The sequence below is a fragment of the Glandiceps talaboti genome, chromosome 2 (assembly GCF_964340395.1).
Source record: "Glandiceps talaboti chromosome 2, keGlaTala1.1, whole genome shotgun sequence".
In the NCBI taxonomy this organism is placed as follows: domain Eukaryota; kingdom Metazoa; phylum Hemichordata; class Enteropneusta; family Spengelidae; genus Glandiceps; species Glandiceps talaboti.
The window spans coordinates 13,842,867-13,987,045 of NC_135550.1; the positions used below are offsets into that span (position 1 = coordinate 13,842,867).

General features: G+C 35.6%; 6 protein-coding genes and 1 pseudogene across 11 annotated transcripts in view; 1 reads left to right on the forward strand and 6 right to left on the reverse strand.

Moving 5' to 3' along the window:
• Positions 1-1,841: 1,841 nt before the first annotated feature.
• Positions 1,842-3,503, reverse strand: LOC144453845 (transmembrane emp24 domain-containing protein 3 pseudogene; annotated as a pseudogene). Its single transcript, XR_013482434.1, has 2 exons — positions 3,384-3,503; positions 1,842-2,588 (listed from the first exon to the last, which is right to left on the reverse strand). The product of XR_013482434.1 is annotated as a transmembrane emp24 domain-containing protein 3 pseudogene (transcript).
• A 13,942-nt stretch (positions 3,504-17,445) lies between these two features.
• On the reverse strand, positions 17,446-26,968 carry LOC144444506 (kanadaptin-like). Its single transcript, XM_078133945.1, has 11 exons — positions 26,168-26,968; positions 24,986-25,169; positions 24,300-24,416; positions 23,742-23,811; positions 22,265-22,568; positions 21,848-21,917; positions 21,299-21,491; positions 20,685-20,799; positions 19,786-19,924; positions 18,733-19,107; positions 17,446-17,970 (listed from the first exon to the last, which is right to left on the reverse strand). Exons 1-11 carry the CDS (start codon positions 26,966-26,968, stop codon positions 17,921-17,923), a joined length of 2,418 nt encoding a protein of 805 aa, XP_077990071.1. The 3' UTR covers positions 17,446-17,920.
• Positions 26,969-27,869: 901 nt separating this feature from the next.
• On the reverse strand, positions 27,870-31,988 carry LOC144444513 (putative methyltransferase-like protein 24). Its single transcript, XM_078133958.1, has 7 exons — positions 31,931-31,988; positions 30,803-30,928; positions 30,385-30,477; positions 30,030-30,238; positions 29,374-29,445; positions 28,798-28,966; positions 27,870-28,220 (listed from the first exon to the last, which is right to left on the reverse strand). Exons 2-7 carry the CDS (start codon positions 30,926-30,928, stop codon positions 27,870-27,872), a joined length of 1,020 nt encoding a protein of 339 aa, XP_077990084.1. The 5' UTR covers positions 31,931-31,988.
• A 6,480-nt stretch (positions 31,989-38,468) lies between these two features.
• On the forward strand, positions 38,469-41,698 carry LOC144453619 (uncharacterized). The gene is made up of 2 exons (XM_078144941.1): positions 38,469-38,954; positions 41,243-41,698. Exons 1-2 carry the CDS (start codon positions 38,521-38,523, stop codon positions 41,289-41,291), a joined length of 483 nt encoding a protein of 160 aa, XP_078001067.1. The 5' UTR covers positions 38,469-38,520; the 3' UTR covers positions 41,292-41,698.
• A 643-nt stretch (positions 41,699-42,341) lies between these two features.
• LOC144449936 (fasciculation and elongation protein zeta-2-like) lies at positions 42,342-88,732 on the reverse strand. Of its 5 annotated transcripts, none has more exons than XM_078140506.1 (9): positions 88,356-88,732; positions 54,462-54,570; positions 53,024-53,170; positions 51,982-52,090; positions 50,936-50,950; positions 48,116-48,363; positions 47,063-47,135; positions 46,844-46,909; positions 42,342-46,513 (listed from the first exon to the last, which is right to left on the reverse strand). In XM_078140506.1, exons 1-9 carry the CDS (start codon positions 88,685-88,687, stop codon positions 46,497-46,499), a joined length of 1,116 nt encoding a protein of 371 aa, XP_077996632.1. In that variant the 5' UTR covers positions 88,688-88,732; the 3' UTR covers positions 42,342-46,496. The 5 variants fall into 5 exon arrangements, with proteins under 5 accessions (XP_077996632.1, XP_077996616.1, XP_077996642.1 ...); XM_078140490.1 differs by having other exon boundaries at positions 51,967-52,090; XM_078140516.1 differs by lacking the exon at positions 50,936-50,950.
• A 6,403-nt stretch (positions 88,733-95,135) lies between these two features.
• LOC144444522 (putative nuclear hormone receptor HR3) lies at positions 95,136-105,137 on the reverse strand. The gene is made up of 7 exons (XM_078133967.1): positions 104,973-105,137; positions 99,545-99,692; positions 98,452-99,254; positions 97,642-97,762; positions 96,449-96,724; positions 95,713-95,793; positions 95,136-95,351 (listed from the first exon to the last, which is right to left on the reverse strand). The coding sequence occupies exons 1-7, from the start codon at positions 105,135-105,137 to the stop codon at positions 95,149-95,151; spliced, it is 1,797 nt and encodes a 598-aa protein (XP_077990093.1). The 3' UTR covers positions 95,136-95,148.
• A 5,992-nt stretch (positions 105,138-111,129) lies between these two features.
• The window catches only part of LOC144447196 (protein jagged-1-like), a 61,666-nt gene continuing 28,616 nt past the window's right edge, over positions 111,130-144,179 (reverse strand). Inside the window, exons 4-23 of the mRNA XM_078137103.1 lie at positions 141,860-142,114; positions 141,143-141,203; positions 128,206-128,336; positions 127,354-127,473; positions 125,955-126,296; positions 125,283-125,329; positions 124,882-125,055; positions 124,587-124,734; positions 124,062-124,232; positions 123,087-123,200; positions 121,683-121,796; positions 121,406-121,519; positions 120,654-120,776; positions 120,277-120,390; positions 119,170-119,283; positions 117,721-117,848; positions 116,622-116,897; positions 114,953-115,075; positions 113,807-113,954; positions 111,130-113,350 (exon numbers count right to left, since the gene is read on the reverse strand). Coding sequence (XP_077993229.1) covers positions 112,890-113,350; positions 113,807-113,954; positions 114,953-115,075; positions 116,622-116,897; positions 117,721-117,848; positions 119,170-119,283; positions 120,277-120,390; positions 120,654-120,776; positions 121,406-121,519; positions 121,683-121,796; positions 123,087-123,200; positions 124,062-124,232; positions 124,587-124,734; positions 124,882-125,055; positions 125,283-125,329; positions 125,955-126,296; positions 127,354-127,473; positions 128,206-128,336; positions 141,143-141,203; positions 141,860-142,114 — 3,278 coding nt within the window. The 3' untranslated portion in view covers positions 111,130-112,889. The remainder of the gene's footprint in view (positions 113,351-113,806; positions 113,955-114,952; positions 115,076-116,621; positions 116,898-117,720; positions 117,849-119,169; positions 119,284-120,276; positions 120,391-120,653; positions 120,777-121,405; positions 121,520-121,682; positions 121,797-123,086; positions 123,201-124,061; positions 124,233-124,586; positions 124,735-124,881; positions 125,056-125,282; positions 125,330-125,954; positions 126,297-127,353; positions 127,474-128,205; positions 128,337-141,142; positions 141,204-141,859; positions 142,115-144,179) is intronic.

A 144,179-nucleotide genomic window follows, 5' to 3' on the forward strand; every position in this document is an offset into this window, starting at 1 on the left:
CATGTTTTTATCACGTGTATAATTTTTATTTCTCGAGGAATAAATTTTGACATTTTGAAGTGTAGCTTACTTTGTGCGGTTGGTTTTATTCTATGCCGAGCGTAATGTGTATAACTTGCATAATTTCAACAAGGGGTCTTCAGTAATTATATGGGGAGGGCCAGGGAATGGTACTATCTAATATTTGCCTTATTTTGTGGTTTTTGACATCCCACCGTAGCCAAACCCCACCATTGTCACATCCAACCGCTGCCACCATTGTATCATAATATCATAACATAATATCACTCAAATCGCTGATGACAATCATGCAGTGAATCAATTGTTAGTTGTGGTGTTAGGAGAGGAGTGCAGTGGGTGTCACATGTGAGTGAAGAGAGACCAGTATGGTGAGATATAATGTGGATAACGTGGTGGAATGAAGATGTTAACCTCGGTCCCGACAATATAATGTCGGTGGATACTATTAAACCACGGGTATACAGCACCTGCACATAAATTCACTGTGGTAGTATACGTAGTAGTTGGAAACAACCAATACCTTTTAAAAAATAGCAAAGTTGTTACTGGCAGCGATGGGATCGAGTTCTTACCATTGATGTTTGGACTTGTGTCCCTTTTCACGTCTAACAGTATTTTAACCTATACTTTTGAAATATTTTAACTGGGAAAGGGGGAGGGTCGTGTTTTAGAGAAGGAAAATCGGGGAAGGTGCCTTTTTTAGAACACGGAATCTGGGGATGGTTACATTTTACGCAATATACAGGGATTGATTGTAATTACCAGACCCCTATAGTGCCCACATTCAACGTTTCTGTACATCCTTTTGTATGTAATCACAGATTATAATATTATGATAAAAATGACATAATCATGCAGATGTTAAGTATTCATTGGAATCTGCAAGTTTTCATCGAATCATCAGTTATAATATATAGAACTAAAAACAAATCGCGGATGATATTTATGCTCACAATTTTTATGCACCAGAAACTTTATACCAACAGCGCATTATAGTTTGCATGTGGACGCTAGGGGGCGCTATATTGAGCGTTAGACAGTCGGGACAGAAAGGAATGTTTTCATTTTCTTTTTCAACATCAGAATGCCATAACACAGTTACATAAGTTGTGTTTTGTGAAATAAGTGTTAACATTTAATTATAATTATCGATAAATGAAGACTAATTTCCTGAATAACAGGACAATTATAACTGTATATTGACAAAGATTACATGTTTCATTGGGATTCAACTCTTTATTAAGGATCAATGTTACATTTAGTTTACGTGTTATTGTGACACTGTTCATTGTCGTTGTGAATGTTTGTAGTAAAATATCAGCGTAACGATCGGATGGTGTAAACAAATCATAGCATAATTTTATAGCTACAATATCAAAGTTGTCGCTGTTTTGTCTGATTGTTCCTAATGATTCTGATTTGAAAATCTAAAGTTAGAAACCTACTTACATCATAGCTTGAAGTCAATAATAGGATTGTGGTTCTAAACATATAAACCTTCACTTTTGATATAATTCTCCAGGACAGCAAGGCCAGAGACCCACTGAGACCTACATGATTAATGAAATTATACTTGCACACAACAGAAATACTAATAGTCTAGCAGAACCACAAGAAAACTAAGATATCTCAATTAAAATTAATCATACAGAAATGTTCAAATCAAAACAGAAAAAAATGGCTATTACATGGAGTTCAGTAAGATGAAGAATAAACAACAAATTTTATAGAAAGGTCTCCAACTAAAGTTACTTTCATCGTTCATCATACAATGCAGTGGCTTCTAAGAATGAATTAAAAAAAGCAGTACAATTCGTCAGTCACGTTCTGTGTTTAGATCTAATACTCTCAGTGAAAAAAGTCTTAAGAATAAAAGTTTGCCCAATTCCAGCGATGATGATAACGGTGGAATACAGACAAGACCACCATGTAACACCTGCCGACACGTCTTCGGCAAATGCTCTACCCGACGCTTCACGTAGACGATATGCTGTTTGAAACTGTATGGTATCTTGCAGGTCTTCGTTCACTTGCTCCATACTAGCTTCCAGTGACGTCATTACAGTAGGTCGACGACCATTCCCTGCTCGTGCTGCCAGTGAAGCATAGTTTTCTGGACGTAAACTAAAATATACCGTCTTATGACTGAATGTCGAGAAGCGATTACTGAAACAAAAACTGAAAGCACCGTTACCAGTGTCAAAAATAATCTTGTCAGATTTGCTTTTGGTCTTTTTGTACAAACTTTTACCTCTCGGCGATGATATCTCCATGTCAATATCACTGTTGCCGCCTTTCAATACTTGATATTCAAAAATATATTTTTCACCCGTTTTGAATGTCTCGTGAAAACACATTTCCTCGTCATCAGCCAGTTCAAAGGTCAAGTAAGACACTTTCTCCGCTTCCTCCACAGCGTTTTGTTCAACAACACCATTGACTTGGTTGCCTTCTAGTTGCTGAGCTTCTACCATCGATGTACGATACAACATTATACAGAGTACGAGCAAACTTGGCCCCATTGTGTGCGTGGAGAGTGTACCTCACAAACGCCGCAAAAATCCGATCTATGTTACGATATACAGAGTTTGTCGAGAAAAATAAAATTATTACATGTACCATATATTTGATTAATCAATTTCTCTGGCAAGAACGGTGTGATGTAAGAGATAGCGTTGTTTTCTAAAAACTGAGTTTATATTATGTTGTTTTTGTGTGTGTGCCTGTATAGTAAATGTGCCAGCAGTATTCTATTTAACTGAAACATACACTAATTTACTACTAGATTTGGTATTCAGACGTAACATATGATAAATGATTTAATGACATCATTTAGTATAAAATGTAATATACTAAAATGACAAGGAAACCCCTACTGACAATCATCTGTGCTAACAGCGCCAACACTAATAGTGATTCCTCTCTAAAAAACCAACCCTTTCTTCCTTGTCCGTGTATAAACTCTAAACTCTCTAAGACTAATCCTTTCGTTGAGAACACTAGGTGGCCGGTCATCCGGAATTGAAAGTGACGAAACATTAAAACAAAGAGTTCGTTAAAATTTTAAAGATGAACGCACACTGCAATGATCAACGAGAACTGTAAATACGAACCGATGTACCGTGAAATATATCTAATACGTAACTTTACATGTTGCTTTCCATCGGGAGAAAGCAATGGAAATTTCACATTTAATTTACTACGTTTGATGATATTAATGAAAATGCCGGTAAAGTACATATTTGCCCGTTGGGCAAATGGGTCCGGCAAATAGAGTGTACATGATATTCTATGAATGTCACAACATCTAAAATACGCCAAAAATCAACTGTGGAAATTGACAAGGAATAAATCGAACTCACCTGTTGTACTTTCACAGTGTCACCGTGTACAGAATTGTACAATGGCAGTTCTTACATTCTGTATATTATATTATACGAGTCATTCAGACACACACACACACACTGTGTGTAAACCGTGCTGGTAACAGCTGGTTCAAAAGTCATCACCAATTAGAGAGTTAAACAACGTAATTAAGTTTGAATCAACAATTTTCTTTCTTTTTTCAAACGTGTCACTCGCCAATTGGCTATTTCGACACACAATTTACCTTTCCAGAGGGCAAATGCGGGGTATGAAAAATCGTTTCAAAGACCACCGCCAAGCTTACACGTACACACTGTTGACGACAACGAACTTGGCAGAGGAATTCATATGATGGATAGCTAAATTGTTAGAAATAACACTGGTATCAGCCATATACACCCTGGGATATACACATTGGCACCCAGAATAATATTTGATATGTTTCATACAAACGACATTGGCATGGCATGACAGTAATTGAGTACCCCCGGTACTGCTAGTCCTTGTGGGAAACCATCAGATTGACAATTTTGTTGAGAACAAGACGAACCCAAAATGTCTTTTATTGTTTCTAAAAGACCAGGGACACACTTTATATGGCAAAGCTTGGAGAGAATGGAATAACTTTGATATTGTGGGAAATGTCACCAATGAGCATTTTACCTTAACAGCTGTACATCTTGTACATGTTATACCAATATTCTATCAATTGCACTGGTTCTCAAGTCGACCATTCTACTTGTTTTCGTTGTTGTTATATTTTGTTATTATCTATCTTGACAGATATTGATAAATGATTCTAGAAACATTGTCGATATTTTTGTTTTTAAGCAGTCTACAATATATTGCTCTGTCCTACCCTACAGTGCTATATGTATCAGGCCCAGTATTTACTCCAAGGAAAAACTGTTGAACTGTTCTATTTCTACTTGAATTAATCCAATTTGCCTATCACCTGACCCCTCAAGACAGATAACTATCACCTGACCCCTCAAGACAGATAACTATCACCCGACCCCTCAAGACAGATAACTGATGGCTGTCGTGTGTCGCCTTGTAGTTTGATTTACATGTAACAGAACACTTCGGGGCAAACATCTCGTGCAACTCAGAGGAATCACAGGTAGCTTTGCTGTCAGAAAATGACTATAAACAGCGAAAGCAAAAATGGTAATTTGACTATTCAGACATAGCCCATGATAGGGAAAGATAGGTTCCAGCATAGGTAAGATATATCATCTCAGTCCGTTGGGGTTGTGGGTTATAATCTCCTATGCTTAGTCTAAGTTACCCAGACTCTCACTGCTGGGGCTCTAAAACGAAACCACCCAGAGACTATACATCTTGGCTGGGTGGTCTCCTAGTAGAGCTCCAAAACGATGAGAGTCTGGGTAACCAAGACTACCCTATGCAATGTTATACATACTACTAGCTCCTCACGGTAGCAATCACTACGTTGTCACATAAAACCCCTTCCACTCACACAATTCAGTATAACAAATGATAATACAAATACAACTGATGTACTTTTACTCTTTAATTCATATCATTACTTCAATGCATATAGTAATCACATTTCAGATTTTTGCCAAACTACACCACGTGTGTGTATATTTCAGATCTCTGCCTAACTATAAAATCTCCACCAAGTGTTACATGTAGCTGACAGAGTCCTGCCTAACTACACCGTACCCGGGGTGTACCCTGTACTCACAATTATTTCAGATTTCTGCCTAACTACACTAGTAGCACACCAGTATTTTCCTAACTATACAGGGTTCTTTCCAGACGAGAAGGAATGCTGGTTGCTCATTAATATTCATTATGTCAATAAATAGTGAAATGTATCAATGGCGGGCCACAAGCAAATATATAATCCATGTTTACCATGAATGTGAAGTTTAGATGAGGCTGAATATATCCAGAGTGAGATGAAAGCATTCAATAGTAACCCTTATATTATGGATTCAATCATTTCACTGTTTCAAAGGGAATGATTTCAAAGACGGAACATCACTTTAAGGGATTTTTAATCATACTTTCTGAAAATGATATTAATCCATTACTTAACACTCTCTTCACAACACTGTTGCGACTACCATAAATGAGCAGGTTTCAAATGAACTTAAAAGGGGAATGCCACTTCAGGAAATACAAGTATTTTCATAACTTATGGGTTCTGGAGAGTCATTTCATAATTTTACATCACCTACAATTACTTGCGATTTCAGAGAAACATCAAGTTAATCTTGTGCCTTTATACGGCATCTTTGCTGTGGGCTATTGAATCATGGGAGTCAGCAGAAATAATATATTTATGTTTGCACACTGAATATTCATAAGAGATGTTTTACACTGAACAGAATAAGCACTCAGGAGTCCTGAATATTCTTTAGTGCAGTCATGAATGAAAATGACTCTATTTCCTGGTGTGATATTCCCCTTTATGGTCTTTAACAATTTATTTCAAAACCACTGCAGTTTTTTGCTAGATATATAGAATAGATGAAATACTGATATTCAAAGTTTGACTACTCAATTCTTCACTCACAGAAGAATCTTGTATCTTTATTCAGACCACATTGCTACAGTGTGTAACAGAAAGCGAATCAGATCTGACATCTTGATTGGTAATGAAAACATAAACAGGCCAATCATACCAAAGGATACAAAGTGATACAAAAAGTCAACTGTGTTCACATCTGTACACTTGGAGATAGAGATTCCTGTTTTTAACTAGACATGGTTGTCCTTTGTAACTTAATGTCATTATACTATAGTACATAGTCTGAGATTGCAACAAATGTGTTATTTATTGCTTGATTCCACTCTATAAAGATTGCAACAATGTCCTTGTTGTTTGACGTCACATTCTGTTCAGTCAAATCAGCACAAAGTGTGAATAACTTGGGTTATTATTACAAATGTACCAGCGATTACTTTACACCAGTGCACATGCATACTAGTGGTATTTGCACAGCAGTGCACAATACAGAAAACATTGCATACCTGAATGCAAATGATATGTAAATGTGGATGCAATCATTCATCATAAACGAAAGCGTGTGATCGCAGAGTATCATTTTTATGGAAATTTGCTGTTTAAGATGGCGTATGTAATAATAACAGAACCCCATGCCATGCAAGCGCCAGTGTGGGGTACTCAGGGGTATTTGTACTCAAGCTAGCAGTGTTTTGCGCACTCGTGAAAGTACAGAAGAACACAGCAAGCACTTGTGCAAATACCCCGAGACATGGCAAGTATGCCACACTTGTACTCACGCATCAGTGGGTTCTGTCATAGTATTAAACACACCAACAGGTTTTGCATAACTTATAGATACAATACATGAAACTTGCAATACACAATTGAAACCATTAATAGCTTACAATATCCACTCCAAAGTTATAGCAACTTGAGTTAGCATGTAGGCAGGCAGGCTATGAACACATTTCACTTTTCACTGATTCCACCCCTGCATAAAGTGTCAAATGATAACACATTTCTTGCAATCTCTGTATGTGGACTAAAATAACGTGCCAAAGATCCTTTGACTAGTTGATGACAACTGTAACCCCAACCCTCACTCAGTCCTTCAGTCCCTCCCTCCCTCTCTCATTCCCTCTCAAATAATTCAAATATATTTTTTCAATCTTGGTCTACCCACCACACACAAAACTGTCTACTCAATCATAAAAAAAATCTACATTAAATGTGTTGCTCCCCCCCTCACTCCCTCAAATAATTAAATTTTTTTTCAAACGTGGACTACCCACTATACCCTCAATTATCCAACAAAATACGTTGCTCTGACCTTTTACAAATGTTCTTGCAACAATACTTCAGGCTTGCAAAGCTGAAAAATTTACCATATTTACATATTTTGCAAATATCAAACAATATTGAGTAAATAGAAATATTTTGCTCTTGTCTATCAACAAACTTATAATATGTACAAAAATATGAACGATATTATTTTCATGAAAGTGTTTGGACTTTAAAATACGGCTGCCGGTGATGGCGTTGGTGGCAGTGTGATCATTTGCTCTACATAGAGTTTAGATTACTGGAGTAGTATAGAGTGCCAACAAACAACTAAAATGTACACGCTATAAAACATGGCTACTATGGTAGCTTTAAAGTTATAGTGCATTAAAATGTACAGCTCTTTTGCTCTTTCCAAAATAATGTCCCTTTTTTTTTCATCCGAAATAGTATACTTTTCAAGTTATTTGTATGGGAAAGGTGGAAAATTACATGCCCAGTGGCCAAGTCTGAAAATATCATTTCAAAAAAATAAGATTGACATCTGTCGGCAGTGACTGCACTCTTTGCATTTGTACATCGATATAGGGAGTCTTGTGTGTTTAGTCTCATGTTTCCACAGGACTGGGATTATCTGTTGTAGGCATAAGATGTTGGAGGACTCCCTAGCTAACTGGCACAACAGAAAGTGATATATAATCGCTGAACATCAGGCCATATGCACGATTGTTCAGGTATTTTGGAAATGTCACTTTCATTGTGTTTCAGTGAGCATATCAAACTGTTGAACACAATGTACATCATTTTTAGACTTCATATGAATAGAAAATCCATTGAATACATTTTTTTTTTTTGAGAATGATGATGAGGCACTATAACTTTATGCTTTCAGCCTACAAACAAGGGTAGATAAGGAAGGGTTTGTATGTTTTCAGGAGGATATCATAAGAAGATCTGTACTAGACATAAACAGGAGAACGTTGGCGGAAAATAAGCATTGAATTGTATTTATCATCACATTTCCCATGATGCAACATTCAACATGGTGGATTTGCAAGTTCCCTATTGGCATTGTATAGTTCAAAGAAATACTACCTATTACATTTGGAATAACAAACATTTTCCAAAGCATACAGTTAGCAAAATCTATAGTCACTTTCTTTTCAGGTGGATTTGAATCTACCTTTATCATTCCTATGTACATTGTGTATTTTGATACAAAAATAAAATTTTCACAAATGACCTAAAGAAGAGACTTTAGGTCGCTATCACCATGTATGGCAAAACGAGGTTTGAAACCCCCAAATGTATCTACCCCTGCTGTTATCTATCCTTACAAATTAAATTATTTTTTCATTTTAATAAATAACACGAATCAAATTCCTTATATAATATTTGACCAACCATACAAAAGACAAACATTCTGATTGTACTGCCACAGCTGAGTGTGTGCATATCAAATACATTTTGTAACACAAAGATAGCAAATACATTTCAGCCATTCACATGACCTTGTAAATTACATTACATGCTGGGCACTACAAGACTTCCTGTTCATTTCCACCCCCACCCCCACCCCCAACCCTGCCCCCTACCCCATGTAGAGATTCAGTTATACCTGTGCCTCTGAGAATGAAAATTTTCATATATTAAATCAAATTATTATTCCATTATAACACAATTTACAGAGTTGATTTAACGTATAATTTAGTCAATAAATGTGAAGCTTACTTGAAGGGTGTAGACAGCACATTTAGATTCAAGACATCTGTGTACTCTTTTACTGCTGCTACTATTCTTACGACTAAAATTGTCAAAAATGTCTTATATATCCATCATTTCACAAGTCATACATATATTTCTAACTATAGTCAAAGTGTCCCTACATATTTCATTTCATTTAGTAGTACCCTGTAACAAAAGCCTGTCTCTACCTGTCATGGGATATATCTATAATGTTATAGCACACAACATAGTGAGTTCTTTAACCTGGGCAGTACCTAGACCTGACTGTGTGGATTTTCAACAAACAGGCAAGGTTGTGGTTTTTTTTTTTCACCCGGAAACCAATCATTGTTTCCATGGAGGCAACTTTTTTTTTTCAAATTTCAACAATGGTAGACATGATTGCAAGTATGAAATCTTTCTTTGACTTCATACTGACTTTATATTCTAATAACTTAGTTTTCCTCCAGCCATAATAAATCCTTTTCTTCATTCAAGATTTGACCAATGATGTACAAAAAATGTGTGACTTTTGTACACCGTCAAAATTTAATTTCAAGTCCAAGTATGTTGTTTGTTGTTGTTTCACTTAAAAAGTGGACTGAAGTGGTTACTGTGTATAAAGTTTACACTGTGTCCGAAATAGAGGAATACAGTATATCCAAATATTAGTAAATAAATATCTCATTTGCAATAGTAGCATATGTATATCTTTGGACATACCATTCATTTGTAATTTATATAACCCTGTAAATGAGTGTGTAACACTCACTGTCAAGTTCACCTTCAATATGCCATGGAACCAACAACTCCACAGCATGACCTTCTTCAGATGTGTTGTTGTCAAGACAACAGCACTGCTCAGTAATATCTTCTGTTGTCTTGTTTATAGATGTACCTTGGTCCGGTGATCAGAATCCTGTTTTCTGACTCCTCTCGTGCTTTCTGAATTGACTCTTCTGTGATTTGAGGACACCCAACCAATCTCAATATGCGTAGTTTCGTCAACTTGAGAAAGACCTTGAAGTGGGCCGTGGTCACAGCTCTACAGCAACTGAAACAACAAACGGGGAGAGAACACAGTACTGAATTTCAATACTTTGGACAATTATCAGCTTGGCTTCAATTTTTTATACAACTGCAAAACTTTAAAGCTGCACGTTTTTAAAACAAAAATGTTTTGTAAAATGCCTGTAACATTGTACATTGTAAACAGTATCACATCACCTGTGGATAAACATATTTTTGAAGTTGGATAAATCAAATCAAATTGATTTTGGGGTCCACACCAAAAATTAAGCACCCTCAACGGCTACCATGATTTCAACCTATTTCTGTACAGTTTATGGATAATATTAACCACTGATTAACATGTATAATGTTTAATTATTGTTATTTTTAACAATTTTCAGTGAATATATTGTGGTTGCTGTCTGGTCGAAAATTTATACTCCAGTTACAACTAGTACATTTTTAAATGTCGACAGATTCAAAACCAAGCATTTGCTCGAGATGTAAACTTGCCGCTACACTACCTACAGATAATATTCACCACTAACTAACAGATACAATGTCTTTCCATAATTAATTGACCAATTTTTGGTAAATATATCTTTGATTATTTGATGAAAAAGCTACAGTTGCAACTAGTACAGGTTTCATATTATGAGGACATTCACTTGTTCTTTATTTCATTAGAAAATTCGAAATTTGTAAAACTGGTTGTTGAATACACGAATTTCTTTCCTACCACACTGAATTTGGCATATTGTGAGGACATTGACTACTTTCAATTTTCATTCAGTTTGGTTCTGTTTAATATACAAGTTCTCATCTTTTATTTAAAATTTGTTTTGGTCAACAAATGAATGTTCCATGGAATAAACAAATCCAAGGTTAGCTTTGATTTTGAATTCCACTCCTTAAAGTGCAATATTTAGTGCAGGGCTCAAAATTAACAGTAGCCCCTGTTTCCATAGACTACGAATTCTTGTCATGGGGCTACCATAATTTGCAGCTGGCAGGCCACTCAGGCTACCACTGATTATGAGATGATTTAAAAGATGGAAGATTTACAGACAACGTCGTATTTTAATATGTCACATATTTCCAATACTTATTGAGGAACTCAGTTCAGGAATATAGGACTATTGGTCACCATCCTTGGGCTACCACTTTCTGAAATTGGTAGTCCTAGTAAGAAAAGGGTTTACTTCAAGCCCTGAGCCTAGTGGGATACCACAGACCAGTAACTAATCATTACTACTGAAGTAATATTTACCTTAGATCCAGTTCTTCTAGATTAGGAAAGAGACGTTCAAATGATGACAATAGCTGTGCAGATAACCGATTACATAGTGCCAATCCTAAATACTTAATATTAGGACCCACAGACTCAGCCAGGGCATGGATTCCAAGAACAGATACACTGTAACAATCTCTTAGGTCCAACCATTCAACAGTACGGGGTAGGTTAGCTAGCACATCATTCTGGCAATTTGAAGCTGTAAAAGAGAAGTGTATATCTTTGTATGTAGTTCTCATATCGATTTTTCTTTGAAAAGTTCGAACTCATTTCAATTAAATGTAGGCATGACTGACAATAACATTATAAAAGTTCTCATTGTTTATAAACACTCTTTGCCACATAAATGTGTAAGGGCAATTTCTATTTTTCTTATTAAAGCATTGGATGATAGCCTCATACAAACGGTTGGTTAGATAGAATAGGTAGGTACATAAAATGGTGGGAAGGTTGGTAGGTTGAGTAGTAGGTAGGTTGGTAAGTCAGTAGCCTATGGCTGGACCATCATCAATACTAGTCATGAGCACCATCCCATTGGCAGGCAATAAATTGTGATATTGCCTTTGCTACTATAGCACAACATCCTGGCAAGTTCTGATATAACCCTGTCTTTTCCTTTCCATTGAATTTTGTGAATCCTGAAAGACCATGAACTTTATACACCAAAAATAACCATGGTCGATGCTGACATAGCAGATGGTGAAACTATATCACTGTAAATGTCACCTCACAGCTGAGAAATAAAACTGTCTACATGCTAATGTTGGAGAATGACATTATTTAAATAAACAAACATCACAACCATTAAAGTTATAGATGGTTAATCAGAGAGACTTGAAAATACACGTTGTTATGACAACACATGGTTGTTATGACAACATGCTGCATCGCATACTTACAAGACAGGTCTAGTTTCTTCACGTTGCCAAGTCTTTGGAAGATCCGTATAACTTCCTGTTTGAGGAGGTCTCTTCTACGTAGTAGGTAAGATTCATGTAAAGACAGAGTTTGTACGGTCTCCAGTTGTTTGAGGGCAGTATCACTCAGTGGAAAATTGAGAGAGAATGGAAGCCTCAACGTCTGTAGTTGTAGATTCCTGAATGGTGGGTCATCATCGTCCTCTATGTCTACAGAAATAGCAGATACCAATTAATTTATAATAACCCTTCTACTGACATCCCATACGGCTCTGTGCCCCCCTCTCTCCCCTCACCCTCCCCCAGCTCAGTAGACAAGGGAGTTTATATTCTATAAAACAATCCAAACCAGTCTGATGAATTTTTGCATGTAAACTCATGTTACCCATGTTTCTGTTCTTAAAAAATCAAAGTTGGCCAAATCCATCATTAACTTTGAAAAATGTCATTTTTCTTTTACTGGCAACCATCAGTCAGAAAATTCCTAGATAATCAGTGCAAGAAGGGAAGACATCCCTACAGTATACGTAATGTCTCTTTGGGAAGCACCAGACGGATAAAGGTGAACTTACCTGTAGGATCCGTTTCAGCAGGTGAGGTCAGTGCAGTGGAGAGGCTGAAGTCCATGCCGTTGATTGCAAATAAAGTAAGCGATTTCAACTTTGGTAGTCGGAATAGGACGTACTGCAGTCCAGACCCACTTATTTGAAATCCGTACTGGTACGGAGCATTTGCCTTACACAATGAAAGGCTAGTCAGATTCTTCAACTGTGCAAACTGTTTGAGAGTATCGTCTTTCAAGTTGCTGATGTTACAGATTTCTAATGATGTCAACTTAGAAAAAGACACCACAGTGGCAATTAGATCCTTATCTGGTAACAAATTAGCATCTCTAATTGACACAACTTGTAAGGAAGTTTTCTGATACTGTAAGCATTGAAGGTTAGAAACCTTCAGTGGGGCAGAGATCCGAATACTCCTGAAACTATTCAGTTCCTTACATACTTTCTTGAAACTCTTCTTGCTTAGTTTGCCGAGTTCAAGACACTGCATGTTACGTTTTTTGATGAACTTCCATGCATACTCATCGTATTTATGAACATTCAATAATCTGACCGTTCTAGTGACCCAGTTACTGGGATGATCAATCAAACTTAGAAATGTACTATTGACAATTCTAAGATTACACCTATCAGTGGGAGCAACAAATGAAAATATTCTGATAAATAGATCATGAGGTAGTCGCATCCAGTTAGGCTTAGGTCTTGTCACTTTCTTGTTGCGTCGTAGTGAAATCTGTATACTTGTGGCCAGTCTTTTATGAGTAGAGTTGGCTTTACTTTGCCTGGTATTTGAGCTAACATGTTTGTCGGCCATGATGGTGGAGTTTTTCTGAGACGGCTACACTTGGTAAACACCTTTAGTAAGAACTTATAAGTTCTAAGTCAAGCTGACTTCCTTCCTCTATCCACAACATTGCCGATACTGATGTGTCCACTTCCTACAAAAGGCAAACCATAAAATTGATTCAGAAATGGTGCAGACAGCTGAGATACATATAACATGATAATTATTACATATGTATATTTTGCTGTTTGTATTTAGATGTTGTGTAACATCTAAGCTGTTTTTTGGATGTGTTTTTTGTTATTCTCTGGACTATGCATCTGTAATAAAGGTTTTTTTAATAATAATAATAATACTATGTGCCAATTATTACTAAAATCAGTGTGTGCACATACTGATGATATTTCTACTGTAGTACAATGCCAAAAACATGATTGCACACCTATATGCAAATGAGTATGCAAATGTGTGCAAGACTATTCCTTGTAGTGCACAAAATCACAGTACAATATCATTTTTGCAGAATCCTGCTGTTTGGGCTAGTCGTGCCAAAAAGTCATGCCAAAAATCAACTTGCTATAAAATGTGGGTAGGGTGGAAATTTGATGTAAATAAAAGACAACTAGGGGAGACCTTCTATTGGTGCAGTACAAAGTTTAAATTTATTTGTACAATATGTATCTATTCACCTGCATAGATGTGTATTCATTATAGGTGAGACCTGACCTTGATAAAGTTCATATCTCTCCCTAGCTGATTACAACTACTAATTGAGGCATACAATGTAGTATTGGCAAGAATGTAGAAAAGTAGTCTGATTTTAAAGTACAGTACACATTTGTATTCAAGCTAGGGAGTTACGGTAAGACTTAAGGATACACTCATACAGTAGTAGGGATAAAAATAACTTTAGACTCCCTAGCACAATCCTGCTTTGGGTGTTTCCAGTAGCTTCACTTTCAGTTCCCTTTCCGCTATTTGAACTTCTAAAATTGTTGGTGTAAGGGGGTGATAGTGTGGAGCAAGGAAGACCTAGTACAATTTGTCAGTGAATATACATATCAAATGGATAGAGTGATTAATGATGAAACAGTTAAGGCGTTGTGGTTGGGTGAAAATTCAGTGTAGCTCTGTAAAAGCAAGCGAAGACGAGTACCAAGGATGATATACTTGCATCATGGAGGTACATGTGGGGGGGGGGGGGGGTCTCTCCCCTTACACCTCCATGCTTGTGTTCCAACACAAAGAAAATAATAGAACAGTCACTGTTTAGAATCTGTACATTTGTTGGGATGCCAGTTGTAAATGTTATAGTCATTTCTATGACGTGTTTCAGGCATTGTTGAGAAGAATTTAATACACTTAAATGGCGTAAAAAATAGCACTGTGTACAGTCATCCAAAACTAGTCTTGCGCATCAAATCTGATTAAAGCACACGTGTAGAGTAATATTGTAATAATGATTTCGACCAGGCCAATGAACATTTTGGCGTATAAACTTAGTATAAGTTAACTAGTATTGGCGAATTTCCCATACTGGTCGTCGTGTACGGAGTGAATACTCGTATAATATGAGAGAAAAGAAATTCGATATTCTTGTAATGGCTTTGTGACAAGAACACATTAAAACTGGAAGGAAAGTATACTTGAGGGCAGCAGCCATTTCTTCAGACCATCTGGTGCTTTCAAACGACATTTCACAACCGAGATTGGTGGGTGGGGAAAAAATCGCACGTTCTGGAAAAAAAGTTAGAAACTACAGTCGAATGTAACGGCGCGGCCCGGACGGCCACGTCTAGATGCAGGTAGTGTGATCGATAATAACTTCGTGCTAAAGATTTTCTGATTCGTACCTTGTTCAACTGGTATCTATCACTTTCCGCAGCCATTCTGCTTGGTAAGGCACCGAGAACACACAACTAAACCGTGGGTACGTCTTACGAGTTCCTGTGGTCGACTTAGCAGCTCGGCTAGTCCGGGGTGTTGTCAAATGAACGAACTGATGTAACCGCAGCTCGGTAGTGCAGTTCTTTTCAGTTGGAGTCGGATTGTCTCAACAAGTGACCTCTGACCCGAGCCCGCCTAGGTTTACAAATATAGAGAAGATGGTTTCCAAATTACCCCAAACTTCACGAAAATACTAGTAAGCCTTAAGCTCAAATCATATCTAAGGAAAACGTGAATCAAGAATATGATACCAATTGCATATGATGGTTTGTTGTTGTGCTAATTTTTGTGAATTGCATAGTTTTCATTTATTTTCTGATTAAAATGGTAGTGTAGTTATCTACAAGCATATCATGCTATGGAAAGCATATTGATGGAAAGCGTTTATTTTTGATGGGCACATATTTACCTATTTGCATAGTACACATCATGTACAAAGCTGCATAAATATATGGCTATCATATTTCATAATCATTAGTATAAATAACATTTTTCTTTATTTTTTTCTTTATTTCAATCTATTCATTTTGTATGGTTAATACAGTAATGAATTGTACGATATTTACAATGTACACAGCTTAAATGTGTGAATGAAGAATAATGAAAAATGAAGAACAAAACAAAACAAAATACACACACATGCACACAGACATTTGACCCTAATATGCTAACATATCACACACAGACCAGAACACTAACTTATCAGTACACACAGTATGTGCCCTAAAAACTGTTGACTATATATCTATATACTACAGGTACATTGTGTGAAACCAACAAACTGTTACTAAATACAGGAGAAACATTTTTAGATGCAAGATCACCCATAGTACAGTTCCTGATGGACCGTATTCTGCACTACGTTATCTTCATACTATACCGTCTAGTCAATCCTGTTACTCTCGCACAGAATTCTGTGCTCCCTCCTACAGCGTTCATACATACATGATGACATCGCCATGTCCGCATGTGATTTTAGTTTAAACAGACTGGAGGTGGAGTCCTGGTTGGACAAAAATGTCAAAAATCTAAATGCCAGTTAGGATAGCAGAATAGCATAGTAGCAATAGTCCTTGAAGTCTACAGGTCGGCTCTGTTATTCATAGCATTGCCACCTGTCTCTGTTATTTGCACCATAAACAAGCTACTTTACTTATCCCTCAATCATGTGATGTGAGCACAAAAAGTACTGTTTGCGTATGTTTCTTTCCTGTTATATTACCACTATATATGAGTATGAGTTGGCAATGAATAAATACCACAAAGTGTCTGTGATATGCAAGAAACTGCTGGATTTTGATAATTGACCCTGAAGGTCAAAGATGTACTTGATAGGTTAGGTGTAGACACTCAAATGGAGTCTGTAGTTTTGAGTTACACAGTAACAATTTGACTACAAATATGGCCATCATTCTGTCAAATTTGCATGTCAGGAAACAAAGTGATGTGCATATGTAACATATGACATGTCACATTTGTACCAGGTTTGATTGAATTGGATATTGCATGTTGTCAGAGAAATGATGTATTAAGGGTGGATGCATGGACGGATGGAGCTTACTGTAATAGTCCAGAGGTTGTTTGATTATTAAAGGCATTTCACTGATCATGCATTGCAGGTTCAAAATTTAAAATTCAGTCATTTAACTCCCCAAAATTCTCATCAGAATCTAAATGGTTACTGTTTAAAATGAATGAGAACATTATATACATTTCTTTGAATTCTGAATACAGTTGAAATGTGGTATTACAATTGGACTAATAGGGTACTTCTTCCTTCTTTAATAGCTTCTTTAATAATCTGATGATATACTGGTATGTGGTTTTTCCATGTTCTTTAAGTTTGACCAATCTGTTTAGATCACTGGCATGTAAATTACCAATGATATCTTCTCAGATTTTAAATGTTTCACCTGTAACATGGGTGGTAATAAATTTGTCAACACACACAACACATTCACACGCACACAAAAAAACCAAACAAACAAGTGGTCTGGTTATCCCTAGACACACTTTTACTCAAAAATAGACATGTCAACCAAGGCTCCATGATTTATTGGTTATAGTCCACTAGTAATTTGTTATCTTCAAACTTGATACAAAAAAACAAGAGATTGGTGACAGGTGACATATAAACATGTGTATATGTTTGTTTTTTTGTATCAAGTACACATGTACATATATCTGGGTGATTGAATTCTAGTAAGGTAATACCAGGTCATCATGTGCTTCAGTCAACCCAGGGGACCTGGTAGGATAAAAGTTACAATGTGAATGCTTTAATCCTATGCACTTATGGAGGTTGCAATGGATTGTGTGCTCACTAGGGAGTTAAAGAAGTATAAAGGGCCATCCATTGCGGCACCATTGTTCTCTGCCAGGGGTAATAATTGTGAATGTCTTGAGCTCTCAGGAGGAAAGATGTATTATAAATCCATGTTATTATTATTTATTTTATTATTATCACAAGTTGAAGCTAAGTAAATGATCAATCAATTGTGTAGCTGTTCTATGATATTTCTCACTCTAGTAGCCATACTTTTCATTCAAATGCGTCTTGCCATCACCAGTCTGACCTGAAAATTAAAAAAAAAAAGTATTACTTCATAATTTATTTTTCTATCATGTTTCAGTGTTGTATACATACAGATGTTTGAGACTTCATGTATTTCGTCCAAGTGATTTTTTTTTAATCTAGAGTTACGATACTATAAACTGGAGATTTTTGCAAGTAATTTTGAATAAGGTAAGAGTAATAAATACATCTCTTGAATGATGTCAGTCTAAAAGATTTGAGTTAGACTAAATCTATGCTTTGGATTGGTACATACAGCTGACCTACAGACAAACAATGGGAGTAGGAAATGGTAATTTGGACTCGAAGAATAACAGGTGATATCAGATGACATAAACCATACAGCAAATATAAACGTCATAAACTTATGATATGGGATTTCACATCAACTTGAAATGTATAATATCATTGTATTATATTTTTACCATTATAATTTGCAGTATGTGGAGTGTTTTTCTTACAGACAGTTCTGAGGTAAAATCTACCTGAATACCTGTTTTTTTTATGAGGGTTCCTCACTGTGACATGAAGAAAGTGCTGGTACAAGATATAGTAATCAATGCAAGTTCTATCAGAATTCCCTATTTTAGGAGGGTTTCTTCACTGAAAGTGCTGTCACTCTTTGCGCTGAAGTAACGACGAGATGCCTTGTTTAGAAAGTGTTTACATATGTGCAAACAACAACAGATCTTTCAGTCTACAGATTTATACACCTAATAATATCAAAAACGTTTAAAACATTTTAGTATTTAAGTATACTTACCCTCTGGTGGCATCCATGCAGAGTATGTATCATCTTCATCATACTGTTCAACAACTTTTTTCTTAGCTGGTATTTTGTCTTTCTGTTTCCCCTTTGTCTTGTCAGTGACTTGTTGCCAAGGTTTCTCCATTGTCTCTCCATCCTGTGACCTGTACTTGACACCTGTATCACTGACAGGTTCTATTTGTGTATTGTTACTCACTGCTTTATCAATGTTCAGTTCTTCTGAATTGCCCCTGTCATCCCCATTGCCATGTTCTATTTCACAAATGTCACTTTTTTCAGAAACTCCCTGCAATGTTTGGGGACTTTGCTTTTCCACTGTATCGCTACTTTCTTCAAACATTGAAGTACTGTCAGGAACCACTGTGGGATCTACTTGACAAGGTAAGTTAATAGTGTTAGCTCTTGTAATAACATAGCAATAGACACATTTCTAATGCAGTCCTTTCCAAAAGTTCAAATGAATGAATTTTTCCCCTTTTTTTTGAAAATTTGAAATTCTAACTTTAATTTTGATTCATTGTTGGGTTTGCCATGGATAATATAGGAATCCTTCTTGCAGTTAATACAAATCTGAAATGTTAAATGGAATTAAAATATACTCTAATAATTATCAAAAATGATATTTTCTAGTTTATTGAGTCAAAATAGATTTATAAATGTGATTGTTTTTAAATTCAATAGATATCAAAACTAATCAAGTTCCTGTTGACTAGTTTGCCCTATAAGGCTTTTTGAGTTACGTAATTCAAGAAGTGAAGAACATGTGGTGGCCACTGGCCAAGGTGGACGTGGGTTTGTTCTGGAAAATGGGAGGTGTTTCCATTTTACGGTAATTTTCAAGGCTTTTAGTTACTCTTGGCCAAGGAAAGAATGAGTTTTTTGATGGTACATCTTATTTCTAATTCAGCCATAATTTTCACAGGCTAATATTACTACTAATGTATACACATTGTAATAAGTTGCACAAATATAAAATACTGATTATAAGTTACGTAACTGCTTAGAGACAACTCAACTGCTGATAACGAGTTTAGAATACATTATTACCCTGTGGTGCAATGTTGTCTTTTTGAAATTGTTTACTGGTCTCCATGGGAACGGAATGATCACTTGTTTCTTTATCTTCAATCTCCTCTTCCTCTTCCTCCACGTCAGGTATTCTAGATGACTTTACAGACGTTACAACCTATAAAAATGACAAGATAATATGTGACTGATAAAAAAAAGATATTAGTCCACCATCATATAATCTGTATTATATTATAGCATTACCAATTCCAGTGAATTTTGTGATGTCATCGCTGTACATTATTACTGATAATGTACTCCGTTATTGGGCATCGCGGCCCCGGAACGAGCATAACAATACAAGCTTATGTCCGTAAGGCAATAAAGGTGTGGGTATTTAAGAACAGGGAAATTATGAGGTAAACACCATAAGATTTTTTTTTTAAAAATTCAAATTAAAATGAAACAAATTTGTGTTCACAGCAGTTCATTGAAGTGTATATGTGTGTGTACGTGTACGTACGTGTGTCACTATGATTAGTATTCGGCTTCTGGGCCGAACATGGCAGACGATGTTCGGCGCTGTGTATATTATACATTGTTTTGTGTTTCTCGGTCTACAAATTCACTGGAATTGGCAACACTATAAAATAATAACAATAATGTACGCCCTCCCAGTCCATAATGGACTCAAGCAAACTTTGTACTCCATAATGGGCTCGGCCCATTATGTTGTTCAAAGTTTGCTTTCGTCCATTATGGGCTGGGAGGGCGTACATTATTGTTTAAGTAAGCAAAGAAACCTTTGATTAGTGCATTGGGTCTCGTATCACCATGTAGCTGGTACACTGCAGTCACAATGTCTACTGCAGGTGATATATGGTTGCAGTACAGAAATCAACGTGAATGATTTATCAAAATGTTCACACAATTCTCACCCCGGTTTTGAATTTCTTGAATGAGATTGTTCCTTTCTTCATTGCTCCAACCATTGGCATCCTTCCAACAAGCACTGTTTTACTAGTCTCTTTCTTCTTTGATAAAACTTCTGGTCTGTTGCAGTAAAAATACAAAACATTTGGGTTTCTTTCCACATTTTCACAAGGAAATATCACTAAATATGGCAGACACTTGAATTGTTTAATCATTAATTCATATAGTTCCTCAGGTACAAAAAGAGTCACTACATGACAAATTTGATAAAGTTACAAATAAAAGGAACAAGCATCTGTCAACTACACTACACTATATCATCTCTGTGCAAGGTTTGAAGAGACCAGCCCGGAAATGGACGAAAAATATCTGTGGACAGACTCACAAATGGATAGATGGACAGACACACAGACTGAAGCCATTCCTGTGGCCTACATGTATCTGGACATTGCCAGTAATGGCTTTAAAAAAGTGTGAATTTGCAAAAATGGAATCATGTCAAAGTTGAGGTCCTAAAAAGTTGATTCCTATCCAAGAGTTCATCCTGCATGTAACTAACCATCATAAGCAAACAATATGATATCTTACATGTAACATAAGGAAACTGTCTAACACTTACTGTTTTAGTTCTGGCATGGCTGTTGGCATGGCAAGTTTTATCAACCTCTGCAATCTTGCTTGTTCTTTCCTCAAATCAAACAGTTTAATTTTCATTTTAGACCTTGACACTTTGTCTGTTCCTGACCCTGACTTGATGGATTTCATAAAGGCATCTAGTGCATCCTCACTTGACGCCGTCTCAGCTTCTAGCACTGAAATAACAGGGAACCAATCAGTAGTCTCATAATTAGTCACATGACAATGAAATATTTAAAGTAACCAATTAATGAAAAACATGTAATTCATCCTCACTTGAACCTGTCTCTGATTCTAACACTGGAAAATAACAAGGGACCAATCACCTGTCACATAATCAGTCACATGACAATAAAGCAACCAATCAGTGAGCAGAGTTGGATGCTGTCATCCTCTAAAAGACATAAAACATGGCAATCTTTCTTACTGCACTATGAAAATTCAATCCCCTGTATCATTTTTACTTCAAAACATTCACTGTAACACAAAAGTTTATTTCCTGAGTATCTTTTAAACATAAAAAGTTTCTTACATGCTTGCTTTTCCACTAACTGCTTCTCAATGTCATCCACCTCCTTATCAACTGCTGTGAGCTTGACAATCTGGAAATAAAAATGTAGAAATTTACAAAATGAAATATTCCGATAAATACAAAGAGGTCTGCCTATAGTTTACATACTGGTAAAATAGAAATGCTAGAATATGAGAATCAGCAAGATATCTATACAGTTTACACCTTTCATAACTTTATACTTGTACAACTGAGAGATTGATGCACCACTAGTAACAAATAGATGTATTTTTTTACTCATAAATAAAGCTACAAAAAAATCACAGAAAGTCTTTCAGATGCCATGCTTTTGTCATATATAGATTTTATACTGCCATGCAATGTAATGTGAGGTGATGTTACATGACAGATTTTGTAACTAGTCCTACTCATTCTCACCAGTGAGGCATACGTGTCAACTACAGTTTTTTCTTTCCCCGCTTTCTTCATACGAAGCAACCTCTTCTTTTCAATGATACCAGTTCTGTCTAAGAAAGTATCATCATCACTGTCATAGTAATCATCTTCAGCCCAATCTTTGGCTTTCCTTTTTTTACTTTCATGCGTGGCTTGTCTCAGTACACCGTGGTTATCCAATATCCTACATGCCTCAGCTGCACATGCCAGGACCGCTTCCTTTTTCTTACCGGACACACCAGCTTCTGCATAGATTGGCTGACCATTTGCATCATCAATGGGAAGTCTTTAAAAAGATGAAAATCGATGAATTTCAGATCTCAGTGTCAGTTAAAAAGAACCAAATATAATTAAATGGTCAATTGATAGCATAAAACAATGTCTCTGAATGCTTAGTAATATTAATTAGCTGGTGCTGTTTCAAACATCTGACATACTGAAAACTGTTTGTCATAAATTCTAAAACTTCTGACTGAGGTAGAACACAGAAAGGGTGGATTTGTGGTTAAAAGAAATCTACCACAGGAGACTAGATGTATTCTAAAATTATCACAAAATCATCTTCATACGTTCTTCATGTGAAGATTGGACTAAAATTCTTGAGATTTATATGATCTAAGTAAATTGGACTTTTGAAGAATTTAACATGAACATCAGTAACAGCTAAATATCAACAACTCAAATTCTAATGAAAATTTCTTCTCAAACAATGTTTTGGAAGGGATCCAAATTTTGACATCTTGTCAGCATCATCAGGGATGTACTACAATGGACTATTATCAGGTGTCTTTGAAGAGACATGTGAAGTGAGCTGGAGTGATACAGTCAGCTGGGATTTCAATGTTGGCATCCCGATTTAGATTGGGTCGACTCTGGTGGACATTTATGGCTTCCTTCAACCTCCGCTCATATAACTGATCCAAGAACATTCTTCATATTCCATATGTATTGTATCGTCTTCAGATGTTCCCCTATCGCTGATAAAAGTTGATGACCTCTGACTTACTCTTTGAAGCAGGTACCCAGTGGTCTGGCAGTCTCACCAATATGGTTATATTCCTACACTTGACATGGTAAACAAACCCACACTGTTGTCTGATTGGTGTTTTCTCTTTTGGTTTGACCGATCTAAATCAGGGTTGCTGGCATTGAAATCACAGCTGTATCACTCTAGCTCATTTCACATGTCTCTTCTGAAACACACGACAGCAGCCCATTGTAGTACACCCCTGACAATGCTGATGAGATGTCAGTGATATTCTAGGGTTGCTTCAAAGAAATGTTTTGACTCTGTGACAGTGAGTAGAAATTTTCAGTTGATATGATGAACCCAGAGTCTATAAACATTCATTCTCATAACTCACATTCTATTAGGTAAACATTACGTTACTAACTTGGAAATTATCAAAAGCACATCATGTCATGGCTGAAAAAAAAACACAACACCAATTTGACTTACCTGACTCTACATACAAATTGTCTATTATGACCATAACCTTTCTCATCTGTTTCATACTCTAGTTCCTCACCTGTTAACAACAATACAACATTGACAGGTCACTTTACTTTATCAGCACATGGGCCCAATTGTGTCCAAGACTACATGTACATGGACCTAGTCATTTCTCCAGTGATAAAAATGATTTCATGAACATCAAACTCACAAACCCAACATATCATCTATAAGTCTCTGGGTGTTTTATTAAGTTTGATTTTGTATGCATAAATTGCGTGTACTTTTGAAATACACTAAAGTAAACACAATTGAGTTTATATAGTGGTGTGTGCTGTATTGAATCCAAGACTTTAAAGTTTGCCAATGCATGCAGTGACTCAACACTGACATTTTTTGAGCTTACAATCTGACAAGCACACACATCTTTCTTTCTTAAGACATTGCATCATTCTCTTCTAATTGCCTTCCTTAACATTTACAAAAGCTAATTACTTTGAAGTTCTGTCTCCTTTCTGTATACTGTTCTAACAAAGTCAAGTTATCACTATTAAACCACTATACCTTCTCGTTCAAAGTAACCTCTCAATGTTTTCTTGGGATCTTTCAGATCTAATGGTTCTTTGGACTCCAGGGTAGCAAATGGATTCTCGTGTGTGTCATCTTCCACTGCATCCTCACCTAAAATGTACAAATACCAAACATTACAAAGTTACATCAAACACATAATGAATAGAATCGTAGTTCTGCAATCTGAGGTGCATGTTATATTCAAATTCATGATGCCTCTTTATTCCAGTGTCTAAGAAAATATACCCAGCCTGATTTCACAGCTTTTTATTTAAGATTCCATTAACTAAAACATGTATTTTTATACTTGGGACAGTATGATGAAATTGATGAAGTTTGTGATTTTGATATTGTTCCTAAATAGACTACAAATGATAATTACTTTGGTGTTCTGCCTACTTCTTCCTGTGTTTGAGTGTAAGTGTATATATGTTGATTTGTGTGTTTGTGAGTATGTATGTGTCTGTGAGTGTGTATGTGTGCATGTATGTGTTTGTGAGTGAGTAGGTGTGTACATGTTTATGTATAAACGTGTGTATGTCAATCAGGTGTTCTTGAGTATGTCTGTATCATGTATGTGTCAAGTTATGACTGCGTGTGTGTGTCTGTGTGTGTGTGTGTGTCTATGTCTGTGTCTTTTCACAAATGCCGTACATAAATCATTAAAAACATCAGCCTACCCATGCCCCAGTCAATGCCTGTACTATCGTCTCCTTTTTTAGACTTTTGCTCTTCTTCCTCTTCTTCCTCCTGTTCTGTGCCATCCTTTTCAAGTGCTTCTATTTTCTCCATCTGTTTCTGTCTGATTTCCTTTAGTTCAGTTACTGTCAAGTTGGATTCAGCTTCTTGGTCTTCATCTGGTCCCTATTGTGGATGAGATGTCAAGATGAGACAAGGCAAGACAAGGCAAGATAAGGCAAGATAAGGCAAGATAAGGCAAGACAAGGCAAGGCAAGATATAACAAATGGCACCCATTTCTTTTTACTTATCAATGTCACTTGTGTGATAACTGTTAAACTTTCACTTGTAAATGACATGCCTTGCATTATAGAATTGCTATTAAGTCTTTTGCTATTTGTTTCTTTACATGAATACAGAATCAAAGTGAAAGATTGTGTTGTGTTGCCACGTAAACAACATTACATTAAAGTGGTAGAAGCTAAGTTTATAAGCTATTTGACTCAATTTAAAATACTTACATAAAATCACAATCAAACTACATGTTAATGTTGATGCATGCTTTTGATAGCACTGACATTATATTCAGCTGTTAGAGCACTACTATGTCTAAGATACAATAAAGTTACCATGTGTGTATGGGTGTAAGTGTGTATGGGTATGTGTGTGTCACTGTGTGTGTGTGTGTGTGTGTGTGTGTGTGTGTGTGTGTTTGTGTTTGTGTGACTGTGTATATTTGCCTTCTCTACCTTCATTTTGCAAGGTTGATTTTTGTTATAGAAACACTACATATAGCTGCAATACAGTATATCTGATGGGTCTTTATACCCACTAACTATGTGTGTGGCTCTTTTGAACCTTGTACAAGACAATTTAATTATTACGCATTCTTCAGTCAGTGAAACACCTATTGCTCCACTGAAAGTGACCATATGGATAAGATTCGGTATTTATTTTGAATTTTGAATATATAAAACACTTTTATCATGGCTTCCTACTTGAAAAATCGATGTGAAACAGCATAGACCAAATCTGTGTTTGTAACTCAATGTTTTGCAAAAAGCTAATATATGTGTACATAGTTTGTTATTATACATAAATATTTTACACATTTATTAATCTTTTGCAGTGTGTCGAGAAACAAACACAGACTTTGTCTTTGCTACAATGACGTATATTTTACCTGTAGAATGAAGAGTCGAGAACTTCCTGCAAGTTTGAACATATATCCAACCCTCATTCTATAATAAGTTTTTGGTGTTAACTGGGATTTATTCATGAAGGTACCGTGTGTACTGTTCAAGTCATACAAATAAAACCCTTTTGGTTGGTTATCGTCATCAAACGCTCTGTACTGTAACACAGCGTGGTAGCGTGATAAAGATGGGTGATTTAAAGGCACATCACACACATCAAGACGTCCAAATAAATGATACGGTTTGTTGTTCAAAGCTACTTTTGATACTATGCACCCATTTTTCAAAACATCAAGAGTGTAGTTAACATCTGGTAGTCCACTCCACTGTGGTTCTTTATATGGAACTGGTGGGGGCGCTGCAAGTTTCTCGGCTGGTGACTTCGCACTATGTTTGCTCAACGTTTCACTACTAGTTTTAGGTTTGCTTCCTTCAGCTTGCCTGGACAAGTTCTTTGATTCAACGACACAATCTTTATCTCTCTTTGAGGCACCAGACTTATCACTCGCCTTTGGGAGAGATTCCAAAACTTCATCTTGTTTAGATTCTTTCTTGAAGTTCTTTGGAAGTGGCATGCGAAAACTTGGAAAAGCTGGTATTTTAAATTCTCCGGTCTTGTTTTCTGTAGTATCTTTACCTGATGACACTGGGGAGCTTTCAGGTTGTTCGGAAATATTGTTCGGTGGCTTTTCGCTTGGAGTGACTAGATTTTCTTCCGTGCTTTCGCCGTGTTCATCATTGTTTTTCTCTTGTAGCGACAGTTCAACATCTTCCTTGGAGGCAGCCATCTTGGTTAAAACTCCCTAGGCTAGCTGAAATTGTCAGTCTTGTTTTAGTTTGTCACGTCGGTCGGGACCTGGGTAGTCTCAGAGTCTAACTGTTAGACCCCGGGTTTTCTTCTCAATACTCTTTTTCTGAAAGGTGGTATACAAGCGAGGGCGAACGCAGCGCAGTTCGGGCTGTTGCCCTCACTAGCGACCTTCGAGACAAATTTAAGTATTCAAAGGTAGTATGACTACTACTTACAGCAATTAAATGCGTTGTTTCCTTGCTGACGGACAAGCTATTATAGTTTGAGCATGGTCACGAGTGTCTGTGGTTTGAGCTATTCAGGCTACTGTGAACAGCGCCCCCATCGGTGGCTGATGGCGAGGTGGCTGCTACGTTCAGCTGAGTACCTTCGAGGGGGTCCAGCAGCAAGACTAGGACCTGGGTGACAGCGCCACCACAGTTTGGTAATATGACCATCCTTGAATAGAATACTATTTTTTAGTTTCTAGTTTTTAGTTTCAATGGATTATTTTCAGTCAATAATTAAGCTATATCTAAGAGCGCAGACTTCAAATTCTGAAATTTGGTACATACATCAACCATAATAATAAGCACACATGTTGGCAAAGTATTTAGTTTTACTGAGTAATGTGTATAATTCATGGTTTTCTGTACAGGTATGGAGTCAAAACAAAGTGTTTTTTTTTTTCAAGTCTTAAACCTGTCACTACACTACATACGGATAAAATCGATCACCAGTTCCATGTAATAAGTACAATGTCCATTTATTAGTACATAATCGAACCAATTTTAGCGAATGTGTTTTAGGTTGCCTGATGAAAACAAGTGTGTCGGTTGCAGCAAGTACATGTATAAGTCAAATCACAGGGACTGTGGTCAAATGCCCCCACGGCGGCTTCAAGATAGAATCTTCTGGTTACTATGGTGACCCCACCAGGTAGTGAACCTAGTGTTCAGCCACGACTGCTCATAGCAACACGGTACTGATCTGAAATAGTTCCCTCCTAATTCCACTTGAACGCAGTCATGTTCACGCCACAGCCACATTTTGAAGCCTTGTTGTTCAAGCCATTTCAGGACACTATACTTGTGTCTCCATTCGTCTTTCTCTTTGCCTACCGTTGGCTTCCATAGGTGGATTTCAAAGACGAGCAGTTTGACGAACTGAAGTGTTCCTCTAGAAAGCATGTCATAAAGAACCTGCCATTCACTACCTTCGATATCAATTTTTAGGACGTCTAGTTTGTGCTGAAATGAAGAGTCATTGTTAAATTAGTAAAGATTGACTGTATTATATACAAACAACTTGACAAATGTATTGATACCAATATATAAGAAAACCTGTCAGTCATTTTTCATTTCTTGTGATCATGTAATACACCCGAGTGTCTGTTTGCCCTCCTGGTCATCACGTTGTGTATTGTTACAGTTTTTAAGAAGAACGACTCACTACGTAATATGTAAAGTGACACGGAATATATAATAAATCAAGGTACTTAATTTTCAAGAAAGTGTGGTACCTTCATTTCCTTCGTATATTGTCGAAGTTTTTTATTTTGTCTTTCTTAAGATTGACAGTCTCTTCCAACAATCATTCTCAAAACGATAAACAATAAAAAAAAAACACGACGGTATGCGAAGAAAATGGTCTAGAGGTAAATAAATGAATCGAACCGAACCGTGTCTGGTGTTTCCATGAAGGCTAAGTGAGTCCTATCTCCCGTTATAGGATATGTCATAACGATGACTGGTCGATAATAGGTCTTCTAAAAATTACACCACAATTTCTTTCAAACTGAAATTCATTACTAGTATGTATACTTACATTTCGATGGTCCATTTCTGCCATAAGACCTTCAAGAGTTCGAACCTTCCACCTAGATGAGACGTTGTCAATCATCCCTGTACCGAAATAACCATCACTATTCTGATCCATCAACCCAAAGTTGTAAAACCAAACCTTCTTGCCATGTTTGTGACTTGGTTTATGTATACTAATGAAAACAATATTATAAAGCATCGATATCCGTGTATCTTATCTTTGAAGAAGACATAAGGTGTACATTCAAATGTAACATCAATCACTGTCATTTGTAACCTCTTTACTGTGCTGTTGTGTTAAATCGGTAGATGTCGTCGTACCTCCTAGCTCTCAAAACTAACTATTTTGTTAGAGATAGGGGGTACTACGACATGTGAATATATGATACTGTATATGTGTTTCCGATCAGTTAATGTGGGTATTTAGTTATGTTGTTGTTGTTGTTGTTGTTGTTGTTGTTGTTGTTGTCGTGTCGTCGTCGTCTTTAATAGTTATGGTAGTAAAAACAGACAAGACTTTTGCATAAAGGTAATCAATTAAAAGTTGACGGTTTAATGTTCAAAACAAGAGTGTTCTTACCTTGGGTCGAATGAAAATACATCACAACCATAGTTAGCCATAGCTTCATCAAATGACCAGTCATTCGCTATTCTGTTGATTTAACGAATATGAACATAGTTGTTGTTTTTATTGATGATGATGATGATGATGATGATGATGATGATGATGATGATGATGATGTTGTTGTTGTTGTTGTTGTTGTTGTTTTTGTTTTTGTTGTTGTTGTTGTTGTTGTTGTTGTTTTCTTTAGGTATACTATCTCAATTATCGGGGAAACAACATTTAATGTATAAACCATGTTACATGATATATTTATATTTTGTATTATTCATTTTAAATTAGTAATCTCCAAAAAATTGCCTACGTCCCATTACAGACTTATGTTTGTACTTACTGTGTTCTGTTGAATCGGACAATGGACAATGTATATAATTATCTAGGGCAACATGGAGAATGTTGAGAACAATTGTCTAACTTTAGCAATGAATGAAACTAGACACAGTCAAGTAAATATATATATATATATATATATATATATATATATATATATATATATATATATATATATATATATATATATATATATATATATATATATATATATATATTAAAAATAGATAAGAGGAAGAATGGTTCCATAAAGTTTTGTACGAGTAATTGGCGATCTAAATTACCCAACGGAGTAGACAGTGCATTGACGAGAGTCTAAACCTTGTACTGGATCAAAACAGATATCCCAACCACCGTCTTCATCGATGGAATTGCCCATATGTTGAGTCATCCTGCAATACGTTTGATTATTCTTGACGTAGTTCAAGAGGCGACGAAGTTCATCGTCTTGGTCACCTGCCCCAGACTGCAGTAGGAAGGGAGTTTGGTACGCCTAGAAAGATTTACAAGAAATGTGTAAAGATATAGGATTTAAAAATAAACAACAACATGAGCTGGCTGTCATAAACGGTATGAGATCTCGTTGTATATTTAACAAATGACCAATATTAAATCGTAATACTAGACTCATATACTTACTTGACCGAGTCCGCCACCTGAGACTGTTTTCGATTGCTGCCATTGTAACACTACTGGTTTCTCCCATGTTGTCTTCTGCATATATCTGGTTAGCTGTTTTATAAGCAACGTGAAAATAAGTAAATCACCGGTAACACACATGAGTGTGCATGGGGGGGGGGGGATAGGGAAGGGCGGTGATGAGTGAGCGTGCGATCGTGTATATGGGCTTCTATATCGAAGAATAGCTGACGTTCACAATATTTCATTTTCCTGTGCCAGGATAACAATTACCGACCAAAACATTTTAATTTGTAGATTGAATTCACATTTCTCGAGTAGTATTGCACGTAGTTCCAAATTAAAAGCTGTAGCTAAATTATCACAACTTAATATATAAACTCAAATTAAAGGTATTTACAGTGTTCAGTGAACCTACTTTGAGCCATGAAGTGTACAAACAGCAATTTCTACTTTTCGTTGGCGCGTCATCATCTGTCGGTACAAATTTCATCAATGTCAGAGAAAACCCAAGTCGTTCAAGTTTTCTAAAGATGTCATGCATCTGTAAGGAAATACCCGAAATAATATTTCAACGGATTTTATCAACTTGATTCAGAGATAAGTTTAGTGCACAGTTGTATCAAGGTATAGATCAAAGGTCGCATTTACGTGCACGACACTACGAATCTTTGGATGACAAAGTTTGACTTGTGTGAAGATTCGTCGTTGTTGGCGCTCCTGTTAATCATGAGAGTAACAGTATCCCAATTGACCAATTAACATGTACAGCAGAAGCCATTTTTTAAAAATCTCAAATCAGCAGACTAACCATACAGGCTCCCGGACCATATTCACATTATGTAAATACTGAGTGTCACGTTACTTTTCACTTGTTGTGTAGTTAAAAGTAGGTCTAGTTTTTGCTCTTTTGTCCATTATTCATCTGTTTGTTTTCTTCTACTTATTTGCAGATATAAACATTTTTTAAATATTTCATGATTTTACTATTCTTTGAAAGCTCGTATATGTATTCAAATTGGTCAGACTTTGCCCAGAATTTGGTAATTTCTAAGATTGTAAGTACAGGGGGCCGACTAAACTCGACTCGGCCGACCCTTTCCCACAATGTAAATATGTGTTTAAATGTTTCTGTAAATTTAATATCGGAAATACATATCTCTTGGAATAAATATATATTATTTTGAAATAAACTGAATAACGAGTGATTGTATTGGACTATTGAAAATGATGACTCTTTCAGTCTATTACAGAATGTTATAATAGCAATGAAAACATATCCAAACTCCCTAAAAATTATATTTGTTTAATATCATCGTTCATCGATCGTTACCAATTTCAAATTTTCTCAGAGTCTCTGAATATCTTACGCACGAAATGCATAGTTCCAATACAGGAACGAAAAACTTGACATTACTACGTATTGCAAGCATAATAGCATTTCAACCAGAACAGTCACTTTGAGTTGAATGAGCGTTTTATATGTAATCATATGAAGGCACTTGGTTAGTACACAATGACATTTTTTGTTAAGAAATAACTATACCTTTCCGTCAAAATCTTTATCAAATATATGTGGACGATTCTCGATAATTACAGTCAAGTCCATTTTCATCAATAATTGTCCAACATTGTATAATATTCCGGATGAAAGTGCTTCTACGAACGACTGCCAGTTATATTGATCAACATCCACTTTCAATAGTTCTATCTTTCTCGGTAATGGGGTGGGATGGGAGGGAGAGAGAGAGAGAGAGAGAGAGAGAGAGAGAGAGAGAGAGAGAGAGAGAGAGAGAGAGAGAGAGAGAGAGAGAGAGAGAGAGAGAGAGAGAGAGAGAGAGAGAGAGAAATACACAGTAAGTAAATATATCCCAGGTGTTATCAATGAATAGCTATGCTATGATGGTGACCATGTTCAAGTTTGTTACTGTAGAGAGTGGTTGTATAGCGTGTCAGTGAAAGTATATTCGAGACACATTTTTAACAACGTTGTAACGAAATGGATACCTATAGCCACAATTATACCAGGTTCATAAAAAAAAATATGGAATATATACTCTGGTCGTTCTACGTCATGACAACGCGTGTCTACGTCATTGGTTCTACAGTGTTTGAAATATAAGTCGAAAGGCTCAAAATTGCCATTATTTTTTATATTACTGGCGATGGTATAACTATAATCATATTTATTCCCTAATGTTTTTCTTCATTCAGTCGGAAAATACTCGTGACCTAAGGATTGACACTACTCGTCTAGCGACTCGTAGTGACAAGGACCCCTTAGGTCACTCGCATTTTCCTTGGCTGAACTAAGACAATTTTTTGGGAATAATATCTAAGTGTAAATGTCGTGGATATTAATCTAACCATGTACAATTAATGTTTGTGAAGTCCATTAAATTCACTACATCGGTGATGATGTACTTCATGTATTTACTTCTTTTGTTTTCTCCCTACATATAAACTATCTCGGCTAGGTGGTATTTGATTCATTACATATACCATGAATGACTGTGTACAAACTTACCTTCCTTCCATTTAGATACTTTCCAAGATTCTTGATATGGTTTAGCGTATAAAGTAGGCGGATCTTGCATCTTTCAAATGTCGTTTCGACATCTGCAACTAAACTTTTGTCACTGGTGACGAAAGAATATATAGTTTGGAAGTTAGACGTGTAAAACATAAATATAATATAGATACTTCAATATAAATCCCATGTCACTTATGAGAACATCTAATGTAAAAGAGAGAAGTACGGTTTACTTTGTGTTCAATAAAATGCACACATACAGCTACTTCCCCACGTGTAGTGACACGTGACAAAACTGCAGCAAGTTGAGATAGATGAATACGTACGTAAAAAAAACCCGAGCCGTACTCACTCCAGTACATTAACATCGTTTCATTTTTTTCTTGCTTTTTTTCTAAATTGGTTAGGGTTGGTAATATATTGGCATTAAGCAAAATATGGAGTTACAAGTTTTCTGATTCGTTCTTTTTGATACCCAATAATGTTGGGTTCTTATATAGCGCTTTCCCACACCGTGCTCAAAGCGCTTTACAATTTATTACCCCTGGCTCGGATCAGAACGGCACAACGGCCCTTTAGTCTTCCTCAACTCCCCGGGGAGCATACAATCCATTGCAGCCATTTCAGCGCATAGGATTAAAGCCTTCACATTGCAACCTACATCCTACCAGGTCCCCAATTATACAGCTGGGTTGACTGAAGCACAGTCGTGGTTCAAATCTTGCCCAAGGACTTTAGCCACTCAGAAACAAACAGCAGGCAGCGACAGGACTCGAACCTGCAACCTGTAGATTCCAAGCCGGTCACGCTAACCATTCACCCATCATGACTCCAATCTGCATACCCAATGGCACTAATCTTCAGGCTTCCGAGTCCCTAATACTAGCAATATTTTGTGTATTCCGTAACTTTGTCTTGGAAACTGATAAAGTAGTACCAATGGCATTGTAGAACAACTTTGGATACACCTTTATCGATACACCCCCAGATGCATCCCCGTACAATTTCAGCACAATCTGCATAGTAGTTTTGGAATAATTAAGATTTTTGACCAAACAGACACATTTTTAGACTTAATTTGTACGTCACGGATAGGATCATCGTGTCATGAACAATTCTTAATCTACACACCCCTAACAATGTTCCTACCAATTTCAGACTAATCTACCCAGTAGTAAGGAGGCTCCATATTCATGATTTAACGACACAGCAGGTTCTTCAATTTTTTCACAGGTGTAACCAAAGATTTTAATAAATGTAATAGTTTATGCGAAGAGAAAATTTTAATATAACTTTGAACCTCTGTTCAATTGTGATAAAAACTAACTAACAGTTAAAACATTCTTGTACAGTATAATAAGTAAATCACTCGAATAAATGTAAAGGTAAATAAACTTACCCGTTAATGTAAATTATACATTCTGCATGTTTATGCGTGTCAAGTTTAATACCCTGTTCAATGTCTCGGCAGACATCCCATAATACATTGCCATTCTGACTGACCAGATGCCGATACTGACATTGGTGCTGCACATTCCAGTATGAGCGGATTTGGCTTTGTATTAACGGAAAAGGTCTCTGTGTGGGTTTCGATTGGATGCCTGGAATTGAAAGTGGCACAAGCTGAGTTTGTTAGCTTTTTTTACTCAAGTGAAAATATTTACAAAAAACTATTCGAGTATAATGTTAATGTCGACACATGCCTTCTATAAGGAGTCATGATGGGTGAATAGTTAGCGTGACCGGCTTGGAATCTACAGGTTGCAGGTTCGAGCCCCGTCGCTGCCTGCTGTTTGTTTCTGAATGGGCAGGATTTGAACCCACCTATATAATTGACCTGGTAGGGTGTAGGTTGCTTATGCGCTGCAATGGATTGTGTGCTCCCTGGGAGTTGAGGAAGAGGGCCGTTGTGCCGTTCCAGGGGTAATAATTGTAAAGCGCTTTGAGCACTATATAAGAACCCAACATTATAGCATAATTTTGTGTTCTTGCATTGTTAGAAGTAGGGAGTTCCTGTGCATTTTTGATACATGTAATAAATGACGTCATCGGATCGTTTATAAGTTATATCCTAATACCAGGTTTGAGCAAGTGTGAGTGGAAATCTGTGAGTACCTTTTAATCCGCAGAATATATTACATCCCAAACGCATATAAACTCAGCTTATGCCCACTTTAAAAGGTAATTGAAACCGAGGGCGTTTTTCTTAATATTCCACTACCGGCTGACTAGTGATATTCTAACCTATAACACAGTAGACAGGAATCTAAATGATAAGATAACAATCAGAAACCATAGACGAAACGTGTAGGGTCTATTTTCGTGTAGGGTCTATGTATAAACTTACCTTCTTTAAATAAGAATACCACCATGCACACTGAAGCAACAATTATGATTTTAGTGACTCTGGTGACCGTTCTCCTTCGTCTAAACATATTAGATAGTACATGTATTAAAATCAAGTATTTCACGACAAGGTGGATTACCGTCAGACCTAAAAGTAACAATCCAATCCATGGATACTGTAGTCATTCCCGAGGACGTACGGAAAGGAAAACTTAAAAAGGTTAACCTACCGGAAGTATAATAACTCAATGATTGGACACGTAAACGGGGTTAACACAACTTCACTGCTGACCGAAGCAGTGGGTCACAGTGATTGAAATAAGTTAGGGTTATAATTGTTAGACGCCAAGACAAGTGCTTAGGCTACCGATGAGTTACAACTGTTTTAAAACTTCTTCTATGAAGACAACGAAAGAAGCTCATTAAAAAAAATCTATAAAACACATGAAGTACGAAGGGCAATATCATACATAGCTTATGTATAACTCCCCGTCACCGTTTATTATAAAGGTCAGTTAACTCCTTTATAACTTGTTTTTGAAAGGTACGAAGTAAAAAGGTCAAACAACATGTCAAATAGTCAGAAAATAGCATGACTAGCCAACAACCTGTGAATTATGTATGTATGTATGTATGTATGTATGTATGTATGTATGGCTAAACTTTATGATGTGATTTTATATCGACGATTAGAAATTAAAGTGGTTTACACCGGATTGTGAACAAGCTGGGACACATTTGCATTTTAGGCTCGCCTACCAGTTGCTTTCTTCTATGTAAATAACATAATTCGTGATTTGAAGGCCAAGTGCGGAAATGATGGGTACCTACAATGGCTTCACTCTCTCCTCCTTATGAATGATACTATACTTCTTTCCACTACTAGAGAGATATGCATCAGGAAGGCGACTATATTAGCTGAATTCTGTAATCGTTCAGGAATGGTTATAAATCAAGGAAAGACAATGTTTATGGTGATAAATGGATCGGGTGCAGATAAGGTTGCCATGACAATCGGTGACCTGAAAATTCAAAATTGCGACTCGTATGTTTATTTGGGCGCCACTTTCACACAAGACGGAAAAGTTGCTACTGCTGTTGATGAACAATGCAGATCTAAGCAATGTCACCTGTGGAAATGCCTCGCCTTTCATTGATTTTCCATTGTGGATAAAGAAAAAGGTTCTTGAGGCCGCGTTGTTGTCAGCGATATTATACAGCTGTGAGACGTGGCTTTATAATGGATACCTCCTGGCAGAAAATATGTACATTACCGCGATCAAAGCCATGCCAGGTGTGCGTAAATCATCACCGAATTATATATGCTTACTTGAGATAGGACTACCTACATTGAAACAGCGTATTCGGTCGACGCAGAAAAAATTCATCAGTAAACTTGTACAGGAGCGTTTTTATCACGTGTGACGGTGTGGATGCTATGTAAATCAGCGAAAACTGAATCTTTCCTGTATCTAGATAAAGTCTGTAAAGAAAGTGATAGAGACCATATGATAGACATTAAATCGCGTGTACAGTTAGAAGCTGGCTCAAAGTTTGTATCATACAGAACAGAGATTAATCCGGACTTGCTGATTCATAATGTATATACGGACCGTTTATCTACATTATCAGAACATCAACGAATTGACTTTACGCGACTTCGTACCTCTTCGCATAATCTTGCTATTGAGACCGGCCGATGGACTCGACCAATTACACCACGTGAAGCACGTATTTGTAGTTGTGGCGAGGTACAAAGTGAGGCTCATGTAACACTGAATTGTCCACAATCAGATCATATAAGACAAGCCAACCCAGGTGTCAGCTTTGTTTCATTAAAAGACTTTTTCATATTGTTACCATGGTCAAAATCTCTTCAGACATTCTTTAAAATCTACTACTAAAGATAATCTCAAACTGCTTATTATAGCTTGTCCCCCATCCATATATGAAAATGTCCATATACACTGTCGTAAATCCGAAGTGTTTAAATTTTCAGTGTCCAGTAAAACGTCGATTATCCGAAGTCGAATATCCGAATTGATCGGTCATCCGAACTGACTACTAGCCCCCCGAAAAATTATTGTTCTGATGTCAAAGTTTGTATGTATGTATGTATGTATGTATGTATGTATGTATGTATGTATGTATGTATGTATGTATGTATGTATGTATGTATGTATGTATGTATGTATGTATGTATGTATGTATGTACGTACGTACGTATGTACGTATGTACGTATGTGTATGTGTGCGTGCGTGCGTGCGTGCGTGTGTGCGTGCGTGCGTGTGCGTGTGCGTATGCGTGTGTGTGTGTGTGTGTGTGTGTGTGTGTGTGTGTGTGTGTGTGTGTGTAAGTTCAAAGTAAAGGTATTTACAGTGATCAATGAACCCACTTTGAACCATGAAGTATACAAACAGCAATTTCTACTTTTCGTTGGCGCGTCATCATCTGTCAGTACAGATTTCATCAATGTCAGAGGAAACCCAAGTCGTACTAGTTTGTAACTGGAGTATTATTTTTCGATCAGACAGCCACAATCTATTCATTGAAGATAACATGGTGGCGGTGGGGATGGGGGGGGGGGGGGTGTGATTCTGTACTTAATTTTTTTATACACTACCAGTCAACTTGTACACATTTCAACAACGTGGAGGATTTAAAGTAGGACCTTGTACTGGCACCACTCCCTTGGGAGATTTTTTTGTCTCATAATCTTCAAATGTTTCGAATCTGTTATTCATTTCAAATTGTGTGTGTGTGTGTGTGTGTGTATGTGTGTGTGTGTGTGTGTGTGTGTGTGTGTGTGTGTGTGTGTGTACACATATGGATATGTATTAAAAACCAATACCACCCCTCGGCTCCCTTTTCTCAAGCTACATGTTTGAGCGACGGTTTTTATAGTTTGTGATTTATGGCTACAAAAGTCACCGTAGAAAGGTGAATTCCCTAGTGTGTAATGAAGTGATGTATATATGATTACAGAGGTCACTGAATAACTGTTTATTTCTGTTCAATCTTTTCAACTTTAGTGGGAAATGAAACCATTGAGTGGATTCTATAAGTGATGGCATGAATTGTTCCATTGTATTTTAGTGTACACTCGATAAGGTATTGATTGTCATGCGCCACAATATCGTGACGTCACTTCGTTGGTTACGCGTCCAGCAACCGGCATTCACCGTCGAACGTATGATAATTTGTTCTGTTATGTTCACGTCTGGTGGAGTCGGCCCGGACAAGTGAACAGTGAAACATGGCTGCTCAAAGTTTTGGCGCATTTGGAGCGTACAAATACCTGTACAGCAGATACCAGGAGCCTGACAGCGGCGAGTTTCAAACCGTTTGGGTGTCTAAGAGATATATTCCGACTGATCTGCGAAGCACGGCACCTGTTCCGCGACATAAGTTAATGTCTTCGAGTGGAATGCCGCAAGCAAATCCAAGCTGGGTCCCACTCGGAGAGCCATCTTTGGGAATGATTGACCGTGGGTTCGAGGAGAAGGAAATATATGCTTCACAGCCAAGTACACGGGCCGAGGAATGGTCCACTCTTCGACAAGTCCTCCCTTCCCGAGGAAGACCATATCGTCACGGTCCCCCGAACTGGGGAACAGGGATAACGGATCCACCTCGTTTGATCTCAAGACAACAATCTAGATTTCCGCACATAAATAGTCCCATGACAAGGTAGGGAAACTAGAGATGTATTTTAGAAACATCTTGTTTATAAAGTATTAAGAATTGTCTTTCCAAACGAATCGACATTTATTTCATGCTTGTCTACTTCACTCGTAGACTTTGTCCATTATAAACATAGCGAAACGCTATCAATAACGGTTACATAATATAACAAACATTGGATGAAGGATATAATATGAGGCAAGTTACTCCACAAATTGAAAAGAAAACACCGTTCGGATGCCTATTTTTTGGCTGTCTTGTAGCTGTTTTCTTGTACCATTCTGTTCCGTAATAATACGTAACACACGTTTGTAAGAACCACCTGTTGGATCGACATTTTCCCTAGCCTATGGGACGCTTTACAACCCATTGTACGATTGAAAGTGTGTTTACAATGTCTGACAACACAACTGCTGGCAGTCGATACAATAACCAGTATAACTATACATATAAGTGATATTCATTGGAATAAAAGGGTGCGATGACAAATGGCACGTTGTTGTTTGATCCAGCCAGGGACAAATTTCTCTATTTTAGGTTGTGTTTACGAAAGGGATGTATAAGCTAAATGTATGACATGAAGGGGCAATACAAGTTCAGTGTGGTCGCTTATCACTCATTACTACAATAACAGCAGACAACAGGGTAAACACATCACAACCCCCTTATCAAACATCCTATGGTTGTAAAACGTAGCAACCGAGACATTGCCAAAATCAACGAGCTTTTCGAACCAAGCAACCTGTAGTGACTATGTTTACAATGTACAGTACTTCGAACCCGGGTAATAATGAAACCGAACTGGTATTCACGGCGACCGGGGTGAGAAGGTCTATCGCCAGCGATTTGCTAGTTTAATGTACGGATCAATAATTCCCCGATAAAAGCTTACTTTGTTGAAATGGCTCACAATCACCGGACTATACCGCATCCATTTGTCACATCTCCGTAGCTATAAGAAACGCCATTGAAATTAACATTAATGATTAAATTGCCATCGTGGGGGCGCAATTATGGGAATTTCTGACATAGCTCATTGACATTCATACGCGACGATACATGTATATTTACAGTGAAAGGAATGAGAAATATCAAATTGCTGTTTCTCATTATGTATTGTTTGAGTACAGGCAAAACCTTAACTATCTGTTCTAAAAATTGTTTTAGATTGGAACGTACTCAGAACCGTTGTCACGGACTCAACACACGTACATATTCTTATACACATGGACGACATATTAAAATTTTCATGTACATTTAATATGAATTTTTCGGATACACATTTGTCAAAGTGTCTCGTGTGTTGCAGGTGTTTCTGAACTCGTATTAGTAATTACATAAAACAAAGTGATTTACATTTTGAAACATCGTGGTAACCTGTACTCGCATATTTCTGCTTCGTGAGATTACCCGGGAAGAATACCGTATTCAGAAATTAAATCAATCCGTGGAAACACGACTACCTGAGTACTAGTCAGGTGTCGATAGTCGACGAAAGAAAGGTTTTAGAAAATAAGGTTATACAATATTAAATTTAAAAGCCTACATTTGAATACAAGTTGTACGTAAATGTGACCCTGTAACTTCATATCCCATGTAAAAGAGTTGCTTCACCGTTAGTTTTGTAGCTGAACGAACTTACTCATCGATTTTAATCGCGACTGCATGTTGATTAGAGGGCGTGTTCAAGTGTGTTGTTCTCAACTCTCCATCTTGTTATTACCAATATTAATGTCAAATGCTTATTTTCATTTTTTTGAAATCAGAGTTTGACTGGCCTGGATATCATGATGATAGCAAACACATAGACCGTTCATTTTGCACAGCACCTGTTTGTAAATAAAACTGTTTGATATAAAACTTGAAACACAAACTCAAAAGTGCCACTTGGATAGACATGGAAAATATAATTGATGGATAAACTCTTAGAAGTAAATATACACTGCACCGAGGTGTTAAATACTCGACTGGAAAGAGAGAAACAATGGTGGACAAAAATAAAATGTCATACACTTCCTTAGGAAATTTCATTGCATGGAATACAAGCTACTATTAACGTTTATATTATAGCAGCAGCATCAGGTCTATGGTTTACTAGATGTATAGTCTCGAAATAACATCTTGGAATAGAGCTCTGAAATTGTTCTGTGAGTTTTGTTGATTATTAAACAGCGGTTGTACCGAGTGTGTGAAATATGTCTGTATGTCATCTCGTGTTGTACAGTCCTACCTGTCCCAGTTTTAATGTCAACAGGTTGATTGATGTTCGTTGCATTTTTATCTTTTTTTTACAGGTACGTAGACGACATGCACGCAACAAATCGACTCTTCAAACTTCACTGAGGGCGCTGTACAAGTTAGAATCAGGGAGGTTTCGAGGGCCGGGGAGAGATGCTTTATTTACAGAGCTTGGAGACCAATCACGTGGTGCTTCTCGCAGATGGGTTATTAAAGACTGCTCAGAACTGAATAAAAACTGCCAGTTTTGCACAACGAACAAAAATCTGTTTTGTATCCATTGACACAGTATTATTACATCCGTCCAACTGAATGATGCTTAGTTTCCAAGTCTGAAATTTTGAGTGTTTTTGAATTTTTAAGCAGTTTATACCACCAATAAATGTTAAGCATAAATAACTATAGCATGTAACAGTCAAAGTTGTTTTTATATAGTTTTTTTTATCATATATTATGTATCAACCTTGATACGTGTTATTGTTGATATTCTAAAAATCTTCTTTCCCATTCAGTGATCACAATCCGTTTTCATTTATAATGGTAAACGCATGCATTTTGACTTTTATGTTGATGTTCAGCTTTAATAAAGTAACGTTTTACCTTAAACGTCGTTCGTACGTATGTATCAATAAACCACGTTCTCGAAGCTTGTATTATTGAACAGTTGAACGCACGCTGTCACACAAACACACACCACATAAGTCAATATTGACGACAACCAACCAAGGCAGTAGAAATGGCGCCCTCAGTGGCGAGTTTTCATTTGCTCAGTGACATTCTCTATTCGTTTTTCTCATCCCTCTTTTCCCCACTGTGGCACCATTTCTGTAATGGTTCTATTTTTCAATGCAGCCCATTTAAATGAAATACTGGTGAAAATGGCAAAAGATGATGAAATTACAACTGAATTTATCTGTCACATTTCATCAATGGAGAGCAAACATGAAAACAGGGCATTTAATTATTTAAAAAGATTCTTCATAAATGTTTTGCAAAAATGCTGTGTGGAACTAACTTATAGTTTTAAATTTCAAACTCATCGGTTTTACAAAACCATTGACGTTAAGAGGGGAATGTCTATGATAAAACATGAGTAAGAAAACTGTTGAAAACAAAGATATTAAAAAAGACAAAAACACATGAAATGTTTACACATTACAAACTTTTTATTTAATAGTTCATACATTAAATAATACATAGAACTTGATCTGATGCCGAGTTACCTCAGACTTGGCTGGCATGAAGAGTGTGGACAATAAAGGTGTAGGCTCCTAGGAAATAGGCTGACAACTATGTACACAGTTAACTACAAATTCTTGATTTACTAACAACATTGCCAACAGTGATATGAGCTCTGCATGTGTTTCCACTTTTTAACTGCTATAGTGGCGTACTCTACATGACTGCCTTCAATTCATCAAAATCCTGGTGTCTGCAAACAAGATAAAGTACTGGAAATTCTCTTTTAACACAGGTTAATCTCCTGCTTTGTATATTACCAGATAGATTTCATCTCCAACAAAACTTTACATTACTTTACACAGCTGCTCTATGGATACATTTCAATTCTCAAACTATTAAAATGCAATGATACATTTCAATTCTCAAATTATCGAAATGCATTGATACATTTCAATTCTCAAATTATCGAAATGCATTGATACATTTCAATTCTCAAATTATCGAAATGCACTGATACATTTCAATTCTCAAATTATCGAAATGCATTGATACATTTCGATTCTCAAATTATCGAAATGCATTGATACATTTCAATTTCTCAAATTATCAAAATGCATTGATAATCCTAAATTCAACATTTTCTAACCCAAAACATGCCAAAAAGTTGAAAGAGACTTCAATATTATACTCGTCAGTTCTCATCTTTTTTGCCCAAGTACGGTACTCGTCTGATTACTGTTCACTGGGTTTGATCCACTGCCTCCCTGCATACATGAGAGACAAGCTATCTATTTTATCAAAGCATATACTAGCTGTAGAATGTACGCTGTACAATGAGTCAGACAATCATAGCATCTGGGTTTAAAACTCCTCAGATACATAACTAAGTAAAATAATGTGCTTGGTTTCTTTATTTCAAAAACATGCAATTCTTTGTCAAAACATTGGTATTTCTTCAATATGAGAGTGGTTGAGAGGTGTGATTTGTTTAAATTTAAGTATGTACTGATTTTCACATCGTGTCTACACTCTCATTGACCATGTGTGTCCTAGACTACAAAGTGTTTAACAAAATACAGCTAGGATAAAGTGAGTTTTGTTGTTTGTTACTTTTCTCTATGCTCAAGGTAGTTCATTCTATGTCATTGCATGTTGCCAATCCATGTGGCCATTGGTTGAGTACTTCATAATAGCTTTCTCTCTGAAAACCTGACAATTTCATACTGTTTCCATAGAAATGACATCAGATTTTTCCAAATACACATAACTATGGGGCTGTAAAATATTGATTTCACATCACTGAGGTCTGAAACATTACAAAGAGGATGGGTGATGGAAAAGTTACATCGGTCTACCCTATGCTGACACTCTTCAACTTGAGATCTTAATCTTACAAAATCAGTGTGTTTCTTGTTGTTACTCATTCATACAAATTTAGACTTAGACCGAAAAAATGTGTTGATATTCACTCCTTCAATCACTCAGTACAACCCATGTGACGAAGTGGAGTACACACCAACCAATATCTCAGTCTAGACATGACTGCTAGGCCTAAATCTATCCATCTATCCCAGACCATTACAATGCCCAGACCTATCATTCCTACCAACTGTGAAAATTACAAGGAAGTTAAAAGGTCTGAGTTCAAAACTTCTGTTAGTTAAGTAGTTTGATTGCTGTGAGGGTTGTAGCTTTACCCTTGTTATACATTTTGTGACAACTGTGCTAACAGACTGAGATAGCAAAAACAGATAGAATTCTCCTGGCAGTCATTACAATTCTTTATTACTGCCTGTCTGCACCTCTGTAACAGACCCTGTCACATTAATACTCCCTGTACTATGAACTTCACACCTGTCAACAACTACCTCATCTTGAAACAAAGTACACAGAGAAACCACAGCCAATGGCATTTAGTGGTGTTATTTCACACAAAGTGGTGAGCTTCTAATAAGTGTTTAGTTTAGTGTCTACCATAGTGGTCTGTAAACCAGCTAGAATATCACAGCAAAAATTAACACTGGAAGCACTCCTCTTTGGCTTGTCATGGTTGCTTGAGAAATAAACCTTTCGTTTTTTTTATTTTGATAAAATCTTATAGTTGTCTTGTCTTTTCACTACAATAAACATTCTCAATTATGGATAATAAACTTGAACAATAAATCTGAACATTGTATATCACAGAAAAAAAAGCACATTGCACCAGGAAAGCCAGTTTGAAAAATTTCTCTCTCTACTGAGTTGGATAATGATATTAAGTCTCAAAATTACTATGCTAAGTGGCAGTGCTGTAAAAAAAAAAGTGTCTTTTTTTTTGTCTTGGGCTTTGGGTCAAAGTTCAAAGTTCAAGGTCAGTACTTCTACAGTGGCTTGTTAAAGGACTCTGTACTACAGAGCATTTTGTTAATAATTTGCATTTTTATGTTAAAATCTAAGAACTGTCGGCGACTCGTTTCTGATGTGAGCATTTGGCAAGTATATTATTATTCTAAATCTAAGCATAGTACGGTTCAAATTTTGAAGTATTTTTGGTCAAGTGTGATGACATCTGCCACACTAACTATACGATGCATGGTGTAATTTCCCAATAATTGTTTTCTCTTTCTTTAAAATTAGAGTGAGCTAATCCCACTTACTGGGGGGGCTAAGATTATTGACATGCAAATACCTATACATCTACCATTATTTCAATTTAGAGAATTCTACATTTAACAAAGTCATTCTTTTTTTTGTGTTTATGTACAAAAATAATGTAACAACAATAAAAGGTTAACTTCAATCCCTGCTACTTTCAGTTTCAAAAAAAAAAATTATGATTAAGCACAAAATCAGAAAGGAAAAAAAAACTTGGACCTGCCAGTGAAACAAAATTCACAACTTCAAAATGAAGAGAACAATGAGTACTCAATAAAAATCAACTGCTCTGTAAAAAATAAAATAAAAAACACAGGAAGGTGTTATGAATAAAAGACAAGACTGAAAAAGAAAACCCTGTTACAGAATACAAAATATTTTCTCAATTATAATTTGATAACAAAATTTGTGGTGGGTTGCCTGACACAATAAAAGACCACTTTTTATCTAAGGAGAGATACTTAGTATGTATAAGTATGTATAAAAGAGCGCCCTCACTTGACAGATTAATGAAATGGGGGATGGGCTTGTATGTGTCAGACACGTACTCTGCTCATAGGGGACCCACTATGTTGATTAGATGTATACATTGAAGGTTACAACACCGGAATATAATGACTATTTACATACCCAAAAAACAATTCAAGTTCAAGTACTTTCAACAAAGCGTGGAAATAAATTCATTTCCACCACGTAGTACACAGTGAATTCATTGCACTTTTACATTATATTCAGACTTAAAAAGGACAGAATTAAATATGGATAATTTACATCATAAATACTAGATTTTTTTTTTTTGAAAAATGAAGGACAGCTCAGGACAGACTATACTGATGTGTGTTTCCCCCCCAAAGACCCATCAGTTAGTGGGTCTAAACCCTTCTTAAATATACAATCTCAGCTTTGGTCTCATTCTCAAAACCAAACTACGTTCACTATTACTATGCGTTACCTCAAAAAACTTTCCATTTTGCAGCATATGTTAGTTGAAACTAGGTTAAGTATAACATTGCACTGGGTTTGATTTAATAGAAAGTTTTTAAAATTTGTGTGTAAGCTGGGGTACTGTCCTGAACTATTCCTCTTGAGTCGCTATGTGGTTTCTAATGCTATAACAGTTGCACTCCTCTTGGAAATGCATTACAGTGAGTACACTTACGTAAGTATCTTACTTGGCGGTCACATGTTTTTGACAATACTACACTTGGACATACAACAAGTGTCAGTTTGCAACACAGACTTGTGAAGATAAAATGTGACATACAATTTTTACTACTGCAAAAAAGAGAACTCTGTGTGTGTGTGTGTGTGTGTGTGTCTGTCTGTGTGTTTGTGTGTGTCTGTGAGGAAGTATTGAGAAAACTGATCTGCATCTCCTTTCTTCACTTTTGTTCAGTCAAGTGTCTTGGTGAGCACTTAACTGCATTTATCACCAACCAACCAACCAACCGATGAACCACTCCATGCAGATGGTTGTGGAGAAATTAAGCTGGTCTATGTTGGGACTAACACTGGAAAGAAACAAGAGACCAAAAAAGGAATTAAAAAAACACAGTATTGCCCACCGCTCCTTCATCGTAAAAAGGAAAAGAGAAATTCCTTCACTAGTGTGGCCCTATCTACGTAACAGTTTCTCATGACCCTGATTGACACCCCACATTTCTTGAATCTTGTAAATCAACATGTACTTCCAGAGACCTAATAACTATACCTCATGATGTAGAAGCTCAAAAAAAGCAAAAAATGTGATCAGGCAACATAGGAAACGAAAATAAAAGTGAAGTCACCATACAGCATATTTACCAGCTGTGGGGGGACAGATAGAGGAAGTGTTGGCTTACCTTTGAGAATATAGTCTGTTAATAAGCCAGGCACTTGGGAACTGTCCTCATCCATGGCTCTCAAAACTAAAAAATTAAAATTAAAATAAATCAAAGTTAATAAATAAAGACGGTGATAAAACTATAGTAGTGCAACTAGACCATCTATGCAAAAAGTCTTCATTTCACAAAACGGAACAAAAAAAAGAAGAAGTAGCCGATTTGACGTAAATGACTTACTCTTATTCAGGATAAGTAACGTTTGGACACTTGGTGGACCATTCTTATGGTAAGGTATAACTGTTGTCAGAAACTGAAAGATAAACAGACCATGATAAGATCTTTGCAATCCTCACATGTGAACCTCGTACATGACAGAATTTAGGACAAGTCTACACACATTGGTTTAACTTCAAATTTAGTACTTAAGATACAGACAAATGAATGTGTTACTATGACAAGAGCACTACACAACCTGTTAAGATGTGCTAAAATGAATAACTTATTATTACATATGTTACTTGCACTGGTACACATACATACTTGTGGTAGTTGCAAGGCAGTGCAATACCGAAAACATTATTGCACACCTGCATGCAAATGATATGCCAATGAATGTGCAATCATATGTTGTACACGAAAGAGTGTGATTGTACAGTATCATGTTAATGGAAATTTATTGTTTCGGACAAACATATGTAATACTAACAGAACTCTACGCTGTGTGAATGCCAGTTTGGGGGTACTCAGGGGTATTTGCATTCATACTTGCAGTGTTGTCTGCTATACTTTCACTCACTACGCTCAAGAAAGTATGGCCACAGAGAATTCTGCAAGCACTCGTGCAAATACCCCTGAGTATGTCAGACTTGCACTTGCATGTCATGAGGTTCTGTCATATTACTTATAACAGTATGCGCCAGTAAGAACTCATTAGGGCAATACAACAATGTATTGTTAAAAGTGGTAAGCTGTTCGCCATGCTTTATACAAAATACACTTTTCAAAATGACGCCCACATATACACAAAACTTTCTCAATCTCATATACCAAAATTATCATACCTAAGTCATAACACTGCTATCAGGATATATGAAAACAAAACATCACATGTTACGTACGGTTATGTTGTGTTAATTCACATGTAATCATAAACATGATGATGATGACCGTACATAAAATATGTCATCATTTGTGGGGTCATATCATCATGTTTTCTGCAAACACAATGTATGTACTACTACTACAGAACAGCAAAACCAGCTAGTACTGGTGGTCATTGCCATGTCTTACCGTACTTCCGTCAGAGCCATTTTTGAGTTTCTTCTTGGGCACTCCCTTCTTGCCCTTGGGATTTCTGGCTTTAAGTTTGTTTTGCACACTGATAAGGTTGGATATAAATTGATTCTTGATCTCTTTTTCATATTCCAGTTCATCTCGGAGTGCCAGTTGTTCTATCAGAACCTCAGAGTATTCTTTGACTGTGGATTCAAGTTCTTCCAGTAACTCATTCAATGCATGCAGAGATAGATCCTTAAGACCTATGATAGTGAAAAATAACACATGTTTATGACTTGATACTACTACATTCAGACAGTACTGATAGTAGGGCTTATATATTTAATGGGGAATGACACTACTGGAAATACAAGTATTTTCATAAAAACCGGAGTCATTTCATGATTTCACATGATATAACTTTCACTTGGTTGCCAATAAACACCAAATACACATTGAATATTCATGATTTTTGAGAGCTTATTTCCGTCAGATAAAATAGCTATGAGTATTCAGTGTGCATCTAATAAATATTCATGTCTGCTAATACTCATGAGGAACTGCTGAAAGAACAACAGAAGGATATTTCAATATGGCATTTCTTGGCAACCGAAGCAAAAATTATGTGATGAGAAATCATGAAATGCTTTGGTAGAAAAGGTTGGATAAACGAATGACCCAATCATGGCTGGCTCCACTGATAAAATGGTATAAATGAACTAAATCATGGGGTTTTGAAATCAATAAAATTTCTATCAATCTCCACCTGATGCCACTCTCTAGGAATAGTTTGCACCAAACTGAAAGCCTGTTATTTAATTTATCAGAATGGTATGTTTAAATGTTTAGAAATGAGACTCTTCACAGCACATTGTGTTTTATCATTCATACTATATTTCTGCCGAGTCCCATGCATGCAAATATACCCAATAAATGTGCAAGATTAACTTGATGTTTCTCTGAAATCGAAAGTAATTGTAGGTGATGTAAAATCATGAAATGACTCTCCAGATCTATTGCTATTATTTCATGGAGTGGCATTCCCGTTTTATCGATTTTTTTTGATAACATTTTGATCTCTATTTCAAAAAATTTGTGTGGGGACCTCTGAATTTATTTCTTAATTTTAACCGAAAATAGGTTGCACTTTACTAACAGCAAAAGAGTATACAGTCAATTTCTGAGGCACATTTCACTTTATCAGTTTACTGTACATACAATGTCCTGTGACCTTACCCAGGCTCGAAATAGAGTGATGTGAGACAATACATCAAAGACATATTTAGAGTAATAAAGAGTACCTAATTGTTAATTCTACCATATATCATGCGACTAGTTACAACCACAATAACGTACAAAGATAGATGACAGTACTATTGTAATTAACGCATATCATTATCTCAGCATGATTGTGATGGATGTCTACTGCAGGAATTATAATTACACTCACGTAACATCATATCATAGGTAAATAACATTTCTGAAATGTCACTTATTACAAAACACAGTTTATAATATCCAATCAATACATACGGAATACAGTGCTAAGGGATTTAAGTGTTGAATGACTTGGAGTTCTGGAGAAGAGATGTATTTTGATACTGTGATACTATTGTGAAATTTGTACCCTGGGTTTTTTCATAATGATGGGCCAGCATGTGACATTACAATGTGACAATGACCACACATAGCGTAACTGAGTTCACATCTAGGGAATAAGTGGTGGGGTTTGTGTGTGTGTGTGTGTGTGTGTGTGTGTGTGTGTGTGTGTGTGTGTGTGTGTGTGTGTGTGTGTAGGGGGGGGGCACAGGCATTTGTTTCCCGAGTTATGGCTCAGAATATTTCTATCAGAATACAATAAAATGACGATAATATCGTTAATATTGACGTACTAAACCAACACTATATGAAAGGGGTAAAATTACACATGTTTCTGTGATCGCGCAGTTTCACTAAATGCGAAGGAAGACACAAGGTATGAAAGGCAGCTACCATTACCATACGTAAACATGAACGTTCAACCGGCCGTTGTACTGGACAAACATTTCAAAGATTTTACCTTCCATCCCTTCCTAGTTCCCAAATTTAATAATCTTCCGATAAATCGCGTCGTTGTTACAATCGGACCACGCTTACCAAAGATATCAACCGATTTCTGACACCATGTAGGGGAATTGGAGCAGATAAATATTTTCTAACTACCTTCCGAGAACGTGATTGGATATCGATGTTTACATGGTAAATGGAGAGCCGCTATCGGCCATAAAATGTGCTGCTGTTACTGGTTACATAAAGGTCTAGGGACAATATGCAAAATAGGTAGTTAGAAAAAAGTTATCTGCTCAAATGTACATACATGGCGTCAGAAATCGGTTGATATCTTTGGTAAGCGTGGTCCGATTGTAACAACGACGCGATTTATCGGAAGATTATTAAATTTGGGAACTAGGAAGGGATGGAAGGTAAAATCTTTGAAATGTTTGTCCAGTACAACGGCCGGTTGAACGTTCATGTTTACGTATGGTAATGGTAGCTGCCTTTCATACCTTGTGTCTTCCTTCGCATTTAGTGAAACTGTGCGATCACAGAAACATGTGTAATTTTACCCCTTTCATATAGTGTTGGTTTAATACGTCAATATTAACGATATTATCGTCATTTTATTGTATTCTGATAGAAATATTCTGAGCCATAACTCAGGAAAAAAATGCCTGTGGGGGGGGGGGTGTCATTCCAATGAATGTAGAAATGATTGTGTTGACTCTAAACAGATTTAGATTGAATCAAATGGAATACAGAACACTTGAAGAAAGATATGGCAATTAGTAATGTTACCTGGTATATCCACAACTATATGGATCGTCATAAAAAGAGGAAGACATGACAACATTAGTAGATTTAATTTGATAACATCATCAATACAATACATGATAAATGATGACCATGATGTGTGATTTTGACATGCAAAGCATGAAGATACGTAAAGCAAAGAGAAAAACCTAATTTGAACGGTTAACAAACATGGAATGTAGAATGGCCCTGAAGGGTATGGATTGCATGACATGCTGACTGGTAATTACTAGGTGCTGATAGACATACTTAATGATGGCAATGCCAGGTGTCAACACTTTGATGTTCGTGTGAGGTGTTTCAATGGCAAAGTGTTCCTAGCTATTTTCATGCACAAATCTTTGATGATTGATGTTGTCATGTCAATGTGTTGGTGGTTACATGTTATAACGTTGTTACACAATGTAAGGCCAACATGTTGACAGGTTCATGCGATATACATGTGTTCAGATAGTAAATGTTGGAATATTCAAGGCTTTACTTGTCCATATCGGCATGCTGTTCCTCTAACTTGCGACAGTAATTCACTTGATAGAGATTGACTCTAATGACTAGTTGTGTAAATGCATCGTCATGGTAATAATAAAACTTTATACAATTACGATATATCGAAGCCAGCACTCACAAGCTCAAGAAGATGTTTTGCTTTATATAGCCACAATATCCTTACGTCATTGATATATCAAAGCAATAATTTCGATGAGATCAATTCTAGTTTTACTGGGAAAAAAGTGGCCGATTTATACAGCTGCTAAGACTATCAATAAAATCATTTCTGTTGCCCTTTACACGATTTACTACGATAAAACTGTACTGTGTGATTATAATTGATGCCGATATGGATAAGTACAGGCATCTTTCAAATACATTCCATCATCACCATTATTTTCAATCTTTTAATACAACACTGCTGTGTAACTCCACTGCCAGTCCAGCTATTTTCATTTAGCAACTAAAAAGAGACTACCAGATAAACCCAAATAGAAGAAGCTTGCTGAGCAAAGCATGAAATGTACCTTTGGCGTTCTTACTTTCCTCATAACTGCTGGTAGTGATGGATCGTTCTCGTAATTTTAATAATTCTTGAGAAATAAGAGACCATCTATCTTCTTCAGACTGTGTGCCTTCAGGAGAAGATTGCTGTGTGTGTGTGTGAGGAGAGAGAGAAAGAGAGAAAGAAGCAATATAATAATTATGTCACGTTGGAAATGATGCTTGGCAGCCCAATAAATCATCTCCTACGTCAATAAATCTATCATCTCCGTCATGTTGACTACTTTTCACCATGTATGTCGCCTACTTGACATTTACCATACAGGCAGTTGAAGTACCATTACAAGTTATGTACTACAGCTACTTATCGACTATTGCCATGGTAATTTGTCAATAAATATTTCACTACATACAATACTGGTCTACAACACTTGGCAGTTCACTTCTGAGTATTGCCATGGTAATATGTCAATAAAGATTTCACGACATACATGCATGTCTTATTTGCCTGTTGTTCACTTCTGAAGGTAATGCAGCCAAGTCTTTTTTTCCATTACAAGGCAATATAAGGTAAGTGGAATGTCATCTTGAAGTAAAGCTAGCCATGAGAAGCAATCAATTTCTCAAGGCACATGCGACAAAACAAGTTCATACCATTTGAATAACTTTAAATAATATTAAAATAAATAATTTCAAATAATTTCATTTTAATTTTGTTAAGCACAGATTAATTTTTGTTTGTGTTAAATTTTAAACTATCAACATAAACTTGTTAGATTATTCAATCCACAGAATTTATGTGAGTCATTCTTATTCACTCATTTTTTACACAATACTACTGATTAGAACACAGATTTAGACAGTCACAAGGTTAAATTCAGAAATTTCAAGGCAATACAAATTTTCACACTTCATCTATTACAAGGCTATACATATAATACCCTCATCACTCAGTTAACAAATATATCAATCCTTCATTTCACAACTACCAAGGTACCAAAGGTGTCAATGACCAGACACCTCAATGTGACCTCTAGATTATAACAAGACAGACAGTTCAAGGAGAAGAGTTTGGTATACCTGGAAGATTTCATCAATTTCTTCAATAACTTCATCTGCAGTGAACATAGGTTCCTGATTGATGCTGGATACTATGAGTGAATGCATATCGAGTTGTTGGGCTAATTCACCATCATCAGGAAGGTCCAAGTTATTCACTCCTTTTTCCTGCAAATATATACAGTTCAATCAAATATTTATTCACACCTCCACACCTTCAAGCAAAACTGTGCCCATTTTCACAAATACATCTGCACCCCCATCAGCTTCTCATAAAATTTAACCTTGTATGCTACAGTAGTGTGGTAAAAGTACTTTTATGTATTTTTGATGACATCCAATTGAAGCAAAATGGAAAGTTATTAAACGTAGTGAGTTGACATAAAATATGATGACCAGAATTTGAGCATAAAGATGTTTTGTATCCATAGAAATAAAGAATGCCACTGTTTTTATAGTCTTTCACATGATGAAACGGAGTTAAATTTTCTTAGCATTTTCATACTCTGCATGAATCATACATTATGGTTTTGCCATCAATGGTTCATCATGGGTTTACAAACGAGATATATTGTAATATATATTTTTAACTGATGTTAATAGTTATGTAACCTTGCTATTTACAAATATGTTATTTAGATTTCAAGGTATATATTCCTTATTCTGAACACAGTTAAAGATTGACAACTGTTATTTCATGAAATCCCAGCTTGTAGATTGTAACTATTGCAGATGACGCCAGATTCTAATCTTCTATCAACGTTTTTTCAATTTACATAATCATACAGGATAGGGAGTTTAGTTCTCTCTTAATAAGAATGCACTTGATTACATAATACATGTATTGAAAAATGTCAAAATTTGCAACAATTTTTTTTTTCGTTGTCATGTCAGAATTGAATTCCTTGTATGCACATGGACTATGGACATTCAGTATTTAGTTAAAAGTAACACAAATTTGTCTGCTGCACAATGAAATCTTGCTATTTACTAAATTGTGATAAACAAAACATATACTCAGAATTTTTTCTCATCTCATCTCATCTCATCACACCACCTCACCTCACCTCACCTCACCTCACCACACCACACCACACCACACCATCATGTCACGTCACGTCATGTCACATCTCATCTCACCTTGTCTCGTTTCATCTCATCTCATCTCATTTCATCTCATTCATTACATGTACATGGCAGTGTTTTAGTGTAAATCACCAGCACTCTAAAACGTTTAATGCTTTACAACAAGTCTAAACCAGCTGTGGGTAAAAATTCCACAAAAATTTCAGAATATGTTATCTTGAGAATGTAAATTATTAGCTACAGTAATATTTCTAGACCAAAGTATGGCTAAGATTATTATACATGTAGACCAAAGTATGGCTAAGATTATCCTGACAAGCATCCATTACTAATAAGTCAGCAGTCAAAAAACAGTATGGATGCGGTAAATTACCTTTTTCTCATTCAGGTTAAGAACAGGCATCTGTAGTTTCCTGGCATGTGACTGATTCCAATCAACAGGCATCTGACTGCCAAATTTTCCTGTCACTTTACGCCATACCCTGAGAACATAATAGAGAAGAAATATATATAAGTTACCTACTATATTGATGAACACAAATACACTCGACACTATACACTTTGATACATAGCCCATACTGGACAAAAATGAGATTTGTTTTACTATAATTTAAAATTGTAAGCAGATACTGCATACTACAAATACTTTGAAACTTGACACACAAGATAAGCAGCTCAGAGTACAGCGTAACAATAAGAAAAGTTGGGGTGGGGTTGGGAAGGTGAGGTCTGGGTGAGGATGGGGGTTGTTAACTCTCATAAAATGAAACATTAGATGCCATCATTCCATTACAAGATATTTAATATTCGGCAGACTCTGCTTCATACATATTTTATCTGTTCTATTTAGTTAAAGTCTACACAAAGATACAGATATTAAATTAGTTTTGTCTTCTCAAATTTCACTAACAGTTTACAAGTACCTGTGTCACTGTCAGTCAGATATGTGGCTGTGTACATGTACGTCATTACATACTTTATAGGATTATTTTACAATGTTTTATCTCAAATAAGTCTACTTTAGATTTATATATCAAAGTAAGTCAATAGTTATCTTTTTAGGAATTCATAGCTTTCAAATTCTTGTTCTTTAAGTTTAAGGCTCATCTTATCACAGAGACTTGGCTATCTGGTTTGAAAATGTCGGCTATACTGTCAAGCCAATGAGTCAGAGAGCTGTCTCTAGGCTATACTGTCAAACCAGTATGTCAAGTCAGATAGCCAAGTCACTGGGCTATACTGTCAAACCAGTATGTCAAGTCAGATAGCCAAGTCTCTGGGATATACTGTCAAGCCAGTATGTCAAGTCAGATAGCCAAGTCTCTAGGCTATACTGTCAAACCAGTATGTCAAGTCAGATAGCCAAGTCTCTGGGATATACTGTCAAACCAGTATGTCAAGTCAGATAGCCAAGTCTCTGGGATATACTGTCAAACCAGTATGTCGAGTCAGATAGCCAGGACTCTGGGCTATACTGTCAAACCAGTATGTCGAGTCAGATAGCCAAGTCACTGGGCTATACTGTCAAACCAGGATGTCAAGTCAGATAGCCAAGTCTCTGGGTTATACTGTCAAGCCAGTATGTCAAGTCAGATAGCCAAGTCACTGGGCTATACTGTCAAACCAGGATGTCAAGTCAGATAGCCAAGTCTCTGGGCTATACTGTCAAGCGAGTATGTCAAGTCAGATAGCCAAGTCTCTGGGCTATACTGTCAAGTCAGATAGCCAAGTCTCTGGGCTATACTGTCAAGCCAGTATGTCAAGTCAGATAGCCAAGTCTCTGGGCTATACTGTCAAGCCAGTATGTCAAGTCAGATAGCCAAGTCTCTGGGCTATACTGTCAAGCCAGTATGTCAAGTCAGATAGCCAAGTCTCTGGGCTATACTGTCAAGCCAGTATGTCAAGTCAGATAGCCAAGTCTGTGGACTATACTGTCAAGCCAGTATGTCAAGTCAGATAGCCAAGTCTCTGGGCTATACTGTCAAGCCAGTATGTCAAGTCAGATAGCCAAGTCTCTGGGCTATACTGTCAAGCCAGTATGTCAAGTCAGATAGTCAAGTCTCTGTGCTATACTGTCAAGCCAGTATGTCAAGTCAGATAGCCAAGTCTCTGGGCCATACTGTCAAACCAGTATGTCAAGTCAGATAGCCAAGTCACTGGGCTATACTGTCAAGCCAGGATGTCAAGTCAGATAGCCAAGTCTCTGGGCTATACTGTCAAGCCAGTATGTCAAGTCAGATAGCCAAGTCTCTGGGCTATACTGTCAAGCCAGTATGTCAAGTCAGATAGCCAAGTCTCTGGGCTATACTGTCAAGCCAGTATGTCAAGTCAGATAGCCAAGTCTCTGGGCTATACTGTCAAGCCAGTATGTCAAGTCAGATAGCCAAGTCTCTGAGCTATACTGTCAAGCGAGTATGTCAAGTCAAATAGCCAAGTCTCTCAGTTATAATGTCAAGCCAGTATGCTGAGTTAGATAGCCAAGTCTCTACACTATACAATCAGTTATGTCAAGTCAAATAGCCAAGTCTCTCGGCTATACTGTCAAGCCAGTATGCTGAGTCAGACAACCCAGTCTCTGCGCTATATACTGTCCGTACGCCAAGTCAAATAGCCAGGTCTCTGGGATATATTGTCAGTATGTCAAGTCAGAGAGTCAAGTCTCTCAGCTAGTCTTTCCTGGGAGTACATTTGTATAATACAAACTTGAGGCTACAGAAAACGCTATCTCCATTCCAAACATACAATGATGATAATTGATAAAAATTTGACATGATGATGACATGGGAGTATTGACACTGTTGTCTTATCTTGTCTTATCTCTCATCTCGGGAGGATTCCATTAATATTGCACAAACATCCAACATGACAAATACCACGGAAGTATACTAAAATACAAATATGACTTGGACTAGTTTAAATACAACAAATACAGTTTAAAGCTCATTTGTGTGCTATTTCGGTTTGATTTATTCTGAATCATCTTTAGGACAGGTGGAAGTACTATCACATCAGGCTACATATTAAAGGCGACTCTACTTCAAGTCGACAGAGAAGTTGTAAATTTACATGAAATACGGTATTTCATTACGCCACAAAATTTGCTTAGAAAATAATGAATTTTCATATCTTTAAATATCTATCTTATTTGCAATATACATGTTAACTAAAAACAAGGGTTTGATATAAAAACTAGAGTTTGTTACAAAATAAGACAACATTGTGTAAAATTTTGTGCTTTCACACTAGGGAACTATTGACAGATATATTGTGTTTATAGTAACTCAAGGTTGTCACGAAGGATTTGTTGATTGATACTGTTAATATTGCCAGTGGTGAAATACATTTGACATTTGTTACACGTAGAACAATACAGCTGCAAGTCAGCAATGTTTGGCACGTTATACAATGAATGTAGTAGTCTACTTGAGGGCTACAGGCTGTCAATTAGTCACTTCATGTATCTTTGTGTAGCTGTTGTCATACACGATATTTTTTGGGAATTGGGATGATTACATTTGTATGTTGTTACAGTGGCCTGCATATGAAGATGAATTGAAGAATGTGATCAGTATTGTCAATTTGAATTGGGATGATTAAATTGTTACAGTGGACTGTTTTTACCCTTTGTATGAAGATGACTTGAAGAATGTGATCAGTGGCAATTTGCAAAGTACAAAATATACCGTTATTGTTTGCGTAGCTTGACATACGTTAACAAGACTAAGGTTAACATCACAAAACAAGACTTATTCTATCATCAGGTAAAATTCCCCAGAGGTTTCAACTTCAGGTCAAAGTCACTTCTCTAAAAGACCTAGGTTTTTTTTAAATCAAATCTGAATGTCTGAAAGACATTTCTATCATCAGTTATAAGTCACAAGGTTTAAATAATGTCAGGTCAAAGTCACTTCTAGAGCACACCTAGCTCTTTTAAATTAAATCTAAATGTCTGAAAGGCATTTTTATTATCAGGTATAATTCCCAAGGTTTCAACATCGGGTCAAAGTCACATCTCTAGCACACCTAGCTTTTTAACAAAATCCCCTTGTGATTATTTTAATAATCTGCAGTCAGTTTCCTAGATATTGTAGACCCAATTACATAGACCCAGACCTAGTGATTATTTTAATAATCTGCAGTCCTAGATACTGTAGACCCAATTAATAAGACCACGACTAATAAGCCAAAAGCCATCCACCAAGCCATTTCTATCATCACATCATCTTTCCAGCAGACCTATAGCTTTTCAAACAATATTACCTTGTGATTATTTGACCTGCAGTCAACTTCTTAAATATTACAGACACATTAATAACAAGTCCAAGGTTAATACTACAAGACAGCTCTATCATAATCATCATCATCAAATAAATTTCTCAAGGTTTCAACTTCAGGTCAAAGTCACCTATCTAGTTGACCTTAGCTTTTCAACAATATCACCTTGTAATTCTCTATAGTAAACTATCCTGTCCCATTAAAAGATTTGCAAGACGTTATTATACAAAAGGCCAAGGCATTTCTAACATCATCATTGGCATAGTAGTTCCCAAGGTTTCTTCAGGTCAACATTGACTGACAACAAAGACCTTGGCTAACATTAACAGTTGACATTTCTATCATTCTCAAGGTTTCAACATTGAGTGAACTCAACTTCACGCTTTTTAATAGGTCTTAGTTTTGTACGTAAAATCTGCGTGTGATGACAAACAATCTTATTTTCATACTTTTGGTTTATTTGAGATTGTTAGAAATCATTTTCATCATCATCATCATCATCATCATCATCATCATCATCATCATCATCATCATCATCATCATCATCATCATCATCATCATCATCATCATGTACAATATACATGTAAATCGCAAGGTTTCACCTTCAGGTCAATGTCATCCTACAGCTTTCATGTCAATTTATCATTTTCTCATTTCAGAAAACTCTGTACTGGTATATTGTGTTTCTGAGTAATTTTGCAGGCCCCAAGTATGAATCCCTTCAATCTGATTAAAATCTGATGTGGTGAGAGCCGCTAGATGTCTTTATTTACCTCTATTTCCATCGTTTTGTGTCTCGTTTGTTTTGTTTTGGGTGATTGTTGCCTTCCCACACCTGACCCTGTGTAATAGAAAATCTCATTTGAATCTCATGGATCTTGAAAGGTTTCTTCATCCAATCACCATGCTCCTTTCAAAATCATTCAGAGAGATGGCACTGCCACAGACTGATGTGGCATTATCAACACAATCCTCCGTGTGTACTTTTGTTTTTGTTTTTTAAATTTCTCCAGAGTGCGTAGTAGCCAACATAACGCTCATCCTGATTGGCTACTCAAAAGTGCAAGCTTCAAACAAGATTTTCTATTACAGAGGATTAGATGTGGGAAGGCGGTGATCACCCGGAACAAAACTAACAACACAAAATGATGGAAATAGAGGTAAATAAAGACATCTAGCCACTTTTACCACATCAGATTTTAATCAGATTGGAATCCTTTTTACAATTAAAGAAAGACCATGCTCTCATACAAGTCATTTACAATATCCTATTCCATCTCTTGTATCATTATACGACCCTATAACTCAGAATATCTGGTAGATGAAATGTGCAGAGTAACCTGATATGACATTGAAATTACCACATCAGATGTGGAATTTGTAAGTCATGTCCTGGTACACCTGAGGACCATCAGTAATTACATTTATTCAAATAGTTACCCTAGTCTGTATAATTGTAATTCATCTGCAGCCACACTTTATTACACTACAAAGCCTGCATTGAATTCTAAGCATATTTCTTTTTTTCCCAATTTTTTAATCTAATTAAAATTACATATGCACACACTAGGCCACCTGTTTCTTTTTTATTCACACAATCTCCTTAATTAATAGATTTTACATGTTTTAATCCTTTGGTTTATTTCAGATGCATGACTTGAACTGTTTTAATTACAGACATACAACACAATACAATTTTTGTAGGTCAGTATCATGTTTTCCATTCCCCAATGCTTTTACCTTGTTTGAGTATAAAACTAGAACATGGGGAACATTCTTCATTTGTTCTACCTCATTATCAATATTCAACAGAAAGAATGTCTTTGCTGGCAATGCAATCCGTCCCTTGTCAATCAGTTGATTTAAGACTTCAACCTACATTAGACTGCTCCACCTGCATCCCCACCTACATATCTCGATCCTCATATCAATATTCTAATGGTTCTCATTATCATCTAACAAGGCTTACTGTTTCCTCAACCATGTCTAAGTGCCTGTAAGAAGTCTTCCTAACCATTTTCATTATTTTTCATTTAAATAAGTTAATTGGTACACAGCTAAGCTTTTTCTTCAGTCTCTCACTCTACTCAACCACCCCCTTATGTGTGCTAGTTTATGTGTACCCTTAGCTGGGCCCCTCAAGATTAAAATCTAGTGGGCGACCTATGACCTCCTACAGGTAATATGAAAGTAGTACCTTTATGCATATAATACACATGTACATCAATGACGAGTTAAGGTCAATCTGTAACTTAAAGACCGAGACCTGCATGTTGCGAAAAGATTTTTCATTATGTCAACGTCTAGATTGGATTACATTTTTGTGTGATCATTGCGTCATTTCATGATTAATCTCATCACAAAAAAGAGACAGAGAATAAAACTAACTAGGCTTTTTTTACACAAAGTCACCAGACATACGCACAGATCATTATTCATGCTATATACATACATGTACATCCATATGGAATACACAACATTTTCGTGACCTTCTTTTGGTTCCTGAAAATACATGAGCTTTAAAGTGTAAGTTATGGTTTGTGTGTTATATGGCTACTGCGTCAGAACAAAATTAATCACATTAAAATTTCATCTAGGATACCGAACAACATTAAATGTCAATTATAGATAGTAGGAGTTTCTCATACAAAGACAGTATTCTTATTAGATTTTACTCGGGTTGCTCTTTTAGTGTCTAGCCTTCATTAAAACAGCATTCCGGAGGTAATTATTTCTCTCTCTCTCAGAACTAATTCAAAACATGAATAAATATGAGATAGTTTGAAAAAAGGTGTGGCTTGATTGCTCAGCAGTCAGGAAATTCTATTCACTTTCCATGTCTAGGCATACTTCCCTAGACTCACTCAACATGTGATATACTGACGGCTACTACAATACAGTATGTGTATATAGCTGCTATGCCAGCCACATACATTCCTAGTTCACACGATATTCATACATGTAGATATATATCCATGCTAGTCATACATCCATTCTTCAGTAGATAACAGAGTATATACTGAGATAGCTATGTTAACGTCGCATCTATTCCTAGATAACAGAGTATATACACTGAGATAGCTATGTTAACATCACATCTATTCCTAGATAACACAATATATACTGAGATAGCTATGTTAACGTCGCATCTATTCCTAGATAACACAATATATACTGAGATAGCTATGTTAACGTCGCATCTATTCCTAAATAACACAATATATACTGAGATACCTGTGTTAAAATCTCATAGATTCCAAGATCACACAACATAGATTCGTAGATCACACAATATATACTGAGATACCTACTTGTATGTTAAAGTCTCATAGATTCCAAGATCATACAACGTAGATACCTAGATCACACTACATATACTGAGATAGCTATGTTAAAGTCTCATAGATTCCAAGATCATACAACGTAGATACCTAGATCACACTACATATACTGAGATACCTATGTTCAAGTCTCATAGATTCCAAGATCACAATATATACTGAGATACCTACTTGTATGTTAAAGTCTCATAGATTCCAAGATCATACAACGTAGATACCTAGATCACACTACATATACTGAGATAGCTATGTTAAAGTCTCATAGATTCCAAGATCACAACATATACTGAGATAGCTATAATGTTAAAGTCACACAGATTCCAAGATCATACCACATACATGTACATTATAATGAGATACCTACACGTATGTTGTTGGGGCTTTGTCACCTAAATACATTCAATAATGTAGCTACACCAGACACATACATGTAAACTTTGTACATGCATAAAATTGGTCAAGATAGACATAATGCCACAAGTAGCTAAATGACAGAGGCAATTTGGTTACATACTCAGTGTTAGTTCAACCAGTCATATAGCTATTTACATATCTATCTGTAGAACTAGTTGTACCAGTGGCAGCTAGCTTATTATGACTTGTATGTTCATGTATATAGCCAACATAATAATGTTGGGTATGTGGTGTGATACCAGTACACACATTTACAGTGCAAGCAACAGTATGTCAGTTACATAGCTGTAAACATCACTGCTACATCAACCACACTATACACAGTGATTATCTCAAACAAGACAGTACAAGTTGACATATTTCTATTCACCTCACAATGGATTTCCACATACGTTGTATTTCATTCCTAAGTAAAAAGAAACATACAAAATGTATTTCCATGTCCAGGTTTACTAAATCTTGTCGCAATGAATTTATTACTAAAAGTTCAAAGGATGCTGACTCATTTTTTATCATGTATTACTGCCATAAAAGTGCCAGTTCAAATTTGACATTTTTTGAAAAATAACATTAAATGCTAGTATGCTAAAAATTACCCCAGAGTAGTTTGTGCTTTCATTCTACCAATAAGGCTAAGTGATCATAATATCAAACTGAAGTTTCACAATGTTAAAAGCCTTTTCCTGAAAATGAAATGAGTGACATTTTGGCCTGCATGTATATTGGATGAATCTGATGTCGAACTACCAGTATTTAGGATTTCGGGCACCACTTAGATTAAAAGATTTGGCAGGCGACAGCAGCTGGAGTCAGTTCTCTAAACTAGAATTTATACAAATTACAGATATGCTGTATAGGCTACCACCTTTATACCTGGGCAAGCAGTCACAGCACACAAAATTACACAAAATGCTGTATCAGGTACAGCTGGTCTATACATCATTACTAATTCTTTTCATATTTGGCTTCACAAAGCTGCTTTACATGTATACAGGGTCAAATTACCAATTCATCACTCACAGAAAATATATCTATCAATACTGAATAATAAATGAATGTGAGAAACCATGAAAATTATTCTTCCTTTTCATTATGAACATCAAAAGCCTTTTGTATGCATATTTTTTTTGAAATTAGTCTTCCATATTTTGTCCTTCTGGTACTATGTTGAATGAAATAACAGACAGAGACTATGTGGTCGGTATCTCTACATGTCTCTTATATACTCAATTGTCTATTAACTCATGCAATTCAATTTTGAAGGTCACCTTTGATGATTTAGATGGACCGTCTGGAAAATGTTGACAAATTCTGATTGGAAATACACCACACGAAAATATTGATTTAAATATACAGCAAACGTGGTCTATGCAGGGATTCATATTTTGATTAATCTATAATGAATAATTCAATTTCTCTATTCACATACAGTAGTGTATGTATGTATGTATGTATGTATGTATGTATGTATGTATGTATGTATGTATGTATGTATGTATGTATGTATGTATGTATGTATGTATGTATGTATGTATGTATGTATGTATGTATGTATGTATGTATGTATGTATGTATGTGTGTGTATGTGTGTGTGTGTGTGTGGGTGTATGTATGTATGTATGTATGTATGTATGTATGTATGTGTATGTATGTGTGTACGTATATACATGTACGTACACATGTACATATGTATGTACATGTATGTATTGTTTGTATGTATACGTATGTATGTATGTGTGTGTATGTGTGTGTGTGTGTGTGTGTGGGTGTATGTATGTATGTATGTATGTATGTATGTATGTATGTATCTATGTATGTATGTATGTATGTATGTATGTATGTATGTATGTATGTATGTATGTATGTATGTATGTATGTATGTATGTATCTATGTATGTATGTATGTATGTATGTATGTATGTATGTATGTATGTATGTATGTATGTGTGTGTGTATGTATGTGCGTATGTGTGTGTGCACGTATGTGTGTGTTTTTGTTTCTACATCATTTCTGTTTTTATTTTGCTGGCATTAGAAAGCAGTGGTTTGATGAGCAAAAATGGCAATATACAGATTTGGATACGGATACAGCTATGAATTAACGTTTTGTAATTGGTTCAAGAAAGGCACATGCTGTCACCATCAATCAATAATCAATCATTGCTCTACCAAAATAATAGACTTGTCAGGCAACTTCACTGTACACTTGCCAGTCAGGCAAATTCACTGTACACATGCTCGTCAAGCAGATTCACTGTACACTTGCTAAATTTGACAATTATCAACATTGTAGAAACATCTGTAAGCCTATGCTTTGTGATTTACGAAAATGCAAAGAAAGGAATTCATAGTAGTGCAAATCAACAAATACATCAGAAACTGCTTTGTGAGACAGATAGCATCACAATGTCAAATGTATTGATGGATGTATTTTCAGAAAACAGAATATACATAATGTATGGTAGTGACAGCATGCATAATGCAAAGATTGCACTACACATGTATGCATCATATCTCTCCTTGTTCAACAATGCTTTTGGGTACACAGCAAGTAGAGATCTTTGACATTTGGATGGTGACTAATTTACCCACAACCCAGTCAGAACTGCCGTTGCCTTTAACGTTCACCTATTTAGCACTTGTGCTTTGTGTCATCTGTGGATGGTTTTGAGTAGTGCCATCAATCAAGAGGCCATTATGACTAGACTAACTCTGACGTAGGTCCCTGTAATCCTACAATATGAGATTCGAGAAACTAGGACTCTTAAAAGTGCAAATCGTGCCATGCCACGCCTTCAGATCACTTTGCCTGGAAACTTTCAAGTGCTGCATTTTAGAATTATACTCTCACTTCTACGTTTTGTATACTCGGTTACATGTACCCCTTTTCTTTTTCTTTTTTGTTTTTGTAACTAAATAGAACCTGGCATAGGCACTTTTTCTTTCATCTGTTCATTTTGTGAAACAGATATCTGATAGCTTTTTTTTTTGTTCTGTGCTCGAGGCACTTACGTGTACATGACAATATTCTAAGAAAACATTCTGATTCCAGCAGTGACTACACAATATAGTCAGTATTTTAGGCAATCAACTAACTATCCATCTACTTTTTAGGGGAATTAAGTCATTCTAGAACTGCCACAAGACACAAGGGACAGCTGTCAGTTTATGTATCAATCCACTGAAGGTGACATGTTGATAGTTGCTGATCGAGATACACACATACATCACTCCATTTCTATCCTGTGCATGGACTGATTGCCACATGTCACACTGTAGTCCACCCCATCACATGACTGACACATCATTCTACACATAATGAATTTGTATAATCCCGAGGTAGTTCACAGTGTGTATTATGTTTGTGCCATTGTTTTTACACTCATCTAGACCATCGAATGATTCAGCCATATTCAAATTACCGCATCATAGCTTTTATATCTTTAATTTGACTGCACTTTATACTGCGTGAATACCTACGCATACATTTGTACCCATGACATTTTGACATATTTACGGGCAAGCTTTATCACATTAATCCTTAGTGTGCCACATATGCAAAAACGATGGCCCCCTAAGCCAAGCAAAGATACTTTTCCCTTCACTGAAATGCTCTATATTGTGAAATTCTATGTAAAAAAATCACTACAAGTACAAGGACATATATATATTCTTAGCTTATACAGAAAACATAATGTTCAAAGTCTGAAAGTTTCTAGAAAATCTCTTTCATTCTAACTTTTAAATGACAGACTGAGTATATTAATTTGAAATTTAACCAATATATTATTGTGTATGTATACACATACATAAAATACCCAGGCATTTGATCATATCTCGTTCTTTTATTTAAAGCCAGTGAATAAATCTTATCATTTATCAATGTTAAGATTATCCTACCTTGCAATAATAATTAATAAATCATATACACATAACAGGATAAATATAAATTCATCAAGGGTATTTAATTATTTACAGATTGTGTCATTCTTTCCATTGGCAAGATTATAGTTGACATACATAAATTACCGTTTAAGCATTTTTCGTTTCCAAATTTTCTATTTTGAACATTATCGTCCTATCTGAACTATTTATGCCAATACTTTCCCAATTTAGCATCAGTACGATATGTACATGTATGTAGTTGTTATCTGCACATATTCTACTACAATATCTAACATTATAACAGTGTTCTCATGCAGCTTTCAGTGATTGGCCTAGATCATGCCATGTGGCATGGACTTGTCAAAGGCTAGTCTAGTGACCCATAGAGGCACTAGCCATGTTCTTTTTCTCTAGGGCAGTAATCATCTAGCACAGGTGTCATATTGGTGATTTGCTTGACTACAGAAGGAATATGTGCCTGAGAATATGTGACTGTCCAGCTTCATTAGAGCACTAGTAGATATCATATTACCCAAGGGGTAATATGATATGGGTCAGATGGAACAATGACTGCCCACATGGTTTTATGTCAGATGGCATAATGACTGCCCACAACATAGGTCTATGTCAGATGGAACAATGACTGCCCACATGGTTTTATGTCAGATGGCATAATGACTGCCCACAACATAGGTCTATGTCATATGACACAGTAACTGCCCACATGGGTCTCTGGTGGAGGGTCTATGGTCATATGGAACAATAGCTACCCACATGGTTCTATGTCAGACAGTACAAGGACTGCCCACATGGTTCTATGTCAGATGGTGGAAGGACTGCCCACATGGTTCTTATGTTTAAAACATTATTTGTAATTCTTAACCTCTGTCTATGGATTTTATCATGCAAGGTCTGACTTTACACGTTTCTGAATTTTAATGCTGAAAACCGTGACAGTTCAATGAAGGTGTTATGAATGAATGAATGAGTCACCTTCTATGAATCACAGGGTCTGATGACTTTATTGTATTTCTACCATAGCAACCAATGATAAGCAAGTAAAAATGTAATTACCTAATGTTTCACATGAAAATAATATATCTGTCGAAATATTTGAATTATCTCTGTACAGACATCAATAATTTGGGTTAATGTTTGTTTCCCCTCAGAATGGCAAGTAAGTGAAGCATGTATGTGGTGAATGCAAAGTATGATGCAACTGTGTATTTCATGACAATTAGGGAATTGCTAAGAAAATTCCCAAGACGCCCAGTCTACTAGTAATACTATGAATAATGCAGACACAGTAAATTCAAATTTAAGAGTAACAGTTGTTACATGTTGTCAGTACATGTACATGTATCATGACCTTGTACTTACTAACCTATGAGGTTAATGCTTGTATTTCATCACACTTTGATCAGTCATTGGAATATCACACAATACAACACAACACACCATAGTACATCACAGTACAATACAGCATAATATATAGACATAACATAATATCCATGGCATCACATCACATGACACGACACAACACAATATAATACAAGACAAGATAATAACACAACACAATACATCACATTATAAAATTACAAGATAATACATATACATCACAACACAACACAACACAACACAACACAACACAACACAACATGACATGACACAACACAACATAATACATCACATACAACATAATATATCACAACATAATACAAGACACAACATAATAAGGATTGTTGCCAATGGGAAATTATTGATGAATATTTACTATATGACAACACAAATGGATAAAAAAAACATTAGTACATTTAAAGGTCAGGATGATACCATTAATCAATAAAAGAATAAATGTACATGTATGTACAAAATGAAGGGGCTGAAAAAATGCAGTCTAAAAATGAAAGGTTCAGGAAGACAGTGCCAAATTCATCATGGTAACTGTGGAAAAGAATGGCTGTAAGCAAATTTACATAATTACGACACATTCACATATAGTAAGTCTGCATGTACAAAGTTTCACACTGATTGAACACAATGAGTATAAATTGTTTAAGTAAAATGAAACCAAAGACAGTTTGCTGAATTTCTGTATATTTTGTGAAAACAAACAATACATGTATACAAATGTTAAACTTAGATTAGAATATCATATGTATCACTGTAGTCATGTATATTATAGAATATCATCTGTATCATTGTACATGTACAAAACCCAAATCAGATTAAAATCCGATGTATTGTATATTTCTCGATTTCTTTTTGGCATTTATGTTTACTGTCCTTTGCTCTTTTTGTGAGCGCTCTTACCTGCATCTTACACAACACCATAGGCGTTCCCGTACCAAATCTCGGCACTGAGTGAATTCACTCAACAAATGAGAATGCGCAGTGTGCCGAAACATATGGGTACAGTACTTCAGAGCGCTCTGTTCAAAAAGAGAACGAACACTGAGAGAAGACAATGATGTTATCGTTATTGTTTGGTGGTTCTCGTTCTTTCAATTTCGAACACTGAGTGTATATATTTTAAGACAGATTCTGATTGGCTACGTAAGTAAGTACGAGATTTGGTATGGGAACGCTTATGGTGTTGTGTCAGAGGTATGTAACAAGTGCTCACAAAAGAACAAATGACAGTAAACGTAACAGCAAAAAAGAAATCGTGAAGTGTACAAATTATAATACATCGGATTTTAATCAGATTGATACAACACACTTCAACTTTCTCTCCAACAAACTCTATACTGCAGATACAATTAAGGTATATACAATTTAACGACATCACTTGGACATCAGCCAAAACATTCCTAATGTCTACTATGTAAATAGAATTCTGAGCAAATGGATCCACCCCAATGACATACTGATAGGCAAACAAATACAAATCAAAGCTAGAAGTCTCTCTACCTATAAACCAGTCCTAACCATTAAGTCATTTATCTTGCATAAAAAACAATTTGGATGCTGACTGTAAAGGGATCTTTTATACTAACAGAATCAAGACATTACAAAGAAGACACATTTGCCAGCTAAATATAGCACTAATGGATCTGTTTGTGTTGTTTGACTCTCACTGTCTGTCTTAATAACTGGATTGCCCTTTCTTGTATTTATCGTATCAATCACATTATCGTAAGACTTATTAATCAACTTCAAAATCCAGTCACCGATATCACTCAGTATTTATTCTTTACCTTAATGGAGATGAATCAAATCAGGTGTGTTGAATAATGCCAAGATTGCAATATTTTTGGAATTCAATCTTGCTGACTTTGTAGTCAGCTTCCTTAGTAAGTTACTAAGTATGTAAGTAAGTGGTTTAATTCATTAACACAATGGTAAGTAGTGAGTGGGGCATCTCTATTTCCATTCAACTTTGCAAATTTTTCTTTCACATGTTCCCCCAGGTGACAGAACTTTGTAAATTTTTCCTTCATATCTTCCCCCAGGTGACAACTAACTGTTAAAGTCTACTTCATCATTGCTATAATGCTGCCAGCTAATCAAAAACTGAACTTCATAATAAATCTATCCCTGTTGTTACGTTACTTTGTTTCAAAGGGAAAAAGAGCAGCAACTGCTTTAATTGCAAAGCCTTCTTTACACTTTTTAAAATATACTACAAGTACTAGTTGAAGTTTTACAATTAGCGCCATGTCGGTTAATCATACAATGTAAGTTTACAAAGTTAAGTAGTTAACAAGTTCAAAAATGACTTGAATCTTCAAATAATTTAACACCTCGTGACCTGAGTGGGCTTTTTCAAGACGTTTGGAAGGAAAGTCAAATGACTCTATTTTATTTCATTTTGTACATGATGTATATATTTTAATTATTACAAATAGTAAACTTGTTGGATACTGAAATGTAAATAGACCATTCTTGATATACATCATGTATATTTCTACATACAATGTACGTGCCAGAGATTACCGGTACTTGCACTGGTGCACACACATACTAGTGGTACATATATGTTAACTGCAGTGCAATACCGAAATTATTATTGCATACCTGCATGCAAATGATATGCAAATGAAGACGCAATCCTTCACTACACAAGAAATCACGTGATCATGCTATATGATTTTTGTGGAAATTTGCTGTTTCAGATCCGAGATAAACATATAATAATAACAGAACCCCATGCCAAATGAATTCCAGTGTGGGTACGCAGGGGTATTTGCATTCGTGCTTGCACTCGCTATGCTCATGAAAGTACAGGCACAGAGAACACTGCAAGCACTCATGCAAATACCCTGAGTACATCACACTTGTACTCACGTGTCATGGGGTTCTGTCATATCATTTATCAGAGTATATGAACATAGGTGAACAGAATTTTTTCAGTGTAAACACAGAATCATGACAATGTGCATATATACTGAAATCCTTTTAGCTGACAGGAAACCATGTAAGTGTCGCAAGTAATAAATTACCAGTAAGTCTTCTCAGTACTTCATGTGTATTCCTTGGCAACCGAGAGATATCTACTTGTATGTGCCATTTGTGACTTTTTTCCTTCATTATCCCATGTATGCAAATACTTCAATCCAAATGAGATGAACGACAATGATTGATATCATATATTGCAAATTTAAGAACATCATGTATGCATTGTACTTGGCTATAAAGGAAACTGATTATGAATTGAATGGTTGATGAATTACTGCTCATTTCATGTTAATATTCACTAGCTCTGTTTAATACAACCATGCAGAAACCAAAAACAAATAGTACATTTGACACTTTAAGATCGATAGATCACAAATTCTTGCTACATTTTGACAAAATGAAACAAATCATTTCAACATATTGTAACTACATACAGCGCAGACACCTTCATAGGGGCAATGTTTTGACATCTTAAGGAGTATCAGCTGTCTTGGTTGTATCCATCTGTTTACTTCCAAGAAGCCTTTCTTTTAGTTGCTATGAGTGTAGTTATGGTTGCTAAGGATTTGATATCTGATTCACAGTGCTTTTCAGCTCTTCAAATTCATTTTGTTTGACAGAAAGCACATTCAGTTTATGTTAAAGTTTTTTGTCATGGGTGTGGTCATGCTTACGCAGATATACATGTACTGTAAGTTGATAAATATGCATTTTTCAAATCTTAGCCCATTTAATACTGAAACTTATCTAAACACTTCCTGACTTGTCTCGTACCCTTAAATAATTCCGTATATTACAGATTTGATCACTGAAGACATCAAAAAACTACTTCTGAATGCATTATGATTGCATTGGAAGCTCTCAAAAATTCCTCTGGGAGGCAAAATAATACTTCTTTATCATAGGCTAACCTTCTTATAACTATAATAAATAGTCAGGTGTCAAGTATAGGGATCCGCATTTCCATTGGGAAATGTACGACACTAGATACAGATACATCCACACTAAAGACTGAAAACTTCATCTCGTCCAAAGGGAAATTACTGTACGTGCATATGTACTGTATCTATACCGTATACTGCCGACAGAGTTGATGAATCGTTGTATTTGCATCAAGTAAGCTATATCTCAACCCCAAGGAGAGTAAAAAATTCTTACAATTTGAATTACAAATCTGACTTTTAGGTTGACAAAAATAATCCTTCTTTGCAAAATATCTGTCTATAGTTCCCATCACGTATGCTTATCACTCAAAAGGTCTCCATTTGTCATACTTTACAATTATAAAATATCACGAATTCCTAGGATTAGGAGATTTTACCTGTCTACATACTTCCTGTGATACACCAGCTATCCATTATCTATTATACACTATTCATGACAAGAATCTTTATGCAAGTCAACATTGTAAACTGGAATACAATGTATAGAACAGGAAACTTTCTAGCTACAACTGGAATATTGAACAGGAAACCTTTTTGTAAAACTGGAAATCCTGTTTCTATCTACACATCTACATGTATAGGCATGCCATTTATCTAAAACTTACATGCCTTTTGCTGCATTTACTTCCTACACACTACTGAAAAAACCTATTCAATATGATGTATACCATATTACGAATTTGTTAAGTGATAAAATTTATCTCTATTCTTCATTCCGCAATCTTATTTTCTGTCAGGTTATGTGGTAGGAGTTTCTGGAAAAGGCAATTGTTTTATCTGTACATGTTTTGGGATAAGGATGGGGCAGATAAATTCATTATCTTTACAGAGTGATGGAAAATGATTTTATCACAGTATCACTATCAAACAACTTTTATATACAAAGAGTATCACAACAAAACAGAAATAGATATAATTAACAAACCCTAATATTGCCAGCAGTTCTACAAAATCACTTTGTGAACTATAATACCAGATAAAGATTAAAACAAACCCATTATGTCTTATACACAGGCAACATCAGACATCTGCTCACAGACTTGTACATGTATCTCCCTGGATACTATACTCTCCTAAAAGTTTGATTACATCTAACTTCTGAAGAATCAGTTTGTTGGGACCAGAGAATACAGATTTAATCTCTGTGACTGCTGAATGCTTCAAATGAAGTGTGTATGTATGTATGTGTGTGTGTGTGTGTGTGTGTGTGTGTGTGTGTGTATGTATATGTACATACATACATGTATGTACGTACGTACGTACGTACGTATGTACGTACGTACGTACATTTTGTATATACAAGTACATACATACATACATACATCTGTCTGTCAGTTTGTATGTACATACATACATGTATGTATAAATATGTGTATGTGCATGAGTGTAATATGCATACATATGACGGTATATGTGTGTGTATGTACATATGCATATGTACATGTATATACATGTACAGTATCTACATCACGTACATTAAATCTATCTTTAGCCTGTCTATGGGATGTTATCAGACTTGGAAGGACATCGTCCACCAACAAGCAATAGTGTTCTATGCCGTGGTGTGTCAAAATGCAGGTTGACACCCTAAGTATTTGGTGACACTTTTTAACTGCACCTTTCATTAGATTATATTAGTCACTTTGTGTCTTCAATAGCATCCAGCAGTCACAATCAATACAGAAAACATTAACGTTTCAAGTGTCACACTGTACTTTGTACAAGATCCACATCAACCTTTAATGTTATGATGACTATGGAAAAGTACTTTCCTGCAGAAGGGACTCAAAGAGCAGAAATCATTTTCCTTATAAATGTGAGGACTATCCCTTGACATTTTAAATTGCGAAGCATACTTTTACATCCCTGGATCATTGTGTAACTGCACCTTGCTTGTTACTATAATTCTTTATGATTTTTACCGGACAGGACTGACGTGTATCATCAGCTAGCTAAGTAGTACACAAATCTATAAGGATTTCCTAACCTGATCCATTAATAAGGAATGCTCCACTCAAGTATTACATCACCTGTCTTGCTAAATTCTACTAAATTGCCTGAAATAGGGCCACAGTGAAGTCATGCAGTAACTCCTTCTGCTAGACTCAAATGGTCTCCCTAAATCATGTCAATATTAAACAGGAAATGGCTAATATATGAAATCCTGAAACTGGCCAGCACGCATACAATGTACATCGATTTACTTTTAACTTTCATTTTCATGCTACATACATGTAAAGGGGATCACCGGGAATAATTTTTTAAAGTCTTTACCAGTACTTATCATACAACATCTTGACATAAAAGTTTTTCCTTGATACAAGACAAACTAAATAATTTGATAATAAGTTGATGACATCTGTGGACTACTATTATTATGATATCTAGTATGGTACAATATATAATAAATTCACAGTAGTCTTTTTCTCTGTTAAAGCACAAATCTCTCCGAAAATACGTTTACCAGGACAACATTCATATCGCTTCTAAAATAAATGAAACTGAAATATTTCCCAACATTCCTTCTAAGTCCTGTATTTAAAAGAAGCACATTATATATAAGAATATGTGGTGTAGGTAGATTTTTTTTTTTAATTTATTTTTATTTTCATGTGTGAGTGTCTAGTTCAGGTAGTTATGTTTTCTGTTGTTTTCTATATGGTCTCTGTGTTATTGGTTTTATTCCATCACATGTACAGCCATTACAGAATGGAAGAACAGTTTTATGTTGTCTTTTTAAGTTGATGTAAGTTTCTGCAACCACTGTTTCTCGCATGACTTCATAATTTTCGCGATTGTAACAGTCTTTCCTGCTGCCACCGGTCTATTTATAATTTGTCAAACCTGACCTAAATCTATCAGCTACAGCCTCGGAATATTTTTCTCTGTACTGTATCTTTACATGTGATAACATGTCAATGTAACATGTTTGTCATCTGACAAGCAAACCAACACCATGACAAGTTTAATTTCCATTTGCTAATGTAGCATAAAAACATAATACACAACATGCCATCTTAGGGTATGAAACTCATTAGATGCGATAATCACCATCTACATTTAATGATATTCGTGCTGTCAATCAATACATGCTGCCGCTGTACAAATACAACACTGTACACTCATATCTGACTCATCACAATATATCAAACCTTCCTTGGTGACAATTACGTATTATCTTGCTTCCTGCCCACACTGTACTCATACTCACACCGTGTTGTTTCTTTCTTTCATCAAATAATTCTACTTCCAAAGTCTTCCTTATCAAAATTAAATCATACACATGTGTCGGTAGCATTTAAATTATTCACAATTTACACTGTAAGTTATACTTTGGGTCATTTCCAATCATTATTACTTTACCAAACATACCTACCACCATTAGTCAAACACTGAGAAATACAATACTGTACGCCTGTATACAGTGAATGACAGTTATATGATATGTAAACATTTGGCAAACTGTATACTCTGAAATTAATTTCATGTATGCCATTGGCTAAATGTCTACATGTACACACACTAATGGAATGGTTTGATGATTACACTGTGTGTGTGTATGTATGCCTGTCTTGCAGTCATGGCAATGATGTGTAAATATGCAAAGTCCCTAGCAGGGCCTCTCATCTCTAAAGGAATAACTAAGAATGCTAGCCCTGTTTGAATCATGATTCTTGATTGAAGTGTAGAGTCTTCGATCTGTCATCACTACTTGACAGATTCCCAGTAGATCTTCATCTGACCTTTGTAAGTTCATTTCAAATTGCCTGCAGGTATATACTTTCCTTTCTCAGTAGGACTGCAGGAAGGCTTCAATATCATGCATTTACATTAACTCTAATACGGTATGTCACAGTGGACAAGAACTTTCTTCTCTGTCTGCAGGTACCGGTAATCAACAAACAACTTAAATTTGCGGTTTTTACAGGTGACAAAGAAAACTGAACAACTCTACATTACCTGTAAATATTATCTTTGTATAACTTGTTATCTATAGGTCAAATTGCATTTACAAGTACCTACTCTGTACATATATATTGATAATTTAGTTCTGAACAAGAAAAATTATGAAAAAGTCTTACAGCTCTTGAATGGCGACTCCTAATTATCAGTGTACAATATCATTGTGTGTATACATGTACCCAGGTAACTATCTTTGTCTACAGGTAATTATGCCTTAAGGAACAATTTGCATATCTATAGATAATTTACTATTTTACAGGTGAAAAGGAAAGTCTTGAAGAAGTCTTTGCAGTTTTACTACTTGGATGATGTGCATCATGTTGAACATTAAAAAAAATCAAAACCTACATTCTGTAAATCAAGATATGGAATCTGATCTAATGCATGAGTGAAGTTTAAACTCCTCCATTTATCTCTACCTCTATGTAACTGTCTGTATTTTATCTTGGCATTGTGCTATAAATTCTGTTGCGATGGCTTAACAACCATAATTAGGACTATAAGCTCGTAAGAGTATTTTACTATATGCCCAGTCAAAGCTACTAAAAGCAAAACGTAATTGAAAACAAGCCAGGTACATGTTATTTATTGTTTAGAATTATTTTTTCAGTAAGTTCTGACGTCATATCTACCTTGCAGTCATCAAGCACTTTCATACTGCTATTTAACTGTAAATTATTGAACAAGAAGAGAAACTAAATTCTCATCATATCTGTGTCGACTGTGTTCAAAATAACGGCTATAAAATGTATTCATTGAATATATCAATAAGTTCTGCATAACAAAACTAATGAATTTTAAAAATCCACTTTATACATCCAGTGTAACAGATAGCATGGGATTTATCTATTATTATATTTATCTATTTATTTATTTATTTATTCATTTATTTTCACATTTTGGTTTTCAGCGTGAATATTTTTCCCAAAAGGCAATAAGTGCACTAGAAATAATTGTAATATTTTTCTTGAATAATTGATAAAACACACTTACATTTTTAAATTTTTAATTTTCTATCTGTTCAACTGTTGTTGTATTCACTTACTGCTTAAGATGTACTTTTATTACATTTTTCCAAGAAAGGTATATGACTGAAAGTATTCCTAAGTGAGCAGTAAAACAAATTGTATTTTTTTAAATATCCATCGATAATATTCCCAAGATACACTTTCAACATCTTTAAGTTTAAGACACGACAGCGCAAAACGTTTTTTTTTTTTTTTTTTAACTGTACTGTACATGAACATCTGTCTTTGAGATATTAATATTGAATGAATTTTCTAATTTCTATTTTTCAATCCAAGTTTTAATATTATTACCTGCAGAGAAGTGTATTAAAAAGAACAATACATATTGCTAAAATAATAATATTGTGCAAAGTGAGTATTACCTATGTGCAATTGTACATCCCTATAATAAACAAAATGCTTAAAAATAATGTATGTATTATGCATAACAGTAAACACAGATTTTAACTACTATCAATGTCATTTCATTCTTCATACGCATTTAATGATCAGAAATTTATGAATATCTGACTTCATTACCACAGGATTATCAACAAAACATTTACATTCATGTCCAGGATTAGATCTACATGTACTTACATAATTAATATGTACATAAATTATCAACAAATTTCATACACTACTACTAGTACTAAGTAGTTTGGTTTGTGAAGTATACAGTTTCCGATGTTCATAACAAATAGAAGGACTATCGATGATGTGAAAGGGGTTAAGAAAGGTTAAGAAGGGCTAGCAAATCTTGACTGTACTGCTGTGACATAACATTTTGTAACATGTTGGTGAGCCTGGAGATGTCACTGTGAATGGACTAACCACATCTCACAGATACTTTCATGTAGGAACACAGCATCGACAACTGATTACATTCCAAACGCATCTTGCTTTGCTACTTAGAATAACTAGTATTTCACTGATTGTAGTAGAATGACACTCTTTAACTTCAAAGTCCATTCATACGCCATTTATCCTCATTTTAACATAAATTCCTCTTTCTCCACACTAAGTAGTTATTTGAAGTTGTGTACAAACAAATACCCCCTAGGAGAAAGAGGATAAAATCTACTTATACCATGCACGAGCCAGGTTCAACAATAAATATGGAATATATACTCTGGTTGTTCTACATCACGACAATGCATGTCTAACTCACGACAACATGCATCTATGTCATTCGTTCTGCTGTGTTCGAAATATGAGTTTTAAAAATATTACTGGCGACGGTATAATTATATTATTCCCCCAAATTTTTTCATTCACCCGGAAAACACTCGTGACATAAGGGTTGTCACTACGAGTTGCTAGACTCAAAGAAAAACACTGGAGAATAATATCTAAGACTAAATACATTTTAGTGTACATGATAAGAACAAGCTGTGGGTTAGTGCTACGAAGTAATCCAACCTCACAGTTATGTATTCATAATTTTTATAAATTCAGAAGCCATTCATTTTTTTCAGCTGCAAGAGATTTCACACTGAATGCCCAGGTTCCCCTCAACTTTTACACCCATATTTTCAAAGATATTGTAATGGGGTGGGGCATGTGGTGATGGATGGGGAGGAGAGGTGAGAAGGTTGTCACCCTATCCAGGTTCTGACTGAAGTAATTTGTTCATTTTCAGGTAATATTATGTACATGTATGCTATGATACCTGTCTACAAATCTTGAGCTATTAAAAGTAAAATACGTTTTTCAAAACCCTTGAATTTCTTGAGACAATCAATCCAGCAAATTACATTTGTTAAAATTGCCGACTGGGTGAGCAAATATAAAATATATGCATGATCACAGAGCGACACAGAGGTAAATTTTGAGAGTAGTAGACACAGCATAATGAATGCATACACATAGCAGAGAGTCTCTAAGAGGTTAATTTAGTCTGTCTGTGTTTGTACAACTACTTACGACTGTACTGTAGAGTATTCTTATAAAATGAGGCTGAGTATGATTGATGTATTTCTTGTGCACTGATCGACTTATGTCAAAGTATTAATACCACACCCTAGACTACTGCCATTACATTTTTCAAAACCTTACATTAGACACTGGAAGTGATCATGGGAGCTGTATATTTATTTCTCATGTTGAAACAAATAAAGCAATTTCACAAGAAACATCTCATTTTCAAACCTAAGCCCATAAAACCCTGGCAAAGAGACATATGGTTAAGTTGAAAAAGGAATCTAATAAAACCACAAATTCAATTTAAGGAAAGGACAGCTGCAATTTTACTGCCAGCCAGTCACCTTTTTTATTGGTACGAACACATAAAGAACTCTAAACATACGTGTCACGAAAATATTAATAAATTCGCTACTCACAAGAAAAAATTCATGCTCTTTGTTTTTTTTCTTTTCATTATTAGGCATTGATAGCGATAGAGCGTGTGGCTTTCTATGCAACAAGCATTCAAATCTGATTTGGTGAAACCTTACATGGCAAGCCTGATGAAAAACCATTGAAATCGAATATAGACGTATGGAGATGACAATAAAATGAAATTTACCAATAATTCTCCAGCAGGTTTGTTAGCAAGGTTTCATGATTTGGATTAGTAGTTACAGTCTGTATGTGACATAAGGTTAGAGGAAAGATAATAATAACAATAATAATGTTGATTTTTATATAGTGCTTTCCCACTCTGTGCTCAAAGTGCTTTACAATTACATTGTACACCTCCTGGCACAGATCTATAGTGGCACAATGACCCTGAGGAGCATACAGTCCATTGCAGCCTTCATAAGCGCATAGGATAAAAGCATTCACATTGCAACATCTATCCTACCAGGTCCCCAATTATACAGCTGGGTTGACTGTGGCACAGTTGTGGTTCAAATCTTGCCCAAGGACTTTTAACTACTCAGAAGCAAACAGCAGTGATGGACTCGAACCTGCAACCTGCAGGCAACCAAGCTGGCCACTCTGACCATTTGACCATCCAATAAAAAAATCTGCATATTTCACCAAATTATATAATCAACCAATGCAGTAGTCATTCATCAATGCAATGTAGACTCTGACTATATATCAATATGAAAGTAAAAATTATTACAGTGAGTAGAAAATGATAAAATTTATGAAAACAATATAAACATAGCCAGAGGTAGCTTTGATCTACAAAACCTAAACAACCTGTATACTTGTACACATATATCATATATGACATGGTAATGAATGAGAAATAAGTTTACCAAAATTATACCTTGTCACTGTATATAAATATTTGCCAGTAATATGTATATAAAGATTACATTAGCTTCAGGCAAAAAACTCCTTGATATTACAATTAATTTCCTTGGAAAAACTTCAAATGTATATAATCAGCATATTGAATGATCAGGATAACAGAACTCACTAATCTTACATATCAATTTCATACACTGATATTTATAGTTGCTTGCAATCCATTTTTCATGCTATGACACCTCCTTCTAAATGAAAACATTGACAGCAACAGCAGATGTTTCCTCCTCCTTTGTCAGATTTCTCATCCAGGATATACAGTTTCCTATCGTGTTTCTATTCTCTGCAAGAGTTATACACTTACTGTTTTAACACCTGCTGTGTCGTAACACACAACAGTCTCTATGAATATTTATGACATCTACATACATGATTCCTTATTTTGTGATGTGGAGATATGGTAATGTATTGTTGTTAGTGTTAATGGTAGTCTAGTTCCTATACAGTATCATTACCATTTACACCTCCACTAGTCTAGTTCCTATACAGTATTGTTACCATTTACACCTCCACTAGTCTAGTTCCTATACAGTATCGTTACCATTTACACCTCCACTCACACCCATGTTGGCATCCAGACTAGGTTAGTGGTGAAGGGATATACCGGTACTTACACTGTAGGCTATAGCAATGAATTAGACTTGCTAAGTTACAAATTGTCCTCCATTTCTTAAAGTTACATATCAATTATACTATGCATATATGAGCTAAGTTGAACAAAAAATATGGAATATATACGCTGGTGGTTCTACATCACGACAACATGTGTCTACATCACTAAATCAGACTACTGCATTGGTTGATTATATAATTTGGCAAAATACGCAGATTTAGGATTGGAAATCTTGGGAGTCATGATGGTCGAATGGTTGGAGTGACCAGCTTGGTTGCCTGCAGGTTCGAGTCCATCGCTGCTGTTTGCTTCTGAGTACAGCAGATTACTTCATAACCAATACAAATATGAATTACCTTTTCAGTTCGGTGAAATTACTCTATCACTAGAACAATTTTTTGGAAGATATGTAAAGGAACACTGGTCGCTGGTTGACATACCAACTACTAACTTTTGGTGGAATTGTACATAATTGTAATTCACCGGTATATATTTCAGAATTGAGACAAGTCTATTTTATCAATAAACTAATCATTATTAACACCATGGATGTTTTATGTTAAGTGTGCATTTGAAAAAAAGTACTACGAACGTGTGACGTATGTAAACTGTGCTATGGCAAAAGTGGCTACCATTGAAGGCAGTGGTACACCGCGGTATATATCACCGATACGTAGGAGTTTGCAACTTACACTAGTCTACAAGTATGGAGGAATTATCGATCTTTCCAAAATCAATATTATATTTCATTACCTCATAATTGAATAACAAGCAATTATTTTAAACAGTTCTATAATTGAAAAAGAAAAAGAACTAATTCATAGTTAATGAACAACAGAAATGAGGAATATCTCAGAACATCAATTCAAAGACAGAATTTTGATTGTTCTACTTCTTGGCATTGCTTGTCTGTTACTGGTTCTGTGGTGCTAGAAATATGACGAACCAAAACATTTACAATGACAAGTATTTCTTGAATTAGGTTTACTGTCAGGTATTTCATGTGTTTTTTATTCTCATTCATTCAGTTGAAAAATACTTGTGACATTATAAGGGATTTGTCACTCCCTTAGGTGATTCATATTTTCCTTGGCTGAACAAATATATTGGGAAACAATATCTAATTATAGTGTTATTCAATTTAATTTGATCGATCATGATAAAATGTCACGTTCCTAAAAAAAAAAAACATTCAAAAAAATGTAACAGATAAAGTGACATGTTTTTTCTTTCCCCGACTACATTACATACTGCATGACATTGCGATACAGAAAATGTTGATTATGTCTTTCGACTCTCATCCCACTCCCAGGGAGCAATAGAAATAAATGGAAGAGCCTGGCTAAGCTAGGACTCATCAACAAAGCTGTTTTTAAGACTGCCTGAAGATTAACCATGTTTCATCCATCTTATGAACATCACAGTGTCCTTAAGGAAGCTTATGGCTGTCAATTATACATGGATTTGAATATCCAATGCCAGTAACCTTCAGGAAGGCATTGATCAACAAAATTGCATTTATCAACATTATGATATGAATTCATCTTTCCCAAGGGCACAATCTGAATGTATTCATGCTTCAATATTTTGCATGAGAAAGGTTTTTTTTATATATGATTCATTTCATTAATGAAGCAAGCAGCATCCTTCACTACACTGTATACCTTTTTTTTTAAAAATGAATATACGTTTCATAAATACAGCTGAAAAAAACACAAAAAAGCATCAAAGCAAAGAAGAATCCATACGAGTAAGGAAATACCAACCAGAATTCTGTAACAAGACTGAGCTTTGAAGTTGAACATAGTTGAGAAGAACATGTGTCTACTGATATTATTTTCATTTCATGTCCAACAATCAGTCTGAATTTAAAATACAAACTTCATTTTTCAGGTGTTGTCTTGTACAAATTTCATGGGAATATCCAAAATAAATATTTACACAAACCAATCAGTCATGCTGTTGAAAAAGCAGAAACTCTGTCCTGTTTGTTTGTGGTAATTGCTGCCAGCATCTGCTGGTTCAATAAAGTGCTTGGTTTATTTGGTTACACTTTCCATTATCTTTTGGGAATAAAGAGGTGTTGCCATGACAACAGCTCTCTTTCTGATCAATGATGTGTGATGGAAGGACGGATCTCTCAGAGGAAGACAAACACCTATGTTCCCTTATGATACAAAATAAATCATGTGAAATACCACTGTCATCACTGAAACTAATATTTGATGATGATAATAATGTCAATATTGTAAGATATTGAAATGCAAACACTAACAAAGCCATCATCATTTGTGAATTATTGGGTGAATCTATTTAGTATTAGTATCTTATAAATTCTTTGCCTGAATCTTGCCACATAAAAAGGCAGTATGGACTCCCTTGACTAATCAGATGAAATCTCTTTCTGCAGGCCCATATTCAATTAAATGAGGCAAACGGTACACATATTGGAATCCATTCATTGAGACTTTACACTTCATCTGCCAATCTACACCAGTGCAGCACAATTTTTCTGTCACTTACAATGTAAACCAACATGTACACATAAAAAGAATCAGCTTGCTGAAAACTCGATGACTCTCCTCTATGAAGAGAAAAGTATTACACAATTCAAGCAGATGTGCATCTGACTTTAATTGGAGACAGGTGGTCATAGCTTGCAGTGGAAATTCAAACCACAGATAGGAAATTACAATACTGCTTTTTTTTCCATCAAATTATCTCACCTCAGATGATAAGATAACAATAAAACTGGAAAAGGGGCTGAATACAACTCACAAGATGTCACTAGTTTACATCCGCTAGAAAGTGGCACAGACAAACTATTGCAATGCAGGTGGGATGAAAATGAGGCTCCCAGGGTAGTGACGAATTGACACATCAAAGTAAGACACTGCATGCATAGAGATTGTTCCACATGTTGGAAATAAGGTCGCATTCATGGTGATTTATTGGGGCAGTGTAAATGAAAATATATTAAACAATATAGTAATGACATACATTTCTCTGTGCAGTACATGTAACTGCTGTATTTGCCAACATTTTATAGCCAATGTACATGTATTGTCAGTACCTGACACATATATTATCATTTCATATCCATCATGGAATGATCATAGAAGATACTTCAGGAGGCAGTGATGTCATTTGAATACTAATCCAGCAGACATAGCCCAGTTACTCTTAATCACTATGTGACATTTATATTGGATTTCTTGTCTTACAGGACTTCAAAGTCTACTGTACATGATTCAGAATACTATATATGCTACATGTCAGCATCATTCTCTTGTACATGTTGTATTACTTTTGTCTTTCAAGTGATCATAGCTGATGATAGAATATCAGTGAGTGCAGAATAAAAACTGTTAAGTCTGTCTACTATTACTAGGATGGTGAGTATTGTACTAAAACCAGAATAAAACTGCTGTCTGGTTTCTGTATGTTTAGTCTGTCTACTAGTACTAGAGTGATGAGGTGCTGTAAATCAGAATAAAACTGCTGTCTGGTTTCTGTATGTTTCGTCTCTTTATTAGTACTAGAGTTGATTGCTGTAAACCAGAGTAAAACAGCTGTCTTGTTTCTGTACGTTTCATCTGTTTACCAGTACTACTACTAGAGTGATGAGTGCTGTAAACCAGAGTAAAACTGCTGTCTGGTTTCTGTACGTTTAGTCTGTCTACTAGTACTTGAGTGATAAATGTGACTGCAATGTCAACAACATTCTATCATTGTAGCAATGCTAGTAGAAGGGGCCAACATGGAGCATAGCGATTTCAGAGTCACAGTACTGTAGATTAGTCTGTAAGATAGGACTTTCAGTACCACGCCACCAGTACATTTACAGTTGTGGTTTGGAAGCCTGATACGTGTAGCATTGAACAACATGACATATCTTACAAGTAGATGTATGCTTCGCTACAGTACCCAAAAATAAAATACTATATAGAATTATTTAGTATTGTTGAACAGTAAAATCTATGACTTAGACCTTTTGAGGGTGTGATGTTCCTAAAATAAAACAACTTATTGCCAAATTGCATCACGGCAACTATGGTGCTGTTCTCTCAATGAGTAGACTAATATAATTTATACACAGTTAATAAATGTAAGCTAAAATTTCAATTTGTAACTGGCAGTTGAATAAATCATTGTTACTTTTCTCCTGTTCATGGCATTTAATTCCTGTATACTATGATATCATAATATAAGCACTTAACCCAATTACAAAATGTATTGGGATCATTACCAGACTTCAGAACTTACAAATTACACATATTCTGTGCACATCATTTGACAACACTTTACTCATTGTCAGACTAATCTGCACACACACCAGCGAACAATTATAACCCCCCCCCCCCCCCAATAATGATAGGATTACACACAGAGACCTTTTCATAACCAAAGAACACATAGTGATCTCAAAGAAACCCACTTTTCTACAAGAGCTTGGTGAGAATGCTAAGTTTTATAATAATTGTACAGGTGAAAATGTACAATACTGGTACAATTACATGTAAACTGCCACCCCTTCTAAAAGTGAAATTCTATCAGCATCATTATTCTCAATCTAAAAAAATATAAATTTAAAATTTGAAGTTGATGTTATCATAGTTGGAATCATGAAAGCCTGTATCATGAATTTATCAATTTAGGAGAGAATATATTATAGTTCTGCAACTGGCAGGTTTGTCCAATTCCTGATAACAAAAAAGTGTAAGCCCTCTCATGCCCAGATAAAACCCCAACTGGGGAGTTTCGCCAACTACATTGTGTATAACTTTTCATAGAGTGTATGCATCATGTTGCAATACATTTGTACATTGAATGAAAGACTTAAATATTCAATTTTTCCATGTACAGGGACAGCATTAAAGTAGTTGATTATTGATTTTTGTCTGGTACTACCTTACATATTATACTAGGAGAAATGAGTTAATCAATGGAAAGCTGTCTGTCACACTAAATACTCCTGGACTCTACATACACTACATTATCCGATTTGATATACACCTTGTTTATAGTGTACACTATGCTTGATATAACAAACACAGCTACAATGTCTATAGTGACCATTCCGTAGTAACAAACAACCCTAGGCTAACTCCTTTCACATTTTCATGATCACAAATTTATACATGAGATGAGTGCATTCTTCATCATCCTTAGTATAAATATTTCTTCACCATTTTACAGTAGTATAAACATGTCGCTATCTACAAATCCTTCCAACTTAACACCCAGATTGGCTTATTATGAGGCAGGCTTTACCAGTTACAGACAGTGCCTTTATAATGAGTTTGTGGCACAGCATAGTAGCCCACGACGCAAAAAAGTTCCCCACTTTTACCAAAAGCTGGCAAAACTAATGTCGGCTTCAACACTTTTTCTTATTCAGCCAATTACAAGATGTTTACTTCCTTGTTAATAACACTGAGTGACAAACCCACTGTTCAACAATACTGTACTAATGTATCAAGATAACAACATTGTCAGACTCGACTGTTCATTGAAATCACTTTGTTAAGGTTATATAAATAGCAGATGCATATATGGGTTTGTTTTTTACCATGTACATGTACATCACTGGAGAATATATAGTTCATGGTTCCAAGAATCAATAGGACAGTACAATATAGTTACTTTGGAATGATAAATTGGAAACGAATGTGATGTTTCGATCCATCTAGTACGGACCTTGATCGTGCAATGATTTCCAAATTTTCTTTCTTACTGTCCAATATGCATATCATTGTTTTCATCATTTATCACTTGGTTGAAAGCTCACATTTCAATAAAAATAAAAATAATGATGAATCTAATGATGGATTTTACTTGATCTGTTACACATACATGTACACATCGTTATTCGAGACAGGTGATGTACAGATATACCTAGGCTGTGAAGTAGTATAAGAACTAAATATCATACTATATAGCAAAATTGAATTTTGAATTTCAATGGGAGGAGTATGACCTTCAATATGACAAGCTAAGCTGAAAGCTGCATACTATTACCTTCCAGTCAAACATTTTTATTTTTATAACCAACCTTAGTGATCTGACTGACCTTCAAGTGCAACTGTCATTTCAGTTTCAGTATTTCTAATGTAGCCCTCACTGAAGACTTTTGCTAATAAAGGAACGGTTGAGTTTAACATTGTGACTGAATAAAAAAATGTCTAAAATAATTAACACAAGGAAATATAAAATAACAAATTGATACAGAGCTGAATTATCTAATGTCTTTCAAAATATTGCTAGCTAATATAAAAATAGCACCAATGGTGTTGTAACACAACTGTACAGTTTTTTGTTTATTTTTGTCTGGTTGCGTATCTAGCCCTGTTGTTACCTTTGCCACATATACCAGCACTTGGCTGTTGCCAACCTAAGAACGTTCCCACCAAATTTCACCCCAATCTGTAAGTAGTTTTGGAATTAAAGAATTTTTAGACCAAAAAGACACATTTTAGACCTAATTTGCATATCACTGATGGGAATCATTATACATGTATAAGGAACAAATCTTAATCCAAACTCCCCTAAGAATGTTCCCACCAAATTTCAGACCGATCAGTCCAGTAATATTTGAGTGTAAGTTTTTTGACCAAAAATCACATTTTTTTTACCAAAATCACACACCACTGGTAAGATCATTTTTATTTGAACAATTTCGCAACTAGACACCCATGGTAATATACATGTAACCACCAAATATTATGGAAATCGGTCCAACTCGAACACACGCACACACACACACACACGTACATACACACATGTACATACACACACATGTACATACACACACACACACACACACACACACACACACACACACACACACACACATCGGCACAGACACTTTGCCATGCCTATAGCACTACTGAACCAAGTTCACTTGTACTAAAAAGAGGTCTGATAAAAGTGTCCATCATCCCCATAGCACATTATCAGCTGAATGTTTGACATGGTTTGGTTATCGGGTCAACAATGTTGTCTTAGTAATTATTGAAATAAAAAATGAATAAACAGTGTAGTAATATGAAAAGGTAAACATTATATTACAATAGAGCTTGAGTTTCAGTATGGTAACTGTCATTTCAAGATATCCCGCTCTTAATATCCCACTACAATGTGTAATAACCATGCCAATTAGTGTTGTTTCTTTATATTGCTATAATTTGATCTCCTCTGATGGGAAATTACAGAGGCTCACTACAGGAAATATTGCTAGCAATAAAAGCCCTGGCATTATTCGTTGACTATCTACATTCGGGAATGAACATATTACAAATTATAAATGGACCAACCACTATCAACAGGGCATACTCAGTCAAACCAAAAAAATTCACAGTATTTTAGAAACATTAATTTTAATCAAGTACAAAATGTATGTACTTTTAACATATAAATTGTTTACTGGCAGTACCTGAGTGAGTCATAAAAACATGTTACTCACCGTTATCCATATTGTAATTTGTACCTTTGTAATAATGTAAACCTAGTGTCACAGTCATTGTTTGTAGTTAAACAATTTTTTTTTTCATGTATAGAAATTTAATCTGTTATTATTAAATCTGTGCTATTCATTTTCAAATTTTCAATTACATAATCATGGCTATGATATGAGCTCATTCTTATCTTTAGTTGCTACTGTGTTGTATCACATCGTGTTACTTCAGTCGTTTATGGCACAATTCTTGGATATGTTTAGATTCGAGGAATGTGTGAGGGAAAGGCCCTAAATGTGGCCTCCTATGTCATTAAATATTAAGAAGATTTTAGTAGGTGTTTCAATTCCCCGACAGTTCACTTTTCTGCTTATAAATGTTGGACCAATTACAGAACAGTATTCGCACACATACGCTATCACCGTGTCTCGAATAATAAATTATTGCTTGGGCGTCTCCCAGACCGTGTCTTTTAAAAATTGTCTGTCACTAAAAATAAATAAAAAAAGAATAGTTTACAACTGCATTTTTTTCTGATAATTCTAAACGCGCAACTCCTCTTTTTTCCCGAAAAAAAAGATGAAGTGAAATGCGGAAGACGTGTACACTCGTCTACTGTTTGGTGTTACGTTCATAAACTGTACACTACCGGATACCGTCACAAAAAATTACCTCAGAACTTCTGAACAGGGAAATCACTTACTTGCAATTTTTCATGATTTCGTCTTGCGACATAATCTGTACTGGAGCTATCTTCTCCGTTTTCTCATTATAATTGCGAAAACATTTGGCCAGGTTCTCGTCGAAGTTGTTGACAAGATCTTCGATCGAGAAAGAACGCATTTCTTCAAAATTATCCACACTGATTTCTTCCTTTGAGTCAAAATAGTTCTGTGATTGTTCATTTGAATTTAGAACATCTGTCGATGTTCTGAATTCGTGAAAGTCCTGCCATTCGTCGTTATTTTGGTCATCATGCTCCACGTCGTCTTCTATGCTGGCCAGTGGAGCCGCCATCTTGCCGTCTCCCTTCATCCTATCCTATCGTTTGCGTTGTATGAAAGCCGAGCCGATACTGTGTGTGTACATTTGAGTGGTGAAAGGCCAATATCGTGAATTGCGATACGAGATTAAGCGTGATTATGCAAATATGGTAAACTCCGCGAATGGACGTGAAGTCGTCATCTGATTCACCACATTGGTCGTGAAATAATTTATTTTAATTCCGTAAATACATGTACAAGTATGTTAATTTTAAATCTGGCATTTATTGTGCAAACGCGTTCGCATATTCCCAAACTATATAAAGCCATGCCATGAGCACGATCCGAAGAGATGTCAGTTTCACAATATACCCAGTATTACTATTAGAGTATAGGGTCAGGGAACTAACAAATATAAATATCAGAAATAAAACAAAACAAAACAAAACAAAATTTATTATAAGAACAATGTAGTGGCCAAAGCTAATATGAATGCTCAAGTGTTAACACAGGGGCCTCAAGCCTAGTTAGTTATTTTTATGAAAACACACAAAACAAACAAATATACAAAAATAAACAACAACAACAACAACAACAACAACAACAACAACATATAAATACCGACAAACATGAGAGACAGGGTAATCACAAATCAACATCAACACGTTAACAATGTCTTTATGGAACAAGAATCACTACAACATGTTTTCCTTTAGGCCTAGTGCCGGTGAAATGATCACTAAATTACCTAGTCCTGCTTACATGACGGTGCACGAGTCTGTATTGCTGACTTGGGGGAGGGACAATTGTCATAATCGAGTCCCGAATTCCTCCGTATGCAAGCAGGACTATAAATTACCATACCCACATACAGGAAAACATAATATTGTAATTCTTGTTGTATAAAAATGTTGTTGATATCGATTTGTAATTACCCTGTCGTTCATGTTTGTCAGTGTTGTTTATGGTATATTTTTGTTTGTTTGTTTGTTTGTTTGTTTGTTTGTTTGTTTGTTTGTTTGTTTTCGTAAGCATAACTAACTAAGTCTGCTGTGCTAGCGTGTACGTACTGTGGTTTGAAGAGACTCATATGTAAAACACGGTAAAGTGCTGTAAAATACGCAATATACGTACAGTGATGGGTACTAGTAGCCCTAGATTGTAGGATTTGATGGATGTCAGCATAACAACAAAAGAACTAGTCATCGATTGCCGTAGAGGACCACACAATCATGAACTTGTCTAGCTCAGCTGTAAATATTCGTTCTGAGAACTTAGGAGCTCTGAAACAACTCCGGTCCCCCCCCCCCACACACACACACCTTTCCTTAATGCCAAGACTGTTATTTCTATATGTAAATAGGATAGGACTAAACCATGGAAGTGGGTGGTACTCCCATGACTAAACTAAACTTCTTTTTGAAACCCTTCTGTTAGATATAGTTACTTTGTAATATGATCGTAAACCCTGAACAGTATTACAAATCACTTAATGTAGCTAAACATATATTAGGGCTGCTGAACACATAAATGGCACAATAAATCAAATCAAATTGGATTGGGTTTTTTTTGGTCCGCACACAAAAATCAGTGCGCCAATGAAATGTATCTATTCATTTATTTATAAACCATCCAACAGGTATTCTTTATTTATTTATAAACCATCCAACAGGTATTGCCCGATAACAGGGGGGGGGGGGGTTCAGTGTTAGTGCAGGAGGAATCCGGAGTACCGTCCTGGGGAAAAACCTGCGTTGTTTGGTAGAGTCAAAGTGAACGACACCCTTCTTACTTGCGGTATGGAAAATTTAATCAAACCCTGAATGGGTTCGAACCCCGACGGCAGTGGTAAGAGGCAAGTGGTTTTACCAAAACCATAATTCACAATTCAACCTGTTACTCTACTACTTATGGATACAATCGACACGTACAAAGTAATTATTGGTATTTTAACAATTTTCAGTGAATATGTTTTAGGTTGTCTAACTGAAAAAATAATATTCTATTTATATTTAGCGCTGATTGTGAATAAAACGACACTGTACTGAAAGCTTAGTAATTTAGAAGCTTCAATGTAAATTCTTACATTCTAGCTTTAGTCTACAGTAGTTGTGTATATAAATTTGAAGTATTTCAAGCGAATCTTTTAACTTATTACATTGCAAAATTCACCAATGCTAACCAGACTGAACCATCGGCGGGTCACCGCTTGATGCCCGTGGCTCAAGAAACGTTTTTAAAATCCTTAGACCTAATCTTGTCCACTTTAAAACTGCATAGATGCGTCATAAAAATAACGGCAATTTTTAATTTGCAATTCTTCGATGTTTTTCTTTAAATGGAAAAAAAATGTTAAAAATCAACTAGGGTGGTGCCGATGTCACAACATTCATTGATGTGATTAGTGTTTGTCATCACTGTGTGACGGTCGTGTTGACAGGCAGTGACCTGACCGTGTGAGCATGTGTGCTGCCCTCTATAGTCGAAGGTTAGATAAGCAGAGCATTCGTATTGGCTGGTTTCTTGTTTGTCTCCCCACTAAGAGTGGAAACAGTTCACTCTAGGTTTCAGACCACTTTAAGAGGCCTGAGACTGGGTACTGTAAATATTGATGACTCGTTGCTGATTTTCCCTGCATAAATTACCAGAATACTGACTTCCTCCTTCCCTACCGTAATTTCGGGGACATAAAACTATAATTATAAAGAAAAACTGTAACTGTTACAGTAGTAGTTGCTTTACTTGTGAACTCCCAAGGTTGAAAGTAGTGTGTGTGTGTGGGGGGGGGGGGGGCTTGATATGATGACTGAAACTGCGAATTTAGATAAGATGTTCTTTTAAAGTAATATTTCTTTGGTAGGCCGTGTGAATTTTGATCAACATATATTGACTATACACATTTTAACCATAGACAGTGTCCCCTCCTCTCTGTAGTATGAACACTACAGTACCGTAGCCTCTCCAATCAGTAGCAATCAAGGTGATAATTGTCTTTCTCCCAAAACAAGATGGATGGTGTCTGGCTAAGTACCTCCCTGTATAGGTTAGAGCTAATTAGAGACATCTCCGTATGCGTGTGAAATCCACATCCTGTCGAAAGTAATCTCATTCAGAGTATTATTGTATTAGGCTAACACTGTTATTTTAATGTATCATATTGTACCACATAATTTTATATCTCCACTTTAGTGTAGGTGACAGAAGTGGTGGCTAAAATAATGCTTGAGTTTCATTTGGCGGGGCTTAACATTTTTTGAGAAGAGAGGGTGAGAGGAGCTACAACATTTGTTTATCCGTAAATTGTGTACATTTCCTAACTGTAGCTATGCAGACAAATTACAAGATAGATAGTATCAAGATGACTGAATAAGTTCTATCTAAACTCGACCTGAAATATTTTGCTATCATTATATATGGTTTGTTTTATCCTTGTCAAGCATTGTGAAAAAATAAAATTCTACCTACCTACCCAATATTATGGGTTAGGTTGCCCGTTGACCAACTTTTTAATTTTTTCTAGCCTTACATATTTAATTGCATATGCTAAAATAGATATTATGTAAATTATATGCAAATTTATGTAAATTAGTCATTTTTCTAAATTTTAAATGAATGATTGCACCAAGACAAAGTAATATTTTTACCATCTTACAAAAATACAATTCTGATGAGATAGGTACCTCTTCTGTCACATTTCCCATTGGAAAGCTTGTTTTCTAAAACAATGGTAAGATTGTCTTTGTAGTACATGAATGTATGTAATATATGACAGATGACACAGAGACTGCACAAATGAGAGTCGATAAAAACCTTAGATATAAATTATTTATGACTTTTAATCAACCAGAATCCTTCAACCCTGACAACAGTTGTCAAATTTCTTTCTTAGAAGCACCTGCAGATAAGATATGAATAAACCGCCATAAAAAAACTATGACAGTGAATAACTAGTCGTCATGGATAAAGATATGTGACAAAACATTGAGATTTTGCAACGATGTCTACATGTATATATGGGGTATTTAATTTTAATTTTAATATTCTACATGGTATTGTGCAATTTGAAAACTAATGTAAAAATGTAACATTTATATGTACCTGTCACTGTCAAGTTCATGTTCTATGATTCGCTAGAACAAGTGATGATTTTATCACTTTATCAGGAGTACTGAAGTCTGGCAATGCAAATGAAGTAAGCACTGACACCAAAAGTCACTTTAACTTATATTCAAACATACTAATGAAATATTTTCACATTGAATTTTATCTCAGAATAAAATGCTGGACAGATACAGTTAGCAGCCATCTAAAACACATACAAAATCTGTTTAAAAGAGATCGAAACTGAACACTGAAATATATTTATAGACAGCCTTTTAAATATACTGTCTCACTATTTACTGACCTGGTGAGTCAAAATTAAAATTCTTACTGTAACAGTAAGTTTAAACTTTAAAACTAACTAAAAATATTCTGTCATATCAAAGGATTGAGATTATGTAAATTGATAAATATGACAGATTATGATGAAAATATATATGTATCTACTCAAGTAGATATCCAACCAAATTAACTGCAGCAAACTTTATGGATTCTAGTACTTTGGAAATCGATTGATAGAAAGATAGCTTGAGTTGTTGATTGCTTGATTGATCAATTGACTGATGATTGATTGATTGATTGATTGATAGAGAAAGAGATTGATTGATTGATTTGATTGATTGATTGATTGATTGATTGATTGATTGATTGATTGATTGATTGAATGATTGATCAATTGATGATTGATTGCTTGATTGCTTGATTAATTGATTGGACGGCCTGACTGATTTGAGAGTTTGACAAAGTGATCAATTGATGATTGATTGATTGATATAGCTTGATTAATTGATTAATTGATTGATTGATTGATACTGAAAACAGTGCTGTAGCAAGTTCACATATAGTAAATAGACATATGAGTGAACACAGTGGATATTTCAAAGTTGCTATACAGGCATTGTAATGGCTACTGAGAATTTCAGCAATGGTAATTTCAACAACACAGGGTCCTTGTTTTCTTTCTTCTGGAAACCCTTACCCACTACATGAATATGTAGTTTCAATAAGTACTGAGGCAGTATCATGTTGGATACTTATACACTACATACATGTATAACCATTCGGGATAAAATTCCATGTTTTTTTCACCAAAATCAAAACTACGAAATATTAACATAATTGCTTTCAAAGAAACCTTGACAGTTTAAAAACTAGCAAATCAAATATCAGGTGATTTTATCACGAAGTCTTTGTAACACTATCAAAAATATATGATGGTACATTGCTCATATCATTTGACATAGTTGTCCATTGTTCATATCGTTTGACGTAGTTGTCCATTTCGTACATTGTTCATATCATTTGACGTAGTTGTCCATTTCATACATTGTTCATATCGTTTGACATAGTCGTCAATTTCGTACATTGTTCATATCATTTGACGTAGTCGGTCATTTGGTATGTTGTTCATACCATTTGACATAGTCAGCCATTTCGTACATTGTTCATATCATTTGACATATTTGTCCATTTCATACATTGTTCATATCGTTTGACATAGTCGTCAATTTCGTACATTGTTCATATCATTTGACGTAGTCGGTCATTTGGTATGTTGTTCATACCATTTGACATAGTCAGCCATTTCGTACATTGTTCATATCATTTGACATATTTGTCCATTTCATACATTGTTCATATCGTTTGACATATTTGTCCATTGTTCTATGACATGCTAACTAATTCTTACAAAACTGTGAAAAAGTTATTATCCTACCACTAAAATCAATCCAACCAGAATGTATGTATGTATGTATGTATGTATGTATGTATGTATGTATGTATGTATGTATGTATGTATGTACCAATGATTACTTGCATCAGTGCAAACATACCAAATATACCAAAAACATTATTGCATACCTGTAAACAAATGAATGCCCAATGTTTCATGTATATGAAATATCACGTAAACACATGCAGTTATATTGTTGTGGAATTTATTGTGTCGGTGAACTTCAAATAAATGATGTAATTATCCCATGGTGCATGAGAAACAGTGTTGGTAATTATGCTTGCTGATGCTGTATTTTCTGTTGTCACTTGCTTTGCTCATGCATGATACGGTATGGCCGCAGAAAACATCACACAAACATATTGAAAGTAAGTAATTTTTTTTGCGAGGCCCAGAAGGAACCAAACAGACCATACTAAAGTTTTCTAGATTTAATATCTCATTCCTGAAACACTTTCATAATATTTTCAATATCATCTTTAGAATCTATGATTTAAAATATATTTCTCTAGGTATTTAATACCAACAACAGAATCAATAAATACACCAATTTTATATCTCATACAGTAACAGCTTTGTCAGTAAGTTTGACTCACACAAAGACAAAATGAAAAAATTGAAAATGAAATAATGTGAAATTCTAGACTTTGTAGCCTTTTCCTAATTCTTGTTGATGACTAGATGTCGTCATTTTCAGTATCACTTTCTTCATCGTCTGTATACATGATTTCATTCCACAGTTGAGGATACTCTAAGTTTGGCATTTCACACCGAAGACGGAGAACACATGCGTGATGGATGCCAGCAAATCGACGTAGTTGTGGGATCATCAATAAGACCATACCAAATCTATCGTACCCTACTCTCCCAACTCCTTTCCCTGTAATGTAAAGATGAAAAAAAGATGTCATTGTTTCAACTATGATGAAACACTTTGAGTCATGGTATTATAATGCTATTTACTTTTCCGTCAACCCTAGGTTCTCATGTGGTTGCTATACACAGAGTTATTGTTGCTAGGGATTTTTCTTATAAATTTTGAATGCTTGTTTCATAACCTATTTATCTTTGTGTTTGTGCAAGTCACTGCGGTTAAAGCCCTGATTGGATTTGTCAAATGTGCTACCCAACTAAGTTAGAGTTGACTAACAGCATCTTGTGTACTATGCACTTGAAAACAAATGTTTAAAACTGTTACTGTAACTGCTTTTTTACCACATGGAATTGTGCAAATTGCTTACCATAACAATAGGTTTCCATTGCTGAACAGATGTTACCTTGAAGTCTATCAATGGCTGTAAGATCTTTTAGACCTGGCCAATCTGTACAAGAGATACAATTAATATATGGAACAATCAAAACAGAATTTGAATTTGATATTGCAAGATGGTAGGATAATATAATTATACAGTTGAAATTCTTACGACTACATCATGTACATGACTGTTCATAAATATAACAATAAGAAGTACTTTGTGTTTTACTGTACTTTACAACCCATAACACCAGAGTAAAGTGTTTGCTGTATGTACCACAATCGTTTATAGCATCCATATCAAATGTAACAGTATACTGCTAATTGACCACACTGGAAAAGCCACATGCTAGGTTTGTAAATAAACCAATTGAAACAGTATACTTTTACACTTGATGTGAATGCTATAAATGAATGTAGCACTGTGATAGAGAAAGTGCTTTACTTCAATGTTGCTCTTTGTAATAGAGTCTTCTCAGTTATGAAGAAGTATTGTTAAACTTGTCAAATTTGTGACAAAATTTACACTTACCTTCTTTTGTCTCATTTATTGCCATCACTGCATACCATCACTAATAATGCAGTACAGGGTTTACCCAAGTCAAAAGAAATGGCTTGAATTTCGGATTAGTTTTGACCCTGAACTATGTAGATTCAAACTGATGAAAATAATTACTATAAAAACAATTGCAGAGAACACAAAATAAAAGCCTATATCTTACCTACAGCTATCAACTGCAGAGCACATAACAAGGCAGTTTCTGTAGTATCCAGTCTCAGAGGTGATAACGCTTTACCAAATATTTGTAGCTGTGAACTAAGTACTGCAAACTGGGGGAAAAGTTGTATCACTTTCTGCCTCTCTTCTTCAGTCATGGTGAAATAGTTGTAGGTCTTCTCTCTCTCGTTGAAATCTTTGGCAAGGATAGTGACTACGATTTGAAAGACTGCATTCTGAACCATGCAGATCTGATCATCGATTGGTAAGGAACGGAATCCTGCCACAAACAAGAATAATACAAGGGAATATAATGAGTATGAAATATAATAAGCAATGTATTTCATGTGTGTTTGTTGTACGATTTTTGGACACAGGAACTTTTGGAAGTATAATTACACAGAATTACTGTCCAATTTGGCTTGACCTCCATACCCCTTCACTGAAAATGATTAGCCAGAAGTTACGATGCTTATGGTATATTCTGTTCAATCTCTCATATCATAGGATTACAAATAGCTGTGTTTTGAAAATCTAAACACATAATTGCCCAATCAGCTTCTTGTCACCATGGAGTATATTCAAATATATGCAGATGAGACACATGCAAATGCAGTGAATGTAGATTAACATGTGCAGTTGAAATGTGTGTTAATCTGCATACACTTCATTTGCATGTGTCTCATCTGCATACATTTGAATATACTCCATGGTGATGACAAGCTGATTGGGCAATTATGCATTGAGATTTTCAAACAGTATTGACAGCATTTTGCAATTCTAGTTACAAGCCTACAGTTTGAGAGATTGAAGGGAATATACCGTAAGTACCGTAAACAGGCTAGAAAATGATAGAAACTCTAACAAAATCTAACAAATTACAAAATCTTACGAGAAATGAATATTCATGAACTCTAGGTTCAACGTATCAAATGAAAATTTCTCAGTACTCACAGAAGGTAACAAAATTTCTTGGAAGCGAGTCCCAAATTTTCACTGACGTCTCATCAGCATTGTCAGAGGGGTTAAAATGTGACAAAATCTTACAACTGTCAGTGGAATTTGAATAAAAAATGCAAAAAAAATAAAAAAATTAGATAAAAGACACATTTATTTGCTGAAACATGAGACATTCACTTGATATATATATTCCCTTCCAAACTTAACAGCTGTAAAGTACAGATCTCAGTTCCTTACCAGGTATTTTCTTAGCAAATTTTAGAACACAATGTACATGCTTAGAGAACAGATTCATCATTTTCTCCCAGAGATTCTCAGTTGTGATGGATCCCTCGTCTAGCCTTGGTATTGTTGGAGACTGAAACATAAATAACACAAACTATCAAAAAAATTCCAATAGTATATACCACCACAAATAGACTAGGTTCAAACACATGCAAAGAAAATGTGTCGGGTTCATACTCTGGTTGCGCTAAAGTCACGACAACTCTCACATCTACATCACTGGTTCTGCAGTGTACAAAATGAGTACAAATGTACCAAATTTTTTATTACTTTCTCAATTTTTCATAATTATGCTTGACAAAATATCATAATTCTAATATTCTTCAATATTTGTCTTTGTTCAATTGGAAAATATGTGTGATCTAAGAGGTTTGTCACTATACTCGTCTATAGATTCTGAGTGACAAGGCCCCTTAGGTCACTTGCATTTCCTTTGCTTAACAAAGAAAACTATTCAGGACTGATATGCAACCGATTCTATTTATTGGATTTATCCACGAACTAAGGGGGCAGTGATGGAAAAAGGAAAACCTGATATAATCACAGCCATAAGTCAAAAGTTATTTTCAGTCAAAAAAATGCTGTATTTTTAGTTTTAAAGACATGAACATCCTCTAAAGTCGTTTGGTTACTCTATGAAAGGAAATTTTTTTCAAAAATTTTGAATTATAGCAAAACTGAGTAAAATTATTGACTGTTCTTGTCAAACTACGAGGAATAAACCATTAATAAATCCAAATGTTAGAAATTACTAGGACTTACTTCAAATCTTATGGTTTCCAAGTCGTTAGCAGCAGCCATTATAGTCTCAATGAATGTTGATAACTCAGAGTCACTCATGAGAAATTCATGCTCCAAACTAGCACCTTTCTTTTCAGAAATTTCACTAGATTGTGGTACTGAAACAAAGGCCATTGAAGTGTGTGATAAATGTTCTATCATGTGAGATACTTCTTCCTCAACCTGACTCTGGCATGGACTTGAGTGACTTGGTAGGTTTTGGCATGGACCTGGGTGACTTGGTAGGTTTTGGTACGGCATAGAGTAATTTGCAGGATCAACTTGTTGTTGGTAAGTTGAGGAATCTAATTCGCCCTGAAATCTTTGCTGATGTATTTCATAATCTATACACTGCATTTGTTCTGATTCATTGCCTCTAGTTGAAACTTGGGATTGAATCACATTTTGCAGACTACAATAACTTTCTTCGGCGGGAAATTCCTGTTTGATAGATATCTCAAAGTTATCCCCAGCTTGATATGTGTTGATTTTTCGGTGGGTTGAAAGAAATGGTTCAGGTATTACATTGACTGCTGGGAGAGTTGAAGACACTGTCTGATTTGTGGCTTTAACGGCTTGACTAGATCCTTTGACTGGGTCAGAACCAGGAAAACAGTCAGTTCTGTCTAGCACTGTGGAATGTTTGGGCTTTACTGAATCATCATATTCTGGTGTGACTTCTGATTTTATGACATCTTTTTTCACTTTACTTGACTGCATAAAGGAGAAGTTACCACCAAGAATCTGTTGTTTGACATGGTTTGGTTGCCGTCCTATTCTGCTACCTGCAATGAAACACAATATTGTTTTTATTTATGTCACACAAATCTTCACAAAGAAGTTATTTCTTCATGAATTTGGATGAGCGTGAACTGACGATGACTTTCACAGTGGCATTCATAACAATGATGTCATTGAACTCAATGTAATGCTAAACAACTGGAATAAAATTTTACAAAAGTGAATGATCACACTGGAAATAAAATTTTTCCCTTACATGATTATTAGACATTCTTCACTGTACAGATACAATGGCATGCTAATATAATCATTAAAAGTACCTATTCCAACTTACCTTCCACTGACATCCCAACTTTTAAGCATTTACTAAATCTGCAGTGTCTACATGTATTCCGAGTTGTACAGTTTATTTGGCAATCTTTATTCCGAGGACAAACATATCGATCACTGTCTCTTTCCTTTATTGTCCTCCTGAAAAATCCCTGGAAAAAGTGAAAATGTATGGATTTAGTAATTGTGTTGAAATCCTTGGAAATTGTGAAAATGCATGCATTTCAAAAATCCCTGGAAACTGAAAATGCATGGGTATAGAAATTACATTGAAATTCCCTGAAATAATGAAAATGGATTCAATAATTGCAGTGCAATTGCAACTACTTGGATTTCTGAAATAATCTTTTACACATATTTTGTTCATGAATTCTGTGGCCACAACCAAATTTTAGCCCTCACTTTGCCAAAGGGAGCCCTCTTGTGATCCTTACATGCAAAATGGCTGCACCTTCAGTAACCAGAATATGGTGTACTGATGATTCATTTGGCCATGTTGGGCTGTATAGGATTTCATGAACATGAACATAGTCAATAAATAATTATTACCTTGCATCCTTCACAGGTTATAGCACCGAAATGAAAGCCTGAAGACTCAGCTCCACATACTTGACAGGGAATCTGTGCGAACGTTGCTTGTGATGATTTACTAGTTGCAGTCCGACTACCTATATCAACAAACCACACCAGATATAAACCGAATGCCTTCTGTAAGACCTTTCAATTAGTTCCTTCACCCATTACCAGATTGTGTAATTCTTAGTTACCATACATGGTATATCAATTAATTTGTCAATTTCATTAATTATGCAAACGACAAACTCATTAAAAATAAAAACTACAACAACCGGCCATAGAGGACACATGTACCTTGCTATCATCAGTGTATATGTCAAACTATATGAAACTGTCAGTTTGCCTTCTCCAGATATTGCCAAATTACCGAAAATCATTCATTATGCAAATGACTCAATATAATTAAAAAGTATATCAACACACCATATAGGACACATGCATGTTGTTATCATAACTGAATGTACCAAATTATTTTTAATTTGAAGCTTGTATTCTTAAGATAAATGCCTAATGTCCAAAAATCATAAATTATGCAAATGAATGCATTGATAGGATATATAGGACAAGTGCCTGTTGTTGTCATCAATGTATGTACCAAATTACATCAAATTTTAAGCTTCCATTCTCCATTTCAGATAATGAAATTAGAAGCATGTACTTTAAGATATTGCTCATTAATATTCAAGGGGTGTTTACCAAAACTTAATCACTCATAGCCATTACCCTAAAGGAGAGTTCCAAAATTAGTTTGAATAAAACCAGACATTTTTGAGAAAATAATGACACAGACAGACAGACAGACATACATACAGACAGACAGGCAGACAGACAGACAGACAGACAGACAGACAGACAGACAGACAGACAGACAGACAGACAGACAGACATCACAATACTTAGATTCTATACGGAAGGTAAAAACTATGCAGATCAAACTATCTACAATATGTTTTGAACAATTTATGGTTCTGTTGATGTTACATGACAAAATAATATAACTAACAGAGAATGAAGGAACACCACTAATCTCTGATCTGTAATCCATGTAATGTGATTGATTTATTCGCCATATAATGTCATTGAAATTAGAGGGTAACGAAAATAAATTGTATCAGTCCTGAAAATGTAAAACTTTGCCATCAACATTTTTGCAAACAGTTAGGGTACTATCATGTTTAATATTTGTATATATATATATATATATATTCCTTTCATATGCAAACACAGAACAGACATTAGGTAACTGGGTCATATACTAATTCACTTTCACTTTACCTTGTCTAGACATAGTTTACCAACCAAATATATCTGACTCGGTAATCAAGTCAGAGCCTAGTCTCCTCAGACTGAGATTTAATGCAGCGACCCAGCTGTCTTAGTCTCTGTTATTGTGAAATCAACATTCCAGACAAATCAACACAATTATATATCACAAAATGTTGACATGGTTAGTAAAGTATAGTGACCTGGTCATTGGCTTTTGGTTGACTTTAGGTCTGTGTCGTTTGTGTTGTAAGTATTTAAATTTAAAAGTTCTATATTTTAATTTAATAAACAATAAATTTTTTGAATTGAACTGAATTGAAATCATTTGACAATGAATTAGCATATTAGACAACAGATGGCCGAGTTGCATGAGTTGGTGGTAAACAAATTGATCAAATTTACATATAAGATAAGGAACATCTGGTGGCAAAAATGATCATGTGATATCTACTGGCAGTTTCAAGTTCACACTTCGACACTGCAGAAAGAAACTTTTATGTCAAACTTCGTGAGTGGGTTAAGAACATCCCGCCATCAGTAATTCTAAAGTGTAAACACATGGTAAAGTTTCCTAGATTTAGTCATATTTTCAGAACAAACTGTCTTGCTGTACGAAGTGTTCTATTTCTTAATTCTCCAATGCTTGTGGTCCCAATCCCCATCCCGAACTTCATAAAAACTCAGCTTTCCTGACAATGTAGATATAAATCAAGTGATCAAATATCTTAGCAACTAACAGAATATAACAAGATTAATACAATATATAATAAGAATAATTATAATAACAATAATATTCTTTATTTGTATTGGATAGTTCTTTAAATGTTCCAGTGAGCTCTGTTCCTCAGGGGTTTTGTTGTTTGGTAAAGTCAAACTCAATGCTATTAGTGTGGCAAATTCAATCAAACTCAATTAAAGAGCTCAAAAGCCCAACTGAAGAAGCCAGACCATTTCCAGACCATTGTACCATTGTCAACCAATTTTGAGCACAGCTTGTATCAGTACCTAGCAGTGTACTTCTCTAACTATCTTAACTTGATACAAACTGAAGATTGTTACATTAAAAAAGGTAAAATTATGACAATTTACTTGTATTTCCCTGTAGATTTAATTGCCAAAGTATCTTTGGTTAGTTTTTTCTTTAAGTCACATTCCATTCTATATAACTGCACAGTCTGTATATTGTGTTTGTCTACTTCTGAATCATCTTCATTTTAACTTCTTTTACACTTCATCAAATGTTATGGAAGTATTGTGACCAACGAGTATATCTTGTCTCTGGGTCGAAGTAATTAAAAAAATGAAATGTAAAATAAAATAAAATCCTGATCTACCTACCCTATTTCTGAAGTCTTGTTATCGGAAGCAAAATGTTTTGTTTTTTTGTTTCTTGTTTTATGAATACTTGAAGATCATGTTACAAGTGAAAACTGTTATACTATTACATCAAAGTCACCCACAGAAGTTACATTTTATCACAAACTAGTTGACAGTCATTTGAAATGTATGTGTCTATACTACATTTTTAAATTACATTTTAAAAAAAAATTGAAACCAGAGCCAAGCTGATAAAATCTGATGTAGAAATATGGCTTGAATTCTTTGCTTAGTATCTACCTCAGAGGTAATTTATGTGCAGGAAATATGGTCTATTGCCTTTATAAATTGTTGTTTGTTTACAATTGTTTTTCTTCTGGGAGTAAGACTGTCCTTCTACCTTGCATTAACTCCCAGGGTACAGAATTAGATGGAAAAGGCAGCAATTGCTCTTGGGACAAAAAATAATGCCAATGGTGTTGTAGTATAACTGTACAGTTTTTTGTTTGTGTTTATCTGGTTGCCTATCCAGTCCTGTTGTTACCTTTACCATATATGCTATCATTTGACTGTTGCCATGGCATAGTCTGGTTACTAGCCATATTTGCGCTTATCCATTTGCCTAATGATCACTGTTGTTACCCTTGCAATATACACCACCATTTGTTTGTTGCTATGGGCATGGTCTTGTTGATAGGCATATTTTCATACATTTTTTGAACGTTTATGCCCTTGGCCATTAATGTCTGTTATTATCTTTACAATATACTTCATCATTTGGCTGTTGCTATGGGCATGGTCTTGTTGCTAGGCATATTTGCATACATTTTTGGAATCTTTTTTCCTTTCCAGTTTTCATCTTTGCAATATAAACCATCATTTGACTGTTGCTATGGGCATGGTCTTGTTGCTAGGAAATCTTCATACATTCTAAATATCCATATTCACTTACCTAACATCTACCCATCCCTTTGTAATATGCATCACCATTTAGGTCATGATTGAGGTGTGGTGATGGTTGCTAGAGTGTTTTGTCAGTATGTTTTGAACAATAACTGCAGAATAACACCTCCAGAAACATCCCCACCAACTTTCAGCCCCATTTCCCATGTAGTTTTCAAGATGTAATTTTTTGACTAAAATTGAGATTTTTAGACCTAATTTGCATATTGCCGATGGGATCATCCTTCATCTACACATCTGCAGATGCATCCCCATTAAATTTCAGCTCAATATGTTCAGGAATTATAGATTTTTGGCCAAACAGACACATTTTCAGACCTAATTTACATATCACTCATTGGATAATTATGTCATGAACAATTCTTAATTTAAACACCCCTAAGAATATTCTCACTAAATTTCAGACTGGTTTGCCCAGTAGATTTTGAGTTTAAGACTTTCTCCAATTCCCTTCTGTAATTTTTTTAGTCTTTATATAATTGAACTGTATGCTCTTTCGTCAGGAAATTGAATATTTTAACATGTTATTTACATATCATCTAAATATTTAAACAAAACAATAAACATAAGTTGGGCACTGCTTCAAATGCTACCATTTATCATCCATGTTAGAAACTTGACTGTCTATCTCCAGTTTGATTGTCATCAGTTACTTACCTTTCCTGGCCATGCCAACCTTTAAGCATTTCTGAAATCTGCAAAATTGACAATGGGTTCTAGTTTGTTTGGTGACAGTGCATTCTTTACTCTTAGGGCACACATATTTTACATACTCCCCTTTCTCATCTACCTTGGTACTTCGGATGAAAAATTTCTGTAATGAAAAAAAAATGAAATTATGAATTCATACATCAGAGTAAGGCATGATTGATAATACCTAATACATTAAACCCCAGGTGCTACCTAGCTACCTACCTAGCTACCCACCCACCCACCCATCTACCTACCCATCTACCTACCTACCTACCTGCCAACCTACCTACCTACCTACCTACCTACCTACCTACCTACCTACCTACCTACCCACCCACCCACCCACCCATCTACCTAGCTAGCTAGCTACCTCCTACCTACCCACCCACCCATCTACCTGGCTAGCTAGCTAGCTACATGCCTACCTAAACCTACCTTCCTACCCACCCACCCACCCACCCACATACACACACACACACACACACACACACACACACACACACAGGGTAAAATATAAAAAAGAATACAAACATCAAATCGGTTCAATTTAAGGTTACGTTTCATGGTCACTGATCATTGAGTTATTAGTATTGTTTCGTTGATGTTCTAATACTCACTTTACATGCTTCACATGCATAAGCTCCAAGATGAAAGCCAGACGATTGGTCACCGCAAACTCGACACGGTACGTCCAATTTCTCAGCTGTTTTCCCAATCCCGCTACTTCTGCCACTCTCTGTCGGTTGAGTCTGAGATACAATATGACTGCCGTCGGGTTCCATTTTGTAAACTAAAACATATACAGAATAGAATCATAAAAACAGAACAGTTATGAACCATTTATAAAAGTGTCTCGAAATTCTTCTCTGTACATCCAGGCGTTCAGAAGTTGTACTGGTATGTTTAAAGTTGTTACTGGCCGCAGCTGCGACTGTATCACGGACTTCCAGGACGCGAGTTTAGAGTGAGTGTCCTTGACATCAGTGTACTTTTTATCAATATCGTATGGAGGAAAACAAGCTCCAGTTTCAAGGTACGGTATTGTTCTGACTTTTGCGTCCTTTGGCAACATCGGGTCCACAAATCGTGAAATATGTGAACGTTATTTAAAGTTCATTTAGTGTTGCTTTGCATTGACGGTCTATGCCACACGGAAACAGTGAAACAGAAATTGGGTCACAGAGGAGTCCGTCATGATTTTCTACTGCCATAGCGAAAGATTCCCCAGGTTGGTACAAAAGACTAAATTACTCCCTAAGTAAGGGCTGTTCTTTCAAAGGGCCATCTGAGGTCATGATTTGACCTACTTTGTGTGAACCATTTGCGGTCATCAGTGATTTTCACTTCTGCTCGACTTGATAGGGAACCGTGATGATATGAATAGATCTACTAACTACTAGAACATAGTCGTTTTCAGGCTGTTATGAAAAAGCATTAGGGAGATTAATTACAGGGGGCAGGAATGAGGGTGGGGTAACTTTTTACAAATCGGTTCTCATGGGAGGGCCATATTTTAGCAAATGGAATTAGGATAGGGTCACATTTTAGTTAAATAAATTAGAGGAGGTCACATTTTACTTTGACTCATTTTATCATCTATTATTAAAACGTCTACAAGAATAAAACCATTTAGGAAAGGAATAACAGTTTGCAAGCGACTGTGAATATAATATCATTATCGCGTTCTACAATTTTTTTTGTAAAAACAACCATGTTTCAATTAATATATACGTCCATACAATCTACATTAGATATGGTATTTGATATATGGTGCTTCCATTCCATGTCATGTGAAGGTTCAATGCCCAAGTAAGAGCACAGGGAGCTCCAATCTGATTAAAATCCGATGTAGATGTCGGCTAATCGTTCATTGCTATTTTACCTTCGTTATTTTGCCTGAATTGACCTTCTTGGTACATGTTTACATTTTTTAGCCTGATCGCCTCCTCTAGAGAGGAGAACAGTTATGAACCATTTATAAAAGGAGGAGGCGATCAGGCTAAAAAATGTAAACATGTACCAAGAAGGTCAATTCAGGCAAAATAACGAAGGTAAAATAGCAATGAACGATTAGCCGACATCTACATCGGATTTTAATCAGATTGAGGGAGCTCAGGCTCAGTAAATTTTGTTTACAAATAAATACAAACAAACAAGTAAACAAACAAACAAACAAACAAACAAAAGCATAAACAAATAAACCGACTAGGGGTCTCGCCATTGGTGACTATTGGGACAGTATTTGTTTGTTTGTTGTTTATTCATATATTTATCTACTCATTTATCGGTTTATTTGTTTAAGTTTTTGTTTTTGTTTGTTTGTTTGTTTGTTTGTTTGTTTGTTTGTATTTATTTATTTATTTATTTATTTATTTATTTGTAAACAAAACTAACTGAGCCTGCGCTCCCTGTGGTAAGAGTGCTGCTTGACAATATTGAGTATATTATCTTCCATGTTATATTTTATATGTCAACATATTTCTTTCCTTTTCTTTTTTGGTGATATTGATAACAAAACACTTTGCTGTATTGAATCCCACTTGCCACTGGTCCTTTTCCCATTTGGTTAATTTGTTGATGTCTTCTTGCAAGATTTCACAATCCTTCACTGATTTTATTTGTCGGTATATAATACAGTCATCTGCAAACAAGCGCACATGTGATTTGACAGATGATGGTAGGTCATTCATGTATATCAAGAAAAGTATTGGTACATGGTCCTTATAATAGTAGTAAAGTTCCTTGAGGAACTCCTGATGTAACCGTGGTGAATTGGAAGCTTGATAAAATTTCATTTAAGTTTAGCATATGCACTGATGACAAACTCCTTCATACCCGTATATACTACGTGTTTAAGAAGGTGTACACGGGTTCGTGGACGACATCGGCTTATAAAATACTGCAAGTGATGACGTCACACGCACCGTCACGAAGGTGCTAATTGTGAAACCTAAGCTTAGAGTTTATCGTGAAATAATGATAACGCACAGCCATGTTACATTTTATTTATTTAGATTTATCTTGACAATTGGTAAAGGTCAAAAATTGTATATAACTGTATTTGATAATAAGTCCGAAAATAAGGAGTAGTGTTTTGAGTACCTATAATATAGCCAAATGTTACATTCGGGAATACCGATGTTTGCGTTCAAGTTTGTCCGACCCGGTAGGTGGCGATATGACAATAGCTGACCGCTCAAATATACGGTCATGCAACTTCGCCGATTTTCATTCTTAGATCAATCGCTCAATTGAGAATGAAAACTAAGTAAGACATTTGGGAAATACAAAATCACATTCTTGTAGGATTTAAGTCAAAATTAACAAGAAATTAACGATAGTGAACGCGGTTTCAAACTTTTTGAGTTATTAATAGTTGTATTCTAACTAGTTCATATTCCCATTCCATATATCGACTCCTCAACACAATGTTCGATAAAAATTCAGGTGTTGTCTTTTTTCAAAAGCCGGGCGAAAGCAATGATCTGCAACGTAAAAATGACATTCAATAAGTAGTTAAGTACGAAAGCCGCTGAGGGCCATCTTACTTCCTACTTCAATTTACACACTCGTACACATTTCTCACTTCAAAATTTCGTGTAATGGGGACTTCTCACTTCAAAATTTCCCTACAAACTTCTCACTTCAAAATGTTGACGACCCACAATTCCCGGCTGTAACAAGATGGTGGCTGTTGGGAAATTTTGAAGTGAGAAATGTGTACGAGTGTGTAAATTGAAGTAGGAAGTACGATGGCCCTCAGCGGCTTTCGTTAAGACATACAATAATCTGATTAAAATCTGATGTGGTGAATGCTCCTAGATGTCTTTATTTTACCACTATTTCCATCGTTTTGTATCGGCGATCACCCGGAACAAAACGATGGAAACTGAGGTAAGTGAAGACATCTAGGAGCTCTCACCACATCAGATTTTAATTAGATTGGACATAAAAGTATATATTTTCCATCTCTGTGTGAACATCTGTTTTCAGAAGCTAGAGAATGCAAGAAGATATTTTTAGTCATATTTAAGTGATTATTTCAATGACTTTCCTGCTGTTAATTAAAAAAAAAGTAACACGTACATGTATTGTGCATGCCATGGGTCAGGATTTGACCCATGTCTTCATATCCCTATTAGTTTTGTTCACGTTTTTCATAGTTGTCAGGTGTACCTTAGGGCCTATACTAAAAACAACAGTATTTAAATTTACAGGTGTGGTGGCGCTGTTCATAACTCGTGCAAGGGTCATTCGCAATGTATCATTGTTATTGTATGTAAGTCTGGTATATATGATATATTCAATAATAAACAAGTGTAACTAGTAAACAGGTTCAGGAAAACCCTTGTGCCCTGAACTTGCCCCTGTATGCAACCAGCAACCACAACAGTGAGGGAATTTTTTTAAATTATATGTTTGAGACATGAACATGCAGAATATAAGAGATATTGTTAGAGACATCATGCCACTTCATTTGAATTCAGGGGAAAATAAACAGTCAAATAAGTCCATTCCAATATAAAATATTTCAAATAGGTTTTATTGTTTTGGGAAATTCTTCACTAGAACACAACAAATAAGTTCATATACTGGAAACTAACACTTGCAATAACTGAAATATGGTCCTATACGAATCACAGTCAGGTGTTTGGTTTTGACACAACATCTTTTTTCAACATACACTTTTTTAACGTTCTTATCACAGCAAAAATAAAAAAAAATTGACTTTTGTACTGAGAAGGGAAAGCAATACATATACAGCAAACCCTACAACACTCAGTTGTATTTTTTTTTTCGGACAGCCATGATTACTAAAAACAAACCTGCATTTACACTACATACAATTTCACAACTAACTCTATCACGGTAACTGTGCAGCCATTTTGAAGACAATATACAGATAGGCAAGTAGCCCCCAGCTGTTAAAGTCAGCGGTTTCGTCACAGTCATTACACATCTCTTCATATCGATATCTACAACAGGTGCATAGTACACACCTATTCTGCTTAGCCCATGTCATTCTCTCCTATAATCAAAGTCTCAATCAATTAATCAATCAATCAATCAATCTATTGGATTATTCTTTTTAACAATGTTGTGAAAAAAGTTTGGTCCCTCTGTAACACTAAGTTTCTCTAGGAGAATACAAAGTAATGGTAACAATTGCTAAATCTCTAGAATTGCTATCATAAGACAAATTGAAACTTTGGCATGTAACTGTACAGGAATTGCACTTGTTGGTATCAAAAATCTTCATGAAATTACACTACACTCTATTCCTATGACTAAAATGTGGCAGAGACCAAAACCTTTCATAGAAAACCAACAATCATTTTTTTTTTAATTTTTTTTTTTACTTTTTATTTTTTTTTAAATTCATTTTTTGCTTGTTTATTTTTCAATCTGATTATGAATGTATGAAATGACTTTTATGAAACTGCAGTAGTCAGAAAATGTGTGTACATCTCACCATACAAATCCATTCTATTAAGAAGAGTTCGGACAAAACAAAACACCCAAACTACCACAGATATTGCTATGGTTCCTGGTAATACAGTACTTTATAATTCTAAGTACAAACGTCAGTATCAAAATACATATGTTGATTTCATTTTTTGTATTTTTTTTTACTTCTTCAAATCAGTGATCTGATAAATATCTAAGTATTTGTAAAATGTTGATGATGTCTTGGACATAATGACTGTACTTTTTGTTTCAGTTGGTTTTGTCGACACATTGTCTGTATTACTTCTGAAAGTCGATCTCCACTCCAAGATGGCAGTTATACAAAGGCTGTGATCTCCCTCAACAAAATGTTTCACACAATTCAAAGATTGTCTCTGATGGTTGTCAGTGAGGAGCAGATCACCTCAGTATTGTCAAAACTTTCTCCCATACAGAATTTGTCTTGCATATTTGTTTCGATATAGGGTTAGTGTGAAAATTGTCACACTCTGAAGGCATATCAGTAAAAATTTCTGACAGAAACAACTATTATCTATTTTGATTTGTTTCCTTCTTTAAAGTAGTTACAGGTTAGTACTCATCAGAAAATACAGGAAGAAATTTAAATTCTCAAAGCAGAACATCCGTACGCAAGTAGACTTTCAAGTAAACAGCGCCCTCTTGTGGTATAGATTTTTTGGCAGGAAAGGGTAAAACACCCAATAACCGGTTGGTTGGCCTGCTACTACTGAAGAACCATCACTGCATCCTTTTATACTTTCATCAACCTCCTTTTACGATAATGTATTTTCAAGAAATTTAAAAAGTTGCTTGCTGATGATTTATATACAGATGCACGAAATATTTGGGAATTTCTCTCTCAAAAGACGAAAACAGTGATAAACTAAAGAGTGGAGGATTAGCTTTCAAATACAGTGTATGACTTCCATCACCAGAGGGCACTGTTTATTGGAAAGACATAATGTTGTGCATAATATAAACACACCAAGATTCAGCCTTTCAATCATCTGTGTGTATAGATGATGTGTCTATTGTATATATTGCATTATTGATACTGTGCTGTTTGGAATAAAGCTATAGAATTTTAGTTCAGATATCTAAAAAAAAGAGAAGATCATTATTCTATTTTAATCAAGTAAAATTCGTTGAGAGAAAGAGAGAAAGAGAGAGAGAGAGAGAGAGAGAGAGAGAGAGAGAGAGAGAGAGAGAGAGAGAGAGAGAGAGAGAGAGAGAGAGAGTCATAACAGTAAAAATGGAAAAAAAGTAATATGATACAGCACAAAAAGAAGACAAGTCATGTCAGGAATAAGTAGTAAATGAAAGAAAATAGACAAAATTCTCATTAAGTCATGCATAATATATTTCTTATTCAAAACTAGAGCATTCTAAAATGGGGACAGTTGACAATCCATCTATCAACTTAAAATTCAGACAAAACCAAAACTGAATATGATCTTAACTTGACAAATATATCTAAGCAGCCAATACAAAAGTCTAATGTAAAGTGAAACAACAAGAGGGCTAAACAGAATAGGTTGTTCTCCTTCCCCCAACCAAAAAAATGTTGGCGTCTTGCACTCACTGTAAATTCATCTATAAAATATGTTACATAAAACTAAACATATAAATACTGCATCACAAGGTAATAAACAAACTCTTGATTAGCACTTAATTTAATCAAATATACACGAAAAATTAATTAAAATATGTACATATATACAGAAATGGTATCATAATAATAATAATTATTGTTATAGTAAATAAAATCCATATATTTTTTGTGTGTATTTCAAAATGGCATGAGATTTTTTTTAAGAAAGTGGTAACATCCTCTTTGGCTGGGTTTGTGCAGGAACAAATCTATTGGTGTTCACTGCTATCTACACATAAGTTAAAAGAAGTCAATCATAGCTGGCTATAAATAAGTTGTATTATTATCATTATTTTTGAGAGAGAGAGAAAGAAAAAAAAAAGCCCCGGAGCAGTTGTTGTTATCTACTGAATACGATTGTGAGGAGTTGAAACAGCAGATAAGGAAGACATAATATAAAAGAGATACTCATTTTACATCAACATCCTTTTGAAGGTTTTGTCAGCAAAATTAGGAAATATACATTTTTTTTTAAATTTAATAGTAGAGAAAAGAAAGCAGGAACATCTTTTTGATGGCAGTCTTCTCTTGTTAGCTGGCCACTCAGAACACTTTCTGGTTTTTAGATGTCATATGATTCTTAGCATGCATACAGGTGGCTTTCTTCTATCAATCAGTGCGTTGCTTCCGGCTGGTTTTCTTCTTGTGATGTGCAATCATGATCAACTGTATGCACACATGTACGGGTATACTTCATCCGTCAACTAATGCAGTGTTTTCCAAACTTCTCAAAATCATCCTGTCATTTAACAGTACACATTTCTGCCATTGTTGGATACATAGATCTATAGAAGCCATGTTTGGGTTTTTTTCACAGCTTGTCGTCTCACAAATTCAGTGGGAAATATGTCTTTTCAGACATCAAAAATTTTCCGAGTATTATAGCCTGGAATTAGGCTGGAGGCAAGTGTTTCAGTAGGATGCATCTGTGAAGGTCACACAAACAATATTACAGGTGGTAATGTGTCTTTGAAGACCTGACACAAACATGGTGGTAATATGGCTGTGAAGGTCCTGACAAACCTGCTGGTGATATGGCTGTGAAGGTCCTCACAAACCTGGTGGTAATATGGCTTTGAAGGTCCTGACAAACCTGGTGGTAATGCGGCTGTGAAGGTCCTCACAAACCTGGTGGTAATATGGCTGTGAAGGTCCTCACAAACCTGGTGGTGATATGGCTGTGAAGGTCCTCACAAACCTGGTGGTGGTGGTGGTGGTGTCTGTGAATAGCTTGCTCAGACTGGTAGGTGACAGCAACAAGTAATCTCACACACTGTACTAAAGTGAACTGGATTGTACTGTAGTTGAAGTGATGCCAAAGTTTACACCTTATCATCTCTTGCATATAGTATGCCTTTCTAGTCAAGATATCTGTTTTAGAAAAAAATGATGACAGTTGTCTTTGACAGCACTGCTACACCATCAGTTCAAATGTGACCGTTCTTGACTTATCATTGTATGTTTTATGCTGTTTCTTCATAATATTTTGTTTGGCTTCCTTGGTCTCTGGTTTATAAATATCTTTCTGAGTCCTAGGAACATTTGTATTTAAATGCTGGATTTCTTGTAATTCCACACTGTAGTCGTGCGGACTATTTGTATTGTCTCTCCTTTCTGCAAAGATAGGATTTTTTAATTGTCTAAACTTTTCTCTTTCATTATTTTTATTGTCACTATTGTCTATATTGCAATTTTTCGGAAGTTCTGTGTTAGGATTAGTGTTTGGGTTTGTGTTTGTATTCGTATTTGCATTCGCATTTGCATTATAGAGTGCTCTTTTCCTTTTTCCACAGTAACAAAAGAATAGTGCGGCTGTTGTAATAAGTCCAATGGATCCAATGATAGAACAAATTAAAGGAATCAAATGTGTGGATTCTGGAAAGCAAGAAACGAAAACAACACATTACATTAGTAAAGTGACTTTATGCATCTTGTTTGTCAAAATAAAAAAATTTCTACCAAACACTTGAAAACATGGACATTGTTTAGACTCTTGGTGGCACTATAGTCTCTCATCTCTTTGATCACATTTTGGTAAAACATACAGAAGCCCACCTCAAAGTCTATCAAATCTGAAATAATCTACCTTGTGATTGCAACAGTATAATTCGTGTTATACTCTAGTTGGTTCCACATATAATTTGCATATATCTAATCCTATTTACATATTCAATGTTTGTATGTTTTGTCTTACCTAATCACATATAATTTGCATATATCTAATCCAATTTACATATTCAAAGCTTGGAGATTTTGCCTTACCTGATCACATACTAATTTGCATATTTATGAGCTAATTTACATATTCAGTGACAGTAGGTTTTGTCTTACCTGATCCTCCAAAATCTATGTGAGTTGTTTCTATTTGAATTTCCACCACTGCTGCTAACACAGAACTATTTTGGGGTTTTGTACGCACATATTCAGCTATGCTATCTACTAGAACTTTAATTGTTGTCTTTATGGTCCCAAACATGGACTAAAAAAAAAAAAAGAAGATAAAGAACATGTTTATTATTGTTGTAAACATCATATTCATACATATACAAAATGTGTAATATAGCATAATGAACCTATCTTGAATATTTGTAATATTTCTATACAATATCCCTACCATGTTGTGTTTTAAAGTTGCTAAATTCGAACATTCTTCACACCAGAGCTGTTATTCCTTTCGCAACACTGCAAAATTACGGCGCGTTTTGGACGGTGTCGTAAAAGAGGCTGTGGTTTATGACGATGAATTCCAAACAAAACAAGCATTTGTAATTTTGAAGAACTTCAAATATTATGTTTCTATATATAAGGTCAAAAAAATTGTTTCTGGTCAGTGCATGCATCACTTTAAATACCCTCATGTCGGTCTTTTTTTTTGCGTTTGTCAAGCCCATACAGTCTGCAGATCCAGGGGGAGAAACACAAAAATGACCCTCCCTACTTCAGTGAAGACAACTGAAGAGCCAATCCTGAACAAGCAAATGACATCTACCCCATATATACACTTGCTCTTAAGTACTAAATAAAAACAACAGTAACTGTCATAAATAGTAGATTGAGTGACAGGTTTGTTGGAATAAAAAAAAATCATGTCATCACGCCACTTTAGACAAAATGTCCTGACCAGAAACAATACTACCTTTTTTGGCCTAAGCATTGCTGCATGATGGGAGTAGGGTGGATGGTGATCTGCATGACAGGAGGTGGGTGGATGGTAATCTATGTGACATGAGGATGTATAGTGATCTCCATGATGAGAGAAGGGTGGATAGTAATCTGCTTGATGGGAGGAGGGTGGATGGTAATCTGCATGACAGGAGGAGGGTGGATGGTGATCTGCATGACAGGAGGAGGGTGGATGGTGATCTGCTTGATGGGAGGAGGGTGGATGGTAATCTGCATGGCAAGAGGAGGGTGGATAAGTAATCTGCTTGATGGGAGGAGATTGGATGTTGATCTGCCTGTATGTTGAATACTTACCACTGCTACAACTATTGAATCACTGGATTGTACAGCTCTGTCACAAAGTATGACAATTGAACTATCCATCAGAGGTATAGGTGCATTCTGAATTAGTGAGCAGACATATAAAATGGACACACCCTGAAAATGAGAAGAAGAAGAAGAAAACAAGAAGACAATCAATACCAAATGAAATTAATGAGTATATCATCTTGAGTAGAATCTACATACATAGTTTGGGCAACTTGTAAAAAATAACTACTATTAATTTATACATAAAAGTGTTTCAAAAGTGACAATAGAAAAATGAAGAGCTCTGTCTTAATATGAAATCCAACAGAGGACACGAGGAAACTTTACTGGTAGGAACAGTGCTAAAGATGAGCATTATAAGCAGCCGAGTACAAAAAAACAGCAACCACATGGTGAGCATTTTGTCAAAGATTAAGACAACAATGTAGAGTTACTTCATTGCTGAGGGAGTGATCACATATCTTGGTATGTCAGTCAATGATTATTGCTATGGTTTTATCAACCCTGGTATTAAACTGAGAGAAGGCAGTACGGTTTATAAAACTCTTGTTTATACATGAGGAAACTATAAGTTTGGATACAAACGGGATTTTAATATTCATACATACATCATACCATATACTTTAGGTAGGAAGCCCTGTTAAATTGACAGGGAAACTTTGGTAGATTTTATTTAACTAATTTTAGTCTGTCCACGAATGACTTCATTCATCCCAAAAGGGTAAAATACAAAGCTATATAATACATACTTCTAGCAGATAAAACACGAAGCTATCTTGACCTCTAACATTTCAAGAAAGGTCAACTTTTATTTTATGCAGGCAATAAAAGTAGATTTGATTCAATGCTTCACTTTATATTGAAGTCTGAAGACAGCCCTGCATGTGGATAAGAGTCATAAAAAACACACAAGTCTGAATAAACACAATAGGTCCAATTTGCTTCAAGTCAAGAAGACCAAAGCTCATCAAATCTTGAGAGGTACCAAATCACTAGACGTATTGTTTTCATGCTATGGGTGCATAGTAATATAAAATCACAGCTTCAGGCAATCAAATCACCCGTACACAGACACTCACGTTTCTAAAATGGATTTTATTGCAAGAGAATGTCGCAGTCCAGAGTTACCCAAATTTTTGCTGTCAGTATGTCATGAATCTTATTACTTTGACTGTCAATCCAAAGTTTTCCCCCTGAACTACAAGCAAGACGAAGGGTTTCATTGCTATGATTGTCTCAATCCAAAGTTTTCCCCTGAACTACAAACAAGACAAAGGGCGCCATTGCTGTGACTGTCTCAATCTGAAGTTTGAGGTATTAGGGTGGTCGCAAATCAAATGTTGGTAATATTGATAGGAAGGTAATAGCAGGACATACTTGTAAAATTAAACAGTTTGAAACTGATGCATCAAAATTAATTTTTATTTCATTTATATTTTTATTTGTCAAATGATTGTCCAAGGACTTCGTTTTCACTTTTGTGTTACAGTCAACGGCCCTGTTTAATTTCAATACTGTACAAGTCCATTATAACTTGTGTACCGAAGGCCATACACCTTATACTTGTAATGTGCATGGTGTTCTGTATACAAGCTGTCTTATTTGCTGTTACTAAACAAACTGTTTACAACCCAAAGTTTAAATGTTGACATACCAGAGGCATCTTGTCTTTGTCAAAAAGGAGAGTGATCATGGCACAGCGGTTATTAAGTTGTCCTTGGTTGGGCACACAGTTGCCCGTTGCAACAGGCGGTTCGGTCACAACAAGACCATTGTTACGACACACTCCCATGGCATCACAGGGTTCTGTAAAACACTCTTCTTCTGATACTTGGGTGACTTTGCAGTCCTGATCTCTTCTACCACATCTTACAGAATTGAGACGATTTCCCTTGTTGTCAGCTTGACAGTTACCGGGCCCACACCATAACTGTGGACAAAGTACATACAATATTTATATATCTGCTCATAATCAAATATGTCATTTTTACTTTAAAAATGAAAACATATCTGAATTTTTGTTAGTAGTACACGTATGTATTTGAAATTCACTCTGAATATCAGAAATTTGCTTTTCACTTGGAGAATTTTGCACAAGAGATGTTAATTTGTTGAAATTTAATGTGCACACTTTGATATTAGATTCACAATTACTACAATTGTACTAAAAGATTGAGCAATTTACAACAACATTTTCGACAAGTTGTTGTGGTTACAACTTACATGCTACATTATAAATATCGCAGTATATAGTGTATACTATGCCATGAACAATATATACCTGACTGTACATCCATGCTCTGTACCAGTAACAACTTAACATGTTGGTTTGTTGTGTTCTTTCTCAGCCATCAAGACAGATTTTTTTGTCATCTGTGACGGAGTAGTCTCAGATGGCTATTTTTTATAAACTGAGACTCTCGGTTCATGGTCTCAGTTTAATGTTTTAGGTACCTTTATATCAATCGAAGATCGATCAACAATATTGTGTGGTCAGACAATTCATTGAATTCTAATGGATGCATGAATGGTTATACTTTCTTTCTAAAATGTAAGTGATCATAAAACAGACAAACCTGACAGAAAGTAACATTTCGGTCTAATATAATATAATATAATATAAATGTTCATGGATAAAGTTAAGAAATATATTTAATATTTTCTAAGTTTTCACTGAAATGACTTGATAACCTACCTGGCTGCATATTGTCACGCCATCATTACATTTGCATAATATTAACACAATAACCTACCTGGCTGCATGTTGTCACGCCATCATTACATTTGCATTCATTACACCCCTCTTCCCAGGTTTGATTGTGTGAATAGATATGTTGATTATAAACACAGTGGAATGGTGATGGTGTTGGTCCACCAATTACTAGGTAAAGAGAAAAAAATGAGAACAGAATAACTTAGCATCTGTGTAATATGAAAAGTTTTGATTCTAGTTAAGGTGTATTTACAATATTTCTTATATATATTTCTATATATCTCGATCTGTATAAATTTCCATGACAAAAAAGTACATACAGAACTAGTCTGTCTATCTGTCTGTGTCTGTCTGTCTCTCCCCCCCCCTCCCTCCCCCCCTCTCTCTCTCTCTCTCTCTCTCTCTCTCTCTCTCTCTCTCTCTCTCTCTCTCTCTCTCTCTCTCTCTCTCTCTCTCTCTCTCTCTCTCTCTCTCTCTCTCTCTCTCTCTCTCTCTCTCTCTCTCTCTCTCTCTCTCTCTCTCTCTCTCTCTCTCTCTCTCTCTCTCTCTCTCTCTCTCTCAATCTGTACAAATTTCCATGACTAAAAAGTACATACACAACTACTCTATTTTTCCTCTTCTCTCTCAACCAGAAGAGAGTCAACTAAGGTAATTCGAACTAAGAGATTCTAACCTTTTCAACCAATGTTTTATGTAGTTTTCAACAGTTTAAAATTAACGAATACTAATGAAAAGTTATAGCCACTGATCTTTATACTTTTATACTAAGACAGGATGAAAAGCATAGAAACTCCAGTATTGCACAGAAGCTAACACATTCCTACATGTACTTAGGGCTAGGAATAAAGTCTGTTGTAGCTGTAAGCTGTATAACAAGTGAAATGAATATCAGTCCATATTCATAATAGCAACACTAATGGTATGGCCATCTGAATTCCTGAGTGAGAGCCAACTACAAAACAAGCGGGTCAGTATAACTTGCAGAATTCCTGCACATTTTTCACCAGTGTTTCATTTCTTCTGGGTATTATAAATTGTCAGAAGTTAATGACTACCAGATGAACTACCAGTCTTTAAGCGTTTTTTCAGCCTTTATGGCACATAATCCAGCACCACATGTCTTTAAAAAAGATCATTACTTTTAATATCATACTTCCGAATATTTGACAATTTTCCTCTTTGTTCATCTTGACTGGTATATGTTTGACATATTAAGTGAAAATTTCCGATAAATGCCCTCTGCTAAAGCCCACTTTGATGTGGGAATCTAACAGGAATCTCGAAGTCTACGTACAACATGCTGTTTAGTTCTGTAATAATCCATATTGCATTACACATCAAAACATTACAGCGGATCAAATGATATGTTACAGCAATGCTTCACAGTCTCTATTTCATAGTAGACATTTTTTTATTTTGCCTTTCACTTTTTCTTTAGTCTTGACAGATGTGAAAGAGATCGAATGGAATGTTTGACTGGTTGACTTACCTACTGAGCAGGTGGGTCCAGTTCTTCCAGGTGGACAAATACAGACGAAGGAATAGATTCCGTCTATGCAAGTACTTCCATATGCACATGGATATGACGCACAATCGTTGATGTCTGAAAATAATAATAATAATAAGAATGCTAACAAAATGAGAGGATACAAAGAAACAATTTGAAAACATGGAAGTGTGTAAGCATAAAGTGACGTTTAATATTGAAACAGGTAAATTTTACGGGCAGAGTGGAAGGAAGACTTAGAGTGTAAGTGACGAAGACTGCGGGGAAGACATTTAAAAAAGTGAACAAGGCAGTTAGAAGGTAGATAGGGTTATGGTAAAGATTTAGTATCATAAATAACAGGTAAACAGTGTTACGGATAACAGGTAGACAATGTAAATTATGTTCAAGGTATGTTTCATTTCTGAGGTGCATAACTGCATTAAGCCACGAGATTGGCAGAAATGGTGTGATTTCAACAATCGAAACAGATGACATATGCAGAAAGGTGTAAGCTATGGAGGAAAGATGAGGATGAGGATGATGAAAAAATGATGATGATGATGATGATGACGAAATGATGATGATGATGATGGAGGAGGAGGAGGAGGAGAAGGAAGAAGAGGATACATGGGGAGATGGCGAAACAAGGATAAGAACAACAAAGAATTCACGCAGTCAATATCTTAACAGAAGCCTATGTGACTGTTGGATATCTAAATTTAAGCATGGCTTGACAGTATGCTACTAATTATTAGTATTAGTATATGTATCGACACATGAATATTAGATACAAATCTTGTACACTTAGGAACTGTCTTGACATTTAGGGTCAAATCAAAGTGGGAATTAAGTTATTTTAATATCTTGCCAACAGCTGTCCTGTACGTCTCCACACATGGGACACAAATGCTATATCTAAAACTACTACCAGAACTCTAAAAATTGGTGCACCAAAAAATCTGAGAACATCTAACGAAGGATATGCTCACATCTAGGAACGGATCATTTGCTAATAAATAGAGAGATACTTGTAGTATGACCCACATAGGGGTTGAAAACACTGACAGCGTTGAAGGTGACTGATATAATAAGAGATGTTTGACCTACTTATTCTACAGTCTGGCCCAGTGAAACCAGCAGCACAATTGCAGACGTACCAATTAATACCATCAATACACTGACCTCTGTTGTAACAGGGGTTGTTTTTACAATCATTAATATCTAGAAGCAAAGTAGAACACACAAAATAATCAAGTAAGTTAATATTTGGTTACACATTTTCAAGAGTTGATGAGCACATCGAATTCATTGTATTCAATGTTATTTCACGGGAACATGTTCCTTTTTTTTCATCCAACTGGTGTACAGTTTTTATGATTTAAAAAATACTAGTCTTTTAACTCCAGTATGTTACAGTACTGTTTTCAGCTGTATACAATTTAAAAAGTGTGCTAAGATACAGATAAAGAATTATCCAAACTTACTGACTTCACAGTTGACACCTTCAAATCCTTCTTTACATAGACAGGTGTAAGCCCCACCAGTACCACTATTGACACAAGTGGCATCACCATGACAGGGATTGTGGTTGCAACTGTTATTGGTTGCTGCAACAAAGTAAACAACACAGCATGATTAGCATCACTATGACAGGGATTGTTTTTATTGGTTGCTGCAACAACGTAAACAACACAGCATGATTAGCATCACTATGACAGGGATTGTTTTTATTGGTTGCTGCAACAAAGTAAACAACACAGCATGATTAGCATCACTACGACATTGTATTCATAAATGTTATTGGCTGTGGCAACCCAGTATGCCAAGTATTCTTATGTCAGCCTAGAGATTGTTAAGTCTGTGTAAATGGTATTGGCTGCTGCAATAATAATAGTAACACAATATGCCAAGCATCATCATGGCAGGGATTGTGATTGCAACTGTCATTGGTTACCACAACAAAGTAACAATATAGTGTGTGAAGTGTTACCAAAGCAGACAATTGTGATTGGCTGCTGCAACGAAGTAATAATAAAGTACTATGGCAGGGATTGTATTTGTAAATGTTAGTGAATTCTACAACATGTACCCGTTTTGAAGTCCTCAATTCTGAGTATGTAAATGACAATTATTTTTCCTGGAGTTTACACTTTCTTTGTTCAAAAACAAAAACCCCAAAAAACTCTGGTTTTAACTCTTCTTTCAATGGTTACTATGGTAACTGAAATGAACTGACCTATATGACAGGTAGTGCCTTCCCAGCCCAAAGGACAAGTACAAGAGAACATAGTGTCATGATCTATGCAGGTACCTCCATTCCTGCAGGTACTGGGATCACAGTGGGATGTTCCTGTGTGAAGAAGAAGAACAATAACTGAGTTGGGTTGATTCAAAACAACATCAACATACTTTCATTGTGTTACAACTTTGTTGCTTGATTCAGACTTTTCCACTGCATTAACTGTTATAAGAATCATTATTTTTGATATTCTCCTGATAAAGTTGTAACTTACTTGAGATGCAAGTTTTTCCTTTCCAACCATTTCGACACTGACAATGGAAATCGGCAACTAAATCAATACAAGTACCATTGTTCCTGCATGGATTCGGTGCACATTCATTTTTCTCTGTAAAGACACGAAAAACACACAAACGTAAAAAAAAAATTAGTAAGCATTTATAAAATCTAACATGTATATTTATACCTTCCCTCCTATGTACTGATCTTGCAAAAATCTTGTTTTTCTTTCTTCATGATTTCAACAAGACTGTCTCAAAATGACAAGAAAGAGGCAAATACTTCTTAAAATTTCATCAATATCATGAAAACGAAACACTTGGTATTTCCCCAAAACTTTCTTCGTTTGGCCAAGGAAAATATGAATGACATAAAGGGTCCTTATCACTATGAGTCACAGATGAGTGGTAACAAATCCTGTACGTTAGGAGTATTTTCTGGCTGAATGAGACATAATATTGGGAATTATATTATCATTTTACCTCTTTAGAATAATTTTTTTGTAAATATAAAGAAATATAACAATGATATTGACTCATCTTTGAAACATCTTGAATTGTGACTTAGAACAACCAAGGTATAAATCCTCTATTTTCTGTTCAAAACGTCTACAACTTGGCTTGACAACCAAGGTATAAATTCTGTATTTTCTGGTCACACGTCTACAATTTGACTTGACAACCAAGGTATAAATTTTGTATTTTCTGTTCACACGTCTACAATTTGACTTGACAACCAAGGTATAAATTCTGTATTTTCTGGTCACACGTCTACAATTTGACTTGACAACCAAGGTATAAATTTTGTATTTTCTGTTCAAAATGTCTACAACTTGGCTTGACAACCAAGGTATAAATCCTGCACTTTTTGTTCAAACCTCTACAACTTGTCTTGACAACCAAGGTATAAATCCTGCACTTTCTGTTCAAACAACTACAACCTGGCTTGACAGCCAAGGTATAAATCCTGTATTTTCTGCTCAAAACATCTACAACTTGGCTTGGCTTGACAACCAAGGTATAAATCCTGCACTTTCTATTCAAACGTCTACAATTTGGCTTGACAACCAAGGTATAAATCCTGTATTTTCTGTTCAAAACATCTACAACTTGACTTGACAACTACGCAACGTTTCAAAGCGGACCAAATACTAAACTTTCAAAGTTCCAAACTATTTCTTTTGACGCAAGGAGGTGTTTGTCTTTTGTATGAATATGTGACACATTCCACTATGCGAGTAATCCAGTGTAAATAACATTCATACACCAGTACTTCGAAGGTGGTCTCAAATCAGACTTCATGCATACTTACAGACAAGACAGAAATAAGTTTTACTAAATCACCAGACAGTGAATCACACAAAGTGGATAGCGCTATGGATACAGATAATAATACTCACCAATGTTGCAGTACGTGCCTTCCCATCCATCTGTACAGATACATGTATAGGAGTTCAAACCATCAAAACATGTAGCTTGATTTTGACACAAATGTCCCTCACAATCGTTGATATCTAGTGATGGAAAATATACATGATTAGTGTTGGTGACTATCTCCATAGAGACAAGTTCCATTTATATCACAAGCAGTGATTGGTGTTATAAGTATAACAGAAACAAGCATGGCAGTTCCATTTGAATTTTTTTTCTGGACTGTGTTTATTTCAAAGCTGCAGTATACTTGAAGAAACCACGGTTTCAATCAAAATTATCATTGCAAGACATATTTTGGACAGTAGACACTTGGAATGATCAGCTGTGTTGAAGGTACTATAAGTCATCTAACTTAGTGTTTAAACTTGGTCACTGTGATCAAAATAAGTTTTAAAGGGGTCATGTACGTCACTAGATTCTTGAGAAGAGTACCTAGTCCAAATTGATGTATCATTGCATATATGGGTTTCAAACTTGGTACAGAACTCGACTGTGTTCAGCCAACACAAATACGTCACAAAAAATTACATCAATAAATATATGAGTGGAAAAGAGCACACTGGTTTTTTTTTGAAATTTAGAAGTAAATTCTTAATATCCACTCTTATTGGAGCTATTAGGTGCTCAAGATGAAGACCAAATATTGTACATTGGTAATGATAAAACAAGTTATCACTGTGTACACTCGTTTATATTAATCACTCGAAAAAATGATTGATCACAATTTTTATACTGGCATACTGAACATCGAAGCATGCAAGACACTTTTATATATGTGTGTATACCAAGTGGCGTATATACAACGGTGAATGTGTTGAGGCTATACAAATTGATGCTGTCTAAAACAGTGCTGAATTCAAAGCAGTTTGGAGAATCCTGAAATAGATGTCGTCTGGGAAAGGTTTGTGTGTGTGTTAAAGACAGAATTCTAGAAGTCTTACTTTCATGACAGTAGTTGCCTGTGTAGCCAGCAGAGCAGGCACAGATAAAACCTCCATCCCCATGACTTATACATGAACCGTGTGTACCACAGACATTGGATGGAACCAGCCTAACACCACCTACACTACTGTTAGATGCCACAGACACTGTGCAAGGGTTAACTGGTGACTCTGAAAGACATACACAATCACACAGTGTGTTAGATTTAAACAAACAAATTTAAAAAAAATAAATACATAATTTAGTCACAGTTTGGGTGAAACTTAAGTCAGACATTATAGTCTTCCTTTCAAAAAAAGATGGTATATTACTCATCATGTACAGACTACAAATTAAGACTTTCAAAAAATATTCTCTCTGTTACAAGATCTGTGACTATCTATTTTCTACAACATGGCAATCCTATCGCCACTTGGTAGTTGCCTTGGCATAAATGGAACAAAAAGTAAATGGCACAGCAGTGAATTTTCATTCTTTTCTCAGCCAGTCGATTTGGAAACACTCCTTGCAAATTGACTTCTTACCACAAGATGGCGATTCACAACGCGGTTTCCTCCTTGAACAGTTTCTGCCGATAAATTCTTCTGGGCAATCGCAAAAGTAGTCTCCTTCCATGACAAAACAAGTCGCCCCATTCTGACATGGATTTGGGTCACAAAAATTCACATCGATCTGATAAAACAAAACAAACATGTATGTCGTAAACAATATGCTATATCATCCACAAATTTACACTTACAAAAAGTCTAATTAATATGTATCTGCCATTTCTGCAATGTAAAATTTTTGGGAGAAGATTGCAAAATGAAGAATGCTCACCTGACAATTTCCACCGGTATACCCACTTGTACAACGGCAGTTGTAACCATTGATTCTATCTTCACACTGTCCACCATTTCGACATGGAAAACTTGCACAATCATTTATGTTTATTTCACAGTTTGTACCAGTAAAACCAGGGAGACACACACATTGATACTGATTGACAAGGTCCTGCAGCAAAGCAAGTAAAAACAAAGTAAATCTTTACAAAGCCACTAGAGGGCAGACATCTAAAATTCTTCATACAAAAAGTACTATAATTTTTTGCTGATTCAGTGCATAATGAAGTTAAGCAACATTTGCATACTTTCTTTGAGGTAAAAGGCTTGGTACCTTCCAAAAATTTATTTTCTTTGACTTTTTTTTTTGAATGATATAACTTGAAGACGTATACTCACCAAGCAGGATGCTCCGTTTTGACATTGTCCACGGCAGTCATCGGCATCTAGTGATAGAAAAGAAAAGAGAGAACTATATTCACAAGTAGATCATGAAAATGTCAACAACCTTCACACAGTACTACTGAGAAAGTTACCAATGACTATAAATGGTGTTCTCATTTCATAGGAAATGATACGTATATGTTGACAAGTTTACATTGACTATGATACGTGTAGTAATTATCTTTCATCTATTCTCAAAAAAAACCCCAGAACCTTGAATCTGTGAAATACCATTTGAATGTTGAGGTTGCTAGTATAGTTAACACATACTTAAAAGATACTTGGAGTTATACTAATTTGCTTCTTTTTTTGGGGGGTTCCAACTGTTCTTTTATCACATTACATTGATCTCTGTTATTTTATACTAGACTGGATAACTGTCCTAGCAGAGACGCACAAGACACCATCTGACAACTACACAAAGGTTACAGACTTGCCAGGCTGCCCCTGCTGTGTGTAGAATGCTGTGACATTAATGCTTTAGAACTACTGTGGATACTTTCTGCCCTACTCATAGGATAGCATTTCCTTTTCAACTCAAAATAACTGCCATCATTAGCTGGACTGTTGGGATACATGTTTGCATTAATTAAGGTAACAAGTGGGTCGCGATGGTTTTAAACTTACTAAGATCACAGTTCTTGCCAGTCCACCCATGTTGACAATCGCAGATATAATCTCCTTGAAGATTGCGGCAACTAAACGCATGTACACAAGGTGCGCCATGACATTCGTTTTCATCATAGGCGCAATTTGCACCAGTCCAACCAAAAACACACAAACATTCGTATCCGTTGACTAAATCCTGGCAAGTTCCACCTTTTAAGCAGGGGTTTGAAAGACACTCATCGACGTTGTCCAAACAGTTGACGCCTTCCCATCCCTGTGCACAGAAGCATGTGAATTCGCCATTGCTTTCGAGGCACGTTGCTCCATTATGGCAAGGATTTGATGCACAGGCATGTTCCGCTGTAACACAAGATAAAGCCATGTGAACAATTTATAAGGACTCAAAGTGAGAGAGAGAGAGAGAGAGAGAGAGAGAGAGAGAGAGAGAGAGAGAGAGAGAGAGAGAGAGAGAGAGAGAGAGAGAGAGAGAGAGAGAGAGAGAGAGAGAGAGAGAGAGAGAGAGAGAGAGAGAGAGAGAGAGGGAGAGAGAGAGAGAGAGAGAAAGAGAGAGAAAGAGAGAGAGGGAAAGTGAATTGGGTAGATTAATTAAATACCAGAAATAATCAAAATAGTTGTTAAACTGGAAGCTGCACCAACACACTAACTGTGCCATATCTAAATTAGGGTATACTAAGGTTACACTGCTGAGTGCAGTGACTGAGTACCACCCATGAGAAAACTAGCGCTTTAAGGCCTCCAGGCAATTATCTCAACTCAAAAACCAGGATGAGATAAGGTTCAAATCTTTCTCACTTCCTGTCAAGTCTTGGTATAGTACAGATTGCTGAGACTTGTTCTCTCTTAAAATAGACTCAAACACAAAACAACAGGTCAATATTGACACATGCCTTGACCTTTATATGGATACGAAATGATACCACATTGAAAGAAACAGAACTTGTTGTAGACCTCACTCTTCAGACTAGCCCTACTAAAATAAACCTTATCAAAACATAGCACAAACAAACAATATCAATTTTACTCTGAGAATGATATCATATATACACAGAGTATAAACCTCTCCATTATATCAATATAGCATCATAAAAATATTTTACCTTTTTTTGAAATCAGTCTTTTCGGATTGATCCGAGGTATCATGGTGACTTATAAACAGACCTTCTCACGTAAAAAAACTATACCAAACTTAGATGATCTAATTAGATCTTCCTATGTGTTCATGAAGATGTCATTTCTCGATAAGAGAACCAAGAAGAAGTGGCCAAACTTGCAGTCATTCTACTGCGAACCTAATTCCTCGATCTGCTCAGCTTTTTTTTTTGTAATACTGTCTATAATTGATGACTATAAGGTAATGTCAGATCAGATCAGATCAGATCAAACCAATGTAACTTACCTATCTCACAGTTATTTCCAGAGAATCCTTCCCGACAGTCACACCTGTATGTATCTGGCTCTCTATTAACACATGTGCCACCATTTAGGCAAGGTTTCAAAGTACCACACTTGTTTAGATCTAAAAAAACCCAAAACAATACAAACATGAACCATTGACTTAAAAAATGAACTAACATCTCATTGGATATGTGTCGATGTTTATTTATGCTTCAGATCTGCAAAGAATCTTGAATTTGTGATATACATATTGTATTGTGATCACTGCAATGTGAGAGAACTGTAAGAAATCACAACTTTTGCTCTTACAAATACATATCTTGTATGCATTTCTAAATTAAGTGACATTTCGTGAAAGAAAGAAAAAAATATAGCACCAATGGTACTTGTAGCACAACTGCATAGTTTGGACATGGATTCAAGATAATGTAATTTCTGGACAATTGGATTGGTAAAACATCTTTCAGTCATGGTCACATGATTGGTTACCCATCATTATTATCAAAATTGCGACACTGACATTTGCCTGTTACTCTGTGCATGGTCTTAGTTGCTAGGCATATTTGTGTTAACAACATCTTCAGTTATTGGTTATCTTCAGAAACAATGTGATCCCTACCAATTTCCAGCTTCATCAACCAAGTTGAGTTTTATGTTATGCTGTTTAAACCTTACTCCTGGTATTTGCCTATAAACAATGAAGGGTAATCTTGTCTTCAACTTAATACTCTCAATCTTACTACCCCTGGTAATCTGCTGAAACTAATTACTAAATTAGCCCAATTATGCTAAAAAGCACATTTGAAAGGTAAATTATACTGGCAATGACAGATGATTCTGTTGTTATTCTTACCTTGGTCACACATCAATCCTCCCCAGTTAAGATCACAAGTACATTCCCATGGTGTGACACATGTTCCATGATTGCAACCAGGATATGTCTTGCATCTATCACATAACTCTCCTTTCCAACCATAATGGCAGCTGTGTAATAGAGAGATCAAACAATCAATTAGCAATTACTCTGTCCACAATCCAACATGCAGACTTGTTTTTGTCAAACTATTGGACTTTTGACTTCATATTTGTGTTTCCCATGACTCCTAAACAGCAACAAAGGTATGATCTCACAACTTCCTAAATAATCACTGACTTATACAAAGTACTTTGTAATCAAACAAAATATAGTATTTGATAAGGGCATGCCAAGTTCTGTGGCCAGTCAGTTGGTTGATGAGGGCCTAATGCATTCTGTGTTCAAGTAGTCAGTTAGTTTCACTTCTGTTTATTTCATTTTTTCTCACGATTTGCACCTGTTTTTTTTCCCCCAATTCCTGTGACTGACAATGACTTGTTCATCATCGCTTCTTCTATAAATAGAAGCTTGACTATAAGTACACAGAAAAAGGATGATTTTTGGGTACATAAAACTTTTGGGTTCAAATTTATCAGTTTTTTGATGGAGGACATTATAGTGAACCCTGGGAAATAATTGGCATACCCTGTGTAAATGAAGCATGGTAATGTTGAATTTGTAATAGCACAATGTCAGTAGTCTGTAAAGGTTAATAACGGTAGATGTGAGGGCAAAAAACTGGTATATCTCATAACCAAACTCTTGGTTTGCGGAGGGTATCAAGTACTCTATAAAATGGGGTGAGTCAGTTTCATAACAAATTAAATCAAATGAAAGAGTGTAACAGGTGATGGGTACTATTGGTCACTGTCTAATTGAAAACTTTACTTGGTAAGCAATACTTAATGGTATCACTAACTCCAGATGTGAATTCCATACACTTCTTTCAATTTGGATACACATCGTTAGGAGTCAAATTGAAATGAAGGAGATCTCTGCACATTGTGTGGACAGTGAATTACACAGTACCCAGCATTCAGCAGTGCACTTTAGTCAGTCAGTGGTTTCTTGGCAATTGTCTGACACATTTAAATATGTTCTCATATTCCCTAGTATGTTGTTTTTTTTCATTTGTTTTGATGGAATGACATATACAATATTACTGTATCAGACACACCAGCACACACTCACGCAAAAATTTAACTTTAACTTTATAGTTTATGTTTACATATTATGGTCAGTCTTCCTGCCTTCCTTCAGCAATCCTGAAGCTAGCTAGCTAGCCTTTGTCTCACCCAGACTGTCATCATGCATGATTAAAAGTATGTGTGTACTAGCTGTGTAGTCATTTCATGTACCTTAAACTCTCGGTGTAAATCTAAACAACTCATTTAAACTGATAGTGATTCAGTTGAAAAGCCACGATAAATTATTTCAACTCTTAATTATTTTCAACTTTACCTCACATTAGCTATATACCCACATAGCACCTATCCCTGTTGGAAACTGTTGTTATAATGGAAGAAAGCTCATCTACTCTTTCCTTTCCATCCTATATTACAAAGGAAGAACCACAGTAGGCTAAGCTTACCTCCCCCACCCCCAACTCCATCATAATAAGAGGGAAGAAACCTAATCTATTCCATCACCTCAGAAATGCTGCAATGGTGGATACCTCATCTATCTACCCCCCCCCCCCCCATAAACATTACTATGTTACTATGAAAGAAATTTCATCCTATAGTTATACCCCTTTCACTTCAGAAATACTACAATGAACGAATATCCTAAAATGCTGCTTCATGTACGCCTATATTAATAATAACATCTATATTAATATTATTATAACATTACTAGCTATATAAACAATCATCCTTTACATTTCTGTTTCACAAAAATATATTAATATGTAAAAAAAAAAAAAAAAGTGGGTTGGGGGATGGGGTGGGGAGTTATGTTTCTGTTTACACTGTACTGTAGAACATTCTCCAAGCTTTTCTAATCTCAATATAAACTCTTAATCCATACCCCAGGATCCATACTAACATAGGTCCTGAGATTAGTAAGTGTACATTTGATTAGCTAAGAACTAAAACGTAATGTCAAGTTTTGTATTAAAAAAAAAAAAAAAAAAAAAAAAAAAAAAATTACGAAGAACCTGACATCTTATACGAGTGAATGTTTCCATATGACAGATTACAATAGATGGCCTGAGACACACAAGTTGTAGCTCATCACTGGAGTACCTCGAGGGGAAACTCAGATGTACAAGAACTGATAACAGTATGAACAGCTCCATATTAAGATAAATGAAAGCATTACACCAGACAAATCCCTGTACATTAAAGGAATGTACAAGTTCCTACACAAAGTTAATACAATAGCAATAACAACCCTTATTCCCACAGCTCTTTTCTGAGTCTCTGACCTCTTTTTCCCAGTCATTTATTGTCTTTGCCAGTAACAAAGACTAAATCAAATAATGTCGGAATGCCAATGGCATTGAGTCAAAAGTGCATTCTTCAGACTGAACACACTCACCTTAAATGTATATTCTCATGTTTCAGTATAATTTCTCTACATTCGCATACACTGCTCTCAAACATTTCATTTTTATATTTGCATATCAGATAAATCAGATGTTGTTGTTTTTAGACATATTACGATTCGCACTGTTATGGTGCTCTAATTATATGACATGCATATCAGTTCTATGAATATTTTATACCTTACCTAGTTATATGTGGTTATTAATACTTACGACTATATTTTCAAAATATTCTGCATCTGTAGATGAATTTGTTTCAAATACAAAAGAGCGACAGCTGTGATTCGTCACACAATCTCACCAACAAATGATGGATACGATAGTTTTTAATACAACTATGATTGGTCGCGATCTCGTCAACAAACGCTAGATACAATAATTTTTTTGTGTCAGCAATGACAATGTGTACTTTCTGTTAATTTGCATCTTCATTTCAACATTCTAACAATTTCACTTCAAACACTGATTCCAATTTGCTGTCAGCAATAGACTGTGTTATGACATCTTTAATTGTTATTAATAACTGCATAATTTGAACTTAGTCTAACCCCCATTAAGTAGTAACTGTTGATATTAGTAATACAACACACAGTATTGTCAACATTGGGTCAAATAACTTCATCACAAAATTAAGGTTCTCTCCTGGAAATTAGTTCTATCAATTTCATCGATTGCCTGGTATTTTCTTTATCAACAATAAAACAATGATAATCACCAAACTCTTCAGAAGGTGAATTTCACAGACCATTTTTTACATGTAATCTTGGGTTACCAAGCCTTTGGTGAAGTTTTTGTGAGTTCTGGTATGATCTAGCTGTATATATGGGGAGTTGAAAATAGCAGGCAATATGTCAGCACATTCAGATAACAGCTACAATGGCATGTATCAAACTGATAAATTACTTTAACATTGAGACCACCACATTTTCCCATGCCCCACAACAACCTTCACTCACACACATATTATTCTCCTGAAAATAATAGATTACAAGATTGTGCTACGAAAATTTTGTGCGGGGCAACAATATTGGAGTAGATCGCCTTGGATAAGTATGATATGCAATATTGGCCTTTTTTTTATTGAGGTCTGCTGGGTTTACTTGAAGGCAGAGAGGACTATATACTTGTATGGCTGGCCATTAGACACCCTGTGTACTATTAGTGGAAGACATAACTCTCATGGTTGTTAACCTACTCCTTACAGGAACAGACCTACAAATAATAACTACAACATTACAAACTCATCTCCTATCTTTTAGTCAACAACATATCAAATATGTACATGTATGGACTATCATTTTTGCCGACTTGTCTGTTTTTTGACTGACTGTGGGAACGTCTTGTCAAATAATGGCACACATCTTTGAAGTACAAAACAAATATAGATTAGAGTTAATTATTCTGATAACAGGCAGTATTTGTTATCTTGTACTGTCCTTTGCTGTTTGTTAGACGGCTACATTTGCCCGTGTTTGCTTTTCTTTGTATGCTTATCTTAGCATGTGTTATCTCTGGCCGACTCTTCTCTTGGTAATCTTTTCCCACCACTGTTAAGAGAGATACACACACAGTACTGGTATGTGAGATGTCATACAAAATACATCTTAACTCCAGTCAACCACTTCAACACACATCAAACTTGATCGGAGTAATTGCAATTGGCAAATGATTAATGGTGTGAGTTTGACTTTTAGATTGAATCCTTCAAGTACTGTCTGGCCGGTGCCATACAGAAATCTGAGTAATTCTAAGTTATTATATCACATTTTGACAGTTCTATATACAATGGGTATCATTAACCTAATACATGTTACTGATTGCTATTACTTCACACCTGTTACAATCATCTCAAATGTGTCGCATGCACAAACACTTTTCTCATTCATCTTGCCAGCATTTTTTCTCCTCGTTTTTTTTTTTTAATTATCCTTCTTTTTAATCCACAATTTAAAACACAAAATAGTTGAAAATTTATGCTTCGATACATCAATCAATGTAAATGTGAAAGAGTTTACAATTTCTGCTTTCAATTTTTTAAATCCCCATGTAAAATTTGAGAGTTTAAAATGCTTCGATATATCTGTCTATATTGATAGACAAACGTTCAAATTGATTGAAGCTTAATTCTGAACTAAATGTGGAATACCAGCAGATAAAAAGTGTGTGAATTGCCTTTCTCCCTCCCTCCCCTTTAAATAAATTCTGTACAAATTAAATTAACAAAAAAGAAATTTTGTATTAAATACTGGAAATTTGCCATCAAAATGAACGAACTATTGTTATGTCTGTCAAAATGAATTAAGTATTGCCATGTAAAACGCATTTTATTTGTGTTATCGTCTTTACATTTAGCTTCTGGAACAATACAAGTTTTACCTTATTGAGTGTTTCTTTGTAGTTGAGATCAAAGACTGTTAGTGGAAAGGCTTACCCAGTATATCTACTGGTAGCAGCATGTAAAGAAACGGGTCACAGGCACTTAATTATTTCAGGTGTGTTACCACGGAAATGGTTACATTTCAGTAACAATAAACTCGTGAGTTTATAATTACAATAACTAAACAAAAGAATTTCTTTACAAGCCCAAATTGAATACTCTTATTCTAGAGTACATTAAATGCATTAATAAAAACTGACAGGAGAGTGAATCGACATTGAAATCATTCAACTCTTGAAATGAATATTATTCAATACTCTAATTATCCACTTTGTGGCATGAACGAAACTATTGTGCGTCCACTTGTACACTTTGGTACGCCACTGTACACAAGAAATCAATATGGAGAAGGGTAAGCGACATTGAACGCTTGATTGGAATCTGACAAAGTTGTGACAACAATGTCATTATGTATCTGGGACTGTACTGTGTGTCTCACGGACTTGCCATGTATGACACACAGAGAAACTGAGTAAGACTTCTAAATGTAAACTACAGTCACCGGACCTTGTCTTCACCTGGCTGCCAGACTTTATAATAATAACCACAAGTTTGGTAATATTTGATAAGCAAACAATAATAAAGCATAAATCACTGGCATGTGAACAATACCCATTAGCATACAATTGATTCAAGGACTGTGGACTGTGATGTAAAGCTAGTCCTTGCAGTCACCCACCACAACAAAGCACTCAAAGGGTATTTTCCTGGAGGGACTTGAAACTGACTTTTGTTTGTTTGGTGTCACTCAGTGACACCAAACATTGGTTATTGTACTGTGCTAAAAATGAATTTTGTCTGTTTTATGTTTCAGAATTCCTTATGCAAGAGTCTTGTCTGTCTGGATTCAACTGGTATTTAGAGTAAAGATCAGTATGTGATGATCAAACACAAATTAAAATCCTGCCAGTCTATTAATCCGTGTTGGTCATTAAATAACAATACACAGTTCACCTATTTAGGCATGCACGGCTAAACTTTCTCACGGGAAAGCTAGGCTCATGAATAGGGCCGTTCCTTGCCACTGGTCAATGAGGTATACATGAGGGGGTGTTGAGTAGACTTCTGAATCACATACCAATACACTAAAGGTGTTCAACTTTACCATTGTCTTTTCATGAAATTGAAACCCTACAATTAAACAGTGGGTTGAAACCAAGGGCAACCACTTGTACATACCTGATACATACAAAGACTGTTTAAACTTGTAAATCTCTGCGTAAATTTGACTTTATGGATGAATCCTCTTACCTTTTAGGGGGGGGGGGGGGGGGAGAAGAGTCTCCCCGAGGTACTTGTCCATATAATCTAACCCATTATAAGGACATTAGACTTGACAGATTGTGACGGATGAGGTCTGACCGGCTACTGTGGGAAAGTTCTACATAAAGTCAATACTTGGCTATTCATTTGCCATCTTTAAACTTGTCTGGCCTACAGCTAACTATATAGCTACCTGCTCATTTTACTTTTATACACTGTATATTAAATGAAGACAGGTGTGTTTCTAGTTAGCTTAAAGCTGACTAGCTGGCCTACTGAAAAGAGAACTGTGTCGAAGCTGACAGCATTACATTTCACCTTCTTAACAAGACTACAAAGTTGCTGATTATTTAAAAGAAATCTATCCTAATAAAAACATCACTTTTGTTTTGAAGGGAACAATGTTAGCAATCACTGTACAATTGGAGTGTCAAGCAAAGAGTGCCAAGTCATTTACACCGCATTGTATGAAGTTGTGTTGAGTGCTTACAATGGTTTGAAAGCCATACAATTGTATCAATGGCTTTCAAATATACAACAAGTTAAGTCCCAAAGTGGAATATGGCAGATAGAATGACCACCTATTTCACTTGCTTCAACATCCAGACTACCGGCTTCTTAATTTGCTTCTGTAAACTTCTGAAATATTCACATATGTTCTTTCCAAATTAATGAACTTCGCTCAGCAATGTACACTCATGTTTATAATGCATATTGTCACAAATCGACAAGGTTTTTAACAACTTTGATGGCAGAAAAGTTGTACTAAGTTGTGTTCATGGTGGAAAATTTTCACAACATCATGACATGTTGGAGACAACTTAGAAGTCCTACAATAACCCTTTTTACACATCAGCTGACTGGTGGAGATGTTTGGCAGTCCGGCAAATTTACGGTACTTCATCAAAAAAACAAGATTTTAATTGTCTTTTAGGTTCTATACCGATTTGAAAGGATAGGGCTTCTTTGTGCTTAAACTAATCAATATACCACCACAGATGACAATGGAACAAGACTTGTCGGACATCCCTAAACAGACGTGCTTTGTTTGTATTCAGTAGTAAATCAGAACCCATAAAACACACATAACCTTCAGATGGTGTCTAGATGGTGTCGGCTGTCTATACTTAATACCAACAAATTGGCCCATTTCTTTCTAGTAGCCTATAAGTCAATATCTTAAACTCGTTTTGTCATCAAATCTACCATGGAACGATCACTTGTATAAAATTTTATGATGCTTGGAAAACTCATCAACCATGAGCGTATTAGTACTATTACATCATTGCTTTTTCAATGTTTTTTTTTGAGACAAGACATTTACTCAACAATTACGGGAAGTAATTTTTTTTTTTACATATAGTCGGTAACCGTTATGTTTTGATGAAATATTGATGAGTTGGAAGGCAGATACGACGACCAATGACAATGAAAACAGCTGTGAAGTATTGGATACGATTAATAGCACAGGAAACAAATGACAATACAGAGCCATTCAAACTAAACAAAACAATACAAGACAAGGCTATTAAATCACATGAAGAGATTTTGAAGAGAGTCCTCCTTGAGATATCCACTCTGCTGAATTGATATTCTTCACCAGATAGCAGAGGTTACAGGGTTAAATGGCTAAAAAGAGGTGAAGTTTCTTACAAGCTGACTTAACTGAATGCTCTATTGGGCAATCACCATAGGGGCTGCTCGTCAATGTTTGGAGTACAAAACACACTTCTCACAGACACACTAGTATACACAAACTCAATGTGTATCTTTTTTCAACTTTCCTATACCTTCACTCAACTGTGACCAATGGTATTTCTCTAGATCGAAAAGTTGAGTTTAAGTCAACTTGTTCCATTAATTCGAAATGTGAATCCTACTCATTTTCAAGAAGATCACACACAAAAGTACACACACAGCCTACTACATTCCCAGACTTTTTAACAAATATTTATGTTCAACTGTCCATACATAGACAATGTGGTCAACTGTTCATCCATCGCAGTGACAGATTTTATGACAACAGACTATTGTTACACATTTCCAAAGCTTGCTGTACTGTACCAATCTGTCTGTCTCTAAATCATCGAAATGTGACTAAGATGATAATGAAATTTGCAAGAACATACGCACAGCACCTTGGGGCTATATCTACAACAACAACATAAGCACGGCACCTCCGGGCTTTATCTAAGAATTAACTGTCAGATGTTTTTCCCACAATGTCAGAAACATTCCAACAAAGACATGTTGCCTCACAATGTTGATTAACAACCTGTTAGAATCATGTGACGTCACATGCAGTGACACAACAATTATGGTTATTGTACCGACTGACTGACTGCTGACTGACTGTCTCTGATTCTAAATCTCTGTCTCACTCTGACCCTCTCTGACTCTCTGACTCATTGACTGACTGACTGACTGATTGACTGACTGTCTCTCTTATTCTGAATCTATGTCTCACTCTGACCCTCTCGGACTGTCTGTCTCACTGATTGCTGATGACTGACTGACTGACTGACTGACTGACTGTCTCACAGTGACTGTCTCTAATTCTGAATCGTTTGGCAACTTGGGTGAAAAATACAAAAGAATATCTTTCCTAAATGGAAAACTATATATAGTCAAATAGAACTTCAAGATGGCACTGCAATTACACAAAAAATATAAAATTACATATTTTTTTTTGTACCTATTATAATAAACAATTGACATGAATTAATGCATACTGAATTTTATTTAGTTACTTTTTCTTATTCAAATGCAATCAACGGGTTTAAACTATTCATATCATATATATAAACCTAGATGTGGACGTCTAGTTATAGAGAGTCCATACATACACATGCCAACTTGTCTGTTATCAGTAGCAATTATCTACTATTAGTCATTTAGATACCTTATTAAAGTAGAGGTTTTGGACAACTTAGAAATGATTGCTATGGTCTTTAGGAATGTCTCAATAATACTGAGACTCCATGTTGTCTGCTGTAATTCTACCAAATCATCATCTCTCATTACTGAACGCTTCCCAACAGGTTTATGGCCGAGGTGCCCATATGTATACACACATCATAATTGTCCAATACCACATACTGTCAATAGTCACCTAGGCTAGCATTTCTACATATTACGTACTGTACAAAAAAATTCTACAATATCCTTGGTGAACAAGTCATTGGGGCAGTTTACAAGCCTGTAATTTCAAGCATACCTAAGTGTTTGCCAAGCAAATATTTTCCTGTCAGGCCGGTACAATTTATAAAACACATCCACCTACACGCACAACAGAGGTGTATATATAATGCACCTACAGACAAAATGGAATGAACCGAGACTTGTATTCTCCCACGATATATAAATAGTTGCACTGAGCAACAATGCGTAATACCAGTAGTGTGAGAAAGGTATACATAAGCTTGCACCAACAAGTTAACAATTATCCCCTTTGACCTTTTAGTGTACAGTTTGTACAGTTGCCAGTTGTCTAAGTCCTGAAAAACTCCTGGCAGTTTATCATATCGATATACCACATAAAGTTTATTCCTGCCAAAAATGTGCTGGGGCGGGGGTGGGTGTTAGTTGGTTGGGTAAAGCTGTTTTATTTCATATATCATCATATCACTATACTTCAAATGTTCCCTTTTGTCATTCTTAACAAATAATAATTCAAATAATAAATACAATAGCCCTGTCCTTGATTAATCTGTGAGATTATACATGACAGTTGATTTAGTAACTATAAATAAAGCAGGAATGAAAAGAAACAACACCCTGTTTATAAATAGTAACTGTCTCTATTGATTGATGTAATTGTATTTATCCATATTTCAAGGTATAATAGTTGCATAACATTTGAATACAATGGACCTTTCAACTGAATAACATCTGATTTTAAATAGAATGCAATGGACCTTTCCACTAAATAACATCTGATTTTATTTTGATGCAATGGAATTTTCAGCTGAATGACATCTGATTGTAAATAGAATGCAATGGACCTTTCCACTAAATAACATCTGATTTTATTTTGATGCAATGGACCTTTCAGCTGAATGACATCTGATTGTAAATAGAATGCAATGGACCTTTCCACTAAATAACATCTGATTTTCAATAGAATACAATGGACCTTTCCACTAAATAACATCTGATTTTAAATAGAATACAATGGAAATTTTCCGATGACTAACAACTGATTTTAAATTGAATGCGCTGGCCCCTTCCACTAAATAACATCTGATTCTACATTGAATACAATAGACTCCTTCCTGGTTACACAAATCATATCCTCTATTCAGTGTTAAGTATACAGCAAACAACTATAGTTGACAGCGTATGAGTTTGTAAAATGTTCTCATAAAACTTATCTTCATATAATATTTCTAAATCTTGATGCATTAATTATCGTCTTTTTTGACAAAAAATGTACGTGTTTTGACAAAATTTCAACTTCAACAAATTCCTGCTCTATAGCATTACTAGAATCATTTGTTGGAAAGGTATATTGAATTATTGAGCCAACTATTTACATCATTTACTGTATCTCCCCACTAGAGGGCATGATTTACTGGCAAGGTCTATTGACTTGTCCCTTTCACCCATTTGTATCAATGGGTAGACTTGATTGACTCCCCTCGGTTTATAATAGTGTATACCGGTTCAGTTTTTTTTACACTTGTTTGGTACAGGGGTGGTGCGCGTGTATTCTGTCATGGGTACTTGAATAACCTGACCGATTTTGTTGGTTGTAGACGGTCAAACATGGCGGCAGAGAGCTATAAACATAATCTGAAAGTTTATATTTCTCTTATATGTCGTCCTTGCATATGAAGGTAAGGGTTGAAATATAATTTTAGAGTAGCTGTGCAAGTTTAATGACATCTATCAGGAGATGTCATATTTGTAAATAAGTGAACCCCGTCAGCTGGCACTTGTCAACTGAACTATCCCAAGCACGTGACGGCGTAAGCCGGTCATGACTCCGGTGGAATCGACCGGGTCGCTCAATCAAGTCCACCCATTGCTCAACTTCACCAATATTGGGTACGATTCACTGGAAAGGCATGTTGATTCATCTTTTTTTTAAAACTATTTACATCTAAGTATTTCTTTATTCATTTCTTCATCTATGTATTTCTTTTAGCTAACAAAAGGAAAGAAATGTATTGAATAGAGTTTTACACCTGCTTGTGACATTGCTACCCCCACTTCATTTTACCATAGACCCCCTTTTGTGCAGGGTCTATGATTTTATAATGACTTTTTACACCTGCTTACATAACTAAAGTCCATTGATCACAATCACAGTTCATGTAATAGGTAGACATAACTGTGCAATGTGCAAACATGATTAAAAGTGACTTTTATCTTAAGCCCAAAACAAACAGAATATCACAGTTTCTACTGCCAAGACAAGAGTGGAGGAGTGAATGAGATCTCAGATACATCACCATAGTAACAACTTTACTGCCCTTTGAGTAAACATACTGTGGTGAAGCCCTTTAGATTTTACCCAGTATGACCACTGATTCCAACAGCCAGTGAAGTTGGCTTATTGTTTTGTTAAGTTACAGTCAATTTATAGGCATTAATATATAAGTTGCACTAGATAAGCAGCTTACTTGTACTCTCTTTCACACACAGGTCTTGTCCATTCACTCTTGTAAACTTTCCCACAGTTAAACAGCACAGCTAGTATTTATCTAATTAACTGTTTTCTAGATTTATCCCCTTACACTTAAAAAAGACAGCTATTCCAAGGACAGTATAATGTTCATTTGTGATAGGCATTCTCAGCTTCTATATAACTGGATTCACTCACTTAAAAAAATACCACCATTCATTATTTCATGACTCTCTGAAAGAAAAGAATTCCCCATCAGATGGAGAACAGATACATACTAAAGTAATGCAGACAGGGGAATACATTTGTCTGTGGCTATCCTTTTCAGCGCTTTTTGTAATTCATTTAGTACAAAGGGGATTTGACAAGCAAAATTACAGTAGGTGTAACTAAGGCAATGTATAGGTTTTTACTTGTGCCCTGGCTACCTATTCTGGTGTCAACTATGTCAAAACTGCCTAAGTTAGATCATCCCATAGCAATATACATAGTCTGCGAAGGCATGTGGGGTGGGAACCCCACAGCTATTAAGTTTGCAACATAACCAAACTACGTCATTACATATTGTGAAGTAGGGGCGGTTGATTTTCTTTCCTCTGTAGTAAATCTGAAAGGCAATGTGAATTATCTTTTACCTTTTTTTCAGACACAGGTCCCCTACTGTGAGAATGCATATACATTCTTTTGCATTTAGTAGCTTGTCAGCGGTATAGAAAAAGTAGAGAAGTCAAAACGTACAACAACGCATTGTAAAGTGAGCTGTCTTTTTTTTTTTTTATAAACCAGTTCTATGAGGGGGGGATATTAAGCTTTTGTTGGGGATTACCATATATTGAAACGTGTGAAGTCTTTTGTCAATGTCCTAGTTTGGGTTCACTGTAGAACACACCTGGACACACGGGGAAAGGGTTTAATTTGATCATAAATGCCATCTTCTTTGTAATTCTCTCATGAAATGATAGCTACAAAACTTGACAGTCATCATAATCAAATCTTACAGGTATCACAATCTAAGTAAAAATAGCAAAAAGAGAGAGAAACAGAAGTGTTCACCTACATGCAATCGTTGGGAACAGTACAGGTTCCATGAACTGAATGACATCCTTGTCTGCATATTGCTACAAAGAAACAAACAAAGAGTTACATAGTTTCCTGGGGTGACAAGGACATATTCAAAAAACAATGTCAAGTTCTCTGATGGAGCATGACAACCTCCCCCACCCCCAAATCCTGAACTTGGGTGAGTTAAAGGCAAATATTTCAATCCCAGGTTCTCGCATTACTACTATCTTAACATTGAAAACGTAAGGATCAGATTTGACGACAAACTTTTTAAAATACATTTTGAAAGACAACTTTTTTTTTTAAAATGAGTTTAATCCTAATTTGAAATGGGCCTTTAACTGTAGTGCTGAAATCGTCATGACAACCTTGATTATTCATGATTTATAAACAAATACGACAACAAACAATTTGTTAGGTGTAATCAAATGATAAAAGAACAAGTTGTTTGAAGTGATATACCATGGCCATAACATAGTCATGAACAAAATCCGGGTCTCCATGGCAACATGGCATGACAGTTATAGGCAACAGAAAGACAGATACAAGACTGTTCTAAAATTTGAGTACACAACAATAAAGACATAACTGACTGTTTGACAAGATTCAGTGCTTGAATGTTGTCAAACAAAGACCAGCTAGTCTCATAAACAACACTGACAAATAAAAATAAGCAACTGTCAGGCATGTAATAAATACAGCCCAAACTTACCAGTATCACATCTAGACCCTGTCCATCCTGGTAGACAACTTTTATCTCCATTAGAATCACAATCGTAATGTCCAAATATATCGTTCCTTGGCTTACAATATTTCAGACATGTGATGTCAAAATAGTAAGCGTCACAAGTAACCCTTATTTTGTATGTAATTTCTGCTACTACACCATTGAGAATTTTCTCATGCCAATTCAAGCCCGGATTTATTACTCCATTTGTGGATACAATGTCTATCAGCTCTTCAGCCGCTGCAAAAGGGGTACAACAATTCAAAAATTTAATAACTGAAAATCTTTTGCGTTGACACATATTTCATGAATTTATATATGTAAATATCGCATGATTTCCATGATGCAAAGAAAATGAAACTCCAGTATCAATTTCAGAACAAAAAGTTTGTTATTTTTTATACCATCATAGTATAAACTTATAAGGTATATTTTGCTAACATCCTCAGTGGTATCAAATTTCAATGCAAAAAGTTGTATTTTCCTAATTAAGACAGTTTTTGTTCAATTGTAAATGAACACAAAGCAAGCCATAGTATTTAAGGCATCTGTATGAAAGTGTACTCCGAACTAGAAATGACTATAGCTGTACAAGTGCATAATTTGTAAAAGCTGGAAGAATGAGACTGTAATGGCTGCGGTCATGATCAACCATTTCAAGTATGCTGCTTTTGAGCACATGTTTTATGAGGGACAATTCAAACTTTGGTTCCACATCAACACAAATCATACAGAATAGCTGTGGAATTCTCCTGGTATTTCAAACAGGTCTTTTTTTTTCCCCAAGCCAACAAAGTATGGCCATCAAATCTATAGCAGGCTTATCAAAATATTTGAAGAGATCAGTTGACAGACTATAAGAAAATGTCTTTATGGAAAATACCTCTGCAAGGTTGAGGATTTGCTGGTACAGTGATTGCACTGAATGAATAGGAATATTGACTTTTGACAGGTTGGATACAATTTGTACAGAAAAGAAAGTGCTAAAGTGGCCACATGGATCACAAATGGGTATTTATTTTGGATATTTAATTCTTAAGACAACTCTCTCTATGTTTTCCTACTTGAAAAAAACAGTGTGAAATAGCATCAACCAAGTCTGTGTTTGTAACTCCATACATTACAAAAAGCTAAAAAGTGTGTTATTGTACGTACAATAACAAACACTTTAAACACTTTTATAATGTTTTGCAATTTATCGAGTTACAAACAAGGCTTTAGTATATGTTGCATCACATTGATTTTTAACTCATATAAAAACATAGTGGAATTGTTTTCTGAATCAAATATAGTCATATCTAGTCATAAAAAGTTGTGTTCGACAATGACAATTTTGTGTACAGTCATTGAATTTTTGCCGGGAACATTTAGACATAATAAGAATCTGATCACACAAGTCATGCCACTGACAACAAAATAACTGAAGTGTTCAATTTATCTAGGTATCGTCTCGATAAATTTAAGTCAACTAGGCCTTTGTGTACATCATGCAGTTTTCAAATGAAAATGCAACTATTTCCTTGTGTTTGCAACTACTATTCACAGACAGAACAAAAACAACACACATGAAAATGCAATTTATCAGACAACAACATTCATTCTAAAATGAAATCTGTGTAAGAAATGAGTGAAAAATGAAAAGATTCAAAAGTGGAGTCATGTAAATGACCGAAAACAGAACGATTCAAACAACGCACATATTTGACCTCTGGAATGACCCCCAGAAATGATATATTAATGCATGTGATTAACCATTGTCTTATGTTTGCATGTGTATAACAACTCGTTTTGAATTTATTTCTTCCATCTTCAGTGTGTCTATATCAATGGCCGAAAACCTTTGTCGGCCTATTATGAAAACAAAATTATTGATTTTTAGCATTTTGATTTGAAAACATCGTCACGTAAACACAGCCTTAGTAGAAACTTACATACATATTCAAACCAAGACCATATAAGGTATATAACAAACAAATGAAGAGAAAATTTCACCTTCATCTAAAAATGGTCTTGATGAAATAAAATTCTGCCTACCTGATTCCGACGTGCTATCATTTTCAAAATTGTTATAACCAATGTAAAATGACTGCCTACCTGATTCTGACGTGTTATCATTGTCAAATTTTTTAATTACCAATGTAAAATAACTGCTTACCTGATTCTGACGTATTATCATAGTCAAATTTTTGTAACCAATGTAAAATGACTGCTTACCTGATTCCAACGTGTCATCATTGTCAAATTTTTATAACCCATGTAAAATAACTGCTTACCTGATTCCGACGTGTTATCATAATCAAAATTG

Excerpts from the sequence above, each read along its gene's own strand:
- LOC144444506 (XM_078133945.1), bottom strand. The coding sequence starts at position 26,968 with ATGGCTGCCTCCAAGGAAGATGTTGAACTGTCGCTACAAGAGAAAAAC. Across the intron at positions 25,170-26,167 it reads CTCGACTCTTCATTCTACAG|GGACCAGATGAAGACCAAGA; the intron begins GTAAAATATACG and ends CATCCACAATAG. Across the intron at positions 23,812-24,299 it reads AGGTTACTTTGAACGAGAAG|GTGAGGAACTAGAGTATGAA; the intron begins GTATAGTGGTTT and ends TGTTGTTAACAG.
- LOC144444513 (XM_078133958.1), bottom strand. The coding sequence starts at position 30,928 with ATGCATGACATCTTTAGAAAACTTGAACGACTTGGGTTTTCTCTGACA. Across the intron at positions 30,478-30,802 it reads TGTACACTTCATGGCTCAAA|CTAACCAGATATATGCAGAA; the intron begins GTAGGTTCACTG and ends CTTATAAAACAG. Across the intron at positions 30,239-30,384 it reads CAGGTGGCGGACTCGGTCAA|GCGTACCAAACTCCCTTCCT; the intron begins GTAAGTATATGA and ends AAATCTTTCTAG.
- LOC144444522 (XM_078133967.1), bottom strand. The coding sequence starts at position 105,137 with ATGGAACCCGACGGCAGTCATATTGTATCTCAGACTCAACCGACAGAG. Across the intron at positions 95,794-96,448 it reads TCTGCAGTTGATAGCTGTAG|ATTGGCCAGGTCTAAAAGAT; the intron begins GTAAGATATAGG and ends TCTCTTGTACAG. Across the intron at positions 95,352-95,712 it reads AATGGAAACCTATTGTTATG|GGAAAGGAGTTGGGAGAGTA; the intron begins GTAAGCAATTTG and ends TTTACATTACAG.
- LOC144449936 (XM_078140490.1), bottom strand. The coding sequence starts at position 88,687 with ATGAAGGGAGACGGCAAGATGGCGGCTCCACTGGCCAGCATAGAAGAC. Across the intron at positions 53,171-54,461 it reads TTAACCTGAATGAGAAAAAG|GAAAAAGGAGTGAATAACTT; the intron begins GTAATTTACCGC and ends ATATATTTGCAG. Across the intron at positions 47,136-48,115 it reads ATGGCTCTGACGGAAGTACG|TTTCTGACAACAGTTATACC; the intron begins GTAAGACATGGC and ends TTTATCTTTCAG.
- LOC144453619 (XM_078144941.1), top strand. The coding sequence starts at position 38,521 with ATGGCTGCTCAAAGTTTTGGCGCATTTGGAGCGTACAAATACCTGTAC. Across the intron at positions 38,955-41,242 it reads ATAAATAGTCCCATGACAAG|GTACGTAGACGACATGCACG; the intron begins GTAGGGAAACTA and ends TTTTTTTTACAG.